Source organism: Macrotis lagotis, chromosome 7 (genome assembly GCF_037893015.1).
Source record: "Macrotis lagotis isolate mMagLag1 chromosome 7, bilby.v1.9.chrom.fasta, whole genome shotgun sequence".
Taxonomy (NCBI): Eukaryota; Metazoa; Chordata; class Mammalia; order Peramelemorphia; family Peramelidae; genus Macrotis; species Macrotis lagotis.
In genome coordinates this window covers 197962447-198089455 of record NC_133664.1, presented here as the reverse complement: position 1 = coordinate 198089455, position 127009 = coordinate 197962447, and the positions used below count along the sequence as shown (strand labels likewise).

Genomic DNA, 127009 nt, shown 5'->3' with positions numbered 1-127009 from the left:
ATTAAGAGTTGACAGGTATGGAAAACTAGAGTTTTGAAAAGGTAAAATTAGGAATTAGGCTAAATGTTACACTTTTTACCTTAGCATTTAGCTAGTCCTTTTAGCACTTTGATTTTTATGACATTATAAAGCTCAACAGGAATATTGAGAAATAGAAAGATATTAGAAAGTAACTAGTTACAAAGTAACTTAAGTACTAATCTTTCAGTACTAAGCTATTCTTTGGCATTCATGTTAACAAAGAAAAATTAATTTCCTATAAAGATGGAAAAAAACCACAGCATTTGGGGGAGGTAGCTTGGGTAAATGGGAAGTGGGATGGGACAAAAAAAATATATAGTGGTTATGAAGTTTGACTTAGTTTATGCTTGCTGGTAAGAGGCAAAAAATGAGGAACAAAACTCAAGTTCAGTTAGACCACTCCTGAGTTTATTGTATTGCATTAATCCCTATTTTCCTTTTTAAGCTCAATTTGATGAGCCTTTTATCACATAACTGCTTTTCAAGATTTTTTTTTCTACATTGATTTCGCCCTACCCCACAACAACCAAAGAGGCAGTAGTTTTAGTAAAAAATCAATTAGGGAAAATGTATTTGGCCATCCCTTTGCACCTTATTGCATGTGTGAAAAGTCATTAATCCTGTTTCACCTTCCTCTTAAAATAGAGGTCAGTCCTACCCAGAATTGTGAGGCAGTAATATCATTCTTAGTTCATTGAAATTCATAAATGAAGGAATCCCAAGTTAAGGGAACTACACTCCTTGAAGTATTACCTTTGAGGTACCTTAAGAAGGAATGAGCCCAGATGGCCTTAGTCTGTAATTGACTATGATGAACAGCAACTAATGATACAATAAAATTACCCCTAAGGGTCAGAGAAAGAGAATTTCAGAGTCCTTCCACTTTATGTCCTATTTTTAATGACTCAACTGTATTTTGGTAGGAGTTGTAGTAGTTTAAGAGGTCTTTGGAGATATTATTTCAAGTAGATTACTCCATATTTATATATATATAATTGGTAGAGTTGATCTGGATATATGACATTTAAAACCTGCTGGCTACCATTAAAATTTGAGATGAAGGATGGGGGTGTGGGTGGTCAAAATGTTGTTTTAGATTTCAGTCAGAGAGACTTCCCTGTGCCCCAGTTCCCAGAAGCACAGCAGGCCTCTTGAGAGCAGCCATGGGAATGGCGAAGCCCTGATGTCACCAACTCTTCTGCACAGGCTCACCCTGCATACTGAGGTCAAAGGATGGGGGTTGAGAGTTGGGAAATAAATGAGGAGGAAAATGGAACATCAATTCATTCCCTCTGTTAAACCAGAATTCAGTGCTTAGACTAGTGTTCATCTTAAATGTTGGCAGACTGGCTTCTCTTTTTATTTATTTATTTGTTTGTTTTTGTTGTTGAGGAGGGGAGGGGAGGGGAAAATTATTTTTAAAGATCATCATTTGATTATGGAATTAAGTACCTTGGTAGCTAGCATAACAACAACAAAAATAATAATGTTCCTAAATGGTGGTGGGAAAATAAAACAAAACTTTTTATAGGCTTGTTAAAATTTTTTTTCTTATCTCTTTTACACATATATGTTTTCCCTCTTTTCATTCTGATATATGTGAGGGATGGTTTTGGGGGAGTGTATGTAATATTCATGTCATTTGGGGAAATGTGTATCAATAATTTTCTCCAATAGAATTTCTAGCTATAATTAACAGTTTCCAAGTAAATCATAATATTGCATATGTAAAAGTTTCATTTCAAATGTAGGTCTGATTTACATGTATATATTTCTGATTTTAAGTAGTCTACAACATTGAAAAGATTGTAGCCCCATTAGGTTTGAGAAAAACAATCAAATTAAATTTCTACTCATTCTACTGCTATTTTGGTAATCTCTGAAATGCAATTTTGCAGAGCTTTGGGAATACCAAATTCAGGTTTTTAAAGTGTATGTCTCTAGAGTAAATTTTGATATAGCTCTCAACAAACCAATTATTTAAAAGAAGAAAGAAAAATTTCTCTTAGGAATTGTAATTACTGAGTGGCTCAAGATTTCTACTTCTCATTTTGGAATTCTATCAGTGTAGCATCATGCTTTTTTAAAGTTAATCATAACCTTACTATGTGTGATACGTATATTTGGTAGCCAGGGATATAAAAATAGTAGGAAGACACAAATACAGTATGTTTTACAAAGGAACCCTGTTTGGTTAATGATCTGATACTGAGCAAAATCTCTTCTGTATACCCTTCTGGTGCAGCAGAGTAATAAACTGGTAGGTGGCTGCAGTAGAAGAAGGACTTCTTCAGACTGGTGATTGTGACCTGAAAATTATACAGAGGGGAAGTGAAACATGAAATAGAAGATGAAAGCAAAGGGGAAAGAGGATGAAAGAGAGATTAAGGCTCCTGGGATTTACATTCTGGGTGGTAAGTTTTCTTTTGTTAATTTTTGGCTCTTAGCAGAGTAAAAATTAATTTAGAAGGATTGCATAAGACAATTATTTTTATGTTTGGTATACTTAGATACACACAAATACAAACACATAGATATTCTACCCATCAATGTGTAGTTAAAACTTTTTTTAGCTTGTATAAATGAACAGACTGAGAAAAAATTTCACTTCAAGTAGCAGGGTTGTGACATGAAGTGAGAGTTGGATTTGGAACTGGAATATCTGGGTTCAGAACCCAGCTTTTCCATTTACTCCCCTTGTGATTTTTACCCAACCTTTCTGGGATCTTAGTCTCCTTAGCAATAAAATGAGAGGTTCCTTCCAACCCTAAATCTCTGCTCATACATGTAATTTATTAACTATGATGGGCAATTCAACATATTTAATGTTGGAATGCATATCCCTATCTACTATCTATCTAGGTTTTTTAAAAATCTGGGTAAAGAGTAAACTAAAGATGGTTTTGACTAATTTCTAAAATATAACAGGTTGCCTTACCTCCTCTTTACCATCTTCCTGATCCTGCCCTTGTCATTATTATTGTTCTGGGGGAGAAGGGGAGGCAGGTATGAGATTGAGAACAGAACCAAGAAAGGGATAACAAGATTGTCTTTTGAGATTATGCAAATGTGATCGTGACAAATAGCTTTTATGCAAAAATGTGCTAACTTTTAAATTAGATTAAAAAAGGTAACTTTTCTCTCTCTCTCTCTCTCTCTCTCTCTCTCTCTCTCTCTCTCTCTCACTACCTTTTTGGATGTTATTGAATCTATGCTTCTTTCTCCCTCCATCTGTATTTTTAACATTGTGACTCCATCTCAGTGTCTGTGCCTCACACTGTATCCATTTCTCATTCTTTGCCTGTTATTTTCTGCTTGTGTTCTTTTCCCCAACTTTTATGTATTCCCATGTGATTGTTTTAACACCAGTGATTCTTATACCCCTTGTCTGCCAGACACTGTATTAATACACTTTACAAATTTCTATAAACTCATTATGAGTTAGCATTATGTGACAGCCAAGAAAATTCTCTTTGACTTTTTCAAGAGAGCAGAGGATTGGGGCAATAGGTGGTGCAGTTGGATAGAACACTGGCCTTGGAGTCAGGAGTAGCTGAGTTCAAATCCGGCCTCAGACATTTAATAATTACCTAGCTATGTGGCATTGGGCAAGCCCCCACTGCCTTGACAAAAAAAAAAAAAAAAAACAGGATCCAGGATTCCCTTTTATTTTGCCCTGGTTGATCACATCAAGATTATTGTGTTCTAGGGGTGGCTAGGTGGCGTAGTGGATAAGGCACCAGCCTTGGAGTCAGAAGTACCTGGGTTCAAATCCGGTCTCAGACACTTAATAATTACCTAGCTGTGTGGCCTTGGGCAAGCTACTTAACACCATTTGCCTTGCAAAAACCTAAAAAAAAAAAAAAAAAAAAGATTATTGTGTTCTATTCTTAGTATCATGTTTTACAAAGAGCATTTATTAATGAGCTGAAAAGCTCATTTGTAAATGAGCCATATATTAATGAACTGAAAAGGAGTAAGAGGAAGGCAACTCATTTTATATAGAAATGAGTTGAAAGAGAAAAATTGTTCTGTTTGACCTCACAGAACAGAACTGGATATAGTAACTAAAAGTTGCAGATACAGGTTTAGGTTTAATATAAAGAAAAGCTGATCTAAGAATTAGAGCTATCTGAAAATAAAATAGAATACTCTAGGAAGTAATAGATTTTCCCTAACTTGAGAACTTTAATCAAACGCTAGATGACTACTCTAGTTAGACTCTATAGCTTCAGAAGTACCAAACTCTGTGACTTTTTAGGGTCTTATTTTCCCAATGCATTGTAGTAAAATGATCATAGGTTTTAGATTCTCTTTATTTTACAAATGAGGAATCCTAAGACCCAGAGAAATTGTGAGTCACAAGAGTAGAAAGTGGCAGAGCTATAAGCCTCTTTAAGTCCAAGTTACTTCTCTTTGCACTGTATCACATTGCTTTGTAAGTTCAGATGGTACAGAAAACTTCTACAGTTAATCCTTATAAATCCTATAAAGGTCTGAGAAGGCTTTACAAATAAGCTGCTTATTAAGACAGATTGGGGGAGGGGTCATCTTTTTTCAATGTCATATCTGTTGATTAGAAAAATCTATGGTATACTTGTGAGCGTACTCCATTTTCATGTTTACTAGTTCTTGTAAATATATTAAAAGTGTCATAACATTTAGGTAGCATTAAGAAAAAGTCTTTAGTATTCCTTTTTCAGGTATGGGGGGGTGCTAGGATCTTATGGAAACCAGTATTTGATTCAATTAGATCTCCTCCTACTATCATTTCCAAATTGAAGTATTTATTAATTTATAATAAAGAAAAACATCGGGGTGACTAGGTGGCGTAGTGGATAAAGCACCAGTCCTGGAGTCAGGAGTACCTGGGTTCAAATCCGGTCTCAGACACTTAATAATTACCTAGCTATGTGGCCTTGGGCAAGCCACTTAACCCCATTTGCCTTGCAAAAAACAAAAAAGAAAAAGATCTGCATTGTGCTGAAATAAGAGTTTTTACAGGTCAAAGGGAGATTTTTTTTAAGCTAAGAGGAAGAAAAGAAGACAGGGAAAAGATTTTCTACATGTTCTGGGAAAAAGCAAGGTGCAAAGAAGTATACAGCATTAGAACAAGCTGATAGCCGTAATGCTTAAGGAGGGATCCAATTACAGACTCAAGAGTTGGAAAGAAACTTGGGGGCCTTGGGTACAATTAGTATATTCCTGGAAATCCTGAAAGCCCTTTTAGAAGGCTTCACTACTTTTTTCTATTTATAAGTATTAAAGAATATTCTCAACTAAAATGTTTAAAATTATGTTTGGAGGTAGACTTTAAAAAGAACAATGCCAGAATTATTTACTTAATATAGATTCGATCCTGTTCCTAAAAAGTAAGATTTTTCTATATTCCTTCAGAGATGTTTTCTGTTCTAAAAGACACTACACACAATCCATCCAGTGTTTTTTTATTCAGTGCACAGAAAACACTTTAGATAGTTGATATCTAAGATGTGACTTGTATCTTGAGGTTGTCTACTGTCTGGAGATGTTTTAAATTCTTTTCTTTTACTTATTTCACACAATCACACTGTCTTTCAGTTATCTCTTCAACTTAGCATCTCCTTTTTACTCCCACCATAACTACTGTAGTTAAGACTTATTTTCCGGGATGGCTAGGAGGTGCGGTGGATAGAGCACCAGCCCTGGAGTCAGGAGTACCTGGGTTCAAATCCGGTCTCAGACACTTAATATTACCTAGCTATGTGGCCTTAGGCAAGCCACTTAACTCCATTTGCCTTGCAAAAACCTTAAAAAAAAAAAACTCATTTTCTCTTTCCTTGACTTGGTTGCCAGTCTCCAAATTGATCTCTCTTCTTCTACTCTTTTCTCCTCTACAATCCATTGTCTACACTGCTTCCTGAGTAATCTTCCTAACATATCACCAGTCATATATCACTTGCTACAAAATAAAATATAAACTATTCCCTGTGGTATTGGGGGCCCTCTAGAAGTTGACTAAAATTCTCTTTAATCTCATATTACTCTCCTTCACATATTCTACATTATAGCTAAAACTAGGCCATTTTCACTTTGCACTTTCAGTCTTTACTCATGGTATGGCTATACCTAGAATGAATTCCCTCTCTACAATTCCACCTGTTAAAGTTCACCTCCTTCCCTCTCCCAAGGTAAATGAAACCTCTTTATTCCTAGAATTTCTCATAACATTTTGCTTTTGTTTCTCCTTTGTTCTCATCTTTTATATTAGTTTATTTGTATATTTGGACAAACTACTAAGATTATATAGTTAAGATTTCTAATTTAAATGAAGTATCTCTTAGAAAGACATCATGGGGACAGCTAGGTGGCACAGTGGATAGAGCACCAAACCCTGGAGTCAGGAGGACCTGTGTTCTAATCTAGCTTCAGATACTTAATACTTAGCTATGTGACCTTGGGCAAGTCACTTAACCCCATATTGTCTTGCAAAAAGAAAAAAAAGAGACATCATACTCTTATCTAGAACCTTTTAATAGAGCATCAACTTGATTGAGAACTGTTTTTCTTTGCCAAGTTGCAATAATATAGCCTTAATCCAAAATCCAGATTTTGCACATGGTGTGCACACACACACACACACACACACACACACGTATGTATGTATGTATATGTCTATCTGGGATGGTAATTTCCAATTTTAATTGACCATAGAATAGCTCATAGTATTGGAGCACTAAAGAACCCTAGGAGTCATGAAACTCAGCTACCTTGTTGTATAGAAGAGAAAACTGAGATAATCAATGAGCATTTTTTAAATTCTTGCCAGATACCCTGCTTTGTGCTGGAGATGGGAAGACAATCTGCAAACAGCTCTGTATATACAAGTATATACAGTTGTAAGTTGAAGATAATCTCAAAGGGACGGCACTTGTGAGGGAATCCAGAAAGCTTCCTTTATAAGGTAGAATTTGAACTGAGTCTAGAAGGAAGCCAAGAGACTAAAGTGAGGCGGGATAAAATTCTAGGCATGAGAGACAGCTCTAGGTAAGAGATAGAATGTTCAATATATGGAGATGTAAAGTACAAAAACTGAGACTTAGGAAAGAACCAGGTTGAAACAACAAAACTTGTCAACAGATTGGATATTTGAAGTGCATACAAGAAAGGAGGTGAGAATGACAACTATGGGAGAATAGGAAAGTGATAATCATCAAGTTGGAAAGAGTGGAAGATTTAAGATACATGAGTTCTGCTTTAAACATACTGAGTTGGAAATATCTATGGGATATTCAGTTTGAGATATCCAAGAAGCAGTTGGTATTGTGAAACTGAAGTTCATATAAGGCTATATATTTCAATCTGTGTAGATCATTGAACCCATGGAAGCAGATGGGATCACATAGTATAGAGGGAAAAGAGGGTCCAAGACACAGCCTTTTCGGAAATCCATAATTAGTGGGTATGACCCGGATGAAGATGCAGCAAAGACAAGAGAATAGTCATGATTGGTGTCTTTAGAAAGAGTATGGTTTGTCCTTTTCTCAAAGAGTGTATTTGAGTGATAAAGCATTGGAAACCATATTGCATAAGGTTTAGAAGAGAGGGAAATATAGAGGATCATAGCTTGAAGAGATATAAAGTGAAAGGTTTTTAAGGATGAAGGAGATGTGAGCATTTGGGTAAACAGCAGGCAAGGAACTAGTCAAGAGGGAAATGATGAGGGAGGAAAAAGATTTAGTAGTTGCCCAAGATCACAGATCTTATAAATGTTCAAGGTGGTATTTGAAACTTTTTTTTTTATTTCAAGGCCATTAGGTGGCATAGTTAATAAAGCACTGTGTCTGGAGTCAGGGAGACCAAAGTTCCATTGTGACCTTAGGCATTCAATAGCTGTGTGACCCTGGGCAAGTCTCTGAACCCAGTTTGCCTCATTTTCCTCATCTATAAAATGAACTAGATAAGGAAATAGAGTCAGATGTGACTGAAGTTGACTGAAATACTGTCTACCCAAATGAGGGCAGTTTGGGAACAAATTAGAAAAAATTAACTTATTCTCATTCCAATTATGGTACATTCATTTTTATCCCTGAATAATTTCCCAATTACTAATTTAGAGGGAAATGTCACCAGTGTTGAAATTTTATAATGAAAATCCTATTCACATGATTCCAAACACAGTTTAGGACAATCTTCATTTACAGCATTATGGTAAGATCATAGGTGATTATTTTGCAACCCTTTAATTTCTCATAAATTCTAACTTGTGTGATTTCCTTAACAGTAAAATGAAATAAAAGGTAACCTGTGATACCAGATTTTTGAGTTGTAGTAATCAGTCTTGTTTCACTAATTTCCAATTCTACTGTCTTACCCCTTACCATTAAAATTGTGTTGGTTTCTGTCAAAAATGTGTTTATGAAGTGCAACTTAAATAGGTCACTATCTATACTTTTGAGAACTTTAAAAGACTCCTCAGAGATCATCTATCTCTTTCAGTTTACCAGTTTAACAAGAATTTTGGGAACCAGTGTAGTCCTAAGCTGAAAAAATAAAAGTGGGGGGGTGTCAGGCTGTAATGCTTCACTCATTTATTCAGACACATGTCTTACTGGGAAAAAATTATAATCAGACCTGAGTCTAGCTCTTTAACTTACTTGCTGAGGGATTGGACACATCACATAATTTCTTCAAATTCAGTTCCATTATCTGCCAAAGCAAGATGATAAAACTTAAGAGTACCCACTTTAGCATTGGAATGAGCAAAGAAATTTTAGATCATAAGACTCTTTTTATTATGAGTAATTATTTTGCAATAAAATCCAAAGTCCACTCCATAAATTGCAGTCCAATTGTTCATATGAATTATTTGTGTTCAGCCTTGACACCCCCCCCCAAGTATAGTGATGTCACTTTGGGCCTCTTCAAGAACCAGAGACAACCACCATCACCAGGAAGTTATGGAAACAAATTTCTAGATGAAGCACATTGGAGAGGATTAAATTAGAGAGGATCAAATGAAAAGATCTTAAATCAAGTATTTAATCTGATACTCAGGCATTTTTCTTCTATTCTTGAAATAACTTTTAATTTTTTCATTCTAATTTCTTAGTAATGCTAACTGATATTTCTTAACAGTGTTATATTAACCAACTACTGTAATGGGTTTCAGAAATCACATTCAGAAATTGAAAATGAGAATGGTTGCCTAAGAGTCTTCATTTTGAGATGAATTTTACCTGATATCCAAATGAAAATATTTTAAGCTCAACTATAAATCCCAGATCCTGAAAAAAAGTCAAGAAACACTAATGCAATGGTAAATGAAAATGGTAAACTCAAATGGTAAAAAATGCAATGGTGAACTCAAGTTTTAAGTCTATTGCCCTACCTCATTTAAGGACAGAAAGTTCTATACTAGCAAGTCCTCATTCTAGGTCTAATTGTACTTTATCTCATTTTTCAGTATATAGGATTACAAAGGAAAACCAGTCATCAAAGTTACAGTTACAAAATATTTGGGGGAGGGGGGATAAGAGAGGATCACAGATATCATACCTTGGGGCAGTTAGGTGGTGCAGTGGTTAGAGCACCAGCCTAGCATTAGGAGGATCTAAGTTCAAATCTGGCCTCAAACATTTAATAATTACCTAGCTGAGTGACTTTGGGTAAGTCAATTAACCCAAAAAGATTTTTACTTTAGATTAGCTTTTCAGATTTACTTGTTAAAAATATAAACCTCTTCAAGATCATATTCAGTCTACTTTTCACAGTTGCAGGACCTAAAACATTATTTCAGTAAAGGAATGACTTCTGGATCTATTGGATCATAACTTAATTTGTGACATTTTTTAAAAAATTCTTTTCTGTTGTTAATCTGTTCCTTTTTCTCACTCTCATATTTGACACTGATTTTAATTTTTAAGTTTTCTTTCAGATTTTTGAAGGAAGAAGTGATCATCCTACCTTGTTTACTCTATGATCATTTTGGATGAAGATAGATTTGACCAGATGGACTTCAGGTGGGGCAAAACACAGAAGAAAGAAGCCACAGCCTCCTCTCATTTGACTGTAGTCATATTTTCATAATAAAACACTGAAAGTAGAACCTCAGTATTTTTGAAGAATGCCTGGTTTTATTCCAATTATAGCCAATCCCTCATCTTTCTCACTTTCCTTTACTCTCATCCAGAAGTTTGAATTTGAAGTATAGCACAAATGAATCCTCTGTCTTCCCTTTTCTTATTTTTATCTATGGGAAATCTACTCTTCTCCCTCTTCTTTAGTGGGCATCTGGTGGCACCATGGTAGAGCCTGGGACTCAGGAAGATCCCAGTTCAAAACTGCTCTCAGATGCATACTGAATGGGAAACCCTGGGCAAGTCAGCTAGCTTCTTTGTTCGTCATTTGCCAAATGGAGAGAATAACAGAAGCCACTTCCCATGGTAGTGGTGAGGATCAAATGGGATGATTCATAAAGCAGTCAGCACAACATTTGACATTCAAAAGGGTTTAATATCTATGGTGACTTACTCCCTTTCTATCATAAATGCCCTTTCTTAAACACAAAGTATTAAATAAATTTGTTTTACCTGTTTAAAACATTTATTATACATCCCAAAGAGGCTGACTATCCCTGTCCTGAACCAGAGATTAGTGCCCTTTGTGTTAAAAGCATTGGCAAATAAAGTCTAGGAAGTAAAAATCAAGAATTTAGCATCCAAATGTGTGGGTTTTTTTTAATTCCTCATCCGATCCCACAGTGTATATAATAAATAATTCCAGTCTTCTGAGGAAAAGCAAAGAATGTTTTCATTCATCATGTTCACCATTTTGTATTTTTCCAATTGATATTATGAAAGTTTTTCAACATTCATCCACATGCATATGCATATTTATACATAATTTCCTTCCACCCTTTCTTCTCACCCCTTTCCCTCAGTGGCAAACTGGTGAACATTATACCTATACACTTGGGTTTAACAGTTCAACACGACAGATTAGTCATTTTCTGTTTGAGGAATTAGGACTAAGGGAAAACAAAATCATAAGATAGGAAAGAAAAAAAGAGATTTTTAAAAAGTGAACAGTATTCATTCAAATTCTGTAGTTGGTTTTTATTTTTTGTTTTATTTTGTCTTGTTTTTCTTCATCTCGATGTGGATAGCATTGTCCATAATAGATCTCCCAGGGTTGCCCTAACTGTCTAAACTGCTGAGTTGCATACATCAAAGTTGATCAAGTTCTGCTCCCTTTGCTAAGCATCAGTTCCTGAAATTTTTTCCATGTTTCTCTAGAATCCAGCTATTCATGGTTTCTTATAGAACAATAGTACTCCATAAAATTCATATACCAATTTGTTTAGCCATTCCCCAATTGATGGGCATTCCCTCAATTTTCTAATTCTTTGCCAGTACAAAAAGGACTGCTTCAACAAGCAGCTAGGTGGTACAATGGATAGAGCACTGGCCTTGGAGTCAGGAGAACAGTTTGAATCCAACCTCAGACACTTAGCTGTACGACCTTGGGCAAATCACTTAACCCTAACTGCCTCTCATCCAAGGCCATATCCAGTCATCCTGACTTAGATCTGGCCATTGGATCCAAGTGGCTCTGGAGGAGAAAGTGAGGCTGGTTACTTAGCACAGCCCCCCTCACTTAAATCCAATTCATATACTTGTCCTTGGATCACCTCCCTGATGATGTTGTCGTCTTCAAGAATGAAGGATTTCGGGGCAACTAGGTGATGCAGTGGATAGAGCACCAGCCCTGGAGTTAGGAGTTCAAATATGACCTTGGACACTTAATTACCTAGCTGTGTGGCCTTGAGCAAGCCACTTAACCCCATTGTCTTGCAAAAACTAAAAAAAAAAAAAAGGATTTGAAAAACATTTTTAAAATCCTCTGATTCAAGGCTAAGAAGAATGATATCTTTGGTCATCATTCATTACTGGGCATCTCTGGAAGAAGTCTACAATACAGTGAGATACTGTTCTCAGTCCAGATTGGAGAAGCCTAGACTATCAAAGATTATGAAATATATAATTCTCCCAAACATCTGAAGCTTTCCTAAATCTGGGACCCTCAAATAATTGAAAATCAGCCAACAAAGTATATCAGGCATATACTAATGCCATTGAAAAGTACTGGGTCTGAATTATTATGACCTAATATTTAACAAGCATTTATTGAATATCTTCCATGCAGCATGGTAACTTAGTCTATATTAAAACATACATATGAGCATTGAGCATCATTGTAATCAATATAAATACTGAAATAATGAGATAAATAGAATAAAATAGTACTTTGGGAATTTGAAGAAATGGCAGATTTATGTGACCTAGTCCAGGAAAGACTGACTAAATTTTTGAGTTAGGAGAGAAAAGATAATTTCAGTTGGGTAACAACATTCACCATAAGGTGAAGAGTTGGATCTGTTGGGTAAGGTCAGATTATGGAGAGTCTGTGTCCTATATAGAAGAGAGAGAGTTTACAAATGGTAGTTTAGGAGGCTATTACAATGAATTAATAAAGGCCCAGACTAAAGTCAAAGTAATATAATAGGAGCAGCTAGGTGGAGTTAGGACCTGAGTTCAAATTTAACCTAGCTGTATGCTTGGGCAAGTCACTTTAACCCCATTGCCTTGCCAAAAAAAGAAAAATGTAATGCCATTGATACAATACCTTAGGCTTTAAAGTATTTTGTATACATTATCATATTTGAACTTCACTATAATCTTCTGGAGTAGAACTAATGATAATCTATTTTGCAGATAAAAGAGACTCAGAAGTGTCTTATGTCTCTCAGGATTTTCACTCAAGTCTTCCAGATACCAAGTCTAGCCTACTGTCTCCTGCCACACTACTAAACAGGTTTTTGGAACACTGAATATAGATCTTATAAAAAAGGGAAAAGTTGAAGCTGACTCCAAGTCTGCCTCAGGAAAATTAAAGGAGATATCAAAAGAGTGACATCAGACAAAAATACATAATTAGAGGTGTTAGAAATGATCTGGACTAGAGTTAAATATTTCATTGTCTTCAATATTGAGATTTTTATTCAAGTCATGGAATAGACTACACTTAAAACAGAAGAATGGTCAAGGACTGAACCTTAATAAACACTAACAGTTAAAAGGGCCAGAAGTGCAAACAGTATCAGAAGAGTGATGAGGTATATATAGAGGGAAAATGAATCAGAGAGGTAAGAAATGAGCTAAGTTTTGAAGAAGGCCTGGCTTATTTCATAACTTCCTATAGCTCTTCTCATGATGAGAATGATGATAAGAACCTACTGTCATAGCCATAATTTTTTTTTAATTCTTGTATTTTTCCAACTGCATTCAGTGGTAGTTTTCAATCTTTTTTTTGCAAGGTTGTGAGTTTCACATTTTTCTCCCTTCTTCCCTCCTCCCTCTCCCTAATGTAGGCTCTACATTTATAATCTTGTTAAATATAAATCCATATTAATCATATTGTGAAAGAAGGATCAAATTGAAAAGGGGAAATATTAGGGAAAATACATAGGTAACTTTTTTAAAATTGAAGATCATAAGCTTTGGTCTGCATTTAAACTCCACAGTTCCTTTTCTGAATATGGATGCTTCGTATCACAAGTCTGATTATTGTACTGATTATTGATCCAAACCCAGTGTTGCTCATTGTTGCTGATAGTGTATATGGTGTTCTTCTGGTTCTGCTTCACTCAGTTTCAGTTCTGCAAATCTTTCCAGATCATCCTAAAATCCCATCCCTCATGATTTCTTATAGAATAATAGGGTTTCATCACAGTCATATACCACGATTTATTCAGTCATTCCCTAATTTGATCATCCCCTCAATTTCCAATTCTTTTCCACTACAAAATGCTGCTATAAATGTTTTTGTACATTTGGGTTTCTTAACCCTTTTTTTATGATCTCTGGGATACAGACTTAGTAGTGGTATTGTTGGATCAAAGGTTATGTCAGGGCCATAATTGAAAAAGAACTGGATATAGAGAAGGAGGAAAACCTGAGTTTGTTTCCCTCATTTGACATAACTACCTGAATAATAGTTGCCAAGTCGCTTAATTCCTTTGGCCTATTTCTTCACTTGTAACATAAGTGGAATGAACTAGGTTACTCCTAAAGATCTCTTTCAGTTCTGAAACTCTTTCTATGTGGTATATGTTTTGTTTTCTTCATCTGTTCATCATTTTTATCTCCCTTATTTAAATATCTATTAAGACTTGCTTTAGGTGCTAGCCATATGAAATTTTAGATTGCCTTTTCATTCTCTTCCAGAGACCAATACTATTCAGTCTAAAGTAGAAATATACCTCTCCAGTAGCAATTTGTATCATTGCACTTTAGAACCTTCACCAAATATTTTAAGTTAGGCCTAGATGAACATAGTTATTATAAGTATTTGCAAGCATGGATGATTGGAAATTTTTGGAAAATGTTTGAAAACATTAGGTTTGAACCCAAATTTTTCTTCTGTTCTTTAGTTCTTCAGTAGAGAGAAAGAATTTTTATGACTAGGTAATCACAATATAATACTTATCAATTTTTTTCAATTTTCCAAGATGTTTTATTTCTTTGATGATGGGATTAGTAAGAAGGACAGGAACAGTTACAACTCCCAAAGAGATAAGATTAATATTACAATCTGGAGGAAGGAATTTAAACTAAAGAGTGTTGCTTATAATTAACCCAGTCCTTAGGAATATGGAATGGAATGTTCCTCTATTGTTTCCACCATCACTCCTTTCCCTGTCTCTGGCCCCTCCCACCCAGTTCATATTCATAATTTTTGGGTAGAGCGGTTCAGGACTAACCATGACATAGCTGAATCCATCTGTTTGTCAGAGAATGGTATTAATAACCTATTTTAACCAATTGCATACTGCCGTAGTTTCTACTAGAATTACGGGGTGACTTTAAGGAGTAGTAGATGAAGTATGAATAGCTTTTCAAATGCTTAAAAAAAGCTGTCATGAGGTATTTGATTTATTTTATATTCCTTGGCCCTAGAAAGCATAACTAAAAGCAACGGGTATAAGAAGCAAATTTTTCTTCCTTATTAGAATCATCCCAAAGGAAAATGGGTTGCCTCAACAAGTAATGGATTTCCCCATCATGAAGATCTTCAAGAAAAGTTTGAATGACCACTTGCTGGTAATTTGTCAAAGAAAATTACTGTTCATGTATTGGTGGATTTTGTGAAATTTATATCTTTTAAGCTTTTCCAACCTACAATGTATGATGAGGAATGACTTTTAAATGACAGGGTCACATGCAAGTTTTATCTTGTTTAATCAGAGAGGCAATGCATCCTAGAAGCTTCCAAGTGCTAGACTAGCACCCCAAATGTAGTTTATATCATTGTCACAAAGATCCTCAAACCAGTTGTCCAAATTACTCCTTTCTTGAAGGTAATAGCTAGTATTTACTCCTCCTTTAGTTTCCATGTTCCTCTTTAGATTATATGTAATAAACTATACAATAAGTTCTGAACAACTTAGTTTTAGTATAACATGACAAAAACCCATCAGCTGTGAGTAGGATACAATGGAATATGGACACAAGTGGATCCAAAATGGATATTTAGACATGGGATAGCATGGTCCTTATAAAATTATATTCTGAAGTCTTTAGAATATGGTGACTGAATATGAGAATAAGTTAAATTATAAAAATCTGATATCAAGAAGTTTGCAAAGTATACATGATTGGGATAAGAATTGATAAAGATTTCTGCCTTTGGGAGTAGCTAAAGAATGAGTGGAAGGTTGGTTTGGAAATAGAGGTTTTGAACTCATTTGTTCAGGTCAAATTTTAAATACGTACCAAAAACCCCATTCCTTTAGAATTCTGTCTTCAGAGGTCAGAGAGGGAATAAAATAAGAGGGTCTGGGATAATTTTTTTTTCCATTCTAATGATCTTGAGAAGGAAAAGACAATAAGGCAGGAAAGAAAAGAGGAAGTGGTGAGGAGACAACCAGAACAAATCTAATTAAGTGATATGGATATAGTGGACTTGGAGTCAGGAGAAGTGAGTTCAAATGTTGCCTCAATGTCACAAGTCACAATCTCTTGGCCTTACTTTCCTTACCTTTAACTAATAACCCTTCTCAGATTGTGAGGAACAAATGAGATAATATGTAAAATACTTTGAAAACCTTATAACTTCTAACTTTTTTCTTTTTTTCTTTTTTTTTTTTAGATTTTTCAAGGTAATGGGGTTAAGTGGCTTGCCCAAGGCCACACAACTAGGTAATTATTAAGTGTCTGAGGTCAGATTTGAACCCAGGTACTCCTGACTCCAAGGCCAGTGCTCTATTCACTGCGCCACCTAGCCACCCCTACTTCTAACTTTTTAGCATTATATATAAATGCTATTATAACATCTACCTTCTCAGAACAAATTTGAATACAGTCATCATGTCTCCCAAGTCTTCTCCAGGCTAAACTTCCCCATTTTCTTCAGTCCAAGGATACAAGTCCTTTTGTCATCATCATTCTCTAAATATTCAGCTTATCAATGTCCTTTAAATAACAGCATCTAGAACTTAAGGCAGTACTCTAAATGATGCTTGATCTGGGTAGGGTACAGTTGGACTATCACCTCTTTAGTCCTAGAATAAATATGCCTTTCAAGATGGCAATAGCTTTTTTGGCTACCACATCAAACTACTAACTTATAGCATGACCCCTAAGATACTCCAAATTTTTTAAAGAATTAATTATGCCTCTACCATATTATATTTGCAAAGTTGATTGTACCTAAATGTAAAACTTGAGATTTATTCAACTCCTTGCTTCCACTTGTCAAGATCCTTTTTGATCTTGACTTTGTAATCTAGAATGTTAGCTCTCTTATGTCTTATGCCATCTGCACATTTGATAAACTCTTATCCAAATCATTGATAAAAATATTTAACAGTAAAGGGCCAAGCACAGATCCCTGAGGTCTCCATTGAAGACCTCTTGTCACATTGTTTGAATTACTAACAACTTTTCAGTTTGAACATTCAGCCATTTTGAAACTATCTAATTGTTTTTATCCATATCTCCATTTATTCCACCAGAAAACTGATACTTCATCAAAAGCTTTGATAGACTATATCCACTGGTCATTTACTAGTTTAGTAATTCTATCCAAAATAAAAAAAAAAGTTAGTCTGGCATGACCTATGTTTGTAAGAAACACTTCATTTTATAGATTTTTTTTTTAGGTTTTTGCAAGGCAAATGGGGTTAAGTGGCTTGTCCAAGACCACACAGCTAGGTAATTTTTAAGTGTTTGAGACCGGATTTGAACCCAGGTACTCCTGACTCCAAGGCCGGTGCTTTATCTACTGCGCCACCTAACCGCCCTTCCTTTTATAGATATTAAACTATCCATAATGTTCTATTACTTTCCTAGGAACTAAAGTCAAGTTCACTATCCCTGTAGTTTGTGGGCACTTTTCCTTTTTTTAAAAAAAAAAAACAGACATTTGCTCTAGTCCAATCTGTGATACTTGGCTATTATTCATGATTTTAAAAGTATCACTCACATTGTTGCTCTGTAATCACGTCTGCCAGGTCTTTCAGTATATGAGATTTAATTCCTCTTGATCAAATGACATGAATGACGTGAATTTATCCAACATTATAGGTACATACTTTCTTTTTCACTTTGCTTAGCTTGGGTATCCTTTCCATCGGTCATTTTGATTGTCATTTTCAGTAGAAAGGACATTCTAAACAAAATAAATAAGAATTGAACTTGAACTTTGTCTTTTCTCTCTTGCTAGTCATCATCATCATCATCCCATCCATCCCAGGTAAGTAACTGTCTCCTTTAATTCTTCATTTTCTTCTAATTGACTATTCTATTTCCCCCTGAACTTACTATATCATTATGAGCTTTACAATTCCTGACATTCTTCACAAGACCATGTCATGCTTTTTTTATATTTTATTTTTCCCAATTGCATGTAAAGATAGTTTTCAGTATCATGTTACACTCATTCACATTCTGTTACTGAGTCTTCTGGACATGTATGTTTTCTGTACTTTTTTGAAGGCAATTAAGGGTTAAGCACAGGGTAACACAGCTAGTGTGCATTTCTTTTATAAATCAGACTTGGTTAGTGACTTCCCTGTACATCCAAATTGATCTCTCTAGACAAATCCTTTTTTTCCTTCTCACTGGAATCATTTTTCTGATTTAAAATTTAATTCTCCAAAGTATAATCATCTAAGGTGACTTTACCTGTAATTTTTTGTCTGTAGGATCTTATCTTTCAGTCCTCAGAACACTTATTCATTTAAGTGAATTTAGTATTCATTGGCTCAACAGATTCAAAGAGTGTTGATTAATGGTTTGATGTCAACCTGGATTAAGTCTCCAGTAGAATACTTAAAGGTTCTGTCTTTGGCCCTGTACTGTTTAACATTTTTATTAATGACTTGAATGAAGTATTGATAATACTCATCAAAATCACAGATAAAATGAAACTGGAATAGAGGAAAAACTGGACCTATGTTTTTATTGATACAGGTTTTTCCTGGGCAAGGAAACAACCTTTCCTACAACTTTGAGAGTTATCTAGACCAGTATTTGTCAGAAGCAGAATATGAACCTAGATTTTCCTAGCATTGAGGCTACTTTCCATGCATCACTGTACCATGTTATCTTTGATGAAGCTGAGAGGGAAGTTAATATAGAATAAGAAACCAAACTAACCTTGACAGGTTGGACTACTAGGATAAAATTGAAATATAAGCCTATCCAAATTAATTACAAAAGCATAGAACAGAGGTGGTATAGCTCCCTTCAAATTCCCTTTAACATTCTCTCCCTCAATCCATTTCTCACAGAGTTGAAGCAACCATAAGTTTATGAATAGGGATTCAATTGTTGACATTTCTGCCCATTTACCCTATGGCAGTGAATTTGTCTGACCCACCACCACCCCACAAATGGTAGGAAAAAATAGAAAATAACATTAGGAAAAGAGAAAGAGATGAACTTGCAGGGAATAATGCAGTCTAGAGGCAAGGAAAGATTGGTATATGATAGAAATGGAACTAAAACCCCAGCTGGGGCAAATCTTCAACCTAAGACATGTATTTTGAACAGGAACCAAATGGCCCCTGCCATTCTCCTTGTTCCCCAATGTGAGAATAACCTGAATAAAAGCCTAACTTATAAATACAAATCAACATTAAAGGATCGTAAAAATAGAAATATAAATAAAATCTCAGAGAAAATTGAGTTCATTGAACAAGTATATCATGAAAGTTAAAGGACTTGAATTAAAATCCTACTTTATACATTTACTAGCTGTGTAACTATTGGCAAGTCATTTAGTTTTTCCTTACCTCAGTTCCTTATGTGTAAAATAAGAGGGAAGGGCTGGATGTAGCCTCTGAGATCCCTTCTACTCTAAGCTTAGGATCCTATAACTTTACCAAAAAAATTAACAAATTAACAAAAATTACCCAGCTTAAAAGGAAATCCTGTAGACACCCTGTCTACATCCTGTAGTAATAGCAGCAATAAGCTCCAGAGTAGATCAAAAGAAAAAGATTTTAAAAACTGAGGGATGAATTAAGGTTAGAAATCTGAGCTCTCACTACAAATAAAAAAAAATAAAATAAAAGCCAAACTGTAATAGAAAATTTGATCCACAAACTACATGAACGCAACACAAAAAACACAAAACTCTCAAAAATTAGAGAAATAATCATTGCTCATGGATAATCATGCCAATATATTAAAATTGGCAAAACTACCTAAATTAGTTTATTTGTTCATTGCCATACCAACCAAACTGCCAAAGGATTACTTTATAGAGCTAAATCAAAATTCAATGGAACAAAAGGTCAAGAATATGATAGGAATTAATTTTTTTAAAAAAGGTGAGAAAGAAGGGGGTCAAACAATACCATATTTCAAACTATAGTACAAAGCCCTAATTATAAATTTAGTACTGGGTAAGAAATGAAGTTGATCAATGAGACAGATTGGCACCCAATTTATAAGAGCAAATGTCTCAATATTTGATAGACTCAGATCCCAGCTAGTGGAGCAAGAACTCACTAAAGAAAAAAATTACTTGAACAAAAATGCTAACCAGTCAGACAGAAACTAGGTATAGTCTAGCATCTCATATCATATATTATAATGTGTTCTAAAGGAGTACATGATTTAGACATAAAGAATGTCACCATAAATAGAGTAATATGGAAAAATTACCTGTGAGAGCTAAGAATAGAGTAAAAGTTCATAAATAAAGGATATAAAATGGGCAGTTTATATCACAGGATATGAAATGGGCAATTTTGATTATATAAATTTAGTTGTATACAAAAAAAATGCAGCTGAAATTAGGGGAAAATCAGTATTTCTCTTGATACAGGTGTACCATGTGTATATGGGTATATATTTATACTTATGGAGAGAGAGAGAGATGATTTCCAATTTATAAAAATAAGAACTATTTCTAATGGATAAAATGGTCAAAAGATATGAATAGGCAATTTTCTAATCCAAGCTATCAATAGTCATGAGGGAGAAAATGGTCTAAATCACTAATAATTAGAGGATTACAAATTAAAAATCTCTGAGATACCAACTCATTCATTAGATTGTTAAAGTTGATCAAAAAAAAAAGACATGCTAGAATGGCCATGGGAAAATGGGTACAGTAATTGGTGGATCTGTAAACTGGTCTGGTCATTCTAGAAAGAACTGTACACCTGTGACCCAATAATTCTGCTTCTAGTTCTGTTCTTCAAAGAGCAAAGAGAAAAAAAGATTTATTTACAAAAATATAAGTTATTTTTCTAGCAGCAAAGAATTAGAAACTGAGAGGATACCATCAAGTGGAGAATAATTGAACTAGTTATAGTATGAGGTGGAATATTATCTTTAAGAAAAGCTGAATGGGATGGTTTTCAGAAAAACCTGGGAGAGACCTGAATGGACTGAGAAGAACCAGAACAACAGTTCATATTATTATTATTATATTATATATATATTATATTATATATTGTTAACATAACTTTGAAAAACTTAAGAAATCTGTTCAATACAATCTGAGATTCCACTACTAAATATATTCTCCCAAGGAGGTCATTGATGAAAAAAAAAAAAACCCTCCATATACACCAAAACAGTTTTAGCAGTTCTTTTTGTAGTAGTAAGTAGAAGCTTATTGATTTTGAAATGCCTAAAAACATTGTGGTACCTAAATGTAATAGAATATTACTGTGATATAAAAAATGATGTATGACTACAACAATGTAAGTGTGAAAAAACATAAAACTACAAAAAAATTAATGTTCATATTCTAAATTTAGTTCCAAAGAAGAGATATGGTAAGATGCTTCAGCTCATTCCTTTTCAAACTTGGGTGTGGCACATTGTTTACATTTTCAGACTGTTTCTATGTTTTGCTATTTTTTTCCTCTTCCTATTTTCTTCTTTCTTTAAAAATATCATTTTTGGGGGCAGCTAGGTGGCATAGTAGATAAAGCACCGGCCTTGGAGTCAGGAGTACCTGGGTTCAAATCTGGTCTCAGACATTTAATAATTACCTAGCTATGTGGCCTTGGGCAAGCCACTTAACCCCATTTGCCTTGCAAATGTCCCAGGACAAGGGGAGAGGAAGGGGAAAAGGGCAAAATTCTGAGGATGCAAAAAACAAAAATAAAATTTTATTTTGAAAAATAACACACACAAAAGAAATATACTCATCAATTAGAACTGTAAATGAATGTGGACCTAATATTTTAGATTGCTCTGGTCATTCAGCATTCTGGTCATTAAGGGCAGCTAGGTGGTACAGTGGATAGTGCACTGGCCCTGGAGTCAGGAGGACCCGAGTTCAAATCCAGCCTCAGGCACTTAATAATTGCCTAATTGTGTGACCTTGGGCAAGCCACTTAACCCCACTGCCTTGCAAAAACCAAAATACACACACACACACACACACACACACACACACACACACACACACACACACTCTCTCTCAACTAAATAGCATGTACTAATAGGCCTATACTCTAAAGAGATTTTTTTTTAAAGGACCCTTATTTACAAAATAATTTATAGCAACTCTTTTTCTGAGGGAGAGTTTCTGGGAATTTCTATCTTGACTCTGCCAATCTTGGCTTGGCACCTAGCAACTCTTTTTCTGCTGTCAAAGAATAAAAAACTAAAGAAGTATTCATCCATTGGGAAATGACTGGATTAATTATGATATAAAAGCATAATGGATAACTTGTGCTGTAAGAAATTTTGAAGGGAATGATTTCAAGGAAATCTGGGAAGATCTGTATAAACTAATGCAGAATAAGGTAAGCAAAATCAAGAGAAAAAGTTATACAATACTGTAAAGTCAGACAACTTTGAAAGTCAAGAACCACAGTTCCAGATAACTAATGATGAATTGTGATAATCTATTACCTTACAGGAAGGTGATGGAATTGGATTCATAATGAGATATAAATATATGATATCTCAAATCTCTTAAAGCTAAGACATTTGGGACATTATGGACAAAGTGAGAATTTGTTAAAAGAAGGAAGGTAAAAGACAGTTTATTTTTAAATGAAAAAATTTTTAAATTAAAAAATCAGCTAAAACTATATAGAATTAGATTACAGGAATTGGAGGAAGGAAGGAAGGTATTAATAGCTTGTATCTTGTAGAGATAAATCTCATGCTGAACCTTTTTTGGGGGTGGGTTTGCAAGGACAGTAGAGTTAAGTGACTTGCACAAGGTAGGTAATTATTAAGTGTCTGAGGCTGAATTTGCACTTAAGTCCTCCTGACTCCAGGGCAGTGCTCTCTCCACTGTACCAGCTAGCTGCCCCGTCTCATGATGAATCTTGAGGAAAATTGGTATTCTAAGAGGTGAAAGTGAGGAAGAAATATATTTCAGGCATACTGGATAGTCATTACAAAGAGACAAAAGAGCTAGATTATTATGTGTAAAGAAAAGTAAAGAAACTAATCCAGGTTCAACCAAATGAAATGAAAGGAAGGTAAGCATTAGCCTGGCAAGGGAGATTAATCTGAGCTCCTGGAGTGGCTTGCCAAGACAGATCTTTGGCATTAGTCCTAGGGTGTACAGTGATAGCAGAGGATCATTGATGAAGCATAGCTTCCTACCTCCTGACAAAAAAAGGTGAAGAATTCCAAGTGCAGAATGTGATTGATTTTTTGGACCTGGTCAATATGGAATTTTGTTTAGCTGTGCATTATGAAGTGTTTTTTTCCCCTTCTAATAAGAGGCAGGGAAAAGGAAAAGAGAAAATATATTTTTGTTAATTTAGAAATAAAAATTAATATGCCTGACAAGATGAACAAGAAACTTTCAGTTCTCTCAATTTCTAAAATCTCTCCAGTCTCAAGATACCAAGAACTCTAAGAAAGTTTTAAAAAATGAACTAACCACAGAGAATGCTAATTCCAAACTCACAATACACTCAGCATCCCCTTCCCCACCATCTACTAAATTATAACAGGAAAACACAAAACCTACCTATGGGTTTCCAACAAAAGTCAATTTTACTCTTCCCTTCCCTGAACCACTGAAAACAAAAGGCAACATGTTTTTTTTTTTTTTTCTGGTTGGGACCTCAGAATAGAAAAGCTCTATTCTGCACTCGAAGAACTGAGGAAGAGAGTGACTGTAGCAGGTTTCCAACCAGACCTAAAGCAAAAGGGACTGGCATCCAGCTGGGCCAAAGATCAAAGTCAATGAATGCAAATTACTCAAAGAATGCTAAAATACCTTTGAGGTCCAACCTCTGGGGTAAAAGCCATCAAAGGGAAAGGATCAGAAAGTAGGAGAGAGGGAAATATAAAGGGAAAAGATTGAAATTAAAGATTTTAGTTGCAAGAAAATTCAGTCTAATGCCTTGAACATAAACGTATGAACCAACAGGGAAGGAATTAATGATAGAAGGGAATTTAGATTCCAGATTCACTAATTGAAGCCAAATGCCCATGAATAAATATCATTAGACAAAGAAAAATGAATCAGTGCCTAATTAGGCAGAGGACCCTATGGATCTCTGAAAGATCATGGATCCATTAAAGAAATGTTCCAGAATTGTGTAAAAGAGAAATAAAAATTGTGAAAGAAGAATTTATAGCTTTCATAGAAAAGTGGGCAAAATAGAAAATAGAAAAAAACTAGAATCCATTGGGGGGAAAACTGACATTATATTCTAAACTATTCATACCCTCTGACCCAGAAATATCTCTACTAGGTCTGTATCCTAAAGAGATCAAAGAAAAATTAAAAGGACCTATTTTTTTAATTGTGGCAAAGAATTGGAATTCAAGGGGACACTCTTCAATTGTGGAATTACTGAACAAGTTTTTGTCATATGGTTATTGTGACAGAGTTCTATTGTTCTATAAGAAATGATGAAAGGGTAGTTTCAGAAAAACAGCAAAACCTTTATGAACTGATGCAAAGTGAAGAGAACCAGGAAACCATTGTGCATAGGAACAGCAATATTTTAATAATGCTCAACTAATTCAATGACCCAAAACAATTCTAAAAGACTCATGGAGAAGATATACTATCCACCTCTAGAGAAGAATTCTGAGTAAAAATTGAAGTATAATTTTTTTATGTTCTTTATTTTCCTTGTTAAAAAAAATATGGCCAATATGGAATATGTTTTGCATGATTTTGCATGTATTATATTGCTTGCCTTCCCAGTGGATAGTGGGAGAGTGGAAGAGAAGGAATTTAGAAATCAAAATTTTAAATGAAAATGTTAAAAATAAATAAATAGTGATTTGCATGATTGAACATGTATAACCCATATAAAGGTGAAAATGGAGAAAGAAAATTTGTAACTCAAATTTTTTTAAATAAAGCTAAAAATTATATTTACATGTCACTGGGAAAATATTATTTTGAAAATGAATAAAATAATAAATTTAAATGTTAAAAAGAATTCAGGAAAAATTCATAATTTCTTCCAGAAAAAAAACTGTATACTAAAAATTCCAAGACATATGGTGCATATGGTGGTTAAATTTAACAATTCCAATGACAACAAGTTCTGTAAGTGAAAGAGAAAAAAGACTATCTACAAGAGACTTTGAATATAAAGAAAAGGAAATCTAAATAAACACAAAATTATTCTGCACCTACTAGAAATGCTGGAGGAAATGAATAATGCGTTCTGACAATCAAAAGGCCTGACATTGCAAACCAAAATGATATATCTTGCAAGTCTGAATCTAGTCATTAACAAAAATTTTTAAAAGATGAATTTTCAACAGAAAAGAAACATTGTAAACATTACAGGATATGGGGGGAAGGGAAGCAGACCCATCTAAACACATCCCAACATTAGCAATATAAGATAAATATAGCAACCAAAGCAATAAAAACCCAGGAAAGGGGGGGAGAAGAAAAAGTCATCTATGGGGTTAAAAACAATGATAACAGTAACAAAGAATGACAAGAGATACCATAAAGCAATTTCTTTTTTAAAGTATACAAGAGAACAAGGGTGAAAATAGATGTCAAATAGAAGTGAAAGTGAAGAAACAGACCTAAAACATCAAGAACTAAGCTTCACCACACTCTGCCTACAGGTGAAGCAATATTGTGGGGGGATGGATTGCAGCATGGGAGGATACATAAAAAAAAGGGATAAAAGGGGAAAAAACAGAAGATGTGATGTACCCTAATCAAGCCAAAGGAAAAAGCAATAGAATCAACCCAGATATTCCCTCTAAAAGTGTGACAGTGTCGAGCCCTTACATCTAGTCCAAAGAAAAGGAGGAGGTTGGAAGAATGGGCACAACAAGATTGTGCTATTAGGGTGGCAAGAGAGATATTCAAGGCACGAACACAGAAGAGAATGACTCTAAAATATCTTTAAGCAATGCCCCAAAACAAAAATTACAGCTTGAGCATAAACTCAACTATAATTTTTGGAAGAAATGAAGCAAGAGTTAAAAGATATTTTTTTAAATAAAGGAAATAAACAATTTAAGGGGATAAAGAAAAAGAAACGACAGTCCCAGAAGAAACAATTGTAAAGGGAGTTTGATATGAAAGAAATATCAAATCTTGCCAAAGCAACAAACTTCCTAAAAAATTAATGGACCAAATAGAAACCAATGACTATATAAGAAAACTAGAAATATTAAAGTCAAAAGACTAGGGAAATAATAGAAGAAAATGTAAAACATCACAGTAAAAACAACTGACCTGTAAAAAAAAGACCAAGGAGGGAAACAATTTTAGGAATTTTTGGATTATATGAATGCCATTTAAAAAAAAAAAAGCCTTGACATATTTCAGGAAATCTTAAAAGAACTTTGGAGTTCCATGAACAAGATGGAAAACTAGCTATTTTCTCTGATCCTCATATCCTCTCAATTCCCACAAAAATAGAAAATAAGCACCAAGTACAAAGCAACTTCAGCCAACTCTTCTACCCGAGGTGTCTCTTCCCCTCCTTGTTCATGGAAGCCCTACAGAAATTTGCTGAAACCTCAACAAGCCAACTTGGCCACAGTCCTTCAGGAGCAAAAGTCTACTGGGGATACAATGAAAGCACCAACCCTGGAAAGCTCTAACCTGCCAGTTCTGGGCCAAAGAAATGAGGAACAAAGGAGGGAGGGGATAGCTAGGTAATATAGTTGATAGAGCACTGGCCCTTAAGGATCTGAGTTCAAATTCAACCTCAGACACTAATAATTGCCTAGCTGTAAGTCACTTAACCCCATTGCCTTAAATCTTTTTTTTAAAAAAAGGAGGAAGAAGAATGACCTGAGTTTAGATCCACCTTTAAAACTTCATAATTATGTGATTTGGGAAAAGGCACCTAGCCTCTTTTTGACTCAGTTATTTCACTGCTGAAATGAGATGGCTGGAGTAGATGGCCTCTGAGGTCCCTTCTAGATTGATATATTTATAACTTCAATGCAATTTTCCTGAATTCATTTACTATTTTGCTTGGGAAAATGGATTTATTCACAGAAGGGGGTAGAGAAGAGTATGTTATTTATTTTAATACTTCAATGACCATAATTCAATCACCATTTCCCTCCACACTATAAAAGATACTATGTATGACTCCTGTGAATGGGTTGTGGGGAAGGGAGTATTACCCTGTGGTCAACTAAATAATAAATTTCTTTGGATTAAACTTAGTCCTTGGACAACAGACATAATACTCAGGTTATAAGGTTTACACTTTCCAGTTTTACTAAGACCCATCAGAGTTCCAGACTTTCAGAAGCAGGTTCACATTCCAACTATAATCTTATCTTTAAAAAGTCCTATCTTATGGGGGCGGCTAGGTGGCGCAGTGGATGAAGCACCAGCCTTGGAGTCAGAAGTACCTGGGTTCAAATCCGGTCTCATACACTTAATAATTACCTAGCTGTGTGGCCTTGGGCAAGCCACTTAACCCCATTTGCCTTGCAAAAAAAAAGTCATATCTTGGGGTAACTAGTTAATGCAGTAGATAGAGCAGAGCACTGGAGGACCTAAAAAATAAAAAAAAAAAAAAAATAAAGACTAGTCAGTAGGACAGGACAACATGTGAATGAGGGACTAAGCATCAATCTACCATGTCTGAGGGAAAGAGAATAGTACCCAGCTAGGACCAGCTCTGACCACTCAAAAGTCAACTAGGTCAGAGACCTAGGCTCATGAATGATGAATTACCAGAAAAAGAAAAGACTGAGGCAATTTGAGATACAGCTTCCATGAAACCACAATTCATGGCAAGAGAGTGAGTGATAGGGAAAATAAGGTGGGGGGAAGCTAAAATTATCAAAGTCTTCAGGAAGAAGTAATTTCAAAGATCTTGACAAATCAATAGGGAAAATAATAACAAAAGGAAATAAAGAATTTAAATGAATTCAAGACTTTAATGAATAAATATTGCAAAATAAAAGAAAATTCTCTAACATTTGTTTCACTGAAAAGAAATGGTGGACTGAGAGGAGAGCATGGAACTACAACACAATTTCCCTGAGTGATATAAAAGAGAAATGAGAATTATGAGAACAGAATTATTTCTTGCACAGCAAAAATAATGGACAGAGTAAAAAAACTGGAATCTTTGGTGGCAAGCATCCCCAAAGAAACAAAACAGAAAGCAATAAATTGGAAATGCAAATGCACAAAAATGAAGCATAATCTAGAAGAGAAGTTAAAAATAATATTGAAATAAAATATGTTCATTATTCAACAAAGCATACTGATCTGGAAAAGAAGATAAAGATACATAGAGATAACATGAAATTCATAAGACTTCTAGAAGAATATGACAATATGAAAAATCTTAACACCATAATGAAGAAAATAATAAAAGAGAACAGCCCAGAACTTCTGAATATAGAAAATTAAATTCCAATTGAAAGAGTCCACAGATCACCTCTAGGAAAAGCTAACAAAAAGATTTCAAACTCCAAAAACTTAGTGGAGCCTGGAGGCAATTCAATTCAGAAACAAATTCTGTAAACCACCAGGAGAAAGAAAGAGTCAATAATGCCAAATAATTCTGCACCACTAGAAACCCTGAAGGGAAAAGATAATACATTCAGAAGAGTAATGAAACTCAGAATACAGCACAGGATGACCTATCCTGAAAATCTGAGCTTATGTGAAAAAAGATGGATGTTCAATAAGAAAGAAGACCTTAAAATAGTTTTGGAAAGAAAAATGAAAATGAAGGAATGAGTAGCTTCTTGCGTACCACAAACAACAGAAATTAAGGAGAACCAAAGAAATGCAGCAGGGAGGGATGGCAACAGAAACAGAATGACATCAGAGATCAACAAAAAACTTTTTTCTGAAAGTACATAAGACAGAAGTGAAAATAGAACTCTGGTAGAGGTAAGAGAGTGAAGAGATGGATGGGGTAGCATAATAATAAATGTTGAATTTATGTAGAATTTACTATGTATCAAACAATATCCTAAAGTCTTTACAATTATCATCTCATTTGATTCTCACATCAACCTTGATAGGTAGGAACTATTACTCCCATTTTACAGATGAAGAAACTGAGGTGAACAGAGTTCGATGATTTGCCCAAGGTTATATAGCTGGTAAATGTTTATGATTAAATTTGAATGCAAACCTTTCTGATTCCTGTTTATACCCCCTACAGGTAAATCAATGCTTTCTTTTTTTTTTTATGGGACTCTTACAATGTGAAAGGATACATGAAAACTAGGGAGAACAACAAAGAGTTAAAGATGAATCTATAATGTGCCAGGGTCAAATCAAAGGCTCTTACTGAAGTAAAGGTGGTCTCCTAAAGGGTAAGTATAGACAGGAAAAAGAAGGGAAAGACTGTAGGGAAGTAGAGGAAATTGCCTAGAGATGAGAGGGGATTCTACCGATGAATGCTTCTGCTTGCAGAAAGATGGTTGGTGAAGAGAGATGAGGACCTTATACTGTAGGAGACCTGGGAGATTTAGTACTTGGAAAATCTATTTATGCTACATTGGGAGGTGGTGAGGTGAGGAGTTGGAACAACTGAGGTACTGAAACCTGGAAGAGTGAGAGAGAGTAGATGGGGAAGTAAGTTCTGGATAAATGTTGGGGGGGGGTAAAGTGAAGTTCAACAAGAGAGGTTATGGATCACTGGTAGGCTGTGTAATTAGGAACTTAGGGAAAGGTTCCTACCATCAATCAGGATCCTCTCTGACACTGGCAATAATTAGGATTTTTCTGGGAGTGAAGAAAATAGAAAAGGGGAATCTCTGAGGCAGACCCTCCGAGGCAGTGACAGAAAGCTCCTAGAGAGGAGAGTCTAGAGAGGACACCTTTAGAAGCTTTCATTAGAAGAATAATACAGGCTGTTTGCAATGGAGAATACCATTTGTATCCAGAGAAAGAATTGTAGAGTTTGAACAAAGACCAAGGATTATTACCTTTAATTTAGGGGTAAAAAACCTGATATCTTATTGTCTGATCTTGCTATGTCTTTTACTTTATATTTCTTCTTTAAGGATATGATTTCTCTCTCATCACATTCAATTTGGATCAATGTATACCATGGAAACAATGTAAAGATTGGCAAATTACTTTCTGTGGGGAGTGGGGGAGGGAAGTAAGATTAGGGGAAAAATTGTAAAACTAAAAATAAATAAAATCTTTAAAATGGTAGAAGAAGAAGAAGAAGAAGAAGAAGAAGAAGAAGAAGAAGAAAGAAGAATACATAGAAATGAGAGAAACCAGATAATTATTAGAGTCATGAATCAGAAAAAGAGAAGGTTAGATAATAAAGCAATGAGGGTAGATTTCAAAAGACATTCATTACAGGTAAAAGAAACTCTTAAAAAGGACAGAAAACAGAAAAGGGAAAATGTAAGAGAATAGGTTAGAAAGAAATACATAATTAACAATCATAATTGTGAATGTGAATGGGATGAACTCACAAGATGGAAGATTTATAGCACAAAGGATTAGAAACTAGAATTTAACAATATGTTGTTTATAAGAAATACACTTGAAACATATCTTAACTGATAAATCCAAAATTCACTTGACTTTTTTTGCAGCTTTTGACCCTGTAAACCATGGTGGTTTGTTTTTTTTTTTCTGAGCATTCTCCCTTTCATTTATGGGTCACTTTTCTGTAATGATTTTTCTCTAATCTACCTGACTGTTCTCTAACAAGTGTGGGGCTGGCCCTCTCTCTCAAGACCAGGCAAGCAACATTGCCTCTCAGAGTTCCAGTGTATCCCAAGGGGCATATGAAGTGTCTTTTTCCTTGTCAGTGACTTGAACCCTCATGAGCTATGCCCCCCACAAGTTTTTAGGGGACCAGTGACTAGTACTCCAGTTCCATTTAACCCCAACACCAGTTAGCTTTTACCAAAAGATATTTACTTCAAAGATAAAATATTCACAAATGTACAAGCATTTTCCCCAATACCTCTAGGGTGTATACATATCTACACCATATTGTTATCTTTGAGCATAGGCTTTCAGTTTAGCTTAGTACCCTCATAGCATTGTTCCCACCAAGTTCATGTCCATAGGCAACAATATGACTGAAAACCTATCCTCCTATTTCCACTGCAACTAGCTGGTACAGTTGTTAGAGCACTGAGCCTGGAGTCAGGAAGACTTGAGTTCAAATCTGTCCTTAGACATTTCCTAGCTAGGTGATATTTAACATCTCTCTGCCTTAGTTTCCTCAGTTGCAAAATGAGGATGATAATACTATCTACCTCTCAGGGTTGCTATATCAAATGAAATAATTTGTATTGTGCTTAATAGAGTTCTTGTACTTAATGTTTCATTTCTCTCCCATTTAATCTCTTTTTCTCCCTTTAAGCAGCCCCAGGTTCACAAGCTATAGTCATTTTTTGAATTTTCCCTGTTCTTCATTCCAATCATTTTCTGAGTCTTGTCAATCCTACCTCACAACATGCCTCTTATCACATAGCTTTGATTCTACTGCAGCCCCTCATTACCTCTAATTTGAACTACTTCAGCAGGTATCACATTAGTCTTCCTACTTCTCTCTTTATTCTCCATAAAGTCAACAGGATGATATTTCTAAAATACCAGTCTAACCATTTCACTCCTATACTTAAAAGTCTTCAGTGGGTCCACAGTGACTTTATATAATTAAACATAAAATTCTTAATCTTACATTTAAAGACCTCTATAATCTGGCTCACATCTACCTTTCCACTCTTTTCTCTTACTATTTCACTTCTGGCACTTCCCTTTCCTATTAACCAACCTATCAGTTGTTACTTATTTAAGATAGATTGTCCTCATATAACACCACCCCATTCTCATTTCTGCCTTGCTGAGCAGCTTTTTTCAAAGAACAACTGGGGAACCACCTCCTAAATAAAATATTTTCTTCTTTGCTCTTTGATCATTAAAATCATTTTGTACTACTTTTTATTCAGTGTGTACTTTGCATCCTTCAGTAGTATGTAAATTCTATTAGAGCAGAAACTGTTGAGTTTTTTCTTTTTTTTCTTTTTTCTTTTCTTTTCTTTTTTTAGGTTTGTGCACGGCAAATGGGGTTAAGTGGCTTGCCCAAGGCCACACAGCTAGGTAATTATTAAGTGTCTGAGACCGGATTTGAACCCAGTTACTCCTGACTCCAGGGCCGGTGCTTTATCCACTACGCCACCTAGCCGCCCCGAGTTTTTTCTTAATAAAAATTATTGAGATGAATTGTACTGTCAGATCCAATTAAGGTGTTTGTTAGTTTTGCTAAACTATTCCTTCTTCCCTTTCTGCTCTTTTCTTTGTTATAAGAGATGATTTCCTGAGCAGGGAGAGAAAGGAGATAGATTTAAAACTAAAAAATAATATAATAGCATAATAATAAATAGCAAAGTAATAAAAATTTTTATAAATTGAAAATTGAGATAAGTAATAGCTTCAATAAAGTAACAGAATACAAAAAATTCTATAAAAATCATCATCTTTTCTATGTATTATAAACAAAACTCAAAAGACTTGATTCCCAAATATTTGATGCATGTTTGTTATCTTAAATAGACTTTAAGAAATAGGAAGGAAAATATCATTTAAGGTAAGAACAGTATATATCTGTGGATTAACTGACATAATGGACTTATAAAAGTTTACCTAATAGGGGCAGCTAGGTGGCGGAGTGGATAAAGCACCGGCCCTGGAGTCAGGAGTACCTGGGTTCAAATCCGGTCTCAGACACTTAATAATTACCTAGCTGTGTGGCCTTGGGCAAGCCACTTAACTCCATTTGCCTTGAAAAAACCTAAAAAAAAAGCTTACCTAAAAATATTATAAAAATAAATGACTTTAGAGCAGCTAGGTGGAGAGAGGACCAGCCCTAGAGTCGGGAGAATCTGAGTTCAAATCTGACCTCAGACACTTAATAATTACTTAGCTGTGTGATCTTGGGCAAGTCACCTAATCCATTGCCTTGCAAAAGGCAAAAAAAAAAATTAATTAAAGAGATACTCAGTGTTCTTGAATGATCCATAACAATACAGTAAAAATAGGTATATCGTATGCTTCAAAAGTTATTCCACACTTTAGTGCTATACCAATCAAATTACCAAAGGAATGATTTATAGATTTAGACAAAATTCATGTGAAACTATAAAAGATCAAAAATAGATACATTTTTTAAAAGAGAAAAGTTGGTTAGATCAGACTTCAAACACTTATATAAAGAGAAATTATTCAAACTATTTAATCCCAGGGGGAAAAAAATCAAGAAATCCATCTATGGAAAGACTAGATGATGCCCTTAGAAATGAATGTCCAAAAAAGAGCAGCATTTGACTACCCCAAGTAACAACATGTAACAACAACATGAAGATACTCTTTATTTGATAAGAACTAAGAAAAATGTAAAATAGTTTGATGAAAACAGGTTTAGATTATCATCTTATGTTTTGTACCACAATAAATTTCTAATGAACAGACCATCTAAATTTAAGTAACCATAAAAATGAAAGTTAGAAGTAATATCTTTCATAAGTAAGGATAGAAGAAAAATCCATAGGGACTTGAGATCGAAGCAACCACGAAAGACAAAATTCTCATTTATATATTTGTGTATATTTACATAAATATGTAGGTGTATATATATATATATATATTTGTGCATATACACTTTAATATGTATGTTTGTATGTGTGTAGACTCTGCCCCTATTTGTCCTGTTTACTTCCTTGAATTATTTTTCCTAGGCTTAGAGAAATGATTCAAGGAAAAAAAGACTGACCAAGCAATTTTTGACAGTCCTATCAGAAAACAAAATCCGAGTTCTCAGTGAGCTGATGTCTGCAGTGGGATAGATGTCACATAGGGATACTATTAAGGGAAGCATGTTCTTTTCACTTTTTTCTTTCTTTCTTGAGTCTTGCAGTTTAGACTTCCAGGAGAGAAGAGAGATGAGAGTGTCCTGGAAGGCAGCAGAAGGCAGCAGGAATCACATAAGGAGTAATGAATACTGTGGTCAGTGCTGTCGAAAATTGTACTTACATAAGGAGTTTTAGATGCTGAACAAAAGCCATGACTAGGAATGATGAAGAGGAAAGAGACGACGCGGCTGAGACCTCCAGCTGTTCTGAACCCTACTTGGCTGGAGTTGTCAGGCTGACTCAACAGTGAGAATCAAAGCCATGATCAACAGTGCCCAAAGGCACCTGGCAGCCAGCCCAACCCCATTGTGCCTGTGGACCAGTGAGCTGGGCAGACCATGATTTTCCTTGTTTTTCCCTTTTAGTCCTTTGTTCTGAGATAGGAGCAACCAACCATCTCCTTTTCCTTTTCAATCAGCAATGATTTTATGTAGTTAGGATTCCCCCGATTGAATTCAAAGATCATGGAGAGATTCGGGGGGGGGGGGGGGAGGTGATGATTGAAAAAGAAATTCCCATTTCCTTTTAACTTCATTCTTTGTACAATAAAGGATGTAATCATAACATACCTCGTTTTGAGAGAATGAGAACCATTATGAAGCAAAGACTCTGAGGTAAGTATGGAGAGCATATTTTATATTTAAAAATTTTGAGCAATGTGCCAATAATTAACTAAGTTAAATTTGGACCTAATCAAGGGGGTATTTTAGAGTCATCTCTACATGAACTTGGCAATGGGGTTCAGCCTAGGGTGTTTGGCAGGTTGAGCTCCTCAGGGCCAGTGGGGGAACAATACAACCTCTTAGGATTTGGATATATTGCACAAATATGAGAATACCTAACAAGGATGTTCTTTACTATGTATGAAACACTGTACTAAGCACTAAGAGTGATTTAAAAAAAAAGGCAAAAATAGTCCTTGCCCTCAAGGAGATTCAAATAGATGACTGCCAGAGAACCAATTAGACTGAATTTATTAATTAATACAAAGCAAAATTAAACCACATAATCACACTGATGTCATCATTATAAAGCTTTTGTACAATTGACATCAATGCAGCTAGAATCAGAAAAAAAATTAATGTCTTTTCATGAAATAATTCTGAAAAAGTCTAAAATCCAAAATCCATAGGGAATTGATGCAAATATATGGTTAAGAACTCTTTCTCAACAAACAAGTGGTATAAAGTATAGAAATACCTTCAAAATAAAAAATACAAATGATCAATAACCATTGAAATAAGGTTCTGAATAACTCATAATTGAAAAAAGCAAATTGAAACTTCCAAGGTATCACCCATAACCATAAGGAAAGCAAAAGATACTTTTTTAAATGATAAAAATTCATTACTGGAAGAACTAGGGTAAGATAGGCATATAATTTATGACTGGTTACTAACAGGAAAAAAACCCATATGTGCAAAACTGTTCATAGCAGCATTATTTTTGACAATGAAAAGCTGGAAATAAAACTTGTGCCTAGTGAATAGGGAATGGCTAAATAAATTGTTGTAATAGAAGATTACTGTGCCATAAGGAGTGACAAATGTGAATTATTCAGATAAACATGAAAAGTGTGAATTGATGCAGAGTGAAAAGAGCAGACCCAAAAGAACAATATACAAGTGACAACGACAATGTAGATAAAGTCAATGTGGAGACAAAATTGAACTCTGGTAAAAAAATGTTCATTCATACTGCCATACTTTCTAAATTAAAGAATAGATACTTCTTTTTTTGTTAACAAGGGAAAAATTAATGCTTTGAAAAACAGAGCAATAACTAGCTTTATGAATCATTTCCAAAAGAAATATACACAATTAAGATAGATTTCACTCCTATAAATATCAATAAGGACAAAAAAATCAGGAAAAATCATTTAATATCCTTTTTTTTTTAGATTTTTGCAAGTCAAATGGGGTTAAGTGGCTTGCCCAAGGCCACACAGCTAAATAGTTATTAAGTGTCTGAGATCAGATTTGAACCCAGGTACTCCTGACTCCAAGACCAGTGCTTTATCCACTACGCCACCTAGCCGCCCCTCATTTAATATTCTTAATAAAAGTGAATGATCCAAGATTTCCTCCATTAAAAGAAAAAGAATTACAAAAACATATGAATGAAAATATATATTAAAATTAATAGATTGACTTAAATATATTGTAAAATTGAAAGTAATAGTATTTGATAAAATAGAATTCAAACTAGAAAATGCTAAAAAGGGGTTAACAAGCAAATCTTGATATGAGACTAAATACGTAACTATATATACATGTGTCTAATATGTATGACTTAGAATACATAATAGAATATTAGATAAAATAGTCAAAAGACATGAAATTATCAAAAGAACAGCAACTTATTAACAATCATGTGAAGGAATACTCACTAATCATCAGAAAAAGCAAGTATAAACATTCTTTTTTCACCTCACACTTAGCAAATTAACAAAGATGACAAAAAATATAATTAGTCAGCTATGGGAAGATAAGCACACTAGTGCTATGTTGATGAATCTATGAGTCAGTAAATCATTTTGTAAAATAATTTGGATTTGTGCATATAAAGTAACTAAGATATCCATACCCATTGATCCAGAGATTCCACTGTTAGTCATATACCCCCAAGAAGGTCATTAATAAGAAGAAAATCCTTACATACATCAAATTATTTATTGTGGCACTTTTGCAGTAGAAAATAATTAGAGACAAAGTAGGTGTCCATCAAATAGGAAATGGCTAACTAATCTGGGGTACATGAAAACAATGAAATGTTTGTTATTGTCCCAGAAGAAATGAGAAATATGGGGAATAAGGAAAAGCATAGAAAGATTTGCATGAACTGATGCAGTAAAGTAAATAGAGCTAAGAAAATAATATATAACTAAAGCAATATAAATAAAACAACAACTACATATCAATGAAAAATGAATCTACAAAGGTAGAAAGTTACAAAGAAAGAACAAACCACAAAAAAAAGACGTGAAAAAATGTCTCTACTCTTCTTTTGCAGAGGTGGGAGGTTCAGGAAAATTGCATTTATTTTCAGCTTTTTTTCAATGTATTGACTGGTTTTACTTATTTTTCTCTTGTTTTTAATCTTTAAAAATATTCTTTTTAGGGGCAGCTAGGCAGTGCAGTGGATAGAGTCCTGGCCCTGGAGTCAGGAGAACCTGAGTTCAAATCTGACCTCAAACACTTAATAATTGCCTAGCTGTGCGACTTTGGGCAAGTCACTTAACCCCATTAATAAAATTTTAAACAAAGAAAAATATTCTTTGTTATGTGGAATAGCTTTCTGGGATGTGGAAAGAGGAGGTATACTGGGAGAAATTTAGACAATATGAAAATAAAAGCTATCCATTGAAAATTATTTTTTTCACAAAGGTACTCCCAGGATAATTCAGAGAAGTCTGGAAGGATTTGCATGAACTGATCCTGAGTGAGATGAGCAGAACCAGAAGAACATTGTACATCCTAACAGAAACATGGGGGTGATGATCAATCATAATGGACTTCCTCATATCAGCAGTGCAACAATCAGGGACAATCTTAGGGTCTCTACAATGGTCTCTACCATCTATATCCAAAGAAACAATTTTGATCAATGTATAGCATGGAAACAATGTAAAGACTATCAGGCTGCCAAAGCAAGATTGGAGGGAAATTGTAAAATTCAAAAAACAATTTAAAAAAAGAACGAAATGATGTCTCAATGCATTTGTGATGCCACAATCCAAATTTAAATTCAAAATTTAATCAGACATTCCATGTTCCAAAATTAAATTCAGAAATTAAAATTAAAATTTCTACAATGTCCTTCAGAAAAAAAAGGTACTCCCAGGGTATTAGTTCATAGAAAAAAGGAAGATGAGTTAAAATATGCAACAATTCTTAAAGTACCTGTCCTGGACTTATAGTTTAGATTTGATTTGGGGTGGGGAAAAACAAAAGATTCGTAGTTCCTTTAACACTGAACAGGAGATTTAACCAACCATAGCAGGAGAAGGATATTCATCAAGGATAGTCATTAAAATCACTTCAAGTGACCTGATACAGCTGAGCAAAGCAACCTTGCCTACATTAGTCACCAGACAAACCTCCAAGAGCCAGGATGCCCAACCCACTACCAGCCACCCTGCCCCTCAGCACCTGCTGGCTGCCTGGTTCTCAGGCAAAGGGGAAGAGAACTCAACAATCTGCTTTTAGTACTTCCTGAGTCAAGGAATGTCTCAATACATTTTAAGGGAAAAAATTAATCTACCCTACATGGAGGAACAGTTAAGAAGTGCTCCTACTGTAGCACCAAACATTGGTACAATTTAAATTCATAAAAGAAAGGTGAATAATAATTCCAAAAATAGATTGAAAAAATCAGACAGGAAAAGTATGAAATGATGAAAATTGCTGTTGTTCATCCTTAGTTATCAAAGGGTACCAATGACATCATGGGTGATGATTTGCTTGTGAATTGGATTTAAGTAAGGCAGAATTATACAGTCATCAGCTTCACTCTCTCAGTCATGGAAGTTCAGTGACAGGACAAAAATCAAGATGACTGGTGATGGTCTGGAATGCAATGAATAACCTTGGCATATTCAATTCCATATGGTCCTACTAGATTGCTTTAACCCTCAATTTTGAAATAATGATAAATCAAAGAAAAAGATCAATAATAAATAAATTCTAGATCTAAATGACTTAATAGAGTAGAAATTACACAGGTGAAAACTAAATGGAAAACACAGGAAACATTCACTCTTTTCTTCTGATCACCTAAAAGATCAAAGAGAAGTCTTACCTAAATTCAAAAGAAAAGATTTTATACTTGCTATATTTCCAGACAGCAATGCAATAAAATTAGAATTTCACAAAAAGAGGCAACATGGCAAAGTAAATATAGAGATAACTTTGAAATGAAGAACTAGTCAGATAGGTGGCACAGGACATGAATCTAGTGTCAGAAAACCTGATTTCAAAAATAATTTCAGATGCTTATGTGACCCTGGACAAATTATTTAACTTTGTTTGCCTCAGTTTCCTCATCTGTAAAATGAGGATAATAATAATAATACCTACCCCCAGGATTATTATCAAGATCAAATGAAATGATACTTGTAAAGTGTTTTATAAACTTTAAAATGTTATGTAAATGCTAACTATTACTATTAAAGTGGAGGCAAAGGAGTTTTCCTGGAAAAAATAACTGAATTTTTATTTTTTTTTAAATTCCATCACAGAATGGAACACTCTTGTTCTATTAGAAACTAGGAGGGATGGGAATTCAGGGAAGCATGGAAGGATTTGCATGAACTGATGCTGAGTGAGATGAGCAGAACCAGAAAAACATTGTACACCTTAACAGCAACATAGGGGTGATGGTCAAGCTTAATGGATTTGCTATTCCATCAGTGCAAAAATCAGGCACAATATTGGGGTATCTGTGATGGAGAATACCATCTGTATCCAAAGATAGAGTTGTGGGATTTGAACAAAGACCAAAGACTTTAATTTAAAAGACCAAAGACTTTTAATTTTAAAAAATCATTCTTATAATGCAATTTTGCTATCTCTTATACTTTATGTTTCTTCCTTAAGGATATGATTTTTCTCTCTCATTACTTCCAATTTAGATCAATGCATACCATGGAAACAATGTAAAGACTAACAGACTACCTTCTGTGGGGGGGTGGGTAGGGGAAGTGAAGCAAGATTAGGGGGAAAAATTATAAAATTCAAAATAAATAAATAAAACTCCTTTAAAAAAATCCATCACAGAAATTATTCCAGGTGTAACTGATTCTAGAATGTAAGTTTCAAGAGGCTATTCTTTTAAATTTGGAACAACTTGGTTTGGTATGTAAGGGGGAGTTTCTTCTGGTTAAAAAAAATCTAGATTTTTGTTTCTTTCTTGTCACAGAAAATACTCTATATGCAATTAATTAAAGAGATACCTTTAGGGGTATTCCACGAATCCCAAAGTGGCCACAAAAAATAAACCTCTGATGAAGATGACTGGCATTTAGGGTGGGAGGACATGACCCTGACAAAGACCAGAACCTGAATTCAGACCCTGAGTCTTTTTTATACTGTCTGTACAAGAGCTTTTGCCTTGATAAAGACAGATGTCCCATGAATATAGTCATGCAGCAGCTTATGATACATAAGTATATATACATACAACCTTACCGAAATAGTGAAAACCACCCCTCAAATGTTTGATTGCATCCTTGCTCACACATATTACTTTTGATACTGCAATTCAGAAACTCAATTCTCTCTGGGAAAAAAAAAAACAACCAAAAAACCCAACTCTATGGAGACATCAAGTGAGGTCCAAGAGTGTATAATTTACAGATCTGACCAGACTACTGAGTTTTGTTATATTTGGTTGTAAAGTATACAGTTTGGGTTATAGATTCACCTTTGGTCTCATAAAGGCAGGAGGATCTCAAGCTAGAGGGTTTATTTCTAGATCAGGCTGCAAATTGGTGCAAGAGCACTGCCAAGTTTTTCAGGGGTGATCTCTTGAGGCTGAGGTTCATTGTGATACAGAACCTGGAGGGAGGTGCTTGTGGAAGGTTAAAGTCAATCATTTACAGCCAGGTAATCAAAATAAAAAATTCTTATGGATTTGAAATTCATAGATCCTAATTTGTACACTGCTGTGACTCTCATGCTTTCTCTAGGAATGGTCATCGAATTACATATCCACAGAAACAGGACTTATTGTTTAATTATATCCTTCCATTTGGGAAGATCTGATATAGAAAAATAGCCTAATATGTGCCCCTCCAATTCATCAAAAGATGCTGAGAGGGGAGGGGACCTGGGTCAGGTATGTGAGGCAAACAGAAATACTAGCTACCCTGTGTTTATAGGAAACTAGGAGTTGGATCATACTTGGCATCACCTGTAATATTCCCAGGAAGAATAAAAGATCTTGTGGGACCAGGCAATGTGTGTCATAATGGTCATGACACAGATAGTATGATTATTTGTTCTTCATTTTCTAAGAGGACCAATGAGATCACATGGTGATGTCTTAATTTGTGTATGGATTAGATTTAAGTAAGGCAAGATTGTACAAAGTCATCTGCCCCAATATCTCTTTCTGAGTCATCAAAGTCTAGTGGTAAGACAAAAACCAAGAAAACTGGTGATAGACTTAGTCAGACATGGAAGATGCCAAGGTTATCCCTGGATCCCAGACTGAATACCCCACAGCACCTGCCTCAGCCACCTTTCATAATCAATGAACAAGCTGTTCTCATCTACTCATTTTGCTGGGGCTTGAAATTGGCATCCCTCTAATTCACTGACAGGTTTGAAGCCTATAGTTTACCCTCAACTTGCTTTAGACCTTCTGCCCTACCAGTTTATTGGAGTGTGGCCATTGCACATGCACAGTTTCTTGGAGCCAAGGTGAGAGTTGGGTCAATCAGGTGTCACACCAAAAGAGCTAGTTCTCCTGAACACCTCATTATATTCCAGTTTACATTTCATAGCAATGCTCATTTATTTCATCTCACAGTCAGAGTCTGGTGACATCTAATTTAGATGTTAAAAATCTTTACAAATTAAAGCTGCAATCTGCCTCAACAGCTGCAGTGCTCATTTCCCAAACTTCTCCCTTCATGAGGCTTTGTCTCTCTTTTGTAGCTTTCTTTAATCTAGGGAATTTTATCATTGGCTGGTTCATTTTTTTCTGGGAGAAATTTTTTAAAAAATGGAATAGAACTCCTCCCAACTCTTCAGTTCACTCCAGAGTTGATCCTGTATCTCTGACTTATAAACAGGGTTATGTTGCTGAATCCTGTTTGAATAATTATGCTAATATTATTCTTTTTTATGGTTATTTTTACTTTCTACATAGGACTAAGTGACCTGCCCTAATCCATACCTACTACATTGAGTGTCCCTTACTCTCTCTTTTAGGAGAGGCCCTATATTTGAGCCAAAAGTAACACTGTTTCTGGGAGTTTGGGGTAAGGATTTTAAAAGACAAAGTGTGTAGAAAGTAGAATCCAAGTTTTCTAATTCATATTCAGGCAAACCTCAATGATTTGGTTCAGGACAATTCCCTGAGCAAGGTGCCAGATAATGTCCTCCTAGCCACAATATCTCTATAATAAACTACATATAACAATAATGAGAAGCAAATGAGGAACTAATCATTGATAATAAAACAGTTGCCTATCCTGCTTTCCATGAGTAGAAGAATCAGCTCTTTCCCTTTAGTTCTTCCTTATCCAGGAAGGGAGAACCCAAATTGCATAGCCCAAACAGTTAAGAGATGTCAACACCCCATGCCAAAGATGGAGAAGTGGAAAGGGTCAGCTATTTGGTAATGAGATGCTAGTTTCCCAAAACTGCAACACTTAGAAGTTGAAATAACATAAAAAATTATTATTATTTTAATAGTTAATTATTAATCATTTATAGTAATTACTATTATTTTCCATTTTTAACAATTAAATTTTTCTTAACCTTAAGTTTTTGTCTTTAATTTTTTTTGTTTTTGTTTTTAGGTTTTTGCAAGGCAATGGGGTCAAGTGGCTTGCCCAAGGCCACACAGCTAGGTAATTATTCAGTGTCTGAGGTCAGATTTGAACCCAGGCACTCCTGACTCCAGGGCTAGTACTCTATCCACTGTGCTAGCCAGCCACCCCTTTAATTTTTTTTTAAGTTAAATTGTATCCATTCAAGATGAATAAATTGGAAACTGGTTTGAAGAGATAAGCTTTTGCAGTGGCTGAAAATAGTAAAAGCAAAGACAATATAATTTAAGCAGCAGAAATACAGAAACATCAAGTTAAAAACCTAGATCTAGAACATGTGATCAACTATATTTCTTGTAGGGATTCATAAGCACTATTATTTAGGTTTGTTTTGGGTTTTTTTGCAAGGCAAATGGGGTTAAGTGGCTTGCCCAAGGCCACACAGCTAGGTAATTATTAAGTGTCTGAGACCAGAGTTGAACCCAGGTACTCCTGACTCCAGGGCCAATGCTCTATCCACTGTGCCACCTAGCCGCCCCCTACAAGCACTATTATTGATAGAGAAGAAAGATCATGAAACCTAATAAATTGAAACATCTTGAACAAAAAAACATATATGTTCTAGACAAGCAAAAACAAGCTTTTAAAACAAATGTTCTGTTGTGGTACTCCAGTCCCAAAAGGCTACTAGGCTAGTTTTTTCTTAAAAAATTGATATCATCCTTGAGATTTAATTGATTTTGGGGCAGCTAGGTGGCACAGTGGATAGAGCACCGGCCCTGGAGTCAGGAGTACCTGGGTTCAACTCTGGCCTCTGACACTTAGTTAGTTACCTAGCTGTGTGGCCTTGGGCAAGTCACTTAACCTCATTGCCTTAAATTAATGTTAAAAGCAATAAATCCAGAGCATGAGCAGTTATCACATAACTCTTCCCTCAGGACTCCAACCAGTCCAGCACCCTGATCAATAATGAAACAGGGAAATTGGGCTCTGTTGATTCAAAGAGGTATCCTTTCCTTCCTCTGCATATCATTCATTCCTTTGCAACAGGTAAATAAAATTCCTTTTGTTAATTTCCAGATGTTCCATAAGGGTCTTATTTCATTCAAAACACAAACCTAAGACATCAGACAGGTCTAATTAGATCATTGCACAATGTTGCAATGTGTACAAGGTGTACAATGTTCTCCTGGTTCTGCCCACTTCACTAAGCATCTATTTGTCTTAGTCTTTCCAGGTTTTTCTGAAATCTGCCTGTCCATTTTTGCTTATGAGCAATAATATTCCATTATATTCATTTGCCACAATTTGTTTGTGGATGCTTCTTGTCTTCTAGTTTTATGAGGGAAGATGGATGAGGAAAGTAAAAACCTTCTTCCCAAGAAGAATTGGACTCTATTACCATCTCCTTATAATTTTCTGAAGATGTTCCAGATTCACCAGGTAGAGTCACTCACTTCAAGTTGATGTTGAAGGGAGAAGACAATAAGGAGCAGACAATATGAAAAGAGCTAGCAATCTGCATCAAATCTCTGTCTCCATATCAACACTAGAGACTTCAGGGAATTTCCCCATTGTGTGAGCTCTGGGAATCTCTCATTCCCAGCGACTATAGATTCTCACACATATACTTTCCTCTGATTTCTGTTTTTACTGTTGGCTTGGATAAATGAGTTTCTTTTCTAAGTGCTATATGTATTCATTGTGGTACTAGTAGTACTTGGTGGGATCTTCTACATGTAGCATGGGCGTGTTGTTGTGTGGCTCAAGGAGGGATAGAATAGACATCTCTAACTTCTACAACCATCCTTTCTCTTGCCAGGAGGGGAAGGTTGGAGCCAAAATCTTGGTCGCTCTGCTCTCTTAAGACAAAAGGAGTGCTACTAGGCCTAGAAGTATGCCTATCTGCTACATTAAATAGTATTAGTCTAGAGATTGTAGTTTTCAGGTTCAACCTAAATGCTGATCATTAATTAGGAGAAAGGAGAACCCAAGACTTGGGCTACTCTCTACTAAATACTTGGCAAACCTATTGATGGCAATGCCATATCAAGAGAAATTCTCTATATAACTGAAGAATTTTTAAAATATGAAAGTAGTATAATGTGGAATAATTAGGTTGTATTCTGTACTGGCAAAGAGCTCAATTACCTCGTACAATACATTTTCTTCTCAGGACTTGATTTTCTTGTATATTTTTTAATTTTTAGGTTCAGGTTTTTCTCTTCCCCAAGAAGAACTGGACTCTATTACCATCTCCTTATAATTTTCTGAAGATGTTCCAGGTTCACCAGGTAGAGTCACTGTCTGTGGTTGTGGTGTGGATGTGAGCAATTTGTGAAAATATCCCCTCTTCTTTCCAAGACCCTGTTAATGGGGAGTGTTCCCTATGCCACCTTAGACTCCTATCTGAGGTCTCGGTAGCTCCACCCTCTTTCTTTTCTCCTGTTGCACAAATGCCGGGTTCTTGTCTCAGCTTCCTAGACCAGTTGTCTTCAGTAAGAGGGTGACACCTTGTGGCAGAAATTGAATGAACACATTCTAGTTTGGAGGCAATGCAGAACTGAAGTAAAAGACCAGAAACTCCATCCTATTGGCAGCGACCTTTACGAGTTCAATCTGTCCCAACAAGGAATAAATGTAAACCGCCAGAGTTTGGCCGCAAGAAAGAGCAAAAATAGAATTGGGTTAATGTGCAGGTTTATTAGTATTTCTCTAAGTTTGCTGATTATGCAAATATGGGTAGGGAACCTGGTAGAAAAAAAAAACAGATCCCAAAATGGAAATTTATAAAGAATTTTTTAATCAATTTCAGACGGCAAGATCTAAAAAAGCTATTTTGGGCTTTGTCCATCAATGGAACAAACTCTCAATTCAGGATGGAGCTCCCAGGAGGGGTGTTCAGGAGAACATGCCAGGAGGGATGGCTTCTCCCAAGCCTTGTCAATTATGCTAAAATCTACACGAAATAAGGTGAATTTTTCCCCTCCAGGATGTCAGTGCCCCCAAGTGAGCATTGATGCACAATGGGGGTCATCCTTGGAGATGAAGAGGAAAGGAAAGCTGTAGGACCAATTGAATTGAACAGCCAGAAAAGATGATACAAGTATAGACTATGATGACACTATTGGGTACAGAGTTGAGTAGAATAAGACTATCTCGTTTTCTTTTAATTTTTCTCTCAATGAAATCACTAGAGAAAATTAGAAGCATTACTTCTTAGATGAGATCTTTCCTTCTTGTTCCCAAATGCTAAGACCTCCCTACAAGAAAAATTAACTTGTATATGAAAAGGGGTTCTGTCACATTGTAAAACTCCATCTGCTTGCTGGGTTGATACAACCATTACTTATACTGAATCTAGTTTCTGGGAGAATTGTGATGACGTCCAAGAATGCCTTGAAGAGACCTACGGAGAATGTTGCAGTTGTCTGTTAACTGATTCTATTTTCCTAACCACATGGTTGGGAGGAGCTTTTTTTAAAGATTTTATTTATTTTGAGTTTTGCAATTTTCCCCCTAATCTTACTTCCCTCCCCCCACCCCCCCCACAGAAGACAATTTGTCAGTCTTTACATTGTTTCCATGGTATACATTGATCCAAATTGAATGTGATGAGAGAGAAATCATATCCCCAAGGAAGAAACAAAGTACAAGAGATAGCAAGATCAGACAAGATATCAGTTTTTTTTTCCCTAAATTAAAGGTCTTTGGTCTTTGTTCAAACTCCACAGTTCTTTCTCTGGATACAGATGGTATTCTCCATTGCAGACAGCCCCAAATTTTACCTGATTGTTGCACTGATGGAATGAGTGAGTCCATCAAGGTTGATCATCACCCCCATGTTGCTGTTAGGGTGTACAATGTTCTTCTGGTTCTGCTCATCTCACTCAGCATCAGTTCATGCAAATCCCTCCAGGCTTCCCTGAATTCCCATCCTTCCTGGTTTCTAATAGAACAACAATGTTCCATGACATGCATAGACCACAGTTTGCTAAACCATTACCCAACTGAAAGACATTTACTTGATTTCCAATTCTTTGCCACCACAAACAGGGCTGCTATAAATATTTTTGTACAAGTGATGTTTTTACCCTTTTTCATCATCTCTTCAGGGTATAGACCCAGTAGTGGTATTGCTAGATCAAAGGGTATGCACATTGTTGTTGCCCTTTGGGCGTAGTTCCAAATTTCTCTCCAGAAAGGTTGGATGAGTTCACAGCTCCACCAACAATGTAATAGTATCCCAGATTTCCCACAACCCTTCCAACAATGATCATTATTATTATCTGATCATATTGGCCAGTCTGAGAGGTGTGAGGTGGTACCTCAGAGAAGCTTTAATTTGCATTTCTCTAATAATTAATGATTTGGAGAAATTTTTCATTACATTTCTTTTGATCTTGGTTATAGTGGTTTTGTCTGTGCAAAAGCTTTTTAAATTTAATGTAATCAAAATCATCTAGTTTGTTTTTAGTGATGTTCTCCATCTCTTCCTTAGTCACAAACTGCTTCCCTTTCCATAGATCTGACAGGTAAACTAGTCCTTGATCTTCTAGTTTGCTTATAGTATTGTTTTTTATGTCTATGTCCTGTAACCATTTGGATATTATCTTGATAAAGGTTATTAGGTGTTAGTCTAATCTAAGTTTCTTCCATACTAACTTCCAATTATCCAAACAGTTTTTATCAAGGAGGGAATTTTTATCCCAATAGCTGGACTCTTTGAGTTTATCAAACAGCAGATTATTATAATCATCTCTTGCTTTTGCGCCTAGTCTATTCCACTGGTCCACCACTCTATTTCTTAGCTAATACCAGACAGTTTTGATGACTGGTGCTTTAATATAATTTTAGATAAGGTAGGGCTAAGCCACCTTCTTTTGACCTTCTTTTTTTCATTGAATCCCTGGAAATTCTTGACTTTTTATTTCTCCATGTGAATTTACTTAAAATTTTTTCTAACTCATTAAAGTCATTTTTTTGGAATTTTGATTGGTAGGGCACTAAACAGGTAGTTTAGTTTTGGTAGAATTGTCATTTTTATTATATTAGTTCAATCTATCCATGAACAGTTGATGTTTTCCCAGTTATTTAAATCTGATTTAATTTGTGTGAGAAGTGTTTTATAATTGTTTTCGAAAAGTTTCTGAGTCTGTCTTGGCAAATAGACTCCCAGATATTTTATATTGTTACTTTGAATGGGATTTCTCTTTTTAGCTCTGCCTGCTGTATCTTGCTAGTCAAATATAGAAAGGTTGAGGATTTGTGAGGGTTTATTTTATATCCTGCAACTTTGCTAAAATTGCTAATTGTTTCCAGTAGTTTTTAGGATGTTTTCTTGGCATTCTCTAGGTATACCATCATGTCATCTGCAAAGAGTGAGAGTTTTGTCCCTTCCTTCCCAATTCTAATTCTTTCAATTTCTTTTTCTTCTCTTATTTCTGAAGCTAACATTGTTAATATGATATTGAAGAGTAGAGGTGATAATGGGCATCCTTGTTTCACCCCTGATCTTATTGGGAATGCCTCTAGCATCCCCCCATTGAATATAATGCTTGTTGATGGTTTTAGATAGATACTGCTCATTATTCTAAGGAACAATCCATTTATTCCTGTGCTCTGTAGTGTTTTTAGTAGGAATGGATGCTGTATTTTGTCAAAAGCTTTTTCAATATCTATTGATATGATCATATAATTTCTGATAGGTTTGTTGTTGATATAATTGATTATACTAACAATTTTCCTAACATGGAACCAACCCTGCATTCCTGGGATGAATCCTACTTGGTCAAACTGTATTATCCTAGTGATAACTTCTTGTAATCATTTTGCTAAGATTTTGTTGAAGATTTTTGCATCTATATTCATCAGGGAGATAGGTCTATAATTTTCTTTCTCTGTTTTAACTCTTCCTGGTTTAGGTATCAGCACCATATTGGTGTCATAGAAAGAGTTAGGCAGAGTTCTGTCTTTTCCTATTTTTTCAAAGAGTTTATATAGAATTGGAACCAATTGTTCCTAAAATGTTTGGTAGAATTCACTTGCGAATCCATCAAGCCCTGAAGATTTTTTCCTTAGGGAGTTCAATGATGGCTTTTTGAATTTCTTTTTCTGAGATAGGGTTGTTTAGGTATTTAATCTCTTCATTTAACCTGGGTAACTTATCTTTTTGTAAATATTTGTCCATTTCACTTAGATTATCAAATTTATTGGCATAGAGTTGGGCCAAATAATTACAAATTATTACTTTAATTTCCTCCTCATTGGTGGTGAGTTCACCTTTTTCATTTATGATACTAGCAATTTGTTTTTCTCCTTTCTTTTAATCAAATTGACCAGAGGTTTATAAATTTTATTGTTTTTTTCATAAAACCAACTCTTGGTTTTATTAGTTCAATATTTTTTTTGCTTTTGATTTTATTAATTTTTCTCCTTTAATTATTATTGGAGGAGCTTTTTTAATTAATTATTCATCTAGGATTTTTGGCATCTTCCAAAAGACCTAAGTCAGCTTCAGCTGCCTCTTTGCTTTAATCATGTTCTGGGGAACTCAGTGACTCTTTGACATATGGCACCATGTGAGAAACCATGTGAAATGGGAAAGGACCTTAGGACTATCTTCCCTTCTGAGGCTAGAGGATCTCTAAGAAATGGGTCCTTGGAATTTTCATTCATTTGTTCTGGTCTAGGTAATAGGAGTAGAGTCTCTGACCTTGGGAGAATGAGACACAAGAATCTGGCAGTTGACATCTAAGCCATCTGTTGCATCCTTCCAAGAATAGTTGCTCCAAAGGGCAAAGAGTGAACTTCAGGAATAACCTTTGGAAGGCATGTCAAAGCCAAAGTCTCACTGGGCACCAAGGCCACCCTTAGAGATTAACTTGGTAGGGCAAATGCTATGTTGAAATTGAATTGTGAGCCTAGTTCCCCTGAGACTGAGCTGGTCCAGAAAAGAGTATATACCCCAGGGGTATTGAAGAAAACATTTGTTTATTTGTTCTTTTTAGGATTGGTGTGAGAACATGAATGATGCCTTCATAATGCATTTATTCACTAAGGACATCAAAGTTTTAGAAGGGAAGAATAATGTAATAAGGACCTGAGATAGGCTCAGATCCCATATGAAATAAATATCTTTTTGTACAAGCTACTTAGTTTTAAGAGGCTAAAAGAAACTGGGATGCTATCTATATAATAGGAGGGAATACAGTCAGTAGAGGCTCAAATCAATGACAGAATAAAAAGACTCCAACCTTCGGGGTCACCCTCTGGTATCTGGTGTGGGGATGTAGCCTACCTGACCCTGAAAGAGAAGGCAAAGTATATACTTTATATATGGGGTCTTGCTTTGGATAAAATTGAATCCTTCATAGAGAGATTCTCTATCTTTATCTTTCAATTTCAGATTCCCTATTGTTGGATCCTGGAAAAACTGGACCAAAGAAAAAAGTAGACTGCAGTTTTACAATCAGTTTTCTGGTGTGTTTCCTACCAAATCAATTCCATTGATATTATCTGGCAGGCTATTTAATTTTGTTGATTTGGTGATGTATAGTGATTCTTGCTACATTACTGAACCCTTATTGCTATTGAGCCTAATATTTCTATTTCAATAGCAATATTTGTTTGCATCACTACAATGCTGGTACCTGTTTGAGATTGATTATTTTTCTTTTCATATTTAAACAGATCTAGACTGCTTACTTTTTGTGAGTTCCTTATATCCTACAAATTCATAGGATAAAATGTGCTTGTGAACCTTAAATTCGAAATAAACAACACCCAGTATTTAATTCCTTTTTTGAGCACTTCAAAATTTGTTTTACTCTTTTTCCTGAGTTTATTTGATCCAGTTGGGGGAATTTATAATTTTGCTTTTATTATCTTTAAGATATCTGGAATCCAATGAAAGAAATTTCAGATGCCCTTTGGAATAAAAACACAGAGAAAATTTGCCAGGGCATCTGTGGTACAGAGACTCCTACAGGGTCTCTGTGTAGAAAGGGATGCTTGGAGACTGTCCAGGCTCAGTTTGATGGATTTATGAACTGAATCATGATAAAGGGGTCAACTAGGACTTTTGATTTCTCACCAGAGACTGCAGGGGTGATTTCCAGTTCACTATAAATCCCTGATTCCTTTATGGAATGTCCCACATGCTCTGAGACTGGAAAGGGACTCAGCTTTTCTGAGATGAAGAAGCCTCATTCTATTTTTTATTTGAACTCAATAATTGAACCTTTTCTGTGTGGATCCAGAGTGAAAATGTGGTCTCTAGTGGAATGGGCAAATGTTTTATAACCTCTGAACTCTCACCAGAGGGATTTGTAACCAATTTGTAAATTTGGTTTCTCATCTTAAAATGAGTGTAAAACTTAGGTGACCTTTTGGAGAATGGAAGATTATATTTTTCACTTTTCGTTTTGGGGTTGAAAAAAGTCATTCAAGTATTGCCATGTATTTATAGAGTAATAATCTTTCATAAAATAAATAAAATGTTTCTTTTTTGTTGAATCTACAAAAATATTCATTTGGGGATTTTATTATTTTTGCCTACACATGACTGTCTAGAATCTTGCTACATTGATTTTTTAGACTATTTTCTGAGTAACTCTAGGAAAATGAGTGAAAGGACAATATTTATGCTGTTTCAGAGACCCCAGGGAACTGAACTGGACTGGGGACATGGACAGTGTGTTCCAAATACATTTATTTACCAAGAATGGCAAAGTTTTAGAAGGAGAGTAAAGTGCAGTGAGGATCTACCTGAAAGATGTTCAGACCCTGTCTGCTTGCTCAGCTGTTAACAATATCTCTACTTGAGGTTGCGGAAAACAGGAGTTCTGGGAGAATTGTGATGGTTTATAAGAGAAGGATCTGGAAGAGAATACATGAAGCATGTGTGGATATTCTGGACTTGCTTCCAGTTGACTTATCACATATATTTGGGAGTAGATTTTTTTTTCAACTGACCGCCTAGATAAAACTGTCCTCATCTTCAAAAAGACACACAGCCAATTTCAGTCGCCTCTCACTTTGCTCTATTCCTATCTAGAGGATCTCTATGACTCTCTCACATTATCCATGGAGAGACCAGGTGGTAAAAAGCCTTTGTGACTCCCCAAGAAACAGACATGGATCCTTGACTTTTTCATTCCTCCATGGGAGAACTAACCACAGGAATCTAGGAATTGGACTACAGGCTAGGCAGTGCAGCTAGCTTAGCATCGATGTCCCAAGAAGCAGAAAATGGTCTTTGTGAGTAAACTTCAAAATTCCAACCCAGTAGAAGGATTCATTTGGTAAGGATGCCCCTTTGGTTATAAATATGGTGAGACCAGAGATTAGTAGGAAACTGAGCCCAGAGACCAAAATCATATCTGTGAGAGTATAAATTGGAAGTATTAGAGAAAATATTTCTGTCTATTAGCTTTAACTTTGAAGTAAATATCCCTTTGAAAAAATCTACTCAGTGAGGGGTAGTTAGGTGGCACAGTGGATAGAGTCCTCAAGAGGACCTGAGTTCAAATCCAGACTCAGACACTTGATACTTACTAGCTGGGCAAATCACTTAACCCCATTGCTCTACAGAAAACAATTTAAAAAAAAAAAAGAAAAAACTACTCAACATTAAGTGGATAAAAGGGACTGTTTATTAGTTCCTGGCCCCCAACAATAGGGGGAACCCAACCATTGAGGGGGCATCCAGATGATGGCAAAAGAGAAAAAACATACCCAGTCCCTCAGAGTGACCCTCTGGCCTTGAGTGTAGATGTAGCAGGTTCTAAAGGCAAGCTCTGTAGTATATTCATATATATATGTATATTTATATAAGTATATTTATATATGTATTCATATGAATTTATATATTCATTTACAAATGCATATACATATATAGTTGTTTATGTCTCATATATACAATTGGTTCTTTGGGGATGGGCATATACTCTGGCTCACTTCTAAAGGACATAATAACAGGCAGATCCTGCTTGATCCTTATGTGTGACTAATGTGATTGGCAACTGAGTCAGGAAGACTTTTCTTAGTCCTTTAGTAGGCCCTAAGAGTAGTTGAAACGTTCCCCTCCATCTAATTTGGCCTTGGACTTCCCTCTGTAAGGAAAAGAATTCCTCCTCATTCCCTGATACCTCCCCCTCTTATAAACAGGCTCAGTGGCCCATAGTGGCCCCATTGAGAACCTATCTTTGGTGATCAGTATAAGCTTACCTGGAGGAGCCTGAGAAATGGACCTCAAGTCCCTGACTGCCTCTTCTGCTGTGTTTTTCCTTCCATGACTCTAGGTCATAGATGGCAATTGTGAGGTAAGTCCTGGCAACCTGAATTCAAGTAATTAGAGTTCTTGACTTAGTTCTGGTGCTTCCTATAACAATACTGCTTCTCAGAGGAGAAATCGCCTGGAAGATAGGGCTATTGAAAAGACTGAAAAAAGTCCAAGTCAACGAATGACTTGCAAGAGAGCTGAACTCCTAAGTAAAACAAACAATAAAAATCACAAGTAAAATGAAATGACTGTTCAGCAGTCCACAAAGTACCTTTGCTTTTCAGGAGATAATAGATGTTATTGTTTCATATGTAGTGAGGAATTGAACTAGAGCATATGTGAGTATGGCTCACAAGTGGAGTTGAGTCTGCACCCTAAAAACATCTATCTACATATACACTCTGATCCCTCTTGCTAAATGGTATGCTTGACCAATCCCTTCATCCCCATGTGAGTCCTTATGTTGGAGCCAGAAGGAATCATCTCAGCAGATTTTTACAGTGAAATAATTCTGCTCTTCCCTATCTTCTTATCTGTAAAATCTTTCAGAACTCTTTTAAGTTCTCCCTCAGACTTGAGGCTGGACTTCCAGTCATGAGAAAGTAGAACTCTTTCTCCTTTCTCCTCCTGCAGTTATGGTGGCCAATCTATCAAGTGAGCTTGAGAGTTTGGGAGCTCCTGGATATGGATACTGGCTACTCAGCAGATGATCTTCAAAACAACTTCTCCAGGAATAAGGTGACCATCATACTGGGGAGAGACTGCAAATTACCACAGACTAAGAAAGCTAAGCTGTGTGCTGTATTTCCAGATGTGGAACCTGAAGAACTTCAAATTGCTTACACAGTACGAATCCAAGATGAAAGTAAAATGTCTACTCAGCAGACCCACAAGTGTCCCAGAAGAATATACTGGGAGTAATAGGTTTCTGTTTCATATTATTTTGTCAGTGTGCCCTTATGAATATTTAGTATTTTAAATATTTCTTTTGTGGCAGAGGAAATAAATAGCTATTTCATTCTAGAAGGGATCCTGTTAATCTCTTTTGGAGAGCCTGTAGGCAGGAAGCATTCTTAAACTTTGTTTTAGAGATTTTTCTCAGAGTTGAACTCTTGTGATAATGAATAATGAAATAGGGGGCATCTAGGTGGTACAGTGGATAGAGCACCGACCCCTGGAGTCAGGGGGACTTGAGTTCAAATCCAACCTTAGCACTTAATAATTACCTAGCTGTGTGATCTTGGGCTAATCACTTAACCTCCACTACCTTGCAAAAACCAAAAGAAAAAAAAAGAATGAAACAGTAGAAGAAAAGTTTCATCCCCATGTTAGAGGTTAGGGACCCAAGAATTAAAAACCACTATGTATACCCAGGCTTGCAGTCCCTTTGAAGGCACCCCTGCTCTGGGACTAAAAGTCATTATATAAGTATTTGTTAAGGAATTCTTATGAATCTTTGAAGTTTTATATACTTATGTTGTGATAAATGAAATAAATATCTGTCCTATGCCTGATATCTATTTTAAGTAAACAACCTGGAAAGTACTCAGTTTTTTTAAAAAAATCCTTTTGAGGAAGAAATTTCTCCAGAACTCTAAGTTGGGCTAAGGAGTTAGAATCTGATCCCCTCTCTTTTCAATCAGACTTCCCTGGGACTAACCTAGTTCATAAGAGTTGAGCTCTCTTTCTAGAAAGGGCTTATCTCCACCTGGTTACATTAATACATGCAAAGTAAGTACAAGATATTTAAGTTAGTAATATACAGTCATAGCTTATGTACAGTTTTTACATAACAAGCACTCAGATTTTGAAATGAACTAAATCTTGGATGTCCAGTTAAATAGATTTCTATGTTTTCCATTGTTGATTTATTAAGTTACTGCCTTATAAGTGGTTGTGCCCACCCCCCCCACTCTCAATGTACCCATCTTCTCATTTCATTTAATCTCTTGCCTTTCACAAAACACAATAAAGTGACTGGGGGAAAGCACTATATTCCTTAGACGTGAACTTCATGTCACCATTTGGGTTCACCCCTTCTCCAAGTTCAACCTACTGGGTAATGGTGAGAAGCATCCTTATTATCTCATCTACTAGATGAAGTTCCATTTCTCCATCCTCCACCCATTTATTCTATAGCTTTTCAGTTATGACAATACTATCAACTTTGTTCTAATCTTTCTTTGCAGAGCCACACCTCACTTTTTAAAAGCAAAAATGGACCTCAGAAGACTATTCTAGACATGCCACTACTAAAAGAACTTCAGAAGCCTCTCTACTGTGTTCTTAATAAAGAGTCAACCAGCTTTTGCCTGAGGAATTTAAGAGGGGAACTAACCTCTTGCTTCTGAGGCAGTTCCACTCTTTGATGGCTCTAACTAGGACCACAGGTTCATAAATCAAGAGCTGGATAGGATGGCCCTTAGAGATCATCGGTCTAATGTCCTTATATTGGGGGGGTTGGCATATGCCTAGACCATGTAGAATGGTATCATCTGTGTGGAAGATGGGAGACTGCTTCCAGGTGACTAAAGAATAGGTGCCATGGATAGACTTTCTGAAATTGGCCTACCATACGCATAAGTTTGTCATTTTTCCATTGACTTCACAGCTGGAATTGTCTTAAAACTCCTGACAGAGCACAGCTGGGACGTTTCATGCATTCGAGTCTGACCTTGACGTGTGTGTGTGTGTGTGTGTGTGTGTGTGAGAGAGAGAGAGAGAGAGAGAGAGAGAGAGAGAGAGAGAGAGAGAGAGAGAGGGAGAGAGAGAGAGAGAGATGAGGCCTTTCTTGGGGCCACATGGCCTATAGTGGGGAGGGAAGAGAAGGGGGTGGAATGGTCTTCAGGGTCTTCTTTCCTTAACATATGGCTTTACCATATCCCTCAGATTTGAATTAAGATGAAAAAAAAACCCTAATGTGCTCAGGCAGGAAGGTTTTAAGCTATGGAAGTTTTATCTGTACAACTAATGGAAAAAGACTGCTTTCAACCACAGAGTAGGCCAACTGAAGAATGTCCACACATGCACAGTTTCTTCAGTCTCCTAGAAACGGATCTCCCAGAGTTTTCACATGAGTAGTGCCAACTTAAATAAGTAGTCTAGGCATGCCACAAACCCCTATTATACCCTTATTTTATAGATCAGGGAACTAAAACCCAAAGAAGTTTAGGGACTCAACCAGTGTCACACAGGTAGAAAGTGGCAGAGCCAAGATTCAAACTCAGTTCCCCTAACTCTAAGTTCAGCATTCTTTCCATTGCAAAAACAATTATTATGAAGTCATTTTCTAACTTGGAGTCCCATGACCTAAATCTGCCTCTCTGTAACTTCTGCCCATTGATCTTTTAGTTTTGTCCTCTAGGACCAAAAAGAGCAAGTTCCTTATAACACTGGAGAAAAAATTAAAATGTTCCTTCTGTCATCATTTCCAAATTTTCTATAGTTATACCACATACTTTTATTTTTTTTTTTGTAAGGCAATAGGGTTACGTGGCTTGCCCAAGGCCACACAGCTAGGTTATTATTAAGTGTCTGAGGCTGGATTTGAACTCAGGTACTCCTGACTCCAGGGCCGGTGCTCTATCCACTGCACCACCTATCCACCCCTTTTATTTTTATTAAAGTCATGATTCTTCATGCTTTTTTAAAGTGTAATTATCTTAACTTCTATTTTTGTCTAATAAGAATTTATTATAATTTATAACAATAAACAAAAATTCTGGCAATATAATTTATAAAATCCTTTAAATTTTTCATATTTATAGGAAAACAGTAATGATATTATCAGTGCGATAAGTGAATTTATACATACAGAATTCATGTAAAAGAAGTATAGCAGGAGGATAACTTCAGATACTGGGTCTTCAAAATTCTTGAAGACTAGTTATGAGTCAGTACTCTCAATCTGTATGACTTACCCTACTCAAACTGTCATTTGCTTTTAGATTTTAATCTCTTTTAATCTAAAGGCATATAAATTCAGCTATATGTTTATATGCAAAACAATTTATAGTAAACTTGTTTCTACCTAGAGCTTATGATTATAATACACTTTTTTGTGTTAGTATTACACAAGCAAATGTAACACCCTGTTACAATAATTAGTTCATTTTAAGTCTGGGAAAATATAATGGCCCCTAAGGTCCACAGGGCTCCCTCCTCTGAAGCTTTAGGGAATTTATGTTAGATGAAAAGTTGTGAATACAATGACAATCATTTCAAGTCCCCATTAGGAAAATTCTTAATATTTAGGCAAAAATTTGGCTCTCTGCCTTAATTTATATTTATAATTCTCTCTAGTTGATGCCTAGTATCTTTTTGGTTGGTACAACATTAAAGTTACCAAACAACAAAGCAAATTATACTGATATGTCTATGGATAGATAGACACTGAGAGGGGAGGTTGGGGAAAGAACAAACCCTTGTCTTGGAATTTCCCTCAGCCTTTGAGTAGTTGGGAACGTGGTTGCATCTACTTCAAGGTGCCTGTAGAGATAATAATTCCCCTCACATTTCCCTTCTCTGCCACAATTCAGGCCTTAATCATCATCATCATTATTAATATTTATATAGCACTTACAATGTATAGGACACTATGCTAAGCTCTTCATAATTATTATCTTATTTTTCATAATTATTATTTCATTTAATCTTTACAACAACCCTGGGAAATGAGTCCTATTATTATCTCAATTTTTGACCTGTTCAGAATCATAGAGCTAGTGTCTGAGACTAAATTCAAACTCAGATCTTTCCAGGCCCTAAACTCTATCTGTTACCTTTGCTGTTTTATTGGTTGTCCTTGGACTTTCTGGGTTTATCCAGCTCTACTCTGTATGATCCCAGTACTTCCACTCCACTTTGAGCCCCTCAGAATCTCTATCTGGTTCTGAAGTCTTACCTCCTACTTTTTCTCAAGAATGTGCCGCCATGAGATTTTGTTGATACATTCGCAATTTGAAGGCAATCTAATTGAAAGGTAAAACAATCATAGATAGATAATAGATAATAGAAAGCTATAACAATGGTATCTTGCTTTGCTGATATAAGAAGTTTAGGAAGAGGTTAGATGCTCTCTCTAGATTTACATTTATATCTACTCTGGTTAACCCCTGGCCTCTATGTAATTGAGGTGAAATTCAAGTTAGTGGGTACATTTGGGGGGTTTTTTAGGTTTTTGCAAGGCAATGGGGTTAAGTGGCTTGCCCAAGGCCACATAGCTAGGTAAATTATTAAGTGTCTGAGGCCAGAATTGAACTCAGGTCTTCCTGACTCCAGGGCCCAGGCTCTATCCACTGTGCCACCTAGCTGCCCCAGTGGGTATGTTTAAGTTATTATTATTGTTCTCTTCTTGTTTGTATGTTTACATAATGAGAGAATAGATTATACTCTAATGTCTGTGAATACAAAGGCACCTTGATGGGAAGCTGGAGAAAGAGAAGACCTTTTCTCGGGGTTACCTTGAGTCCCTGAATAGTGTGGGTCAACTAGTAATATCAACTCAGGTCATTTGTTCTGAAATGTTTGGAGAACTAAAACAGAAAAGGCAGCATAGTTTTGGAATCCCAACTTAGGCTCACCTCTATGAGCATATGCTCTAGTTCTAGCTAAAATTTTAGTCAATGTGCAGAAAAAAGTGTCCTTTTCCCACCACTCATGGAAAGTCTCAGAGAGAAGTAGTTGCAAGGCACACATTCAGGAGAGTGGAAAAGAGTGAAAGCAGTCACTCCTTTTAAACTATTGTAGTACCATTTCCACCACTGAGAGATAGGGCACCAAGGGATAACTAAGGATTTTCTATGTCATTGTAAAATACCACCTTCTTCAGCACTTAACCAGAATATACAAGGTGCAGTGAAAGTGGAGCAAGGTTTAGGAGATCAGAGGGTTCTCTCTTGATTATTCTTCAATTATATTTATTTTTAATATGAATGGATAAGGTTTATCTTTCACTTAATAAACACCAAAAAGGGGGCAGCTAGATGATGTAGTGGTTAGAGCATCAGCCCTGGAGTCAGGAGGACCTGAGCTCAAATCTGACCTCAGACACTTAATAATTACCTAGCTATGTGACCTTGGGCAAGTCATTTAACTCCATTGCCTTGCCAAAGAAAAAAAAAAGAAACATCAGAAAAAGAACATTTTTGTGTGTAAAGTAGAACACAAAAAGATATGAAAGCATATATCTCTCCATTTACTTTTTAAAAATAATAATATATGATAAATGTTATTAACCAATAATAATAAATTCAACAATTATTTTCTTTCAAAATAGATTTTATTGGTCATTTTTTGCAATGCCTAATTTCTCCTGTATCATGTTCCCTCCTCTCCCATAAAAGCCATCTTTTATATCAAAGAATCTTTAAAATAATTCTTATTAATATCATTTTTTTAAATTTAAGGTAACAGGTTTAAGTGACTTGCCCAAGGTCACATAGCTAAGCAATCATTAAGTGTCTGAGGTCTGATTTGAATTTAGATCTTCCTGATTCCAGGCCTAGTACTCACCACCTAGCTACGCTATCATTGGTTTTTTAAATCATTTAAATTTTCTCCTGTTTTTCTTCTCCTCTTTCCTCTTAGAAAGTCATCCCTTATAATTAATGATTTTTTTCATTAAAATAGTCAAAAGAAAAAATCAGCAAAACCAATTCATACATCAAAAAATTTTTGATAATATTTTAATATTCTAAACTCATAGTCCATCCCCACCCCTACAAACAAGGGTAGGGAAAAAAGAAACTGTCTTCTGATAACTCTCCTTTCTGGTCCAGCTTGTTCTTTATAATTTTTCTGGATGCATCTTTGACTGTTTTGTTATTATTCTTTCCACCAGTTCATGTCAGTATTTCCATGCTTCTCTCTCTTCATCATATTCATTATCCCATAATCTGCTTAACCATTCTCCAATCCTCGGACATTGACTGTTTCTAGTTCTTTGCTACTATAAAAAAGTATGGCTATAAATAGTTTTTATATATGAATCCTTTCTTTTTGTTAATGACTTATTTGGAACATATGCCTCACAGTGGAATCTCTGGATCAAAAAGCACATGACAGTTAGTCATGTTATTTCCATAATTCTAAATTGATTTTCAGATTAGCTATAACAATTCACAGCTCCATTAACATTGCTTCAATGTGCCATTGTTTTCACAATCCCTCTCACATTGATTATTACCATGTTTTGTCATTTAAGTTATTTTTGCTAGGTGTGGGGGTGAAACCTTAGGATTATTTTTATTTGATTTCTCTTATCAGATACTTGATTACTGTTTCATTTAGTTTGCAATTCTTTTGACAACTTTTTGTTCCTACATTTTGACCATTTTTCTATTGGGGGATGGCTTTTTTTATATTTGTTAGTTGTCTAACTCTTAGATATTCAAACCTTATTAAAAAGGTTTAATGCAAAGATATTTTTGTCCAACCCTTTCCGTGCTGCCCAGAAGAGGATTCCATAGGGTGTTGTTCACAGTTTCCATCGTAACTTTAAAGGGAAACTTTCACAATGTCTGGAGCCCTAGATGTCTTGCAGATGAAAGAGGAGGGTGTCCTCAAATTCCTTGCTGCAGGGGACCCATTTAGGTGGCACCAATTTGGACTTCCAGATGCAACAGTATATCTACAAAAGGAAGAGTGACAGCATCTATATCATCAATTTGAAAAGAACTTGGGAAAAGCTTTTGCTCATGCCATTGTTGCCATTGTTGCCATTGAAAATCCAGCTGATGTTAGTGTCATCTCATCCAGGAACACTGGCCAGAGAGCTGTTCTGAAATTTGCTGCTGCCACTGGAGCTGCACCTATTGCTGGACGCTTCACCCCAGAGACCTTTACTAACCAGATCCAGGCAGCTTTCAGGGAGCCTCGCCTCTTGGTGGTCACTGATCCTCATGTAGATCATCAGCCTTTGACTGAAGCATCATATGTTAACCTTCCAACCATTGCACTGTGCAACACAGACTCCCCACTTCACTATGTGGACATTGTCATTTCATGTAACAACAAGGGAGCTCACTCAGTGGGTCTGATGTGGTGGATGCTGGCCCGAGAAGTCCTGTGGATGTGTGGTACCATCTCCCGTGAGCACCCATGGGAGGTCATGCCTGATCTTTACTTCTACAGAGATCCAGAGGAGATTGAAAAGGAAGAGCAGGTGGCAACAGAGAAGGCAGTGACAAAGGAGGAATTTCAGGGTGAATAGACTGCACCTGCCCCAGAATTCACTGCTGTTCAGCCAGAGGTAGCTGATTGGTCTGAGGGTGTCCAGGTACCATCCGTGCCCATTCAGCAGTTCCCTACTGAACACTGGCGTGCTACTGAGGACTGGTCTGCAGCTCCTACTGCTCAGGCCACTGAATGGGTAAGAACTACCACAAAGTGGTCCTAAGTCCTAATAGTGTTGGAAAAATGCTGATGGAAAATAAACATTGGTTTCTTAACAAAAAAATAAAAGATATTTTTGTCCAATTGATCACTTTCATTTTTTCTAAATACATTAAATTCATTTGAGAAAAAGTTTTTCAATTTCAAGTAATAAAAATGATCTATTTTGCTTTGGTCATTTTCTTTATCCCTTGTTATGACCTATCTGTAGCTATGAAATATATATATATATATATATATATATATTTCATAGCTACAGAGATATATATATATATATATATATATATATATATATATATATATATATATAAAATGGGTTCCTCTTCCAATGTTTTAAAATAGAATGATCTTCACATTTAGGTTATGTATCATTTTGAATTTATTATAAAATATGGTATAAGATGTTGACCTTATTTCTGGCAGACTGCTTTCCATTTTTCCCATCAGATCTTACCAAGTAGAATATTCTTTCCTAAGTAATTTGCATTTTCAGGTTTATCAAAAAATATCTGGATTGCATTCCATCATTTCTGATTCTGGCTTGTCTTTTCAGTTTCATTATCTATTTTTCTATTTTTTATTTCCACTATTAAATTATTTCAATGATTTTTGCTTTATAATAAAATTGAGGTCTGGATGTACTATTTTTCCTCTTCATAACTTTTTTCCCCCTCCTTTCCTTATTATTCTAGATCTTACATACCTCCAAATAAATTTGCTTATTATCTTTATTTAATTCAATAAAATATCTCTTTTGTAGTTTGACTGGTGTATAAAATTAAATCTATAAATTAATTTTCATAATATTGATATTTTTATTATATTGGCATGGCCCAGTGAATGCTGACATTCATCTAGACATTTGTCACAATTTAAGGTGTATTTTGTGATGAGCCTTTACAATTATTGAATGTATTGTAGTAGATTCATTCCCAAATATTTTATGAATTTTATAATTATTTTGAATATTATTTCCCATTCTATTACTATCTCCTGGATTTAGTTATTTTGTTTTAGGTTTATGCAAGGCAAACAGGGTTAAGTAGCTTGTCCAAGGCCACACAGCTAGGTAATTATTAAGTATCTGAGGCAAGATTTGAACCCAGACACTCCTGACTCCAGGGCTGGTGATTTATCCACAGTGCCACCTAGCTGCCCTGATTTAGTTATTTTTATTAAAAAAAAAATGCTATTGATTTTTCTGTTTATTTTGTTGTCTCAAGTAGTTTCTTTGTTGATTCCATAGGATATTCTAAGTAAACAATCATGTTATTAGTAAATAGGCTAATCTAAATGTCATATTAATTTTGTCTTTTTGCTATGACAAGCATTTCTAAAACTATAACACATAAAAGTGGGAAAGAATACTTTCTTTATTCTTGTATTTTTGGGAAATCTTCTAATATATGACCATTGCATATAACACTTCCCTTTTTGGTTTTTTTAATCAAATATTATCAATTTTTTTAAAAAAGATCCTTCTATGCCTATGCTTTATAGGGTTTAGTTTGGGTTTCTAAGGCTTTTTGACATGGTTCGGAATTTTGGATTTTGAATTTAAGCCCATATTTCTTTGTTTGGTCTAGTTCCTCCTTGGTCATAATGAATCATCTCTTGAATAAATTGCTATATTCACACATAACAAAAATCAAAAACAAACATTTCCACATCCAAAGCAGATCAGAAGAAAAAAATTACATATAAAAATGCAAATTTCTCCCACATAAAGCTTGCTTTTGTTAAGTGTGTATAATAAAAATCAAAGCTACCCTGCTAACATTCCTCCCCAAATCTCACTAAAGAAACAACAAAAAGCCCTTATCACAAATAAGCATCAACAAAATAAATTTATGCATGTTCAAGTCTGAAAATATGTCTTGTTTTTTTTCTTGATTCCATCACATTGCTGTTGCAAAGTGTGTAGATTAAATCATCATTATTCCTTTAGAGCTATGATTGTTCATTGCATTGATCAGTTTTTACATCTTTCAACAGTTTTTTTTACAATGTTGTTATTGTAAAAATTATTCTCAGTTTCTGCTTACTTTACATCTATTCATATACATTTTTGTAGGTTTCTCTGAAACTGTTCCTTTTATCATTTTTATGTCACAATAAAATATGATAATTTGTTCAACCATTCCTCAATTGATTGACAATATTTAGGTATTTTGTGTACTTAATCTATTCAACTGACAGACTTTATAGTTTTATAATTAGCACTAAATCAGTTTTTTAAAATCAATTTTGGTTTATCTTCAGTTCTGAATTCTCACCCTTCACCCATTAAGAAGGCAAGCAAAGTGAGGCAGCTAGGTAGCACAGTGGATAGATCACCAGCCCTAGAGTTAGGAGGATCTGAGTTCAAATCCGAAATCAGACACTTAATAATTCCCTAGCTGTGTGACCTTGGGCAATTCACTTAACCCCATTGCCTTAAATTTTAAAAAAAGTTTTTTAAAAAAGGCAAGGAAAACAAAATCTATTAAAAATATGTATAGTCATACATAATAAAATTTAAGCTAGCTTCCACATGGTTATCAAAATGTTTAGGGTAATTTACCTTTTCTGGCAGGTGGGTGGGAAAGGAGTCTCACTTGGATATGTTTTATTGGCTTCTCACCTCTGATGTCAATCGATAATATTTATTAAGCACCTGTGCAATGGGCCAGACACTAGAGACACAGGAACCAAAGATGAAACAGTTCTTGCCTTCAAGGAATTTAAATTCCTTCAGGGGAGACATGTTTCCATGTTGTACATTGATCCAAATTGAGTGTGATGAGAGAGAAATCATAACCTTAAAGAAGAGACAAGTTTAAGAGGTAACAAGATCAGACAATAAGATATCTGATTTTTTTCCCTAAATTAAAGGGAATAGTCCTTGAATTTTGTTCAAATTCCATGGTTCTTTAGCTGGATACAGATGGTATTCTCCTTTGCCAACAGCCCCAAATTTTCCCTGATTGTTGCACTGATGGAATGAGTGAGTCCATCAAGGTTGATCATCGCCCCCATGTTGCTGTTAGGGTGTACAGTATGTTTCTGGTTCTGCTCATCTCACTCAGCATCAGTTCATGCAAATCACTCCAGGCTTCCCTGAATTCCCATCCTTCCTAGTTTCTAATAGAATAATAGTGTTCCATGACATACATATACCACAGTTTGCTAAACCATTGCCCAATTGAAGGACATTTACTTGATTTCCAATTCTTTGCCACCACAAACAGGGCTACTATAAATATTTTTTGTATAAGTGATGTTTTTACCCTTTTTCATCATCTCTTCAGGGTATAAACCCAGTAGTGGCATTTCTGGGTCAAAGGTATGCACATTTTTGTTGCCCTTTGGGCATAGTTCCAAATAGCTCTCCAGAAGTGTTGGATGAGATCACAGCTCCACCAACAGTGTAATAGTGTCCCAGATTTCCCACAACCCTTCCAGCAATGATCATCATTCTTTCTGGTCATATTGGCCAGTCTGAGAGGTGTGAGGTGATACCTCAGAGAAGCTTTAATTTGCATTTCTCTAATAATTAATGATTTAGAGCATTTTTTCATATAGCTATGGATTGCTTTGATCTCCTCATCTGTCAATTGCCTTTGCATATCCTTTGACCATTTGTGAATTGTGGAATGGCTTTTTGTTTTAAAACTATGAATCAGTTCTCTGTATATTTTAGAAATGAGTCCTTTGTCAGAATCATTAGTTACAAAGATTGTTTTCCAATTTACTACATTTATTTTGATCTTGGTTACAGTGGTTTTATCTGTGCAAAAGCTTTTTAATTTAATATAATCGAAATCATCTAGTTTGTTTTTAGTGATATTCTCCATCTCTTCCTTAGTCATAAACTGATCCCCTTCCATAGATCTGACAGCTAAACTAGTCCTCAGTCTTCTAATTTGCTTATAGTATTTTTTTTATGTCTAAGTCCTGTAACCATTTGGATCTTGATAAAGGGTATTAGGTGTTAGTCTAATCTAAGTTTCTTCCATACTAACTTCCAATTATGCCAGCAGTTTTTATTAAAGAGGGAGTTTTTATCCCAATAGCTGGACTCTTTGAGTTTATCAAACAGCAGATTACTATAATCGTCTCCTGCTTTTGCACATAGTCTATTCCACTGGTCCACCACTCTATTTCTTAACCAATACCAAACAGTTTTTATGGCTGATGCTTTATAATTTAATTTTAGATCAGGTAGGGCTAAGCCACCTTCTTTTGCACTTTTTTTCATTAAGCTCCTGGAAATTCTTTACTTTATTTCTCCATATGAATTTACTTACAATATTTTCTAACTCATTAGTTTTTTGGAATTTTGATTGGTAAGGCACTAAACAGGTAGTTTAGTTTTGGTAGAATTGTCATTTTTATTATATTAGCTCTACCTATCCATGAGCAATTGATATTTGCCCAGTTATTTAAATCTGATTTAATTTGTGTGAGAAGTGTTTTATAATTGTTTTGAAAAAGTTTCTGAGTCTGTCTTGGCAAATAGACTCCCAGGTATTTTATATTGTCTGAAGTTACTTTGAATGGGATTTCTCTTTCTAGCTCTTCCTACTGTATCTTGCTAGACATATATAGAAAAGTTGAGGATTTATGAGGGTTTATTTTATATTTTGCAACTTTGCTAAAATTGCTAATTGTTTCCAGTAGTTTTTTGGATGATTTCTTGGGATTCTCTAGGTAGACTATCATGCCATCTGCAAAGAGTGAGGGTTTTGTCTCTTCCTTCCCAGTTCTAAATCCTTCAATTTCTTTTTCTTCTCTAATTGCTGAAGCTAACATTTCTAATATGATATTGAATAGTAGTGGTGATAATGGGCACCCTTGTTTCACCCCTGATCTTATTGTGAATGCCTCTAGCCTCTCTCCATTGACTATAATGCTTGTTGATGGTTTTAGATAGATACTGCTAATTATTGTAAGGAACAGTCCATTAATTCCTACACTCTCTAGTGTTTTTAGTAGGAATGGATGCTGTATTTTGTCAAAAGCTTTTTCAGCATCCATTGATATGATCATATAATTTCCTGATAGGTTTGTTGTTGATATAATTGAGTATACTAACAGTTTTCCTAATATTGAACTAACCCTGCCTTCCTGGGATAATTCCTACTTGATCATAATGTATTATCCTAGTGGTAACTTGTTGTAATTGGTTTTTTTTTTAGATTTTTCAAGGCAATGGGGTTAAGTGGCTTACCCAAGGCCACATGGCTAGGTAATTACTAAGTGTCTGAGGTCAGATTTGAACCCAGGTACTCCTGACTACAAGGCCGGTGCTCTATCCACTGTGCCACCTAGCCACCCCTTGTTGTAATTGTTTTGCTAAGATTTTATTTAAGATTTTTACATCTATATTCATCAGGGAGATAGGTCTATAATTTTCTTTCTCTGTTTTAACTCTTCCTGGTTTAGGTAACAGCACTATATTGGTTTCATAGAAAGAGTTAGGCAGAGTTCCATCTTTCCCTATTTTTCCAAAGAGTCTATATAGAATTGGAACCAATTTTTCCTTAAATATTTGGTAGAATTCACTTGTGAATCCATCAGGCCCTGGAGATTTTTTCTTGGGAAGTTCAATGATGGCTTGTTGAATTTCTTTTTCTGAGATAGGGTTATTTAGGCATTTAATCTCCTCTTCATTTAACCTGGGCAATTTATACTTTTGTAAATATTCATCCATTTCACTTAGATTATCAAATCTGTTGGCATAGAGTTGGGCAAAATTATTACTTTAATTTCCTCCTCATTGATGGTGAGTTCACCTTTTTCATTTATGATACTAGCAATTTGATTTTCTCCTTTTTTTTTTAATCAAATTGACCAGGGGTTTATCAATTTTATTGTTTTTTTTCATAATATCAAGTTTTGGCTTTATTTATTAATTCAATAGTTTTTTGCTTTTGATTTTATTAATTTTTCCTTTAATTTTTAGAATTTCGAATTTGGTATTTAATTGGGGATTTTTAATTTGTTCTTTCTCTAATTTTTTTAGTCGTACGTTTAGTTCATTGATTTCCTCTTTCTCCAATTTATTCATGTAAGCATTTAAAGCTATAATATATCCCCTGAGAGCCACTTTCAGTGAATCCCATAGGTTTTGGTATGTTGTTTCATTGTTATCATTATCTAGGATAAAATGGTTAATTCTTCCTATAAATTTGTTTTTTGGTCCACTCATTCTTTAAAATGAGGTTATTCAGTTTTCAGTTGGTTCTGGGTCTATATCTCCTTGGCCCAATATTGCATGTGACTTTTATTGCATTGTGATCTGAGAAAGAAATATTCACTATTTCTGCCTTTCTGCAGTTGATCATTAGGGTTTTATGCCCTTTTACATGGTCAATATTTGTATAAGTTCCATGTACTGCAGAGAAAAAAGGTATATTCCTTTCTATCCCTATTCAATTTCCTCCATAAGTCTACCATATCTAGTTTTTCTAACAATTTATTTACCTCCTTAACTTCTTTCTTGTTTATTTTATGATTTGATTTATCTAGATCTGAGAGCAGGAAGTTGAGGTATCCCACTAGTAGAGTTTTACTGTCTATGTCTTCCTGTAGTTCTTTTAACTTCTCCTCTAAGAATTTGGATGCTGTCCCATTGGGTGCATATATATTCAGTATTGAAATAGCTTTATTGTTTATGGTACCTTTTAGGAAGATAAAGTTTCCTTCCTTATCTCTTTTAATGCTATCTATTTTTGCTGCTGCTTTGTCTGAGATAAGGATTGCTACCCCTGTTTTTTTTTTACTTCAGCTGAAGCAAAATATATTTTGCTCCAACCTTTTACCATTACTCTATATTTATCTCTCTGCTTCAAATGAGTTTCTCGTAAAGCAGCATGTTGTCGGATTCTGGTTTTTAATCCACTCTGCTATTCGCTTATGTTTTAAGGAAGAGTTCATCCTATTCACATTCAAGGTCATGATTACTAATTCTTTATTGCCCTCCATGCTTTCTTCCCTCTGTTTGTATTTTCACCCTTCCCCCCCTTGATCCCTATTCCCCAGTATTTTGTTTCTGAATACCACCCCCTTCAGTGTGTTTGCCCTCCTACATCACCCCTCCCCTTTCTTTCCCCTTTCCCTTTTTCCCTTTTCCCTTCCCTTCCTTTTGTTAGTTACCCCTTTTTTCCCCACTCCCCCTCCCTTTCTCCATCCCCCTTCCCCTTTTCCCCTTTTAATACTTGAAAGGTTAGATGATTGCTAAGTTAACTAAGTATGTGTAAGTTGACTTTAAGCCAAGTCTGATGAGAAGATTCAGGTGTTTCTCCTCTGCTCCCTTCTTCCCCTCTATTACCATAGGTATTTTGTGCCTCTTAGTGTAATGAGATTTACCCCATTCAGTCCCCCCCTCCTCCCATCTCCTTCCTGTCCCCCTCTTTTTTTTAGGTTTTTGCAAGGCAAATGGGGTTAAGTGGCTTGCCCAAGGCCACACAGCTAAGTAATTATTAAGTGTCTGAGACTGGATTTGAACCCAGGTACTCCTGACTCCAAGGCTGGTGCTTTATCCACTATGCCACCTAGCAGCCCCTACACCACCTAGCCACCCCCTGACCCCCTTTTTAAGGAGGTAGTGTTTTTTTAGATCATTCTGAGTCATAGAAAATTGAGTATCTGTCACTTCTAGCTAAGTACATTCTGTCTAAGAGAGTTAAAATTCTTGAGAGTTATTAGAGTCTTTCTCCCAAGTGGGGTTAAAGCCAGTTACATCCCATTGGATAGAAGTCTCATGGATAGGTCATGAATGTCCATCACTTCTGGCTACATATATTCTCTCTGTTAGAGTTACAATTCTCAAGATTTATGAGAATCTTTTTCCCCATGCTTGAATATAGCCAGTTTCAACCTATTGGATAGCAGTTTTTTTTATTGCCCCCCACTTTGTTTTACCTTTTCATGTGTCTCTTGAACTTCCTGTTTGATTCCAAATTTTCTATTTAGCTCTGGTCTTTTCATCAGGAATTTTTGAAATTCTTCCATTTTGTTAAATGTCCATCTTTTTCCCTGGAAGAGAAGGCTCAGCTTTGCAGGATGGTGGATTCTTGGCTGCATTCCAAGCTCCCTTGCTCTTCGAAATATCTCATTCCAGGCCCTTCGATCCCTTAATGTTGATGCAGCCAAGTCCTTACTGTAGCTCCTTGATATTTAAATTGTTTCTTTCTGGCTGCTTGCAGGATTTTCTCTTTTATCTGATAGTTCTGGAATTTGGCCACAACATTCCTTGGTGTTTTCATTTTAGGATCTTTCTCTGGAGGGGATCGACATATTCTTTCAATAACTACTTTGCCCTCTGGTTCCATGATATCAGAGTGGTTTTCCATCACTAGATCCTATAATATTAAGTCCAGGCTTTTTTTTCTCTTCAATATTTTCAGGAAGTCCAATAATTTTCAGGTTGCCCCTCCTCAACCTATTCTCAAGGTCAGTGGTTTTGTTGATGAGGTGTTTTACATTTTCTTCTATTTTTTTGGCTTTGTTTAACTGGCTCTTTCTGTCTCATGGAGTCATTAGTTTCTGCAGACTCCATTCTTTTTTTTTTTAGAGAGGAGTTTTCTTCATTAACCTTTTGCAACTCCTTTTCCAACTGGTCCATTCTACTTTTGAAAGAGCTTTCCATTTGACCAATTGAGGTGTTGAGAGAATTATTTTCTTTTTGCATTTGCCCAATTGAGGATCTGAGAGAATTATTCTCATTTTGTATTTGTCCAATTGTATTTTTTAAGGATTTGTTTTCTTGTTGCAAGGTATTGTCTCTCCCAAATTTTCCAGTTGATTTTTAAACTCCTTCCTTATTTCTTCAAGGAAGTCTTTCTGTCCTGAAGACCAGCTCTTATTCTCCTCAGAGGTTCTAGGTCTCTCTGAGTTAGGGTCTTTCCCTTCCAAGAATTTTTTTATGGATCCTCCTTTCCGCTGACCCTTCTTCATTTTGCTAAGACATTGAGTTAGGGAGGGGCTGGTTCAAAGGGGCTTGGTATCAATAGAGGTTTTACTCACAGTGCAGTTTCTCTGGCTGGCCAGTAGGAGTTGCTGGTTGCTTTCTCTGGAGTGTCTGTGACCTTGATTGAGGCCTTCTCCCTTAGCTTGAAGGGAGGAGTTGGAGCTAATGAATCCTTTACCCTTCAGTTAGTGGTGGGCTTTACTCTAGCCTGAGGTTATTCCTCTCTCTATTGTCAGCTGGGCTGGTTCTTCTGCTCACATACCTGTACCTGAGGCAGAAGTAGTCTGCAATTGTTCTGGGAAGAAGCCTCAGTTATAATGGAGGCGTGGACTCTGAGTTCCTCAGACCAGAGGAGCCCAGGAATGGTGTCTGCAGCTCTCCTGCACTGGAACTCTCCCCACAGCCTGTTGGCAAGCTTCAGAGGGTCAGTGCACCTCTGCTCCTTAGTTGACTCAAGCCCCCACCGTCTAGCCCCACCACTGATCCAGCAGGTCTGGCTCTCGGGCCCTCAGACTCCCCAGCTCCAATTTAACCGCTGATCTGGCTGATCCTGGGCTGATCCACCACCCTCAGCGCCCAGACTCACCGGCCCAAATTAGTCCAATGCTGCTGAGGGAGACAAATCCTGAGGTAGATGTTCTTTCTCCTGGCTTTTCTTTCTGGGTTTTGTGGGTAAGATTTCTGTTAAGAGGTTTATTTCATATGATAGATGGGGAAAGATCAGGAGACTTTAGAACTGTGCCTGTCTTCTCTCTGTCATCTTGGCTGGAAGCTCAGGAGACAATATGTATTAAAATAAATACATGCAGGTCGACTAGGTGGCACAGTGGATAGAGCACTGGCCCTGGAATCAGGAGTACCTGAGTTCAAATGTGGCCTCAGATACTTAATAATTACCTAGCTGTGTGTTCTTGGGCAAGGCACTTAACCCCATTGCCTTGGCAAAACTAAAAACAAAAACAAACAAACAAAAAAACTAAGATAAAAAATATATATATATGTATATATATACACATACATATATATATATATATGTATATATATATATATATATATATATATATATATAAAACAAATACAGGATAATTGGGGGAAAATAACTAGAAGCTAGGGGTATGGCATCAGGAAAGGTTCCATGCACAAGTTGGCACTTAAGATGAATTTTGCAGCAAATTAGAAAAACTAATAAGTCTACAAGGAAGTGTATGTCACAAGCAGGGAAGCATCAACTAACAAAGATTTATAGTTCATGGAATTTTCTAGCATGGAAAAGAAGGCATAAAAAATTTCAGAAAAATGATACAGTGCCATGTACAGGAAGGAATATCTTACTAGGTCTTGTGCAGGTACCAAGAAATATGACCAAAATTGCATAATGTATTTAAGTGAATCCAGACTCTGTACTTAATCTCAACCCAGAAAAACAGGTCCCATTCCCAGAACAAAACCAGTCACATCTCAGTGTCAATAAGATTTATTAGAGTGTTTCATAGGTACCAGGCCCTGGGTACAATCCCTGTCCTCAAGGAACTCACAGTCAAATAGGGAGATGACAAGCAAAGAAATATATATACAGAATGAATAGGAAACAATTAACAGTAGGGAGGCACTATAATAAAGAGGAGTTGAGGAAGGCCTCCAGTAAAATATGAGATTTCATTTGAAACTTAAAGAAACCAGGGAGGTCCATAGTCAGAGTAGAGAAGAGAATATTTCAGGTGTGGCAGATAGCCAGAGAAAATGCCTGAAGCCAAGAAATGGAATGTCTAGCTCATGGAACATCCAGGAGGTCAGTATTATATCTCCCCCTCAGAGTTATAAAAATACCTGTGAGGGGTGATGAGCTTGAGATCCCCTGCAGATTTGTTCCCCCTCAATCATCCCCAGTGGTTGCTGCTCCAGTATCATTTGTAACCAATTAATATCTCATCATTGAAATTTCTATTGCTAAATTATGAATAGAAGTAGAAATACATCCACATGAACTGGGGAACAATCTCTTCTCTGTTACCTTGGTCACCAGAGAGAGTGAACTCAACTCAAAGTGGTTTCTACTAAATATTCACCCCACCATGCTCACTTCTAGGTATGGCATAACTGATTGGTAAGGGGCTGCCTTCGTAGAAAGGGCTTTATCACTAGGAGTTTCCTACACCAATTACATTGAATATATATACATATATATATATCCAATTTAAAATATTTATGTATACATACTCAATAAGCTCTGTTATAACTTTTTAGACCAAAAATCAAAGGGGAACATCCTGATCTTTCCACTGGAGATTCTTCTCTTATTGGGAGAAATGTGAAATAATTCTGCTGCAGATGACAAGCAACCTTATGAAAAGGTACCTAAATTGGAGGGAAAATATGAAAAAGATATTACTGCATACCCAGTTAAAGGAAAACCTGATGTGGGTAAAAAGGGAGGAGTTGTCAAGGCTGAGAAGAACAAGAAAAAGGAGGAGGAAGATGATGAGGAAGATGAAGAGGAGGAAGAGGAGGAAGAAGATGATGATGATGAATAAATTGGTTCTAGAGCAGTTGGGGTTTTTTTTTTGGGGGGGGGGTTGTTTATAAAGCATTTAACCCCTGGCATACAGCTCACTTCTTTTAAAGAAAAAATAATGAAATGTAAGACTGTGTTAGATTTGTTTTTAGACTGTATGGTGTCTTTTTTTTTGTATAGTTAACATACTAACAAATGTGTCTTTAGATAGCCCTGTTCTTTAGTAGTATTTTCAATAGTTACTAACTTTGCCTGGTACCATTTGGGGGTTGTAAATTAGCATAGAAATTTAAAGCAGTTTCTTATTGATGCACAGCACAAATTAGGTATATATGAGGATGTGGTTCATTTTCATCTTCAGTTCTCCTTGATGTAGCATATAAAATAATTGTTGGTCTGTTAACTGAATACCTCTCTGTAACTGCAAAAATAAAAAAAAAAGTCACAGCTGTTTTGTTGACACTCTGCTTCTAAGTAAACATAATTTTTTAGGAGTGGCTAGGTGGTACAGTGGATAGAGCACTGGCCCTGGAATCAGGAGTACCTGAGTTCAAATCTGGCCTCAAACACTTAATAATTACCTAGCTGTATGGCCTTGGGCAAGCCACTTAACCCCATTGCCTTGCAAAACAAATCTAAAAATATATATATTTATAGTAAATACAATTTTTTTATTAGAAAAAAAGATTCTTTAGTGGTAAAGTCAGATATGGAGAAGAAATGTGCTCACCCAAACAATCAATATATAAGTATTTATTAAGTTTCTATCATGTGCCAAGCACAGGTTTACTCCAAGGATCCTGAAGGAATTTAAGTGATTACTGAATAATGGTGATTCTTCTCTGGGAAGATATATCTTCCAATTGGTTAAGCCTGTCCAGGAAGGGTAGTCAGCTAATGCCCAATGAGAAGAGACAAACTATAGCAGGGAGATGCTCCTATCTTAACTCTTATATCGTAAAGAAACATAATAAAGAGAATCCTATGAGGAATAAATCTGGTGAATAAATTGTTTGCTTATTAATGGTTGCGGAGCATCTGAGAACATAGAAAGATAGGTGATAGGTTTAGGAGCTGTTTTGGTAAAGTTGTTTCCTTTAGAAATTTTTGAGAAGAGATTTTACTTGACATTCCTAAAGAAACTAAAAGTGAACTGTGTTTTTCAGAACTTAAGGAAAATGATCTGCCCATTCTAATGAAAGAATTCTGAAGTGAATCTGGTTGTAATCTTGAACAATTAAAAAATGTTTTTTAAAAAATTATATAGGTATTTGCCTTTTATTTATTTCATTTTAGACAAACAGTATGTTTAGTAATTTTAGAATATTTTTCATAGGAAAATTTCATAGAAATTTACTATCTAGAGAAATGAGCAATCAGTATTGAGAAAGGAGGTTTCTCTAGTTTTTTAAATAATATTTAATGAATTGTGATAGAAGCTCAAGGTAATTAATGAGAAAGCTGTTATAGTTTTATTAATTAGAAAACATATGGGGGCAGCTAGGTAGCGCAGTGGATAAAGCACCGGCCCTGGAGTCAGGAGTACCTGGGTTCAAATCCAGTCTCAGACATTTAATAATTATCTAGCTGTGTGGCCTTGGCAAGCCACTTAACCCCATTTGCCTTGCAAAAAAAAAAAAAACCTAAAAAAAAAAAAGAAAGAAAACATACAAATATACTCTTGGATTTTTCTCAAGCTCAGGATAAAAAAGATTAAATAGTTATCTTTCCTCACAATTTCACTTCTATTTCAAATTTACCTATTTTTTTTTGTAGAGCACTCCCTCTTTTTCCAGTCACACAGGTTTTCCAATTTTACTTTCATCCTGAATTATTCATTTTCATTCATCTAACATATTTATTCAATCGCCAAATCATATTCTAGACTTCTATATTATCTCTCATATTAGTCCCCTCTCTCAATTCTTACAACCACCATCATGGTTCCAGTCTTTATCTCCTTTACCTGTTGCTATTGTTTTGTCATTTCAGACCCCCTTTGGAGTTTTCTTTGCAAAGATACTGGAGGGTCTGCCATTTCTTTCTCCAGCTCATTTTACAGATGAGGAATTGAAGCCAACAGACTGGGGTCACACAGATAGTGTGTGAGACCAGATTTAAACTCAAAAAGATATCTTCCTGATTCTAGATCCAGCACTTTATCCACAGCTGTCCCCACACCCCTTTCCCTAGACGACTGGGAAAGCCTACTAATTATTCTCCTGCCTTAAATATCTTTCCTCCATCCTCCACGCAGCTGACAAAGTGATTTTCCTAAATTGTGGGATATGTCCCTTCCCCATACCCACTCATTAAATCCAGTTACTCTTCTTTGTTGTTGCTCAGTCATTCAGTCATGTCCAACTCTTCATGACCCCATGGACAATAGTCCATGCCTGGCCCTTGCATCCTCCACTATGTCTCCAAATCTGACCAAGTTAATATTTGTTTCCATGATTCTATATCTATCCACCTCATCCTCTGCCATCTTCTTTTCATTTTGCCTTCAGTCTTAGGTATCAGAGCTATTTCCAAGGAGTCCTGGCTTCCCATTTTGTAGCCAAAGTATTTAAACTTCAGCTTCAGTACTTAACCTTCCAGTGAATAGTCTGAATTAATTAAATATTGTCTGATTTGATCTCCTTGTTTTCCAAGGGGACTCACAAAAGTCTTCACTAGCACCACAATTTAAAAATATCATTCTGAGGTGCTTGGCTTTCTTTCTAGTCCAATTCTCACACCCACTGGCATTTACATCTCTTTATGACCTGTGAATCTAAGCTTTACAGACACATTACACGGTTCCCTTCATGGACTCTACAGTCCTTCCAAACTAGCCTTTTTCTTGCTCCTCACATTCTATTTTCTGTCTCTGGGTTTCCGCACTAGTTATTTCTCATGTCTGGAATTAATTACCTTCTCATCTTCACCTCTTTGAATCCCTGGTTTCCATCAAGACAAAGCTCAGAGTCACCTTCTGCAAGATGCTGTTCTTCCTGCTGCTAGTGCCTACCCCCAAAGGCTGTCATACATATCTGCGGGTTTTCGACATACTTAGGTAGCAAATTATGAAGGAGCCTGTGACTTGATTTCTTCCTATATTTAATCATAATTGGGGTACATGAGAAGAGTTTATAGTAACCAAGGAAATAATGGGTGAAAATGTGCAACAGATGAATCTCAAATGTTATCTGAAAAGTACAAAGGAAGATCAAACACACACAGTTTGGTTTAACATCAATCAAAACAGAGAAATGAGAAGAGGACGTTTAGAAGGAGCATGACCATAGGGAAGGGATAGTACAAATAAAATAAACACAAATAAAAAAACTTCCCATTCCTGAAGAGGGGGAGAACTAAAAGAAAAGAAAGAATGAAAATATAAATGGTGCCTTAGATTGCCTCAATTGGGGAATGGTTAAACAAATTATGGTATTTGAATGTAATTTTATTGCTCCATAATTTCCAAAGAGAAGATCCTAAAGAATCCTCTATAGTATGAATTAGTGTAGAATGAGAAAAATTTATTCAAGGACAGCATATTGTAAAGAAATAAACTGGAATGCTTAAGAACTTTGATCAATACAATGACCATGTCAACAGAGTTCTATGTTGAAGTTCATTACCCAACTTTTGATAGACAGATAATCAATACAAGATATGGAGACATTTTTTTTAACCCTGCCCACTGTGTGAATTCATTATGCTTGACTTTATTTGTTATAGGGATTTTTTTTTTCCTCCTAGTTCTTAATTGGAGTCCAGGTCAGTGAAAGGGAAGCCAATAGTGATACCACAGAGAGCAGGACAGTTTAGAAAGTAACTTGCAGAATTTATTATATCCTGTTTTTAAGAAAGCAAGTGGCATGAAAGGAGGATTTGCAGTTTTATATTTATTTCCTCTTTTTGAGCTTTGGGGTATGAATGGAAATGTTCTTTTTTTCATGTTTAAGTTCAGAATTTTTTTTAAATATAAGAGATTATTAGGAACATTGGAATACCACTTTCATTTAAGTGATGAGCTTGCAACTAGTTTGCAAAGTGTTGAAGAGTGAATGAGAAGGAGCAAAGGTCATAAATACAGTAAACAGCTTTTTTTAGAAATATGAGAAAAGAAGAGCTATAAAATGACACAAAACTTAAAAGGATGACAGTCTACTGTAGGTTTTGTTCTGTTTTTTAGGATGAGTGACATTTGGGGAATGTATGAAGGCAAAGAAAGTAGAAAAAATGATTGAAAAATGTGTCTTTTCTCCTTTAAAAAAGACTGAAAGGGGCGGCTTAGGTGGCGCAGTGGATAGAGCACTGGCATTGGAGTCAGGAATACCTGAGTTCAAATCCGGCCTCAGACACTTTATAATTACCTAGCTTGTGTGGCCTTGGGCAAGCCACTTAACCCCATTGCCTTGAAAAAAAAAAATCTAATAAATAAATAAATAAAATAAAAAAGACTGAAAGAAAAAAGAAAAAAGAAAAAAGAAATAAAGAAAAAGAAGTAAAAAAGACTGAAAGTATAGGATGGAGTCTATATATACAGGGATTGGTTTAGGCAAAAAAAAAAAAAAGGGCCAGCTACCTCATTGCCTGCAATTGGAAGAAAGACATTGAAAGTGCAGAGTAATATCCAGGGATTTTTCTGCATCTCTGCAAGAAGTTCAAAAATTCTTTTGGGGTAGGTTCAGTGTAAGAACAGAAGAGATTGGGAGTGAAGAAGTTGCATTATTGGGGGAGGGACAGATTTAATTCCTGTTCCCCTGCTTCTAACCAGGTGCAAATATCTCTGAAGAGTACTTTCTTCCTTCCCTTGCCTTTTTACATTTCCCTTTGTGTCCCAGTTTCTTCATCAGTAAAAATAAATAGTTGGACAAGTTAATTTCTACAATTTCTTCAGTTTGAAAAGCCTGTGAATTTTTTCCCTCTTTTTTCCTTTGATTCCAAAAGTTCCATGTAGTTTAGGGGGATTGTGGGGAGGACCTACACAATTATATCCATATTCAGTTTAACTAGATGATCACTTTCCAAACCATTTGAACCCCATTTTACCTGGATATCTTTGCAAATGAGGGTGTAACATTTTCTAGAAGCCAATTGAATGCATTCCTCACATAGTTTAAGCTAATGACCCTCAATGTTATGCAGAGGAAAAATAGGCCCAAATCTCTGGCCAGAATGACAATCTGGTGATTCAGGGAAAAGAAAAGGTTAGTTCAGGTGTAATCTGGATATTGAAATGGGGACATTTATCTTTTAAAAGAAAATAAGAATTATCTCAATAGTATTTGCATTATTCCTAGATCCAATATTTAGGAGTCTGGAAATAATAGTCAATTGCTGATTCTGGGGCTATACAAAGTTGAAGAAAAATGAAACACATTTATTCCTGCCCTCAAGTAGTTTATAATTTAATGGGAGATGAAGTGGGGTGACATGTTTATATAGAAAGAATCAAAAGTTAAAGAAGAGGTCCAGGAGATAATTTTTTTTTAAATCCAGATATTGCATCCTAGATATCCATAATTAGGGTGACTTAGTTTCTAATCTAGTTGATGAAAAGACCATTTTAAATTTCCCTTTCATTTTGCCAGTATCTCAATTTCCTAATAACACTTTTGCTTTTCCCCCTTTCTGTTCTGAGCTTTTATAAAGAAGTTACTTTGAGTTGGGGAGAGCAGAACAAATGAAATTTACTCCTTTGGGTAAAAGTGGAGATCCAGTTCTGTCAAAATTATATTCTGGAACATTAAGCAATGGGGGTGGGGTGGGGGTGAGAAATGGATTTAAGTAGTTGTGTTAAATAAAGTTAATGCTATGAAGTGTTATTCTTTCAAAATATTCAAAAGTACCAGATCCTAATCCCATTTCAAATTCTCCTGTGGTATTTATTTTCATTATTTGCAATAAGAAAGCAAACACTACTCTCCAAGTCTTGAACTATTTAACTACATAAAAGCAGTTTAGGCAAATTCTTATAATGAATGGCAGGCCACTAGGCAAAACTGGTGGGAGGAGAGTTACTTACTCCCTCCTTCCTCTCTACCTTCAGTCCCAATACCAAAGTATAGATTTTCCCAGTGGGCAAATATCTAATGGCAGCTTGGGACAGGTAGAGACACTTAGGACCTTGGAGGAGTCATCTAAACTCTTGTGGGGATAATGAGCAAAGTTTTTTTTTTTTTTAACTAGAGCACTGAAATTCTCTTTAAACTATAAATCTATAAGCTTATGTTCCAACAAATGAGTGTTTCAGTTGCGACTGTTTATAACAATTGAAATCTCTAAACCAACATGCCTAGAGACAACCTCACCCTCAGTCTGTCAGTCATGTTCTGGCAAAACACTGTTTATCTCTCCTCTGCTTTTTAGGTCCTTTCACTGCCCCCCCCCCCCCCATTTCTCTCATATTTCTGATTTGGTTCATTCCTGAAAGTTTCACAATACTTCTGAATTATATCTATCTGGTCAGCCCCAGATAAAACCCCTGGCTTCCCCAAAAAACAAAGTAGCAATGACACTTTAGGGATTAATCCTCGCTCTCAATACAAAAACCCAGGTCAGCCCTAACTTCTATTTGTAACTTTGGGAATTATATATGTTCTCTTTCTTTTCCTCCTAGGGAAGGAAAAAATTACTCCAGAAGGCTCTGGAGGGATCTTTTATTCATTCACTCATTCAATAAAAATTATTAAATGCCTATGCCAGACTCTAATCTAGGTTCTGGGAATACATGGTCAAAAAGCGAAACAATTCCTGATCTCATAAACTTACATTCTATAGTGGGAAACAGCAAGTTTACAAGTAAATGTGCCAGGAAATGTGACGACTAGAATGATGGGTTCAGTGCAGGGATGAAACAATATGAGAGATTAGAAGACAATTCGTATTAGGTCCCTTGACTTGACTCATCCTCATTTTGGTCTGTTATTGGCTTTGCCCTTTGGAAAGACTTCTGGGTCTTGATTTTTCCCATTCAGACTTCCAGACTGCCATTCCATCTGAGTCTTTCTACTTATCTAGGATCAGAGAGCTAGAAATTCTCAGTGAAATAGGGAACCTGCTGACATTTGTGACTTGTTGAAGCCATCCAAGCTGGATGAAGCATAGATGATCTGGGACAGGTCCTGTAGAACTATGGTAGTTAACTGTGTACCTAGAATGGGGGGGGGGGGGGAGTGATGAGGATGATGGGAGTACTGGGACCCAGACCGGCAGAACTTGCTGTTATTTTTTTTTCAATTCTGACTTTAAGAGTTTTATAGGCAAAGATATTGAAGTGATTTGCCTTTTCCTTCTCCAGCTCATTTTATAGATGAGGAAACTGAGACAGGGTTGTGACTAGCCCAGGGTCACACAGCTAATAATTGACTGAGGTCAAATTTGAACTCAGAACTTCTTGACTTCAGACCCCCTTGCTTTATTCACTGTGACACCTGACTCCCCTTCCAAATAAGAGTTTTTCAAAAACTTGAAGAGAGGTATTATTGTTTCTTTATGCAGGTTAAACATCCCTAGCTCCTTCAACAAATCCTCCTGTGACATTTCACCATCCCATTTTCCTCTCTCTGAAGGTTCTCCAGCTAACTATCAATTTTCTTCTTAAACCTGGAGATCTAGAACAAGAAACAATACTCTAGATGTACTTTCATGAGGGCAGAGTTTGGAGGGATTATCATTTCTTTATTACCAAGTTTTAGGTCTCTTAATATAGCCCCAAATCAAACTGGCTTTTTGAGCTGTCATTTAGTATCATTCACTAAGGGTTCACAAGAAACACGGTGCAGTACTAAATTCTATTGAGAGTTTCAAACAAGATAGAAAATATGGTCTTTGCTCTCAAAAAACTTACAATGTATTGAGAGGGAAAAAGTCTATATACACATATTAATGCAGGTGACAGAGACTATAATTGATTTCTACTTAGGGTCTTGACAATTTCTCTCCTTTAGAGCTTTTTAAAAAAAATCTAATGCAGATATGATGTGAAATAATACTGATCCCATAAAAGCTTAGCTGTCTTTTTATTTTCTTTTCCTTTCTTTTTCTGTTTTACCTAGACCTGAGATTTATTGGCATAGAAATCCCATAGAGGTACTTCCTTCAGGCAATACAGATCAGTAAATCGGAGACCTGTTTGAGAGGTGGAAACAATGCTATTCAGTTGCTAACTGAAGATTCCAGTAAGAAGACTGAAAATAGACCCTAACACCATTCCCTTTGATGAACTGCTGCTAAGCCAGAGGTAAGACAGAGTGAGACAGTATTTTCTTCTTCTTTTATGAATGTGATGTTTAGGGGATGAAAGATAATTTGCCCTGGCTAAGGTCTTCCAGAAACATTTGTTGCCTTAGGAAGAGTCAGTGCATGAACTCAGACTCAGGCATTAGGAAAGCTGCAGTTACTGAGCCTGGTCAAGGACTTTTTACTTGACCTACAGGTAGCTATGCAATGGGGAAATCACAATAACAGATTTTTATCATCTTTCTGTTTCTTATACTACATGTTTACTAAAATATAATGTGATAATATTTCCTTATGGATTATGTAAAGTGGGGAAGGAGATCTTAATAGGAAATAAAACGAGCTATACCAAATTAGACTTGAAGATTTTCTTGGAAGTATAGAGGGGGGCAAAAAAAAAAGTTAATGATACATTTATGATTGTTCCTTTAATTTAAAAAAAATCTTATTCAATGATTAAAAAAGCCTAGACCGAAGGAGGAGATATGGGAACTTAGAATAGTTAAAACAACTTCCCAAATTATTTTTAGTCACAACATTCATTGATCTTCCACTTGTGAAGAGCATTTAACCTAATCTAACCATGACTCCAACCAGTCAGGTAGGATAAAAATTATTTTCTCCTTCCCCGCCTTTATACTTAGGGAACAAGCTCCTATTTCTTTGACAAAATGGTTGATAAGGTATCTTATGCTATTCTAGTAGAAAAAAATGAGGAAATATGGGCTAGGCAATTAGAGTCTGAGCTGGTTAAGTGACTGATTCTGAGAGTTGTCATTACTGGTTTGAGGTCAATTGAGAAAGTTTTCCAGGGGAGGGTCTCAGGGATTTGCGCTTGTGAAACTTTGTGAAACTTGACATTTTCTTTTTCCAATGACCTGGACAGAAATGTTGATGGTATTCAGAGGACATCAAATTGAAGGCTATAGTTAAGTTGTTAGTTCAGGTCTAAAAAAATCTTGAAGGGTAGAATACTGGGTCAAATTAAATAATAAAATATTTAATGAGGATAAATATATAGTCTTTGCCCATGAGTCCCAGAAATCCAGAAATTGATTAATTATGTATTATTCAGAGGGAAGTCTATTAGATAGCAGTTTGTCTGAAAAAAAAACCCATGAGGTTTCAGCATATTCCAAGCTGTCAATCAACAATATGAAAAGTCTGCCCAAAAAGTAAATAACAATGTGATCTTGAGCTGTATTAAGAAAGGTTCATCTTCCAGAAAGTTTTAGGTAATAGTGATGAGGGTTCAATAGGACCACACTACTCTTCTGTAGTTAGAATACATTGGGAATGCTGTGTTTAATGACTGAGTACTACAGTTTACCAAGGACATTGATAAGCTGGAAAGCATCCAGAGAAGGATAAGAATAATAATGAAAGGTCTAGAATCCCTGTTTTAAAAAAAAAAACAGTTGAAGTGGAGTTGCTTTGTTTATACTATTAAGAAGATTCAGTATATTAATTCTCACCTACCTCTCCAGGAAGGCATGGAAGAAATTGTACTTGCCCACTAAAAGTTTACATTCTTCAGAGTTAGGCATGCACATCATTCTGTTTCTGTGGGTATTGTGTAATTATTATAAGAATTTGCTAATTTTAACTAAAACAGTACAGTAAAGTGGATAGAGAAGACAGGAAGAATTTGAGAAGTTTGGGGGACAGGGGGAAAGAGAAGTGGAGAGAGGAGAGAAATCCTTATTCTGAAATCAATTTTTTGAAGGGAAAGCAGAATTAGCTTGCTCCATTTGATTCCAGAGGGGTAGAACCTAGAGCAAAGGAAGTTACAAATTGATGAATTTGGGCTAATATTGTAAAGCTAAACCTGCTAACTATTACACCTATCCAAAAGTGAAATGAGTTGCCTAAGAATGTAGGTTTCTTCCTCCAAGAAGTTCTTCAAGCCCAGGCTGGACAATGGGTATGGCAGTGAGTATTCTTTTTTGAGTGTGTAGGCCTAGAGGGTCACCATGGGTCTACCAGCTCTGAAATTCTAAGAGAGGACATCTGTAAAATGTTTTTGTTAAGATGAACCAGTAGCATGAAGAAAGAATAAAGGCACTTCTTCTCAGATGTTTGACAATGACAGATTTGGTTCTATCTCTTTTGATCTTTGTCCTTCCTCTCTTTGATTTCCACCACTGAATGGGTTTGTGTTGATTTAATGAAATATAACTATAATGTGACTTAAAAACACAACCAGGAATTTATACACCTAATGTTTACCCCCTTGAGGAAATAGCCTCTATTCCTGCCTTGACATTTCTCAAAACATATTAGAACTTCCTCTGTTTAGAAAGATTAATTTTTTTAAACAAGACCAATGGCCACTGTGATAGGAAGCTCATTTATCCACAGCAGGTTACCATGAGCCCAGCAATATGCCTAAGTGAATTGCCTGGGGATAAACTAAGGTTAAATGTTTTGTTCATGCTCACATTTTGGCATACAAACTAGTCTATGCCAAAGACAAAACTTTTATCCAGATCTTCTCTACCCACTGAACAGTACTGCTTCACTTAGAATAAGAAAATTCTCTTAATAATAATAATAATTATTATTATTATTTTAAGTTTTTGCAAGGCAAATGGGGTTAAGTGGCTTGCCCAAGGCCACACAACTAGGTAATTATTAAGTGTCTGGGGTTGCATTTGAACTCAGGTACTCCAGACTCCAGGGCTGGTGCTCTATCCATTTATCCATTGCACCACCTAGCCGCCCTTTTCTTAATAATTATGAAAAAAAAAACCCTCAGAAACAATGATGTGCATGCCGAACTGCATACTGTAAGCTTTTAATGGGCAGGTACAATTTTTCAGATTTTTAAATCACCTTCCTGGAGAAGTGGGGGAGAATATGCAAAGCATTCTTAAGTGTAGTCATCAAATGCACATGCAGAGAGTTGAGAAATGGAGTTTTAAGCTCTCAAACAGCTTAAAAAGCCTAAAGCTGCACCAAGTATTTTGGGACACCCTATATATGAAACAAGGGATCCTATGGATTTAAGGCCAGTGCAACCTCCTCTTTTTTGTACCACTACACGGAGGGTCGGAGGGTCGGCAGTGGGTGCGAGAGCAATCCGGGTAGGAAGGAGAAGAGCTGGGGGTGGGGGATCTGCACTCAGGTCCTCCAGATGGCACTCTGCAGCCTCCCCTCCTGAGCCTGTCATTCTCTTCTGTCATTTTCCCCCTCCACCACCCCACTTTTTCTTCTTCTCTTCCCTCGATTTGCTTTTTTCTTTCTGTTCTGAGGTGCAGTGTTCTTTCTGCCTGCTCAAACTAATTCCAGGTCCTCGTTCCCAGATGCTCGAGCCCACCCCCCACGGCCCTCCGCCGTCCCCTCCCCCTCCACGACCAGATGCTGGAGCCCACCCCTACGGGCTCCGTCCCTCCCCTCCCCCTCCTCTCCCTCCCTCCCAGATGCTCGCGCCCCCGCCCCCCCAAACCCCGCCAGAGTCCAGCGCTTCGGCCCCCCTCGATCCCTCCAACCGAGAGGCAGAACAGAGAAAGAGGGTCGAAGGGGCCGGGGGGAGGGGGCGGCCCTGGGGCCCAGCCAGGCCGAGGGAGGCCCAGGAGCGGCGTCGCCATGGCAACGGGCCCGGGCAGGAAACGAGGGAAGCGAGGGAGGGAGGGAGGAGAGGAGCGGAGGGCTCGGGCTGCCCCGGAAGCACCTCCCGCGCCAGCCCCCCGCGCCCGCATCCCCCCGCGCGCCCGCCCGGCCGCCCCCTCCTCCGCGCTCGGCAGGAAGTGACAGGGCCCTGGAGGGAGCCCCGGAGGCTGCCGCCGAGCTGCCGCCCGCGCCCGCCGCGCAGCCCTGCCCGGGCCCAGGAGGAGGAGGCGGAGGGGCCGGCGGCCGGGTGCTCCGCGGCCCGGACCGTCGCCCGGACACCCCGCCCCCCTTCCCTCCGGGCCGGGGAGGGAGGAGGCGCCGCGCCCGCCGCCGCCGCCGCCGCCGCGCCGAGGCCCGCCCGGGCCCCCCGCCCCCCGCGCCGCCGCCGCCGACACCCGGGGTGGATGAGGCCCCGGGGGCCGAGCCGGGCCTCCAGGTAACCGCCGCCCCCTCCCGGCTCCGAATCCCGCGCTCTCGGCGCCCCCGAGGCCCGGGCACCCCCGGCGGGGGCTCTGCCTGCCCCGTTCTGCCCCCACCGCGCCTCCCCCCCCCCCCATTATCCTCTCCTCCCGACCCACAGAGGAGCAGACTCCCGAGCCGGCGTCGGGGCCCCGGGGTCTTGTGCCGAATGGGGGGCCGGGAGGGGTCTGCTCGGCACCCCGTGTGTGTGGGCTCTGCGCCCCGGCCTGGGCGGTGAGTAGCTGTCAGACGCTGCGGCCGGCGCCGGGCTGCACGCTCAGGCCGGAGTCCGGGCAAAGTTTGTGTCGCCCCGGCACCCCGTGTGTGTTGAGTGTGTGTGTCCGTGGCCCCGAGGCAAACAATGGCGTGAAGTCGTGACAGCCCCGGGAGAGCGTGGGGTCGCAGCTGCCCCACTTCGGAGCCCAACCCTGCCACTTCCTAGCGGGCCACAAAGAGGCGGATTCCTGATCTTTCCCCACCTATCTATCCGAGGAGACTGGTGCAAAGCAGGTTGGGGGGGATAGGTGAAAGTGTATAACCTCCATCCAGTTAGTTGAGTTCAGAAAAAGTGAAAAGAGCCATAGAGGAGTTTCAAGCTGCATTCATATATACATACATATATATATATATATATATATATATATATGCATTTATGTATTACATATGTATCTCTATATTTCTTTCTATATATATATATATATTTTTTTTTCTCTATACATACACACACACACACACACACACACCTACCTTTCTGCCCTTCTCTTTAACTGGTTCCTAGCAATTTCTGTAAGTCTCTTAAAAGGAAAGAGCTTGAGACTAGGATAGGAGTAGAGCCAAACAGAGCCATATTCTGGCTTTCAAGTCCCTTCACCTCTGGAACTTTGCTTTCTCCATCTGTTTAGAGAAGAGGATGAATTAGATGATATTTAAGGCCTTTTTATACTCCAAAAAATTTTATTATGTTTCTGTCCCAGTAAGTTTAAAGAGCTTGTGTATATTGGGTGGAATTAAGTGGAAAACTCTTTAAAAAGTTGAAATGTATAAGCTTATTCTCTTTTGAAATTTCCTTTGATTTTTGGATAATTTGAATCTTCCACGAGTATGTGAAATTCTTATACAATGTTATTGGAAAGCCTTTTTTAAAGATGGAGGAAGTTTTTTTTTTTTAATTTTACCTTCCTTGAGGTGGTTTCATTGCTAAACATTTCTTTATCAGAATCCATTGAGCTCCTCTCATTTATTGACAGCTTTGGTCAAAGATCTGTAATTTCAAAACGTTATAGGAGTTTGGGGTAGAAGAGGTTAGATTTAATGTGATTGGTAGTGTTATGGGAGATCTAAGAGTATAGAAGGTGAAGGCTGAGCAAAGGAAGATTAATCTGTATGGGCTTTTTCCCAACCTAGCATAATAAATGAGAGAAAAAGCTATTTTGGATTGGATTATGACTTGACTGATTTTACTTCCATCTAGGTCTCACATCAGAACATTAGCTTCAGTGCCCCTGGATTGCTGTAATGGAAACTGAGAGTGAACAGAACTCTACTTCCACCAATGGGAGCTCCAGCTCAGGGGGCAGCACACGCCCCCAGATAGCTCAAATGTCCCTATATGAAAGGCAGGCTGTGCAGGTAAGAAGGTCTCTGAGGGCAATGACTTCTGATTTGTGGGATGGGCAAGGACATAGAAAGATAGACAGTCCATTATCTTGGCAGGAAGGGACTGGCCTAGGTGATGATGTCCTTTAGTTTCAGAACTGTGTCCTTTCTATGCTTTCAAAAAGATTTGGAGAAGCAGGATAGGAGGATTCAGGAGGAAGGTGAGTTTCCTGTGTAGGGATGATTGCATTGCTCTCTTCATCTAACTATCAATTCTGATATACAGGTCAAATTTGGCATCTGCTGACTTTGAGGGGCAACATGATGAGGTAGATAGGACAGGATTTGCAGGCATGATCTGAGTTCAGATTATAACCCTGTTTCTATCCACATGAGCCTCTCTGGGTTTCATTTTGCTCATCTCTAAAATGAGGGAGTTGGACTTAGTGAGCTTTAAAAACCAGTCTAACTCTGAAATTCTACAATCATCCTTTTATGTCATTGTGGATCATATAATTACATTTAATGTACTCTTTTCATATTTTTTTATGAATTTTCTGTTATTTTTCATTGTTTGGAAGTAGAGTATTCAAAATCTATGATGCTTGGAGCAGTCATTACTCTACAGTGGAGCCCAGAGTCATAATTATGAACCTCAGTTATTCTGTTTTCAAAATGCTGATTAATTGAAAATTCTAATTTCTAGATTGCTAGATAAAAACATTTTACTACCTTTCAAATCAAATGAAATGATACAGGTAAAGCCTTATGCAAACTTTAATGAACTCTATCAGTACCCATTGTTAACTATTATTGTTATCTCCTCTCTACTCATCTGAAGTTACTTTGCCTTCCTAGGAACCATGGTTTTGATTTTAATCTCCTTCTTCACCTAAACTGTTTCCACCTACTACTTTTTTTTTATCTTTTAATTTTTTTTTTGATTTTTTTTTTTGTTTCTTTTTGCAAAGTAATGGGCTTAAGTGACTTGCTTTAGGTCACATAGCTATTAAGTGTCTGAGGCCAGATTTGAACTGAGGTCCTCCTGACTCCAGGGCTTGTGGCGCTCTATCCACTGCATCGCCTAGCCGCCCCCACCTACCATTTATTTCCCCACAGAATGTCCTCTTTTCCTTCCTCCAGCAGATAGTCAGAGATATCACTTTGAAAAATATAAATTGGAATGAGTTTTCACTTTTCTACTTTTTTTTTTTAGGGTTTTTTTTTTGCAAGGCAAACGGGGTTAAGTGGCTTGCCCAAGGCCACACAGCTAGGTAATTATTAAGTGTCTGAGACCGGATTTGAACCCAGGTACTCCTGACTCCAGGACCAGTGCTTTATCCACTACGCCACCTAGCCTCCCCACTTTTCTACTTTTTGATGTACTACTTTAGACAGCTAGGTACAGCTTGAAATCCATTGCTTTGAATAGAACATTGGTCCGGTTAGAATACTTAATCAGTTCTTCAAGGACAGAATTGGATTGCTATTGTACGTCCCTGGCTTTGTCCTCTGCCTGGCCCCTTTTTCCTCACTGGTCCACAGCAGTGCAGATAAGTCAGGAATCAGTGGCTCCCTTGGAATAACTGTCTCTCTTTCCCTTGATTCTTCCAGGCCCTGCAGGCATTACAGAGACAGCCCAATGCAGCCCAGTACTTCCACCAGTTCATGCTTCAGCAGCAGCTCAGCAATGCCCAGCTGCACAGCCTGGCTGCCGTCCAGCAGGTGAGAGGTCAGCAGCCAGCTGGCCCAAGAGGGAGGGGACAGGCACCACAGGTGGGTTGGGGGAACCCTTGGGGAGCGCTGCATGTGCACCAAGTAGGGCTGGAGACAGAGTCTCCCCTCTGCCTCTTGTCCTCCTTTGGGGGAGGGACAGTCCTTTGACACTTTGCTGGAGTCTAGAGTCCAGGAAAGAACCAGCCCAAATTAGATTTTCTAAGGTCTCACCTCCGTACTGGCTCATTATGTTAGCCTACATGAGGGCCTTCTGATACTGTTTTTACTTATCCATTAAGTGGGAGTAAAAATATCGACCTCTTTAATGTCCTACTGAGGCTGTAGAAGGCTATCGCAGTTACACATATAAAAACTGCTTTGCAACAATCAAAACGAAGGGTGAAAATACCTTCTGTCTCCATACTCTTTCCTAAACCTCTCTGTCCTCACCAGGGATTTTTTGTATGTTTGTGTGTGTTACATGTTATTGGAAGACTCAGGGTCTTTCCTCGTCTCTGTGCTCTCTTTTCTCTCTCTTGTCATACACAGGCTACTATTGCAGCCAGTCGGCAAGCCAGCTCCCCAAGCACCAGCACCCCTCAGCAGACCACCACCACTCAGGCCTCGGTGAGTGCCCCCCTCCCCGGGAAGCTGATGGATCACTACCAGGGTTGGAGGGAGGGAGCACTGGACTAAGCACTTGACATGCATGATCTTACTTAATCCTCCATAACTTTGGGGAATCCAAGGCCAGCAGTGATTAAGTGACTTGCCTAAGTTATCTAACTACTAAATTCCCAATTTTGAATTTGAACTTCGATCTTCCTGATGCAGGCCCCAGAATTCTCCATGAAGACACCTAGTTGTCTCTACTGGAGTTGGGGGACCTCACCAGGTCAGGCTTATAGCAGAGGCTTTCTACTCTTTTATATATCAAGAAAATTTGTTGAATATGTCTTAATTGGAGATGAAATAATGTGAAAGAATGAAACTAGGGGAAAGCTGTATAGCCCTGGGAGAAAAAGCTTCTGTGTTGGGCAGCCTAGTGTGCGAGGTCTGATGGAAAATTTTGAATGGTGTCCTGGGCCTGTGGGACCTGGGGGAGCAAGCAAATGGTCGTGTGCAACCTCCACTTGACTGATGAGAACTGGTGACCCTGCCAGGAAGATGGGAAGAAGTGTAGGAGGGGAAACATGAAGATTTTCTGTCCCCTTAAATCTCTGGGTCTTCTTTTTCTGTCATACAGATCAATCTTGCCACCACCTCTGCTGCTCAGCTCATCAGCCGTTCCCAGAGCGTGAGCTCCCCCAGTGCTACCACCCTTACCCAGTCTGTACTCCTGGGGAACACCACCTCTCCACCCCTCAACCAGTCCCAGGCCCAGATGTATCTTCGGGTAAGGCTGTGTTCATAAGCACCATCCCTGCAGGAACACCCCAGGTGTCTCTATTGAGCTAGAACTTGGACCAAAATTCCAAACCAAGATTTGTCATTTCCTTTGATCTTGGTCTCCCAGATGTCTTGGGACAAGCTGCTTAGTTTCCTTTCCTCTTTCTACCCTAAGATGGATTACTGATCTTTGTAGTCCCCAGGCAGATAGCAAAGTGTTTTGAGATCTCAAATTGGAAGATGTTAGATCAGGGCTAAAGGATCAGTTCTTTGCTAATGTTATATTAACACTTTCTTGAATTTCTTGGTTTATATTCAACCCAGTGTTAAAATAGAGGTATGAGAAGAAAGCTGTATCTCCTGGCCAATACATTAGAATCTCTGAAAATTTCCAGCAGATTGTCATATCTCAGCCCATTTTCCAGTTGTACTTATTTTAAATCTTTGATAAGTTGACCAATTCCTTTCTTAAATACATGAATCTCTGGCTCTGGTTTCTTGCTATATATCCAATTTTCTTTTTTTTTTTAACATCTATAATACACATAGGGAAATATGGTAAGGGTCTGAGGCTGAATTTGAACTCAAGTCCTCCTGACTCCGGAGCCCATGTGCCGCCAAGCTACCCCAATATATATCCAGTTTTCTATACACTAATCAAATATTGAGAATGAAAGAACTGACATGGAAAGAGCCAGGCCTATCTGTTTCACCTGTTGTATTCCTTCTGTCTCTTGCTCACCTCTCCTCTATTCTCGTTCTTCTGCTGTCCCTGCCAGCCACAGCTGGGCAACCTGTTACAGGTGAACCGGACCTTGGGTCGGAATGTGCCCCTGGCATCCCAGCTCATTCTTATGCCTAATGGGGCAGTGGCTGCTGTCCAACAGGAAGTGCCATCTGCTCAATCTCCTGGAGTCCACACAGATACAGATCAGGTCAGTAATGACTACTTGAGTGAGGAGATTCAGTGGCAACAAGTATTAAGGGCCTCATATATGCCAGGAACTCTGCTAAGAGCTGGGGATATAAAGATACAAAGTCATGTAATGTCTTCTTTCAAGGAGCAAAGAATCCTGTCTTCTCACAAGAGACAAAATATATGTATACAACACACACAAAAGCAGATACAAACTACCTGGCCAGGGCAGGGGAAGAGAAACTACCATCAGTGAGGGTGACCAAGAAAGACCTTATAAGAGGTAGCACTTGAGCCACTGTCATGAAGAAAATCAGAGATTACAAGAGGCAAAGGTGAAAAGGAAGTGCACTCCAGACATCAGAGACAAGAATTAGTGTATTATGTGACAAACAGCAGGAAGGCCAGTTTGACCAGACTACGGGCTGGATAAAGGAGGAGAATGGGAAGGAGGGGAATTAATAGATCTGGAAAAAGAATTGGGAAAAGTTGTAAAGAGCTTTAAATGCCAAACAGAAGAATTTAGCTTTGATCTTAAGTACACTAGGGTGACACTGGAGTTTATTGAATAGGGCTAAGACATGGTCAGACTTGCTTTTGGAAAGATCACTCTTGTTGCCCTTGAAGGATGGATAGGAGGGAGAATCTTAAGGCAGAGAGAGGTCAGAAACCATTATTGCTACTAGTACAATAGTAAAGGCAAGAGCTGATGGAGACCTGGACTAGAGGGCTGCTTATGAGTGCAAGATGTGGAGGTAGAAATGGCAAGATCTGACACTGAGTGAGTATGACAGGTAAACATGAGGGGTCAAGGAGAATTGGGCATGCCCTTGACAGAACCTGGAAATCTGGGGAGTGAGATGGATTTATGGGGGGAAAATAATGAATTCTATTTTGCACCTATTGAGTTAGGTTTGAACCTATATCATTAGGAATCTGAACTTGATTCAGTAGCAACATTGAGGAAATAGATCATTGAATAGGGGAGTAGCAATAGAAGTGATTTGGGGAAGATGAGTTTGACTAATCTGTGCAGGAATAATTAGAGGAGGAGGAGTCCAGAGTGATGAGGGCCTAGACCAGGAGAAGGATGTATAGAAATGAGGAAGTGGCAAAGTAGCAAACTGCTTTGAATAAAGAAACTGTAGCATTTGGTAACATTTAATATAGGGATAAGAACCTTGTCATGTGGAGGAGAGATTACCCCAGAGGGAAGAGGAAGGTCTAGTGGGGAGGAGTTTCAAGGAGGCAGATTTTGGCTCCTGAGGAAAACTCTATTGTTATCATCAAGCATTCATGAAATACCTGCTCTGTGCTAGACACTATACAAGTCCTGGGGATACAAATAAAGTAAAAAAAAAAAATTCTTGCTTTCAAGGAGCTCACATTCTAAGGGGGAAGAGATAATCTTCATAATCAAAGAGATATCCTGGGGGCAGCTAAGTGGTGCAGTGGATTGAGCACCAGCCCTAGAGTCAGGAGGACCTGAGTTCAAATGTGATCTCAGACACTTAATAATTACTTAGCTGTGTGGCCTTGGGCAAGTCACTTTACCCCACTGCCTTGTAGAAATCTAAAAAACAAAAAACAAAGAGATAGCCTGCAAACAAAACAAAAAATGGTATAGAAGATATCTCCTATATAAATGGGACATGAACTCCGAGAGGGAAGAATTAACTGAATTTTTTTTTTCTTGGAGGAAGTCAGTGATTTGCCCAGGGTCCCTTAATTAGTGTCTCAGACCAGATTTGAAGTCAGGTCCTCCTTTCTCCCAGTGTTCTATCCACTGTGCCGTCTAGCTGACCCTAGTAGCAGCTGAATCTTAAAGGTAACAGGAAGTGTGGAGGCAGAGGTAAGGAGAAAACCCACCAGGAGAAGGTGGGACACCAGCATCAAGATGCAGATTTGAGAGGTCGAGCAGCATTTTTGAGGAACAGTATGACCAGTGTCACAGGATTATTCAAGGTGTAGTAAAATATAGGAGACCTGGAAAGGTAGTAAAAAAGATGGATCTGAAGAGCTTTAAAAATCATTAAGCTTTTGTGTCTGATCCAGAAGATAATAAGGCACTACTAGAGTTTACTGAGTAAGGATAGTGACATGTAGGAAGATCACATTGGCAGCTTCACTGACTAGAAGATGGATTAGAGAGAGACCGACCAGTCAGCAGACTTTGCAATCATCTGGGGGTGAACTGATAAGGGCCTGCACCAGGGTGGAGGGAGGAGGCATATATGAGAATTATTGTGAAAGTAAAAACTACAAGTCTTGGCAGTAGATTACGTGAGTGAAGAGTGGAGGGTGAACCTGGAATCTGGGAGGATGGTGATGCCCTTGAGAACAATAGGGCTGTTGGAATGTCAGGACAGCTTAGGAGAAGAGATAATAAATTTTGATTTGGACATGTGTTTGAGGTGCTTACAGAACGTCCCAATTTGAGATGTACAATAAGCAGTTGCTGAGTTGGACAAAAAAAAATAGGCTGTCTTGAGGGAAATAGAAGTTCCTGTCACAAAGTTTTCCTTGAAATAATGTAGGTGGCATAACTGTTCAGTCATGGATTGAACTAGATGATTTCTGTGGTCCTTTCTAACTGACATGCTTAGGGTCTGTTATTTCAAAACGAACAAAGGAAGACTTTTAATGGGTTTTGCTCTAGCCTGGGGTGGGGGTTGAAATTATGATACAGTGACTACTTTTCCCTTCTATATATTCCTTAAGAAAATTAAGAAATATAATCACATTCTGCAGAACTTGTTGGATGACTAGGTTTAAAAAGCAGTTAACAGGGGCGGCTAGGTGGTGCAGTAGATATAGCACTGGCCCTGGAGGCAGGAGTACCTGAGTTCAAATGCGGCTTCAGACACTTAATAATTACCTAGCTATGTGGCCTTGGGCAAGCCACTTAACCCCCATTGCCTTCCAAAAAAAATAACCTAAAAAAAAAAAGCAGTTAACAGTAAAGTGTCATTGTGGCAAGAAGTCTTCAGTGGAGGACTGCAGGAATCTGTTCTTGGTCCTTGTGCTGTTTACTGTTTTTAACAATGACTTCAAAAGGCATAGATGAAAAAATTTGCAGATGAAACAAAGTTAGCACACTGACTGACAGATAACGATAGGCAAAAGCATTAAGGTGAATCTAATAAGATAAAAATCAAAAGGGATAAATCATTTGGATACCAAAAAAAAAATCACCTCTACAAGTATAAGATGAGAAGGCATGGTTAACAGTTCTTCTGAAAAAGATCTGGGGAGCTTGGTGAAGTGCAAGCTCAATATGAATCATTAATGTGATAAGGGCAGTCAAAAAAAGCTCATGATCTTGGGCTGAATTAGCTAGGTGATAGGAAGGTGACAGATGTACCAATTTACTTTGCCATTGCCTATGTTTAGTCTGCAATATCAGAACTTAAGGTCATTGAAAAGCCAGAAAAAAGTGAGCAATAAGAATAATGAAAGTCCTTGAGTACATGACATAATAGGGTTGATTAAAGGAAACTGGCAAATTTGGCCTAGAGAGAAGACTCTTGAGGGGAACATTACAGCTATCTTAAAAGTATTTGAAATGCTTTAGTATCAAGGAGGGATTAGATTGATTCTGTTTAGCTCCAAAGAACAGAATCAGAAGTAATGGGTGAAATTGCAAACAGGCAAATTTAGGTTCAATTGAAGTTGGGAAAATTTCCTAATAACCACTGTCCAAAAGTAGAATAGTTTCCTTGATAAATGGTGGAACTTTCTTGACCCCCATCCCTCTTGGGGGTTGGGTAGAGAGAAACAATGGTGTTGAGTGCTTTGCCCAGGGTCACAGAGATAGTACCTGTGGCAGAATTTTAATTCAGGGTCACTCAACTCTATGATTGGTGTGCTTTCCGCTATGTCACCTAGCTGCCCATCCTTGGTAATCTTAAAGCAAAGCCTGGAAAACCATTTCTTCTGTTGATGGTCTGGACTGAGGTGACTAATGAATCCCCTCTAATTCCTATATTCTGTGCCTTTCCTTATTCTCTCCTTATCTCCCAATCTACATTTTCATTTTATGTTTTTCAGGTGCAGAACTTGGCAGTGAGAAGCCAACAGTCTTCAGCCCAGGGTCCCCAAATGCAGGGCTCAGCTCAAAAGACCATTCCCCCTGGAGCCTCTCCCACCACAGGCCTTCCCCAAGCCACTGGCCAACCTTTAACTGTGGCTCAAGCTTCCTCTGGTGGGGCAGGCCAGTCCCTCAACCTTAGTCAAGCTGGTGGGAGCAGTGGGAATGGCATCCCAGGATCTGTGGGACCAGGGGTTGGCCAGGCCTCTGGGGGCCTGGGTCAGGTGCCCTCTTCAGGGATGGGTGGAGGTGGGAGCTGCTCCAGGAAGGGTACGGGGGTGGTGCAGCCTCTGCCTGCAGCCCAGGCAGTGACAGTGAGCCAGGGCAGCCAGACAGAGGCAGAAAATGCAGCAGCCAAGAAGGCAGAGGTAGAGAGCAGTGGACAGCAGAGTGTGGGCATGAACCTGACCCGGACAGCTACACCTGCTCCCAGCCAGACCCTTATCAGCTCAGGTGAGCAACCTTGGCTCCACTGGGCATCTTTCTCCACCAAAGACCTGTATGGTTTTTTTTTTCTTGGAAAGCAGAGGACTGGCCCTTTTACTTCCTAGTGTTTAAAAATTTTATCAGACTACTCTTGATTGACCATGTTGTAGCATGAGAAAAGAAAATGAACATACATTTGTTCTGTCTTGCTAGTGCTAATAAGAAAGATAATGAATGTATCCTAATGGGAACTCTGCCGCAAGCACCAGACAGCTTCCAAGCTGCTCAGTTCTGGTTGCTTTATTCTGAAACCTTTTATTGCCTTCCCTCTGTCAGTGTGTTCCCTCTCTTAAAATTAGGGACAGACATTTGTTTGTACCAACTATGGACCAAGTGTTGAGGAGCAAATTGACCAAGTCTCTGCTTACTGTGTCCACCTGCAAGATTAAATGTTATTCCCTTTCTGAGAAGAGAAAAAAAAATTGTAGTTGAGCCCTGATAAACCTAACCCTGATTTTCTGGGTGAAATAAAAAGCTTCCTGTTATTCCTTGGACCTTGACCCAAAGGGATAACCTCAATTTTCTTGCCTTTTAAAGCAATGGATGATGAGATGTTAGTGAGATGTTTCACTCTTGAGATTTTAGTGAATATGAGTTAATAGCAATTGTTGAACCACAGGTTAAAACCTATTGTTGCTTATAGTTGTTACAATAACATTTATATAATACTTTTAGTTAGTGCCACTCATTTGTATTTTTGGCATCTCTGTAAGATATGCCATCCCCTTGCCAGTGATTTTTAGGAATAGGCAGATTTAGGGGGCAGCTAGGTGGCGTAGTGGATAAAGCACCGGCCCTGGAGTCAGGAGTACCTGAGTTCAAATCCGGTCTCAGACACTTAATAATTACCTAGCTGTGTAGCCTTGGGCAAGCCACTTAACCCTGTTTGCCTTGCAAAAAAAAAAAAAAGGAATAGGCAGATTTGGTAAGATCTAACTTAAAGGAGCAGTATGGATAAGGTGACATCAGAAGACATGTCTCAGGCTAGGATTCTTTTTATTAGAACTCCTGGGAGGATTGCTTTAGTTTGATCAGATTTTATTCTTTCCCTGTTCCCTTGCCCACCATGACCTCATTCCTCCAGCCACCTACACACAGATCCAGCCGCACTCACTGATCCAGCAGCAGCAGCAGATCCACCTGCAGCAGAAGCAGGTGGTCATCCAACAGCAGATTGCCATCCACCACCAGCAGCAGTTCCAGCACCGGCAGTCCCAGCTGCTCCACACAGCCACCCACCTCCAGTTAGCCCAGCAGCAGCAGCAGCAGCAGCAGCAGCAGCAGCAGCAAGCCCCAGCCCTCACTGCCCCTCAGCCCCAAGTCCCCCCTCCCCAGCAAGCCCCAGCCCCACAGTCTCAGCAAGCTCAGACCTTGGTCGTTCAGCCTATGCTCCAGTCCCAGGCCCTTGCACTCCCTCCTGACTCTGCCCCTAAACCACCCATTCCCATCCAATCCAAGTTGCCTATGGCATCCATTAAGCCCCCTCAGTTAGGGGCTACCAAGATGTCTGCGACCCAGCAACCTCCACCACATATTCCGGTTCAAGTTGTGGGAAGCCGGCAGCCAGGTTCAGCCCAGGCCCAGGCCTTGGGATTAGCACAGCTGGCAGCTGCTGTGCCAACTTCTCGGGGAATGCCAGGCACTGTGCAAGGAGTGGGCCAGACTCATGTAACTTCCCCACCCTCCCAGGCTACTGGTACCCTGCAAGAGGTCCCTCCACCTCTGGCCCCTGGGGTCAGCTTGACCGCTATGCAAGGGACAGCACATGTGGTAAAGGGGGGAGCCACTGCCTCACCTGTTGTGGCCCAGGTGCCTGCTGCCTTCTATATGCAGTCTGTACAACTGCCGGTGAGTAACATCTGAAAGTGAAAGAGATTTAATTTTGGAGGGGCTGGCAGGGGAGGGTCCTGGGTCACAGAGGGAGTATTTCTCTTTTAAGCCAGAAGAGTGGCTCAAAGATGAGGGGACACTGCTGCTTTTTTTATCCTGATGGTAGAATGAATCTAATATTACTATAAAAAGTATTCAAACTCTTTATCCTTCATAGTCAATTTTCTAAGCAACAATTCTAAAGTAGGCAGAAGAACTGGGACAAACCAGCATGTTGCAGAACTCAATTCCTAGGTTAGTCTCAGAAATGGCCCACATAGGAAACAAGGGGGAAGACCCAGGAAGGAATACATTAATTGGAAAACTTAGAATTACTAAGGTATGACCAGGAATGAATGGGAATAGTCATAATACTATATTATCCTTCATCTTTGGGTTCTTTCCTATTTTCTTTCTCATTTTCCATTATAAAGGGCAAACCCCAGACTCTGGCTGTTAAGCGAAAGGCTGAATCTGAGGAAGATAGAGAGGAAGCCTCCACTATAAACACAATGCTTCCTGCCAAGTCATCACCCATTGTAGAGAGTCCCAAAACCATGGAAGAAAAGGGCAGCCTAGCAGGTGAGATGAAAGTGAATTTCTTAGTGACTGTGGGAGGTTACAAAAGAGCCCCAACTAGTGTACGTAAATTGAATAAATGGAAAGGTCCCCAAAACTAGTAATTTGGGTTGTCAATTTTTGTCAGACCAAACATGAAAGAATCTTGTTGTGCTTATTTATGTATTTTTGTTTTCTAGAGAAAACTGAACCAGTGGTCAACATAGTCCCTAACACTCCTAGCAGTGACCTAGCAGTCCCACCTCCCACCCCATCAGCACCACCGCCCACGCTGGCCATGATGTCTCGGCAGATGGGTGACTTGAAGCCCCCACAAGCCATTGTGAAACCTCAAATCCTCACCCACATCATTGAAGGCTTTGTCATCCAGGAAGGGGCAGAACCTTTCCCGGTGAGGGAGTAGGGTCAAGTAATTTAGAATTGGGAATTGCAATTTGCTCCTCTAAGCAAAAGATAGTTGTTTATGAATCTGTGATGAGTAAGGGTGCACCTCAAGGTTCATTAGCCCTAGATTTAGAGTCTTTAAACTTGTTTTTGAATCCTGATACTGCCACTGTGGAGCCTTGGGCATGGCATTTGACCAATCTGGTCCTTGTTTTCTTCATTTATAACACGAGAGGAAAGAACTAAATGATCTAAGGTTCCTTCTGGATCACCATATATGACCCTATATAAGTTGGAAAGAGACATAGAAAAAACATCATGGAGATGGGAAGATGAAAGAATTACAGTGGGTCTCTGGAGATCATGACATCTAACATTTTTGATTTTATAAATAAACAGGTGAAAGGGCTCCCCAAGGTTATTCAGCTAGTTAATGGAAGAAGCAAGAATTAACTGATTCCCAGTCCAGACATCTCACAGTACCATAGACAAAGGTCAGGAAAAGTCTAAAAAGAATTAGGGTGTTCTCCAGTGTCTGTATGAAGATCTGGGAACTCAATTGTCCTACCTTTTCTGGGAGAGATCTCTGGTTCAGACTCTGCAACTAACTTAAGGATATAAGAATCTTTATAAAGGGATATCCTTGAAGAGTTGTAAATAGAAAAGGAAAGAAAATAATCTAGCTAGTTATGTTGTTCCTTACAGGTGGGCTGTTCTCAGCTCTTAAAGGAATCCGAGAAGCCAATACAGACAGGAGCTCCTGCAGGGCTGAATGAAAGCCAACCAGGTGGCCCCCTCGGAGGGGACAGTATAACTTCAGGTGAGTAGTTCATGGCAGTGGGCTGGGACTAATCTGCTAGTTCTTTGGGGAAGTTTTAGTAATCTTGGGAGAAAGGGATCTCATACTCTTCGCTGTTAGGGGGTTTTCTTTCTTGGTCAGTAAATAAAGGGATCATAGTGGTAGAGATGGGGTTAAATGAGAATGTGAATAAAGGGTGATGGAAACATACAAAGTGTCAATGAACTGTTATCCTCGGAGAACAGTTTCAGGGGTGAACTGTCCAAGTGCTCCCTGTTGGGCTACTTAGGGGCTGAGAGTTGGATTACTAGGACTTCTGAGGGCCAACCTCTGGATCTCAGGGTGTCCTGGTGGCAGTAGCAATCTGTTCCCTCAGCATTTCCCTGTTCTTTAGAGCTGGATAAGAAAACTAATCTGCTGAAGTGTGAATATTGTGGAAAGTATGCTCCAGAGGAGCAGTTCCGAGGCTCCAAAAGATTCTGCTCCATGACGTGTGCTAAGAGGTACTCAAAATCCCCTCATCTTCACAGTCCCTTCCCAGGATGGTTTCCCAAATGCTCTTTTAGCTCCTCCCCTCCTGAGTCCCTTTCCTTAACTTTGAATGTTCCAGTGTTTTATATGGGGTTAGTATTTGTAATAAGAAGCCCTTCAAAAGTCTTGACCTACTCTTTTGCCCTATCCCCTACCCTATTCCTGTAGGTATAATGTGAGCTGTAGCCACCAGTTTCGACTAAAACGGAAGAAGATAAAAGAATTCCAGGAAGCCAATTATGCTCGAGTACGCCGGCGTGGGCCTAGAAGAAGCTCTTCTGACATTGCCCGGGCCAAAATCCAGGGCAAGCGACACCGGGTGAGGTTCCCTCAAAGACCACCGAGAAACTATTCCCCACCTTGAAGTTCCCTTCCATCCTTTACCGCTTCCTGCCCCTCACTTAAAAGTTTTGAGCTCGAAACATGTTAAATCACTGCTTCTGAGTTGACAACATCCAAAGCCAATGTTAGTCTGCCTTTCCTTGTTCCCCTTGTGTCCTCTAGTTCTTTTCTTACCCAGTTCTTTCCATGTAATTTTTTTATAGGAGATCTGGGTCAGGGATATTGTGAAAAAGAAACATTAAAATTGAAATTTGCCTGTAAAATAGAGCTGCCTCAAGTGCATTTATAGATCATTCTAAAGATCCCTACCCTGTGGGAAATGCTCTTACAATCTTGTTTTTAATTCTAACAATCCCTCTTCCTCTTTTCTACAGGGTCAAGAGGATTCTAGCCGGGGTTCAGATAACTCCAGTTATGATGAAGCACTATCTCCCACATCCCCTGGGCCTTTATCAGTGAGGACTGGTCATGGAGAAAGAGACCTGGGAAATCCTAACACAGACCCCCTAACACCGGAGCTGCATGGTATCAACCCAGTCTTTCTGTCCAGTAATCCCAGTCGCTGGAGTGTAGAAGAAGTCTATGAGTTCATCGCCTCCCTACAAGGTCAGACCCTACTGATAACCCCCTCCCTAGAATCTGAAATAATGATTAACCTACATTTTGACTTATTTTAGAAAATATTCTTAATCCTTCCAACACAGATAAGTGTAATACTGAAACAATGCTGTAGTATAGTGTGTATATATGATGTAGAAGGTGCTTTTTCTTTAGTTAATTAATAATAGTCAATAGCATGATTTGGGGTTTCAGTGGGAGAACTGTGGCACTTCCATCTCATTTCTTTCTCAGAAATTAACTTGGTACTCTGCCACCTTACAGAAATGGTAGTAACTTCTTGAAATTTGTTGGGCTTCTACCTTAATGGATGTTATTTTTTACAGCAGGCTTACTTTCCAACTTTTTTTACTTATTCACCATGAGCTTTTTGGTGCTGACTTTCCCTTACAAAAGTGAAAATTTTGTCACATTTCTCATAAGCAGTGATTAGAAGTGATTACTCTATTTCACTATACTGAGGGGGCTGTGGCTTCTTAAAGTTGGAACAAGAGCTAGAAGTCAATAGATTTTAAGGAATATTCTTCCCTGCCCCACCCTAAGCCAACCTAAGATACTTCCCTTGATCTAATAGTAAAGGCATGAGTTCTGAGCCAGAGTAGAGTACAAATTCTTTGTGCTTAATTACAAAGCATATTCTTCTACCTTGGACCCGTACAGTGTAAGCCTGTTTAACAATTCCAGGTTTTGTAGTTTTAACTATAGGTAGTTCTTCCTTAATACTTAATAGGCAGATAGAGCCCATTTCTCATCCTCCTCTCATACTCCCCCAAGAACATGCCATCTCAGATCCCATATTGAACCACTTAACTTAGGATAAGTGAGAGTCCCATTCCAGCTTTGCCATTGCTTATCCTCAGTTCATCCATCACGCCCTGCCACTGTTCTGTCTGGGGCACTGTGAGGGCAAAGGAAATACTGTCTGCTATGCATCTGAAGCTCCTCAACCTGAAAATGGAAGGGGCATCCTGGGAAGGAAATGATGGATGGATGGAGAGGAGGGCAGCAAGATGGCACGAGATGGGGCCAGGATGCTTGGAGGCTGCTGTGAAACAGGTGGGACAGTCCTAAGGGAGACAGGCCAGGTTACAGCCCCTCTGCCTTCCGATAATTCCTTTTCCTCTCCCTTCTCCACCCTTTACTCTTTTTGGCTGGCTCCTGTTTTATAAAACTCTTCTCCTCTTTGCCTTTTTCTAGGATGCCAAGAGATTGCAGAAGAGTTCCGCTCTCAGGAGATTGATGGGCAGGCTTTGTTACTACTCAAAGAAGAACATCTCATGAGTGCCATGAACATCAAGCTGGGCCCAGCCCTCAAGATCTGCGCCAAGATCAATGTCCTCAAAGAGACCTAACAGAGCCCTCCCACAGACTAGCCCAAAGTGGGCCCTCCCTTGCTGCCCAAGCTGCAGCCTGCCAAACACCAGCAGAGAACTTGGCAGGAAAGAGAACAGTGGGGAAGAGTGATAGGAAAAAGGAGTCTTCACCCACCCCCTGGTGAACTTTGCTGTTACCACTTGGCAGCAGCCTTGACACTTCCCAGTTCTAGTTTATTTTTTAAAAATGGCTCCTCCCTCAACATCCCACCCTTCCCTAGAACCCCCCCCCCCCAAATTTGTAAGACCTGGAGGGCAAGGGCTGCTCAGCTGTCTTGGATGACAAGTTCAGTCAGGGCTTCAGTTCTGCTGGAGGACTCCAGTAAGGCAAGGGTCTGACCATTCATGGTGAAGCAGGTGAAATATGGGGCTGCCTCCCCACAGGAGGGAGGCAAGAAGGGCAGGATTGTCGAGTCTATGGTACTTCTCCCCCCAGACTGTACCACTGTAGCTGTGGCTGAGTCCCTTCCCCCTCCCCCCAGTACCTCACAGCTCCACCTGCTCCAGAGCAGGAATGCTGACCCAAGGTGAAGGTTGGCTCTTAAGCTTCTGAATTGCTGTAGGGACGTTAACGGCATGTTTGTGGCTGGCACGTGTGTGGTTTTTCTTGTTCTCTTTTTCCTCCCCATTCATCTTTTGGATTTCTTCTTTACCCACCCTTCCTCCTTTTCTTTCTACCTCTTCTCTCTCCCCTAGCTTTACAAGGCAGGAGTAGGAGTTGCTGGGGGGCGGGAGTTTTAAGCACCTGCCTCAGACCCTGTTTCTTGTACAACAAAAAATATCAAATATTTTTTTCTTCCTTAGTAAAAGGATGAAAACTGGCCTTGGTTGTCTCTTTTACTTTATTCCTGAATTCCTAGACCCGATTTCTTATGCAAACAGCCAGACCACAGGGATTGAGTTTTTTTGGTCCATTTAATTTTTCTGAAGTTATGTTTTTATACAAAAAGTGGCAAAGACTTTTGTCTTAAAACACCAGGTTAAAGAGGTGGGAAGAAAACAAAATATACACACACAAAAAATACCTGCTGATTTTATAATCTTAATTTCCCTATTTTCAAAGGAAAAAAAAATATTCAAACAGTAATGAAAAAGCCAAAGATAAATTTTCTGTCTGTAGCTATTTTGCCCCTGACTGGCCAGAAAAACCTTATTAGCCAAAGAAGGATCAGCCCAGTTTCCTGGCCATACCACCTAATTAGAAAAGGGAGGCACCAGAAGAAATTTTGAAAACCCTTACTTGCCCAGACACATCAAGAGCAAGACACACTTTCCTCCCTGAGCCAGCAGAGGGAATGTTAGTAGCATTCTCTACGTTTGGAAGCAGAGCTCCAGGCTCCCCACCTGCTTCTATTTGCATTTTTGGCAAATTTTGTAAAAGAAAAATCACATACCTGGGGGGGGACAGGCCATACTCGTAAAAGGAGTATAATAAGAAAAACTTCATCAGGTTCTATAACCAGAGAGGAAAAAAAAAAATTCCCCTCCACCATTAAGCCCACCCTAGGCATGGCTAATTTTCCTTTTTTAGGAGCCAATGTGGCACAATACTTCAGTCTCATTTTCCCTTTCTAGTTTCTGGTTTTCTGGATTGGGCTTTTTTGCTGAATGTGGAATGACAAGACAAGGCAACAATCCACATCTTATTTCAAGGTAAAGGTAAAGGTCCCTATGAAGTCAAAAAATGACCTCAATCTATGGCCTGGGAAAATTCACATTTTATGGTTCAGTTCCCAGAGGGGATACCAAGGGAGACTAGGGACTGACTCCCTTGGGCCCTGACCAAATTCAGGAACTCGGAAGTGATAATCATCATAAAGCTGTCCCAAGCAGCAGGGAATTCCAACCCAACTCTTGTAAATAAGAGCAGGTATAGGGTGTAACAGCATGACAACCAAAACCCTATATAAATAATATCTTTTTCCTTTAGAATCCAGTGTCTCACAGAAGAGCCTAACATCAAAAATGCAGTAAAAAGACTAGGAAATAGGAAAGTCTCTTGCCCACTCCCAGTCATATACCTCCCTATCATCCTTTCTCTGCACAGATAGTCCCTCTAAAACCTTCAGTTCCCTTTGGCCCATAGGGTGTCCCTCTTAGGCACATTTCTCTGGGTCAGTGCTATTAATAGACTCCAAAGGGAAAACAAGGAGCAGAGAGAAGGCAGCTTAGTGGGTAGAAAGTGAGTGCAAGTTAAAAGCAAACTAGAGGAAAAAATTGGTAGAAGAGATGGAGCAGCAGCGGCGAAGAAATCTGGCTGAGGATGCTTTGGTTCGGGGGTGGAGAGAAAGAAAAGCTGGGTGTCTCCAGTGCAGTCACATGGGGAGCAAGTGGTCATCCCTCTCTTCTGATTCTTCCCCGAGCTGGTCATCCCCCACTCCCCGGTAGGCAGCAGGAACATTTCGAGGCTTAGACCGGCACACAAAATCACAGCCATCCTATAAGGAAAAACAAACTGAATGAAGTAGTTATGGGGGTAAAGAAATCCTCAAAAGTGCTGTCCTGGCCTACAAATGTCACGTAAGCCCTAGAGAAGATGCCAGGGAAGAGGGAAAGTAATTCAAAGAATAAAAATGCCAGCTGCTGGCATGTGAGTTTAAAGTTCAGTTTTAGTTTTTGAGTGCTGGAGAATAGATCTTGATAGTGGTATTTCCTTTTCGCTATACCACCCCTCTCTCCCAATTTCAAAAGATTCAAACCACTTTGAGAGAATACTAGATTAAGCCAACTCTTGCAAAAAGGCCAGAATCTGTTTGTTCCCTCAGTTAGATTCAGAGTAGGTACCCTAGCAACAGCCTTATTAGTACTTACTGCTACCAAATTGCCCAGATCTTGCCAGAAGGCTAAATGAGGAAACTGCTCCATGCCTTTGGCGCCTACGACCAGCCTTTGGTATAAGAAGCCCCCGATGAAATAGACAGCCACCAGTGAGGCAAACCTGTAGAAGAAATGGGAAACAATATAAAAATAACCACGTTAAAATAGGGACACCTAGGCATAGGTGAGACAGAAACCTAAGTAGTAACAGGGCTGGGCTAACAGAGCTAGAGGTAGTGAATAAGTAGCAATCCAATTACTGACCTCCCCAACATGACCTAGGGGCAAACAGCCAGGCTACTGACTCACAGACTGGTCAGCACAAATTCTTGGTCAAAACAGATCAGATCCTTAGTTTATGTTTATCCTTTACTTATCCCATTACAAACAGGAATAAGAATTGTAAAGTCCTCTAGGACAAAGCCCCTCTCTAAATAAAATTAGATTCTCTTATTAAACCCATTCACACAGAAGTAGAAATGAGAATACATTTTTAATCATTTGCTACAGGAATTACTAATCCAGAAAATGGGAATAAGTATTAAGGTATTTGTACTTCAGAGCACTCACGTGATAAGTAAAATAGAGCCCACACTGAGGTGGGAATCTTCAGGTGGGCAAGCCAGACTACTGTCCATCTCAAATAGGTAAAAACATTCTTGGATTTTGCCCCTTTCTTCAGAAACAGGTGCAAAGTTGCCCTGTGTGAAAAAAAAGTTATATTAAAAACAACATTTTCTAGCACCTTTCTAATACAAATTCCTTTGAGCCTAATTCAACAGCTTAATGAAAGAAATGCTCCCTTGACTCTGGAAGTTCTTTCCCAATATACCCAATCCAATATTACTTGTACTCATTCTGCTGTTCAGCCTCTGACCAACCCTACTAGCCCCATGGTATCTCACCCCAATGGTATTTTTGTTACAGGAGATCATCACCACTGCCCGTCGCTGTTCTTTGCCACAATGATTGTCATACTCATCACCCCCTTTATAGGTCAGCATGATCCAGTCACCTGAGAGACAAGGAAAACTTTTTTGTCACAGGAAAGGGTACGTGGTAGGTAGAAAATAAAAGAGATTCAGGTGAATTAGTTTTACTTAAAAAATTTGTCAAGATTACATCAAAGGACCAATGTACCAAATATACCAAAACATTTATGTGTTTTGTGGCAATATCCATCTTCTATAGGATAATCAGAACTGAAAAAAGAAGTCTCTAGGCCAGTAAGAAATCTTGCTTCTTCCATACTGATATAAGGATACAGTGACATTAATCTAAAATTTCTATTTCCTTGGGAAATGTAGTAGATGCCTATTTCATATCAATCTTATAAGTTGATATTGAGTCACATTTATTGAATGCATTTTATTTGCTGACAAAAAGGTAAAAGCACCTACTTTCTAGTATCTAAAATCAGTCACTGATAATTCAATGTATCATCTATGTGTTGAACTGATTGAATGATGGGGAGAAGGGGATGGTGGCACAAGGATGATCATGGTCTTTCCATCTTTAACCCTAAGTGAAATAATCTTGCCAATAAGCAACAGAGCTAAAGACAATAATAAAATGCATAACTTTAAATGGGAGACCAAGTAGTAAAAAAATGCATATCCTTAAATAGGAGACAAGGTGGTAGAACATAAGATACATTTGAAAGGATAGAGAAATCTGGGAAGCTGAGTTGAAATTAGTTGGCTTTTAAGTCTTATCTGATGATAACAGAAGTCAGAAAGGGCCTTACTTCCATTGAAGACATGAGTTTCATTAATTCTCCCTACTATCGTCTCCTTGTGAGTCTTCAAGTTGACCTGCACCAATCCAGCCCCAGAGTTATTGTTGCTGCCAACTTCCCGGCACACCCTAAATTTGTAGGTATAGGATTCTGAATCCTGGCCCACAGTACTTTCAAAGCTGTTAAGACAGAAGAGAGAAACAAGGAAAAGGGGGGACAAAAGTGAAAATGGATACCTACTTACATTCAATTGGCTCTGACCCCATCTACTGAGGTTTTGGTTCATTTATCAGAGCTCATCCTACCTTTCTGGCAGAGATAATTATGGTTACACAGAGCAGCTAATACCACCTGTAGAAATGTGATATCTGAGAATCTGTCAGATTAGCTGGTAATTAAAACACACTATATACAAATACACCTGCCAGAGAGCTTCAAGGCTTTTAAACAGATCATCTAATCTCAGCCCTGTCATTTTATGTATGTCATTTCTTCATGATGCTCAGAAACATAGCATTCTTGAGATTTTTTTTTCCCCCTTACAAGGACCTTTAACTGATAATCTCCTGGAGTGTCCCAAGACTTAAAGAAAGCAGGAACTACTAATATATATGGATCTGACAATGCCCATATAGGAACTGGAAGACCTAGTTGGCCTGGGTCAATTAGTTTGTCATCAAAAGTCCACCTTAGAGAGGACAGGTTTAGATAAATCAGGCTACATGTGAGACACAGATTCTTAGGGAAAGTTAGGCTAAATTCCCTTCCTTTCATTATAAAACAGGATGATTAGTCCTCAAAAAAGATCACAGATGGCATTTCTCTACATGATAAGGTTTTTTTAAATCCTGGGATCAGCGACAATAGAAAGATTCTTCAAAACAACTACTGCCCCAAACCCTTGAAGATTTTGCCTGTTGTTGTTCAGTTTTTCAGTTGTGACCCCATTTTCTTTGCAGAGATCTGGAATAGTTAGCTTTTTCCTTCCCTAAATTTGTCATTGTCCCTTACCTTTGGCCAAAAAGTGGACTTAGTTTCTTCAGTATGGCCAGCTCCTTCTCTGACTCTTTATCCTTCTCTCCTATCAAATCACAGGTTTTCTCTTCTACCTGCCAGGCCTCCCTCACTGCCACAGCTAAGAGTAGCAGAAATAGCAGCCTAGCTCTCCAATAGCTGTAAAAGGGGAACATCCTATTGGGAGAGAGAAGAAAAAAGGCTGAGTAGAGGAAAGAATCAGTCATCACAACACACTGCCAGGCTGATCCTTTAGTTGTGCAACATGCATCAAAACCTTTGGAATATGTACAAATACAACAATATGTTTTACTACATACCCCCCCTCTAGTTAAAGCTACCTTTTATATCTGTCACTGGCCATAAATACTACCAAAATTAAAGATTTTCTCATTCTGTGAGCTCTCCGCTGAACTCCAGCATAAATTTTTAAACTTCCCCATATCCCTCTAAAAGGTCTCTAGGGTGCCAAGCTTATGCTAATTATTCTATTTTGCATTTCTCTACAAAATTTTCCTGCCAGTTTGGAGAAGAATTTGATTAAAATTTATGTCTGGGGCGGCTAGGTGGCGCAGTGGATAAAGCACCAGCCCTGGAGTCAGGAGTACCTGAGTTCAAATCTGGCCTTAGACACTTAATAATTACCTAGCTGTGTGGCCTTGGGCAAGCCACTTAACCCCATTTGCCTTGCAAAAAAAAAAAAGTATGTCAATAGTAGTCACAGTTACTGTAGAAATAAACTCCTTCCTCCCTCTCTGAACCCCAGCTTCCTCCAAAAGCATCATAAAGGTTCAAACAAATCTGAACTAGAAGTAAAAGACTCTTGGTTCTTAACCTCCCAGACCAATAAGTACTACTACCTCAGTCATAAAGCCCCATTTAACAATAAGCGCACATTTTCTTTTAGATAAATTTCATCTTTTTTGCTTTCCAAAATCCACTCAATTTTGTAAATTATAGGAAGAAGAAAATTCTTTAGATCAGTATACTTCTTGTCACTGATCTCTTGGGAATCACTTAGCCAAATCAATGATTTTTTTTGCATACTTGACCCATTTTGCCAAATTAATCTGGGAATAAAAACAATTCCCCCTTTTTTTTTTAGGATTTTGCAAGGCAAATGGGGTTAAGTGGCTTGCCCAAGGCCACACAGCTAGGTAATTATTAAGTGTCTAAGGCCAGATTTGAACTCAGGTACTCCTGACTCCAGGGCTGGTGCTCTATCCACTACACCATCTAGCTGTCCCCAAAATACTGTTCTTTAATTAGAATATAGCCCCTATTTCAAAATTTATCGTACGTTTCTGTCCATTCCCTTCCTTCTGGGTTGTTAGTTGGTTCTTGTCCTTTGTTATTGAAGAAGACCAAAATGGTATCACAATGTCAGAGACAAGTTACAGTGTGCCCAACTGTGGTTGATCAGACCAATATAAATTTGGAATGCTCTACCACAGCTTGAATATAAATGGGCCATGTGAACACCTGGAATGGATTCTTTAAACTTGTATGTCTCATGTTTCCTATAAGCTACTTCAGTTCTACTTCCTGCTTAATTCATACTGACTTGTATAAGATTTTGACTTTGCAGAATAAGTCTTCCTTGATAATCCCAGGAGTTATTTTAAAGTAACCCCTTGCAAACTGTCAATTCTCTAATAACATCAATCTGCCACCTAGCTCTGCAAAATTCCCACTCTTTCCTACCAATTACAAAATTCAACATAGCCTGAGGATCCCAGACACTAAAAAATATCAATCCTCTCAAGATCCAGAAAAAGTCATAGATAGTAAAACTACATTCTCTAATTGACTCAAAAAGATAGAGGAAATGACTACTCCAAAGTTCAAGAGTGATTTAGTGGAAAATGGAACAAAAGACTCAAACCCCCAGACTGTTAGCAACTTCCTCTATCACTTCTAAAACACTGCAATACTAGCTAAACGGTCCATCCTTTCTGATAAATTTTCTCTTACATACTTGAAATGAAATGAGAAAAGATTAAAGGAAACAAAATTCTGGAAGTCCCTAGAAAAGTCACTTGGAAAGTCATTTGAAATTTTGTAAAGAGTCACATGATTTCAGGCATGCAGGTATAAGACCTCTATGTTCCTTGTTTGTTAATAGTTAAACTTGAAAAAGGTCTATAGTATTAAAACCCACACATCTACCTTTATTCTATACCACAGAGCTCAGTACCCCCAATCTTCCAAGCAATGAATACCAAATCTTAGGTCATAAAAGAGACAGGCTTTCTATGATTCCAGCTCTCACACCAAAGGGCCAAGAATTAATTAGGTAACATCACTCAGTTTTACAGAGATGGAAAACTGGACTAGGGACATTCTAATAGCACAACATGAAGAGGATAAAGAGGAATCCTTTCTCATTTGCTCTACAAATTGGTCTAAATATGATTAAATGTTGTGGGGCGGCTAGGTAGCACAGTGGATAGAGCACCGGCCCTCGAGTCAGGAGTACCGGAGTTCAAATCCAGCCTCAGACACTTAATATCACCTAGCTGTGTGGCCTTGGCCAAGTCAATTAATCCCCTTTGCCTTGCAAAACAAAAAAACAACAAAAAAAAGGAATAATGTCGCATCTAATTTTTAGTCATCATACTATTTAAGCAAAAGACTCATAAAAAATCAAAGATGACTAATTTAATAAATAGATTTTTATAATTATCCTTTATGAGTATGATTAAAGATGAGTTATCAACAAGGTGCTTACCACGGTGCAGGCACCATAATATAGCTATCATTTCAGACAATCTGCTAAAAGACAGATGCAAATAGGAACAAAATATAGCCGGGACTTGTTTTTTCATTGTGGTAGTTGCATTAACAGGAGAGTATTAGGGCCCATTTTGACCTTTGACCTATACTTGAAGAAAACATGCATCTAGACGAGGGGAAGAGAGGCTTTCCTAATCAATGAAGGAAATGGTTTATGACAATAGTAAAATTGTAGTATTTCTAATTAAAATCAAGAACTTGTTGACTTTTCTATGATTAAAATAAATCCCAGGCAGCTAGGTGGCGCAGTGGATAGAGCACCAGTCCTGGAGTCAGGAGTACCGGAGTTCAAATCCAGCCTCAGACACTTAATATCACCTAGCTGTGTGGCCTTGGGCAAGTCATTAACCCCACTGCCTTGCAAAAACCTAAAAACACAACCAAACAAATAACCAAACCCTAGAGATTAGCAAAGGAAGGTTAAGCAATCCGCCGGAGCCCCAAAGGCGGGCAAGGAGCCGCTGGGACCCCCCTCCGGCAGCGGCATGCTAACAGGGGGCCAGCCGCGCCCCCCAGGGCCACAACTCCAGCCTCCCACGCCGGTGGTCTCCTTCCCGCCCGGGCCTCGGCCCGACTCCGCGCCCCCCGAGGCCACGCATCGCCCCTCCGCAACGTCACGAGCTTCCTCGGGGCCCCCGTCCCTCCTCTCCCGCCGAGTCCTCGCCCTCCTCAGGGTCGCCCCCGAGCCCAGCCCCCTCTCCTCAGGCCCCCGCGGCTGCGGCTCCCGAGAGACCCCCCTCGGGCCCCCCCCCCGCCTCCGGGCCTCTCCCGGGGGCCCCGCGCACTCACGTGCCGCTGGGAGGAGGGGCGAAACGCCGATCGTCCTGAATTATTAATGAGCCCTCATGAATATTAATCAGAGCAGCCTCCTCGGGAGCCCAGTGAAGAGTCTGCAGACGGGGTCCGCCGAAGGGGCAGCGCGGGGTCCCCGGCCCCGCAAGCAGGGACTCCAATAGCTCCACGCACGGCCCCGCTCCGGGAACCGGAAACAGGAAGCGAAAACCCGGGGCCCGGCAAGGCTGCCTCCCACCAGGCCCCGCGGCGGGCCACCACGAAATCTTTTTTTTAAGCCCTGCCTCTTCCTCCTCCCCCCGCCCCGGGTCCAGCCCATCATTTGGTCAGTCAGCCGCAAAAGCCAGTCCAATCCCTCGCCCCCTAAACTGACTCCGCCCTCGCCCCACGCCGTCCAATCACTGCTAAGATATCCAGGCGGACACCGCCCTTCTCTCCAGCCGACCCCGCGGGCTCCTCCCCTAAACCCGCCTTCCTATCAAAAGCAACCTTCATCTTCCCACTGGGGCTGTCACGCGGACTCACGTGCTCCATAGCTGCCCCTTTGCTCTTAGGGACGTGAACTGTGAAATAAGGAAGCGGAAACTGGGGTGGGGGGGAAGGAGTGGGAAGAAGGAGAGCGTCACATGGGGTGCCGCTCAGCATTCTGGGAGTTGTAGTCTTGTTCTTTGCTCTCCATGCCCAATCTCACCTTATTCTTCCTCCTGCACCATCGCGCCCCCCCCCCCCCCCCCCCCCCCCCGGTCTGATTAGAGGTACCCAGGGAACAGACTGCGGGCCCCGGAGATTCTTTTAGAAGATTCTAGAAAGTGAATCTAGAGTGATATTTCGTGAACCGTTAGGAAAAAAGGAAGCAAGAGACATGATTTCATCAAGAGTTGACTTTGCCAAACTGATTTCCTCTTTTGACAGACTTTTCAAACTGATATTATCAGGGTAATACCTAGATTTCAGCAAGGAATTTGACAAAGAATCACATGCTGTCTTTGTGTTCAAATAGAGAGAGATATAAGCTGAATGATTATGCAGACCTGGTTGAATGATGGGTCAACAATCAGTTTGAAAGAGGATTTCTTTGTGGAGTGTTCGGTCCTGGCTCTATATGTCTATGAAATACAAATGGAAATATTTGTCAGATTTTCAGAGGACAAAAAGATGAAAACTTGACAAGCTAGAAGAGTGGTCAATATCTAATAAGGTAAAATTTAATATGGAAAAAATAAAGTCTTGCATAATTTTTAATCTATTGCATGTGTAGACGAGGTGAGTTATTAAAGGGGTATATTTCTTTGAAAAAAAACTAGAGATTTTTAGTGGACCGTCACCCTTTAATCCTAGAATTTGTATGTTTTTCCCTCCCTGGGGTGAGAGGAGACAGTAAAAAAGAAAGGAAGCCTTAGAGAATCCCCCTCGTAAAGCCCAATTTAGTCACCGCGGATGAATAGCCTTTCCTCCAATCAACTCTTTCAGAGTGTAGAGCTTTCCACCAATCAGCTTTCAAGCAGTCTTCGCCAATCAGCGGAGCTCCCCAATCAACCCGCGCCTTGCGGTCAGTAGGTTTGTGCTGCTCCTGCTCCGCGCCCGCAGGCTGCTTCTCCGCGTTGTTTGCTCCGGGCTCTCTCGCCTGTACTTGGCTTGTTCAGTAGCTGACCTTCAGTAGCCTTGGACCAGCCTTCTGTTCTTTGGACTTACCATTTCAAAACATTGCTGGGGAGGCTAGCTGGCACAGTGAGCAGAGCACCGGAGGACCTGAGTTCAAATGGCCTCAGACATTTAATAATTACCTAGCTGTGTGGCCTTGGGCAAGCCATTTAACCCCTTTTGCCTTGCAAAAACCTAAAAAAAAATTGCTTCCCAGTGTGAAGCGAATTATTCTACCTTACGAGGAGAAACAGCAAACTCACAGTGTGATCAGGTATAAAATAAATCACTATTATACAAGAGCCCATAGACTCCAAATGGTTCTTCCATGTAAAATTTATAAATAATAATTTACAAAGATCTGAAAAGTTATATTCAAATTAATTGCTGGCAAACAATGTGCTTAAGCCACATCAAAAGTATAAAGAGGGGGGCAGCTAGGTGATGCAGTGGATAAAGCACTGGCCCTGGAGTCAGGAGTACCTGGGTTCAAATCCGGTCTCAGAAACTTAATGATTACCTAGCTGTGTGGCCTTGGGCAAGTCACTTAACCCCATTTGCCTTGCAAAAAAAAAGTATAAAGAGATCAAAGTAAGCCTGTTTGCCTCAGTTTCATTCTACAGATGTAAAGTTAGCTGGAGAAGGAAATGGCAAAGGACTCCAGTAGCTTTGCCAAGATTGATGCTTGAAAAAGTCTCAAGAACTAGAAGCCTTAGAATGAGAGAGCGCTGCTATCTACTCCATACTGCTCTTCTCTCCTTCTAACCTCAGATTGATCTAGGAAGGTTAGCGGACTTTTAATCTTGGATTGGAGATAATGCGGAGACATCCATTGTTGCACTTGGACAGTTCATCCTGGTCATTATCAGTCATTTCTGACTAAGAATTTTAATTGGTGAGAAGTGTTTCCTGGCAGCAAATCTAAATTGACTTCTTTATAATTTTCACCCATTGATCTCAATTCTTCCCTCTGGGGCACAGAAAAAAAATGTACAAAGAGGGATTATCCTCTTCCACAGGAGGATTCTTAAAACGCTTGAAGATGAGTATTAAGTATGGGAACTTTGGGTTCCCTCCTCCAACCTTTCATGTCTTGGAATAGGGGTTTTGGGGTTTTTTGTTCTTTTAGTTTTTGCAAGGCATTGGTTAAGGTTAAATGGCTTACCCAAGGCCACACAGCTAGGTAATTATTAAGTATCAGGCTGGATTGGAACTCAGGTACTCCTCCAAGGCCAGTGCTTGGAATAGGTTTTTAAAAGTGTTAAAACCCAGTTACTCTATGACCAAATGTTAATACCTTGGAAACAATCAGCAGTGGAAAGGCAATATTTGCTGAACTGGATATTGTCCATGAGCCCTGAAAGCTAAACCCTAAACGCTACAGTTTGACACTTCAACAATTAGTCCAGTTCAGGAGAGAAGGGCAAGACATACTCTGCCCCTTAGAAAAATCACACTTGGAGGGGTTGAGGTCTTTCCATTAGCAATGGCACTTGCCCAGAGAGCAATAATCCCTGAGCAACTGTAGGAGCAGTCCCAGACTTTAAAAATTGGTTGAGGAAGCAAAAAAAGCAGCACATTCTTCAGACAGGGTCCAGATACAATATTCAAGCAGTTTTGAGGAGAGTGATCCCTGTTAGTAGAAAAGAAAACCAGGTATGGATTATACTGGAATGAGCTAGCATTGGTAATTCAGGGTCAAGCTATGGATCCTGAGAGTCCAGCTGAGAGGCAAAATTAGCAGAATCCTCAGAAGGCCTTAGGAGGAGATAAACATCAGTCCCAGCAGGGTGAGTTTTATTTTTTTTTTACAAGGCAAATGGGATTAAGTGGCTTGCCCAAGGCCACACAGCTAGGTAATTATTAAGTGCCTGAGACCGGATTTGAACTCAGGTACTCCTGACTCCAGGGCCTGTGCTTTATCCACTGCACCACCTAGCCACCCCAGGGTGAGTTTTATTGCAGGTTTCATTGGCTGCATGTTTTACCTAAATCTGAACCCAGTCTGGAAACTAGGCGTATTTGTGAGACGTTAATGGGGGGAAATTTTTTTGGTATCTACTGTGTTTACTATTGCCGTAATCTTTATAAATGCCTTGTTTTGAGTTCATTGTGTCTTCTGACTATTAAAGGGAAACTAGGAGTAGCAAGCTATCTCCTTTAACCAAGAACTCTACTGGTACGATGGACAGAATGTAGGCTGATTGAGTGGCTAAGCAGATCCTACTTTCTTTCTCTCAAAAGTAGCTTTGCTAACTAGTTTCAAATAACCAGTCAATAGGCATTTACTCAGAGATTGTTTTGTGTCATATAACTATACTAAGTACAGAGATGCACTAAAAGAAACAAATGACAATTCCTTCACTTAAGGAATTCATAATTCAATGGGGGTGGGGGACAACATACTAACAAATAGTTGCAGACAATTTATATACAGGATAATTCAGAAATAATTTTTAAAAGGAAGGCACTAGAATTAAGAGGGGTTTGGAGAGGTTTCTATAGATGATGGGGATATTACTTGGAACCTAAAAGAAGTCAGGGAAGTCAGTGAGCATAGATGGAGAAGGGAGAGCATTCCAGTCATGAGATACAACCAGAGAAAATGCAGAGCCCAAAGATGGAATGTCTTAGAACAACCAGGAGACCAATGTCACTGGATTTAAAAATACGTGCTAGGGAGTAAGTGAGGTATAAGAAGATGGGAAAAGTAAGAGGGAGATATGTTATAAAGGACTCTGAATGCCAAACAGGTTTTGAGGTGATAGGGAGACACTGAAGTTTATTGAATAGAACTGACATCATGTGAGGAATGTAGGGTGTTGGTCTTCACAGGATGTGGAGGGGAGTCCTTAGGGAATACATTACAAAGGGGGAATGGCCCAGCCAATCACAAGACTGGAAGAGTCTTCCTAATGCCATTCCAGGGATAGCAAACCCCAAACCGGTTCTCAACCAGTCAAGAGTTGACCTAGGGGGGCGGCTAGGTGGTGCAGTGGATAAAGCACCAGCCTTGGAGTCAGGAGTACCTGGGTTCAAATCCGGTCTCAGACACTTTAATAATTACCTAGCTGTGTGGCCTTGGGCAAGCCACTTAACCCCATTTGCCTTGCAAAAAAAAAAAACCTAAAAAAAAAAAGAGTTGACCTAATACTACTAATTTGTACAATTAGGTAATTGAATATTAACCCACACACCCCCTGTGACGATTGGGGTTCATTAGCATATCACTCATTGTACGATGTGTGGGGATCATATTAGCGGCATGTCATGGAATGGGTGGACCTCTTAGATTGTAACTCTGAGAGCCTATGAACATCCAAGAGGGAGGGGAAAGAGTTTCTAAAGATCATAAATTACCTGACTTTGAAGACTAATTCGTCCTTCACTCCTAGGTGAAGTACCCATATCTTGTAAGATGTATCTTGCAAGGTTCATGAATAAAATGTACAATTTTCTCTCACTCTCACGGGTTTTTCTTTTCATTCATTTATAACACATCATCAGATGACAGTCACTTCAGGAAAATCTCCTAAGTGGCTGAATAGAAGATAGAATGGAATGGGGAGAGATCTGAGGCAGGTTGACCCATCAGAAAACTATTACAATAGTCCAGGTATGAGATGATGAAGGCCTGACTTCTGGCCAAGATGGCAGAGAGAAGTCAGGCATAGTTCTAAACTCTCCTGATCTTTCCCCATCTATGTTATGAAACAAACCTCTTAACAGAAATCCGATCCACAAAACCCAGAAAGAAAAGCCAGGAGAAAGAACATCTACCTCAGGATTTGTCTTCCCCAGTCATGGGTGAGTCCTGGCACAGATCAGCCTGATTAGCAGTGGGGTTTGGAGCATGGGAGCCTGAGGGCCTGAGAGCCAGACCTGCTTGATCAGCTGCAGGGCTAGACCACAGGGGCTTGGGCCAACTAGGGAGCAGAGGAATTAGTGTTGGCGCTGACCCTCTGGAGCTTGCTGACAGGGCTGGGGGAAAGAGTTCCGGTGAGGAGAGCTGAGGACATCATCCTGGGGCTCCAGGTTTGAGGAACTCTAAGTCCTTGCCTCCATTATGGCTGAATCCTCTTCCCATAACAAACACAATTACATATACTTCTGCCCCAGGCACAGGGGTGAGCAGAAGAACCAGGCAGCTGACAATAGGGAGAGGGATAACCTCACCCCAGGCTAGAGCCCAGCATTGATTGAAGGCAAAAGGATTTACCAGTTTCAATCACCCCCATCAGGCCAAGGCAGAAGGCCTTAATCAAGGTCACAGACACTCCAGAGAAAACAACCAGCACTTCCTACTGGCCAGCTGGAGATATTACACTCAGTGAGTAAGCCTCTAGGGATCCCAAGGCCAAACCTCTGTGAACCAGCCCCTCCCCAACTCAAGGTCTTAGCAAAATGAAGAAAGGTCAGCGGAAAGGTGGATCCATAGAAAAATTCTTGGAAGGAAAAGGCTCTAACTCAGAGAGACCTAGAACCTCTGAGGAGAATATGATCTTGTCTCCAGCACAGAAAGATTTCCTTGAAGAAGTAAGGAAGGAGTTTAAAAATCAATTGTAAAATTTGGGAAAGGAAACCCAAGAGAAAAGTAACACCTTACAAGGAGAAAATAAATCATTGGGAAATACAGTTGGACAAATACAAAATGAGAATAATTCTCTCAGATCCTCAATTGGGCAAATGCAAAAAGAAAATAATTCCCTCAAACCCTCAATTGGTCAAATGGAGATGATGAAGGCCTGAACCAGGATGGTAGCTGAGAGAGAAGGGGCCACAGTTGAGAGATATTGCAAAGGTGAAATCAATAGGCCTTGAGAACAGATTGGATATGAAGGAATGAGAAAGGATGAGAAATTGGGAGGATGATTTTGCCTTCAACGTCAATATGGAACAAGTATGGATTGTTACATTACACATAAGTATTACATTTAATTTTCCTTAAATTTTAGCTCCTTCAGTTTACTAAATATAAATAATATATTTTATAAATGAATATTCAATATATTTTTACCCTTAAAGTTTAGAAAAATAAAATTTTCTGGCTATATTCCTTAATGTAATGCACTATACATGCCTATGGGAACTTGCAGTTTTCAATTTTCCTGGAAAGAAATAGTCTAAATTCTAGAAAATTTGTGATGGAAAATGCTATCCATGTCCAAAGAAAGAACTATAGAGTCTGAATGCAGACCAAAGCATATTATTTCCACTTTTAAAAATATGTTGCGGGGCAGCTAGGTGGCACAGGGGATAAAGCACCTGCCCTAGAGTCAGGAGTACCCGGGTTCAAATCCGGTCTCAGACACTTAATAATCACCTAGCTGTGTGGCCTTGGACAAGCCACTTAACCCCATTTGCCTTGCCAAAATCTAAAAAAATAAATAAATAAAATAAAAATATGTTGTATGTTTCTTCTTTATCATGTTTTTCCTTTTGTCTGATTCTTCTTTCACAACATGAATAATATGTAAATATGCTTAATATGATTGTATATTTATAACCTATATCAAATTACTTGCTATCATGGAGAGGGGCAAGGAAAGGGAGGGAGGAAAAAGAAATGTGGAACTCAGAAATCTTACAAAAAAAATGTTGAAAATTATCTTTACATATAACTGAAAAAAATGTAAATTAAAGAGGGGAAAGATAAAGTAGAGGTAACAGCAAGAAAGAAAGGAAAAAGGAAGGAAAGAAGGAAGGAAGGAAAAAAGAAAGAGTCTATTAAGCAGTATATTAAGAAAGCCTAAGTTCTTTAGGGAGGGGGAGAGGGGGAGGCAGAGAAGCTCCTTAAAATGAGTGAAAGGTCCAAGACAAAAAGGCCTTTCTTAGGACAATGGTGATAATTTAAAAAAATATATTTTATTTTATTTATTTCTCCAACTACCTGTAATGGTGGTTTTCAATAATCTTTTTTTTTGCAAGGTTTTCTCTCTCCCTCCCTCCCTTATAACCCAAATTTTTAATTTAGGTCTAGAGAAGTATTTGGCTTTTTCCCATGGAATTGATCCTAGAACTAAATCTAAGGAAGATGGTATGTGCTCTGCTTCTAAATCAGTTAGATTCTCTACATAGCTCTCTGTAAGAACCCCATTAATTCCTCAATGGCAGTGGTCCAGGGGTTATGGAATAATATTTTAACCCAGATGCTATTTTTTTTTCTTTTTAAAGCTTATGTTACCTGAAATCAACTTGGGTTGGAATGTCAGAGGTCACAGGGAACTATGCTAATTTGGGCATCTTTTTCTCTAAACTAAAAATGAATTGAAAATAATGTTAAAAAATTATTTCTCACAGACTTTATCCTAAATAGCGGAGTACTATATTAGTATCAATATTTTTTCTTCCATATGCCTTTGTTCCTTCTTAAAGTACAGAACTGAACATAATACTTTAGATGAGGACTGAACCAAATCAGAGTAAATCTGTGTTGTTCAGTCATTTCAGTTATGTCCAACTCTTCATGGCCCTATCTGGTGTTTTCTTGGCAAAGATACTGAAGTAATTTGCCATTTCATCCTCCAACTCATGTTACAGTTGAGGAAATGGAGATAAACAGAATTAAACTTGGATCTCTTAACTAGTAACTGTCTGAAACCAGATCTGAATTCACCTCTATTAGATGAACCTCCAGGCTTGCTCTCTATACACTGCTCCACCTAGCTGCCCCTAGGTCAGAGTTTGTTTACTGGTATCTAATTTTGAACTCATCTATAAGACTTTCCACTTATCCCAGTTGGCTTTTATCTTATTAGAATGAATTCAATGCTGTAGCCTCTAAAGGTGTTTTTGAATTGTAGTTGTCCTGGAATGCATTAACAACTCCTCTTAGCCTTCTTGTCTTCTATTAATTGATAATGATACTGTCTATGTTTTAATTCTGGTAATTTATCAAAAGAAATTAAGCTACACAGATTCTTAAGGCATCCTGTTGGAGAAATCCTGCATAGCTGACATTGAATGTATTTGTGAACGTTTGACCAGTTCTAAGTACCTCTAATTTTATTATCATCTTCTCCACATTTTTCTTTGTTTCCCACAAGAAGGATATGACACTCTTCATCAAATTCTTTAAAATTAAGATTAGTCTGTCATGTTGCAAAAAAACCAAGAGAAATAAAGTAAAAGAATTATGCTTCAATCTGCACTCCGACTGTCGTTTGTCTTTCTGAAAGTAGTTGATATTTTTTTTTATCATAAGTCCTTTGGAATTGGATGATTATACTGATCAGAATCAACTGATCACTCACAGTTGAGCATAATATATAATTGCTTTTACTATGTACAATGTCCTCCTGGTTCTGTTCACTTCACTCTTCATTAGACTATGTGTCTCCCCAGGTTTTTCTGAAAACATCTTGCTCATGTTTATTTATAGCACAATAGTATTCTGTCACTATCATATAAGTTGCATGTATTCTAATCTCAGCCTTAAGTAACAGGAAATTGAAAATGAAGTTAATGGAGGAAAGGGTAAGAGAACAGCTACTCCTTGTCAATGAGTTTGTCACCAGATTAAATACATAAAGGAAAAAGAGAGCTGTGATTCTATTATTGATAAATGAAAAAATATGAGATGTGTTGTTACTGTACAAATATCTCAATTTTCAAAAAAATGGTTACAAAGTGTTGTTAGGAGTCCTTTTGTTCAGTTTAATGTTTTGTGGGATTTTTCCCCTTTGCAAATACATCTTTATAGTCCTAGTAGTGGGAACCCTAAATTAAAGAATGCAGTATACCCATTTTTGTGACTTATTATATCCTCCAACCAGTGGTGCTGAATGAGTGGGGAGCAACCCTGAAGTTTCTTTTATTGTAATATTTCACAGACTATACAAGAAAGGACCCTAAGTTCTGGTTTAGAAGATGACCACATGGGAATGTATCTATTTATCCTGTATGTTTTCATAGAGTCATAAACCTCCAAAGATAGACTTGAAAGAGAACCTTGGAATTTCTTTCTGTCTGCTTCTCAGATGCCACCACGATTTATTTTGATTTTCCTTTTTTTGTTTTTAATTTTTATAATGTATCTTTCTTCTCTGTTGTTCTTAGTTTCATCACCTAATGAATTATTGATTTTATTGACTAAAAAAAAGTCCTTTGCTTTATTAATTTGGATATAGAATCATAGAAGCACAGACAATCTGCATTAGGAAGGATTTAAGTGACATAATGGAAGGGAGATGGATGTAAGGGTTTAGGTAAAGGGAGACTTTTGCATCAATTAATAAAGTTCCAGACTCTCTTATAACTAATATATCAATGGTGCATGTCTGATTTGCAGTCATCCTCTTTCCTTACATCAAAATTTGGGCAGGGAAGGATAATTTTTAATAGGGTACATCACAGAAGATCTTGTTATCTATCTAATTTAGCTAGCTAGCTATTTATCTAATCATGCAAGAGTAATAAAACATTTATTAAGAGTTAATTATGGAGGGGTGGCTAGGTGGCGTAGTGGATAAAGCACAGGCCCTGGAGTCAGGAGTACCTGGGTTCAAATCTGGTCTCAGACACTTAATAATTACCTAGCTGTGTGGCCTTGGGCAAGCCACTTAATCCTGTTTGACTTACAAAAAACCTAAAAAAATAAATTGTCCATTCTGCAAGGAAAAAACCCCACTGAGGCAGTACTCTCAGCTAATGGCACTTTATTATAGAGTTCATGGTCCTCTCTAATGAAGTAGACTTCAGATCTACAACAAGTTCTGAGATGCCCCGTTTCCCCAGGGCCTTAATTTTATAAGTTCTTGATACCCAGACAATAGAGGTGAAGCAGATCAAAAATACAGAATCTTATTTGTGGATAGACCTTGGGATGCCTAGAGGGTCTACAGGAAATACAAAATCCCATTGGTTGGTAAACAGGCTAGTGAGCAGACCTTAGCAGACCTATCTTGACCTTTCAGAGTGCCCTATTAAGCTGATGATCACATTTTTTTTTTATGGGCTGGTAGAAATGCAGGCCACAGGCTAGCAACCAGAGTCATTCACTGGCCTAGTGCTCATGGTCATCTTCCCATGTTGGGTTCATGGTCATCTTTCCATGTTGCCCCATGGCAGGAGGGGCACCAAAATTATCTAGGGAACTTCCCATGTAATTGAATCACATTTGCCATGCTGGGCTTGCTTGCTATAATAAGGAAATACAAGGATGAAGGTCTTCTAGTTAGTGTCCTATGATTAAGCAAGTGAATTCACAGGTGAGTTCACAGATCTAAGACCTACTGTCAGAATTCATAATCACTACCCCTATAGAATCATATCACACTGATTAATACTGTTTGGAATAAAATAGGAGTCCAATAAAATAGGGATCCAATTAATCATCTATCACCTTCCCCTCAGAGGTCCTTGCTGCTTTAACTAGGCAAGCATAATAGGACCATTATCTGTTGGAATTCTCTTCTTCCTCAATAAGAAAGAGTCAGAGAGACTCAACCAGAATTATGTCCCAAAACAATCCATCTTCAATAGGTAAATCTTCCTAGAGATTAGATCCCAGAGGTCACTAGACAAGACTTATTTCCCACTACCTTACACTCCTTGGACTGGATTCCATCATCCCCCCAGAAGACCTCATCATTATGAAACTTGACATCCTATAAAGTTACAGCTGCTTTGGTATTTTCACTTCATCAGTGCCCTCAATATTCTCTCTTCTTCTGATAGGAGAGCTGGAGAGTGGACAAAAGAACTCCTCTCAAAGCTTCCATTTAGAGAGGGCTCCCTGACCAGCCATTGTTTCATTTTCAACCAGTAGCATACCCCTTAATTTGGACTCCATTGTGCATCTCTCTCTGTGGGCCTTTGTGATACCATGGCCCAGGTCTGCAGGTCTATATCTATAAAGCTCAGACTGAGTGAAGTCTTCAGCAGGTACCAACAAATGGTCAAAAAGCTACTGTTGGCATCTGAAACTTGGGAACTTCTCCTTCTCCTATCTTTTTTAATCTCATTTTGGGTATTATCTTTCCTGTAAGCTTCCTGAGGGCAAGGATGATCTTTCTTTATAAATTTTTATTCCCCAAACTTAGCACAAGGCAGAGCACAAAAATGTGTATCCAATGATTTTTGATTATTGATTGATATTGAATGATTTATTGATTGAATGATATTGAATGATGAAAGATTCTTCCCCTTCTTCAGATAGTATTGATGTCACAGGTGTGTATTCTGGGAAGTTAAACACCTGACCTGGGCAGACAGATGCATAATGATGTAGTTATTGATTAACAGGGAGAAACCTCTTGACTTGAGATGGAAGAGTGTCATTCTTCCTCCTGGGAAGAGGTTGAGAGCCAGTAGAAGAAGCAGTTCTAATCTGACATAGAAGCTTCAGTCTTGTAGGACCAGAAACACCCAGGCAAGTATGATTTCTTTATCCTTTTCTTTTTTTTACATTTTATTTATTTTCTTTTTCCCCAGTCACATGCAAAAACAATTTTTAATGTTCACCTTTAAAATCTTGAGTTCCGAATTCTCTCCCTTCCTCCTATTCCAATTCCCCTTATTGAGAAAGCAAGTTATTTGATATAGATAAAAAATGATATAGATGAAAAACATCACAACAGTAGTCATATTATAAAAATACACATAATCCCCCCAAAAAAGAAACCTCAAGAAAAATAAAGTTAAAAAAAAGTAAAGCATGATTTAGAGAGACCTTCTTATATCACCCGGCTCTGGGCAAAATGTATGTTATATGTTCAGTAGCTATTAGGTCCAGTTAGAGGCAAGTTACTGCTTTTCAAAAGTAATATAGTCCATGGCTGCTCTGGAGAAGTTGGAACTTCAGATGCCAACAGGAATTTGTTCTGGTCACTTCTTGGGGCCTGTCTAAAGTTTCACTCAACTTGATCTTTATACATATAGATCTGCAGACATGGGTCATAGTCTCAGAAGGACCCACAGAGAGAGTGTGCCAAATAGCCAGGGTGCTGACTGGCACATCTACCAGGGCTCTAGTCTATTCTGGGACCCAACAGAAAAAGGTAGAATCAAAGATAATTCAATAAATGGGAACCACCAGGATACCCAGATGGGAAATGTGAGTTCTTTAAAACCTAAAGAGTCCAATAAGTCTCTGGATTCCTTCTTAGGTCATGGGAAAATGTCAATCATTTTGAGCAGGTTGATACTGAATTTTGGGATGTTGATTTCCCACTATAGGACTACCATCTGATCTTAGACCTCTTGCCACTGGAGTGCCATTTGACCAGGTCAACATTACATCATCAATGTGGTTTATCTCAGTTGAATACCCTCAGAAAGGGAGACTTCTTTCAAAAACTTGTCTATCATAATGTGACAGTATGAGGAAAAGTTCAGGAGGCCCTAGGGAAGGATGATGATAGTTAAACTATTTCTTCCTATTCCTAGCCTCAGGAAAAGAGAAAAATAAAATATGGGCAAGGTTGATAATCCCATACCACTCATCCTGGGTCTAGGCTACAAGGTCTACAACATTGAAAAGGTCAGGAATAGCTCTAAAGATAGTATGATGGTATGATGACTTAAAGCTGCCAGGTACCACTTGCCTTGCTCACAAGTAATATAGGGCTATTGTAAGGGGAAATAATATAATGAAACTTCTTTCATTGCTGGAGAAGAAATACCTTTTAGCCTCTCTAGTGATTTGATATTTCATAGTGTTACTTTACATAGTGAGAGTTTCCATTTGGCCCTATCCACAATAACATGTTTAGAAATTGCTGAAAAGGCCCCACAGATATTGAACCCACAATGCCCCTTCTCTCTATAGACTGCTTGCCTAATATAGCTTCACCTGAATGAATCAAATTGGAAACAGGTTAAAGAGCCCCCCTTAAATGTCTTGGTGCTGAATTTTTCTGTAGTTTTACAAGCACTTTTTCAGGCTAGCTATCAATTGCTTTCTTATCAACCCAAAGCTCCATCCTGGGGATGGCATCAAAGCCCTTTGCCCTTGGGCTCTGTGACTTTTCCTCCTACTCCCAAAGTGCTGGGATTCCACTGACAAACCAGGTCACAATTGTCCCCACCTCCTCCTCAAATTGAACAAATTTACTAATTGATCAAATTTTACTAATTACTAAATTTACTAATTGCACATGAATGATTGCAAGGCAGGGGAGATTCATACCTAAAGGGCAGAAGACAAGATCTAATTGCCCTTGGGATGGGTTGGACATAGCCTCAAGTATAGTATGCCTGGGTGGCTGAGGTGGAGGTGGAAGGTATGTAAATTCAATCTATCAAACTCATTTCTTCTAGGAACTTCACCTGCTCCTTTGCAGATCCCTATCTTTTGCTCAGAATACAAAGGGAGGAGAACTTCTTGGCTTGGGCTCCATTATACCACACCTTCAAAAGACATTATTTCAGAGACACAAATTTGAGTTACAACCCTCTTACAACCCCCTCAGGTCCTTGGTGGAACCTATCACTGTTCCGGTGACAGGAGAAACTTGGAGCTTTCTTAATCAAACTGGGAGTTCCTCAGTCCCCACTCCAAATTCACTCTCCTCTTTCCTGACTCAGGTCTCAACAAGAGTCACCAGATGCCTCTCAGTTGCCATTGCAAAGTCCCTAAAAGAAGAGATTTCTTGTCTCTTGCTGTTGAATGTTCTGGTCCACTTTACTTTCAGTCTTTTGCCGGCATTTCAATTTATGCAGAAATGGTGGCACTTTCATTAGCTCTTGGGCAACTACCTCCTGGGTGGGAGCCTGCTCTTTGTTTCATAGAGTAGAACCTCCCCACCCCTTTCCCACTCATGATCAGGAAGGTTCTTGTGACCATCTCCCTACCCTCCTCCATATTTGCAGGGCTTTCCTCCTCTATATTATAGATCTCTCCCCTCAACTTAATCACCACTTAAACCATGAGGCCATCTAATTTTGTCTCCACCTGCCAAAAGTGCACCAAACATTGGAAGCAGAACTCTAACCCCAGCATTCTCTTAGTTCAGGTTCAATTTTGTGATAAAATGGGGTGCTTGTCAGTCATTGAACATTTACAAAGGGAGGTATATTTTGTCCTAAGAGAGCAAAGTTATGTGAGGTCACAGGGGCATTTAGACTCTTGGAAGTTATGTGTCTGGTCAGTAGGTCATCAGGGTATGGTGATTTCAGTGTCATAGGCACCCACCAGGTCTCTGGCTGGGATTTTTTTATGCCATGAAATGATCAGGAAGATGAAACTAATCAGGTCCCAGGGGTGACTTTGTCTTCTTTGAGGTAAATGGAAACAAAGAAGTTATCAAAGAAACAACCTTGAACCTAGGATAGCTCTTCCAGACCTGAGTGTATGTGTTTGGGGTTAAAGAAGCACCCCAGGTGAAACATAGATATAAAAACATACAAAATATATAAAGTGTCTAGATAGATTGGTGTTTTGGGTAGAGGTGATATAAGCAACTGGGCAAACAAGAAAGGTAGAAGGTCATACTTAAATTAAGAAAAGCAGGGATTCTAAGAGGTGTGGGTGAAGAGGGTGTGCATTACAGATAAGGGGCACAGCCTGTAGGGGAAAAATATGGAAATGAGCGATGGAATGTTATATAAAAAACCAGAAAGAAGGTTATTTTAACTGGATTGTACAATGCATAAAACAAGAGCAATGTATAAAATGACAGGAAATGTAGGTTGGATTTCAGGTTGCATAAGGTCCTAGATACCAAGTAGATGAGTCTGTATCTGACCTAAGAGTTAATATAGTGACATGATAGTTCCTTAAGCATTAGGGTGACCTGGTCACTATGCTCCAGGAAAATCACCCTGGCAGCTATGGAGAAAGGATAAGGGAGAAGAGAAACCTGAGGCAAAGAAATGTCTATAGATAGCCAACTCAAAATGTACAATTGGAGACTCATAGTGATGTGAGATCAGAATTCAGGTTCATTTTGGGGGGTTTTTCATAGAGATGATATTAAATTAATGGTATCTGACAAGGTTTCCCAAAGAAGAATTCAGAGAGATAATAGGACTCAGGTAAGAGCCTTGGAGTACCCCCAGAGTTATGAGTTATTCAACAGATGGTGAGTCAACAAATAGGCAAGAGAACCAAGAAAACTAGAAAAGGGAGGGTATTCAAGAAAAGAAATCCATTCCCAAGAAAAGGGGGGGGGTGATTAATAGGATCAAACATAATAAAGAGCTCAAAAAGGAGGAGAATTCAGAAAGACCTTAGGCAACAAACTGGCAAATTTGGAGAGAGTATCTTCAGTTGAATAATGTAGTTCCTGGTGCCTCTTACCAGCTATGTGCACTGCCAAAAATGCTGTCCCGGGTTTGTGACACTCTTTGGGCTAGAAAGGAGGAGGCAATTCCATTCCAATGAGTTTGAGACTCAGGTTACAGAAGCTGGAACTATCTGATCCTGGAAGGCTTTTTACCAAGACAAATCAAGCAGCCTAATAAAAATGACAAAAGATTCCCCCATGAACACAGGTATATACAGAAAGATTCTCTTTAGTCATTCCAGCATTGGGGGAAGGGAATATATGCAAAGAACATAAGTAATCTAGGAAAACTATGGATTGTTCACACATGTACATTTTCTAGATTCTAGATTCTATGGGTAGAGAGCTCACACATGGTACATACAAACAGAGCAGCTCACAATTTTAATACTGAGAAATGATCACCATCCTCTGGTAGTATTATCACACTATTCTATTCTTGTAGGCATCACATC

At 38.2% G+C, this 127009-nt stretch overlaps 2 protein-coding genes, 1 long non-coding RNA gene and 1 pseudogene across 5 annotated transcripts; 2 read left to right on the top strand and 2 right to left on the bottom strand.

The window, feature by feature from the left end:
• Window positions 1–17551: 17551 nt before the first annotated feature.
• LOC141493277 (uncharacterized) lies at window positions 17552–52698 on the bottom strand. The gene is made up of 3 exons (XR_012470172.1): window positions 52618–52698; window positions 51157–51267; window positions 17552–17733 (listed from the first exon to the last, which is right to left on the bottom strand). It is a non-coding gene; the product is annotated as an uncharacterized LOC141493277 (long non-coding RNA).
• Window positions 52699–60188: 7490 nt separating this feature from the next.
• Window positions 60189–61070, top strand: LOC141493951 (small ribosomal subunit protein uS2-like; annotated as a pseudogene).
• A 23656-nt stretch (window positions 61071–84726) lies between these two features.
• Window positions 84727–104623, top strand: PHC1 (polyhomeotic homolog 1). 3 transcript variants are annotated; one of them, XR_012470170.1, is made up of 16 exons: window positions 84727–84817; window positions 86312–86469; window positions 88051–88161; window positions 88702–88779; window positions 89399–89548; window positions 90321–90476; window positions 94508–95000; window positions 96118–96881; window positions 97337–97484; window positions 97661–97872; window positions 98571–98685; window positions 99059–99167; window positions 99364–99514; window positions 99912–100143; window positions 101016–101211; window positions 101353–101428. XR_012470170.1 is itself a non-coding variant. In XM_074194402.1 (15 exons), the coding sequence occupies exons 2-15, from the start codon at window positions 86356–86358 to the stop codon at window positions 101505–101507; spliced, it is 2988 nt and encodes a 995-aa protein (XP_074050503.1). In that variant the 5' UTR covers window positions 84727–84817; window positions 86312–86355; the 3' UTR covers window positions 101508–104623. The 3 variants fall into 3 exon arrangements, 2 of the variants coding, with proteins under 2 accessions (XP_074050503.1, XP_074050504.1); XM_074194402.1 differs by lacking the exon at window positions 101016–101211 and having other exon boundaries at window positions 101353–104623; XM_074194403.1 differs by lacking the exons at window positions 84727–84817; window positions 101016–101211 and having other exon boundaries at window positions 85594–86469; window positions 101353–104623.
• On the bottom strand, window positions 102425–110906 carry M6PR (mannose-6-phosphate receptor, cation dependent). The gene is made up of 7 exons (XM_074194405.1): window positions 110683–110906; window positions 107095–107274; window positions 106093–106262; window positions 105251–105360; window positions 104916–105046; window positions 104340–104466; window positions 102425–103966 (listed from the first exon to the last, which is right to left on the bottom strand). The coding sequence occupies exons 2-7, from the start codon at window positions 107271–107273 to the stop codon at window positions 103844–103846; spliced, it is 840 nt and encodes a 279-aa protein (XP_074050506.1). The 5' UTR covers window position 107274; window positions 110683–110906; the 3' UTR covers window positions 102425–103843.
• Window positions 110907–127009: the final 16103 nt, after the last annotated feature.

Bases quoted from the DNA above. Each gene is read 5' to 3' on its own strand.
- PHC1 (XM_074194402.1), top strand. From the start codon at position 86,356: ATGGAAACTGAGAGTGAACAGAACTCTACTTCCACCAATGGGAGCTCC. The intron at 99,515-99,911 runs GTGAGGTTCCCT...TCTTTTCTACAG, and splicing joins TCCAGGGCAAGCGACACCGG to GGTCAAGAGGATTCTAGCCG. The intron at 100,144-101,352 runs GTCAGACCCTAC...GCCTTTTTCTAG, and splicing joins GTTCATCGCCTCCCTACAAG to GATGCCAAGAGATTGCAGAA.
- M6PR (XM_074194405.1), bottom strand. From the start codon at position 107,273: ATGTTCCCCTTTTACAGCTATTGGAGAGCTAGGCTGCTATTTCTGCTA. The intron at 106,263-107,094 runs GTAAGGGACAAT...CTGTCTTAACAG, and splicing joins AGTCCACTTTTTGGCCAAAG to CTTTGAAAGTACTGTGGGCC. The intron at 104,467-104,915 runs GTGAGTGCTCTG...TTTCTTCTACAG, and splicing joins GGCTCTATTTTACTTATCAC to GTTTGCCTCACTGGTGGCTG.